We start from the raw sequence: 128,494 nt of genomic DNA on the forward strand, positions 1-128,494 counted from the left end.
TCCAAAACATGTTTCACAGGATACATTCTAAGTAACATTTTAAATGAAACTTCCTTTACAGATACAAAATCGTTAGGAATTTTCCATGCTTTCACCCATTGTATGTCACCATAGATATTCGACCCCCAAAAAATCTTGCAGAGGGAAATGTAGCATCACAAACAATATTCCTAATTTGTTTATTCATACATTTATCTTTGAGCATGTTAATATTGCTAATTAATATATTTTAATGTAAAAAAAACAGTTGCATATTCTTTCGGGGTTATTGGAATTCTAAACTTATCAAGAAATTCCCCATTTGAGAGTAGATATCCATCCACATTCAGTATCTGACCAAGCAAAATAATGTTATTCTTAAACCAGTTACCAAATGATGAGACTTATTTTTAAATCGTTTATCTTTGTTATTCCATAGAAATAATATGTAAAGGGAAAAATTATTTATACGCCAACATCAAAGTTAAATGTGGCTGCTTATGGAATTTTGCCAATTTTACTTGGATTTTATCAACATTAAATTACACCGAAGTTGTAAATTACACCAAAATTCTAAACCTACAACAGAGTTAAATAAATGCAAATAAATACATTCCAAATACTGTTCTGGTTCATAATATACTTCAGAATCCAATTTATTTTACAAGTATTATTTAGAGTATTGAAATCTAAAACCTCAAGACCTCCTTGTTCTTGGGTATTACTGAGAATATATTTTCATACAGTAGGTCATGAGGGTCGTTCCTCCAAATAAAATTGTAAAGAATCATATCTAAGTCCTTTACAATTTTAGGGGGTAAGTTAACTGATAATGAGACATAAACCGATCTGGATAACCCTTCAGCTTTAGACAATAAAACCCAACCTTACAATGAATTTCTTCTTTATTTTCTCAATGGGGTTAAAGTTTATTTCACTCCTTTGTTTTTCATCCTTGCATTTGACAATTCCAAAGATAAGTTACCTGGTCTTTAATTGGGATACCATGTATTTCCTGTAAAACACAGTCCTTGAGTGGAAATAAGACCGACTTATTGATATTCATTTTCAAACCTTAAACCAAGGAAAAGTCTTCAATATAGAAAACTGCTTTAGAAATCTCATTCCTGTCTCTCAAAAATATGGTGGTATCATCATCCAGTTGACATAGCTTAAATTCCTTGCCAAGTGCAGAAATACCTTAATTTCTCTATCTTGATATGAAGAGCCATAATTTGAGAAACCAATTAAAATAAAAAAATACAATTTGGGCAGCCCTGCCTACTAGTGCCATGCCCAAATCTCTGGGATGTCCTGTGAGCTAATTTCGCAGACCTCGTACAACCACTATATAAAGTTTGTTCTGTTTTTTTTAAATGTCACCAAACTCCAAAAAACATATTGCCTTGATCAGAATCTCATGTTCCACAGTGTCAAAAGCTTTATAAAAATCAACAAACATAACAAAACTATCATCAAGAAGGTCATTATAGTCAATCATATCTAAGATCAACCTAATGTTATTACTAATGTGTCGACCATGAATAAAGCCAGATTGTTCTTCATCAATTATATGATTTAAGCCTTGTTTCAACCTCTTAGTAAATACAATGGAAAATAACTTTCCATCATTATTCAACAGGCTAATGGGCCTACAGTTGTCTATATAAAGACTATCCTTATTAGGTTTGGGAATCAAAGTAATTACACCTTGGTTTAAGGAAGCCGGTAACGCCCCTTTTTCTATTGATTGTTGGAAGAATGAAAGGAATCAATCGATCGTTGAATGTTTTGTAGAACTTGCTTGTTAAACCATAATGTCCAGGGGATCTATTGTCCTGAAGGCTTTTAATACAATATTTAATCTCAATTTCGGATAACTCACCATCACAAAAATCTCTGAATTCATTATCTATCTTCTTAGCAATGTTTGCTACATTGTCTAAGAAATAATTCATATTGGAAGTTGACTGGGCTGATGTATACAGATTCTGATAAAAAACTGGGCAACATTCTGAGAGATTACTTTTGTATTTTCATTGGGAGTATTATTGATCATTAATTTACATGCAAAAGTCATTTCTTACACATTCTTATTTTCAATGAAGGCCTAGGAACAGTGGGTTAACTGCCTGTTCAGGGGCAGGACAACAGATTTGTACCTTGTCAGCTCAGGGATTTGAACTTGCAACCTTTCGGTTACTAGTCCAACGCTCTAACCACTAGGCTACCCTGCCGCCCCAAATGAAATAAATATTTTGTATTTTTCTCTCCCTCTTCCATACAATTTTGTCTCTTGGCACAAACAATACATTTAATTTTTTAAAATAGCAAAAAAGCCTTATATCAAATGGTAATACTAATATTGACTGACTTTTTTTGTTGACAAACTTTGCATATTCATCTTTATTGAATTCCCTTTGAGGTCTGTTAAAATTGCTGGTTCAATTGAGACTGTATCAACCTTTTCAACCATATCTTCAGAAGTTAATACAGGATTTTATAGATACATCTTTGGTGTGCCACATAAACATATTTTATATGGGTTTTTATGTCTCCAAGTATTATGAACACCTGACCTTAAACACATATTCATTATCTCAGAATCAGAGTTGCTATCCTTAGGAGGACATATATATAATCTGCTCTCTCTTTGATTTTAGCCCCCACCACCACATTCACCCCCCTTTTCTACACTGCAAGCATATGAATGATTTCAAAGCTTTTCTCCTTGGTGGTCTTAACATCCATTATCTCAGCAACAGTTTGGTTATGTCCTGACTCCATGCTGCTATCTATGAAGATGTTAGCTAGCTAATGTTAGCTAAACATGCTGAAACTCTTCAATAGCAAGCTAGCTTATTCATTGGACATGATCAAAAAATGTTTTCAAGGGCTTGATTAATTACAAAACTATTCAAAATAGCTACATTGTATGGCTAAATATCATTTTTTTTGTTGCAACTGCAGCCTAAAATTATAAACTTTCTGAGACAACCCTAAAATTGTTCCTCAGCTAGAAATTGTACAACCTCTCATGCCGCCATCTTGAATTCCCCCCGTAGTAATCACTGTTACTCTAGTCTACACATTTTGGGTGATGCGTATGAACGTACATTTTTTCTTATCTGTCAAGCACTCTTTGGCTACCGCTGATCACGTTCTCAAAACTTGTCGTTGCCTTGCTCACATTTAACGAGAGTCGGTGAAAGTCGAACCCCCCGAGTAGGCAACGACATGGGGATTTTGTCTACAATCTCAAAAACTTGTCTGGGACAGCTAAATCGTGTCCAAAAATGTCTAGTGTACACCCAGCATTAAACTTGAAGAGAACATCTTGACCAGATGTACAGTGACTTCAGAAAGTTTCCACAACCCATAACATTTTCCACATTTTGTTACATTATTGCCTGAATTTAAAATAGATCAAATTGAGATGTGTTACTAATCAACACACAATACCCTATCATGTCATAGTGGAATTTTGTTTGTAGAACATTTCAGATTTGAATAGAAAATGAAAAGCTGAAATGTCTTGAGTCAATAATTATTCAACCCCTTTGCTATGGCAACCCTAATTATGTTCAGGAGTAAAAATGTGCTAAACACCTTAGCATTAACTCATTCAACCTTTTTAGGCTAGGGGGCAGTATTTTCACATCCGGATGTAAAGCGTGCCCAAAGTAAACTGCCTGCTACTCAGGCCCAGAAGCTAGGATACGGATATTAGTAGTATTTTTGGATAGAAAACACTCAGAAGATTCTAAAATTGTTTGAATAATATCTGTGAGTATAAACATAACTGATTTGGCAAGCGAAACTCCGAGCACAATCCATCCAGGGAAAATGTTTTTTTGAGCTCAATCTGTTTTCCAATGGTTTTCTATGGCAATCCTTTTTTTAATAGAAATATGCTTGCAGTTCCTATGGCTTCCACTAGATGTCAACAGTCTTTAAAAATTGGATTATGTTTTTCCTTTGAGAAATGAAGTTCTAGCCCTGTTATTTCCATGTGTCACTCCAGGTGCCCTCTAATGTTTTGGTGCGCGCGACCTGGAACGTGCTTCACTTTGTTTTCAGCCGTTATTGAGCACAGTATTTCACGTCTTAAATTTGATCGATTATTTACGTTTTAGGATACATAAATTTGGATTAGGAACGTTGTTCGAAATGTTTGGACCAAGTTTACAGGTAACTTATTACATACTTTGTAGGCATGTTGGGTGGTTTGGAACCAGTGTTATTCTGAATCAAACGCGTCGAATAAATGGACAATTTGGGGATTCAGATAGTTTACTAGTTTGATTACACAGTATGTTTGAACTTGTTCAAAATACAGCCGTTTTGCCATGGCATTGAGTATTGCAATGCCGTGACCCGGATTCGGACCTGGGTTGCTGCAGCCACAACGCAGAGTACTAACCACTGTAAACAACAGTGGAAGTCTCAAGGTTTTGCTCGCCTGAGGTAGAGTATCTCATGATTAGCTGTAGACCACACTATTTTCCAAGATAGTTTTTCATCTATATTCTTCGTAGCTGTCTATTTACCACCACAAACCGATGCTGGCACTAACACCGCACTCAATGAGCTGAATAAGGCCATAAGCAAACAGGAAAATGCTGATCCAGAGGCAGCGCTCCTAGTGGCCGGGGACTTCAATGCAGGATAACTTAAATCCATTTTACCTCATTTCTACCAGCATGTTAAATGTGCAACCAGAGGAAAAAACTCTGTGCGTGTGAGAGTGACTGCATGTGTCCTAACAAACATATTAGATGATTCTTATATTAAATAATAAATAAATCATGTAAAACCATTTGTAAGAAAGTCAACAAGTCAATGTAATGATCATTAAAATATTGGAAAATGTCTGGATTTTGTGAATAGTATATCCAATGGAAGTTGAATAAACTGGGAATATGGAGAAAGATTACTGACACACAAGATGGTTTAACATAAAAATGGTTTAATATTCATGAAATGATATCGTTACTTAACATTGTTTTTTTAATGGGAAATGGGGGTGTAACCGTATATAACACAACCTTTTGAAATGAATGCTCACAATATTTGTGAATTTTATGAATAGTATATCTAATGGAAGATGAATAAACTTAACTGGGGATAGGGCGAAAGCTTACTGACACACCAGACAAATGGTTTATTACAACTTTAATTCATTTTAGTTACATAACATTGTTTTTTATGGTAAATGGGCATCTAACCATATAAGAAAACATTTTGTGGTGAATGTTGTTCAATAATTCACACAAAACATGTGTTAACATGTCATTGGACAAAAAAAGGCACCGGATTGTAGGAATGACCCACCTGTTGTTATACCCTCTGCCGAGACAGAAATAAAGAGCTGAGTCAACATGGTTCAATTAGAATCGCTCAAAAGAAGATCATAATAACAGAGAAGGCACACAAAGAATTAGTCATTGTGTCATATTCTATCACTGTGCTTATTATTCAGGATGTCATACACTTGTCTCATCTCTCCTTTGTGGATACCCTCGCTGAAGTGTAAGTCACACCGGTGTAGATGCCGTTGGATGGGAAGACCAGCTGACTGCCGTTCATGCAGGTGACTTTCACTGTGGCTCTGTAGTCGAGGTCGATATTTGCTTTCCCCACTGTGATCTCAACATCCATGGTCTTCCCTGGAGGGATCTTCAGGCTGATGGTATCCGATTCTGTTATGGTCTCTGTCTTCTGCAGGCTGGTGGATTGCTGCACTCCCACGGTCAAGCTGAACCCTGATGACACCTCAACCAGATCCGGGATCCCTGCTTTGACCGACACATTCAAGGTGGATTCTATCTTGTTGCTGACGGACCAGGAGGAAGTCTTGGTCAGGGTCTTGCTGTATGTAATGGATTCTTCTTGAACCAAGGAGGTGTCATTGTGGTGAGAAACGGATTTCACATATTCTGGGGTCACCTAAAAACAACACACACACAAAGATACAAATTGTTCAGGAAAAAAAAGACAATTTAAGAACTAATCATCAGTGTTACGTTCCCCAGTTTCTGTGTTGTGGTTATGTTGTATGTTTGTGTTTCAGGATGGCTTCCTAAAATTCCTCCAAGCAGCTGATTGGTCGGCCCATTGCTATTTGGAGCTGACCCCGCCCTCTCGTCAGAGGATACAGCTGTCTGTAATTACAGACTCCTTCTCCAGCTATATAAGTCAGTGTTCTGTTGCTTAGAAAGAGATGATTTGTGTGTCCTGTGTTGGTTGTTGCTGAGAGAGAGCTGATTGGTATGCCCTGTGTTGGTCAATATGATGCCGTTATTTTGATTATTGACATTGTTTGTGTTGTTCTGTTTCATGTGTTCCCGGGGGGGGAAGGGGAAGTCACCTGGGGAGAACCTAGGCAAGAGGCCTGCGAGCATACATAAACCGTTGTATTCACTGTCTGTGCACACTAGGTAAGACCAGGGTGGACCACCCCTGTATTTTGGTTAGCGCACCAATTGGTGCTAAGTTAGGTTAGTGGGTAGGTAGGAGAGGGGGCTTTGATATTTACTTTCTTTGCTTTGGTTCCGTTCAGCCCCTTTTCCCCAAAATTGCCGTGTGACGGAATAAATTCCCAGTAAACGGTAAATTCTCTGCCTTTGTCATCCTTACTTGCACCTATAGTTTCTATACCTCTTTCAGCCCACGTGGGAGTTGTGTTGTAGAATGGTTTTGCGTTCCCTCTCCTAGAGGTGTACGTAACAATCAGTGAGGAACTGATCAATTGATTTTTAGAAAGCCAAAAATAATAATTAATGTAGCTGTATGTGTGTGACTGTCCTAGAAATGAGATGCCTGATGAATGTCGACCCCCATATTGGATTACATGTTTTAAAGTGGACAGCCCCCTTAATGTTAGAGCATCGGTAGAGTTTTCCTGAGCTGTCTACACTCATCTATGGAAGAGCTCACCTGGGGTTTGAAGAGAGACAGGGTGGGATACTCCATGTCGGTCAGCACGGACGACTTGATAGTGTTGATGAAGAGGAAGCCCATGCTGTCGATGTCCGAGCCAGACCTGCCCTGCAGCCCCAGGCAGATTCCAGACCCCACATCTATGGTGTACTCAGTCTTCAGTGGCCAGCTGGTCATTTTTTCAAAGAACTCCCGGTTCTTACTCGTCTTGAACTTGATGGCACCCAGACGTGTGCCGGCGCCGTTACCCCACAGAGACAGCTTGGTGATGCGCTCGCCGAGGTCGAACTCAAACTCACTGAAAGTGTGCGAATTTCCAAAGGTCTCAACGCGCCCGTCGGTAAGCTCCGCCCGCACAGCTTTCACCTGCCAGCCTTCCACCGCCACTCCGATCTTCTTGAGGGTGGCACCGTTTTTCATGCCGTGGAATTCAAATGAACTGCCTCCTCCACCACCAATCAAATGCAGTGTGGTTGCCATGTTGAGAGTTTGAGTGTGCGTCACGTAACCTGAAATACAAATTTGTACAGATTAAATTAAGAAAACCGATTCAGACATTCAAAGCATCAAAAGGAAATTAAAGACCAAGATAAAACGATCAAACAATAACCATGGGATATAATGACTCGTGGTAGGAACTAGAGGTCGAGCAACATATCAGTCTAGGGCAGGGCTCTCCAACCCTGTTCCTACAGGAGCGACCCTCCTGTAGGTTTTTCTCTCCAGCCCCAGTTGTAACTAACCTGATTCAGTGTATCAACCAGTTAGTTGATTGGAATGAAAAAATACAGGACGGTAGCTCTGGTCTAGGGTGACCAAATCGCTCCACAATCCTCAGGTCACTGAGAATGACGCATTTTTAAATTGCTCCTAACTCCTCCTTGTCCTGCACTCTCCTCTGATTTTTACATCTCTATTCCCCCAGAATCTATCACACCCATTCCTTCCTCCTCAGCTAGGAACCTCAGTCACCAAGGAGTCCCTCTCTCACCTCCCACTCTACCTCCTGCTGTTTCTCCTGATCTACTTGGTGACTTGTGTAATGATTTATATAAACATGTTGTTGTGTAAGTGAGCACGTCTCTATGCACTTATACAATTATTTCATATGTTGCTATGATTATGAATAATCATGAATAATCACATTTTATAGATGCTACATTCAGAATATGATAAGCTGAATATGATAACCTGTGAATGTTACAGATGTTACAGTACGTCAGAATATGATAACCTGTGAATGTTACAGATGTTACAGTACGTCAGAATATGATAACCTGTGAATGTTACAGATGTTACAGTACGTCAGAATATGATAACCTGTGAATGTTACAGATGTTACAGTACGTCAGAATATGATAACCTGTGAATGTTACAGATGTTACAGTACGTCAGAATATGATAACCTGTGAATGTTACAGATGTTACAGTACGTCAGAATATGATAACATGTGAATGTTACAGATGTTACAGTACGTCAGAATATGATTTCCTGTGAATGTTACAGATGTTACAGTACGTCAGAATATGATAACCTGTGAATGTTACAGATGTTACAGTACGTCAGAATATGATAACCTGTGAATGTTACAGATGTTACAGTACGTCAGAATATGATAACCTGTGAATGTTACAGATGTTACAGTACGTCAGAATATGATAACCTGTGAATGTTACAGATGTTACAGTACGTCAGAATATGATAACCTGTGAATGTTACAGATGTTACAGTACGTCAGAATATGATAACCTGTGAATGTTACAGATGTTACAGTACGTCAGAATATGATAACCTGTGAATGTTACAGATGTTACAGTACGTCAGAATATGATAACCTGTGAATGTTACAGATGTTACAGTACGTCAGAATATGATAACCTGTGAATGTTACAGATGTTACAGTACGTCAGAATATGATAACCTGTGAATGTTACAGATGTTACAGTACGTCAGAATATGATAACCTGTGAATGTTACAGATGTTACAGTACGTCAGAATATGATTTCCTGCCCTGTAATGAGTATGAATGTAATAATGCTCATCAGAATATGAGGTGTTTATGCTGCTGAAATTCACCTCTCCAAAAATAAGTTGCTGCTTTGAAATATCTGAAAGAATAAAGATTGAAATTAATGAATATAGAACAATATTCTTTAGGTCAGAGGCTGCACTATTCACAGGTATGTATTCATTTATTATAATATAGGACAATATGCTTTAAGACGGGCTTTAGTATTCACAGGTATGCATTAATATATTATAACATAGTCTAATATTCTTTCAGACAGGCTTTAGTATTTACAAGGTATGTATTAATATATTATGACACTGTCTAATATAGAACAGGGTCTGTTAACTTTATCAAGTGTCTGTCCAATTAAAACTAACACTCAGGTTTAGTGAAGTTGTTCCGGTCGCCGTATGAAGAAGGTGTGGACCGAAGCGCAGCGTGGTACAGTGCCTTGCGAAAGTACTCGGCCCCCTTGAACTTTGCGACCTTTTGCCACATTTCAGGCTTCAAACATAAAGATATAAAACTGTATTTTTTTGTGAAGAATCAACAACAAGTGGGACACAATCATGAAGTGGAACGACATTTATTGGATATTTCAAACTTTTTTAACAAATCAAAAACTGAAAAATTGGGCGTGCAAAATTATTCAGCCCCTTTACTTTCAGTGCAGCAAACTCTCTCCAGAAGTTCAGTGAGGATCTCTGAATGATCCAATGTTGACCTAAATGACTAATGATGATAAATACAATCCACCTGTGTGTAATCAAGTCTCTGTATAAATGCACCTGCACTGTGATCGTCTCAGAGGTCCGTTAAAAGCGCAGAGAGCATCATGAAGAACAAGGAACACACCAGGCAGGTCCGAGATACTGTTGTGAAGAAGTTTAAAGCCGGATTTGGATACAAAAAGATTTCCCAAGCTTTAAACATCCCAAGGAGCACTGTGCAAGCGATAATATTGAAATGGAAGGAGTATCAGACCACTGCAAATCTACCAAGACCTGGCCGTCCCTCTAAACTTTCAGCTCATAAAAGGAGAAGACTGATCAGAGATGCAGCCAAGAGGCCCATGATCACTCTGGATGAACTGCAGAGATCTACAGCTGAGGTGGGAGACTCTGTCCATAGGACAACAATCAGTCGTATATTGCACAAATCTGGCCTTTATGGAAGAGTGGCAAGAAGAAAGGCATTTCTTAAAGATATCCATAAAAAGTGTTGTTTAAAGTTTGCCACAAGCCACCTGGGAGACACACCAAACATGTGGAAGAAGGTGCTCTGGTCAGATGAAACCAAAATTGAACTTTTTGGCAACAATGCAAAACGTTATGTTTGGCGTAAAAGCAACACAGCTCATCACCCTGAACACACCATACCCACTGTCAAACATGGTGGTGGCAGCATCATGATTTGGGCCTGCTTTTCTTTAGCAGGGACAGGGAAGATGGTTAAAATTGATGGGAAGATGGATGGAGCCAAATACAGGACCATTCTGGAAGAAAACCTGATGGAGTCTGCAAAAGACCTGAGACTGGGACGGAGATTTGTCTTCCAACAAGACAATGATCCAAAACATAAAGCAAAATCTACAATGGAATGGTTCAAAAATAAACATATCCAGGTGTTAGAATGGCCAAGTCAAAATCCAGACCTGAATCCAATCGAGAATCTGTGGAAAGAACTGAAAACTGCTGTTCACAAATGCTCTCCATCCAACCTCACTGAGCTCGAGCTGTTTTGCAAGGAGGAATGGGAAAAAATGTCAGTCTCTCGATGTGCAAAACTGATAGAGACATACCCCAAGCGACTTACAGCTGTAATCGCAGCAAAAGGTGGCGCTACAAAGTATTAACTTAAGGGGGCTGAATAATTTTGCACGCCCAATTTGTCAGTTTTTGATTTGTTAAAAAAGTTTGAAATATCCAATAAATGTCGTTCCACTTCATGATTGTGTCCCACTTGTTGTTGATTCTTCACAAAAAAATACAGTTTTATATCTTTATGTTTGAAGCCTGAAATGTGGCAAAAGGTCGCAAAGTTCAAAGGGGCCGAATACTTTCGCAAGGCACTGTAAGTTTTCATTATGTTTTATTTACTGAAACACTGAAATGCAAAATAAGAATGTGAATAAACGAAAAAAACGAAACAGTCCTGTAAGGTGCAGAAAACACTAAACAGAAAATAAACACCCACACCCAAAATGGAGAAAACAGGCTACCTAAGTATGATTCTCAATCAGAAACAACGAACGACACCTGCCTCTGATTGAGAACCATACTAGGCCAAACACATAGAAGTATAACATAGAAAAAAAGAACATAGACTACCCACCCCAACTCACACCCTGACCAACCGCTTGTTCCATGAAATGTGCAGTTAATTAGTAATAAAATCAACGTTAGTTTAAAAAAAAAAAATCACTTACCAAGATGAGTTGTTTTAGATTTCTTTTTACTAACGTGCAACGCTTATACAGGCCTCAGATTCAAAGATGGAAATAGAGTCACTAATTTCAGTAAGCTTTCATTTTAAAGCTACATTAGGTCAGATTTATTTTTACATTTGGTGAAATTGTCATCGCACATTGTCAGCTATCAGTATGTAAAATATTCTGAGAAGATCCTGCTTCTTTGACTGCCCCTCGCCCTGCATTCACTCTGAAATTGTTCCAGCCAATCGTGTCCCTAGTAGGGATGTACCTAATGTGTTTGTTTGTTTGTTGGTAACATGCCTGTTTATGCATTCAATTTATGTTCAGGATAATGAAGTTGGTAAAGTTTCCATAGATAGCAACAGTCACCTACTTTGAACATTTCAGAACCCAATGCTAGATGTGTCAATCAGTGTATTCAAGGTTAAGAGACAGCTTGATGTAAAGCACTACACTCAACAGTCTACTCACCTCACATTAAACATCATACTGACATCATACTTTTGAATTCAAAACAAAACACTAGGAGGCTAAAGTCAACCATGTAAAAACAAGGCAACAGTAAACATGTCGTCCCCCACGAATGATGCAATACCCCCCTATTTATTTCACGATGGCGCCGGAGGGGAGGGCTGCCGTCTTATCGGCTTTCAAAACACCATGCTATTTTGTTTGTGTTTACATTATGCTTCTGCTATTATTTTATTCTCATCTTACTTTTACATTTTTTTTGTATTTTTTTTCTTAATAACTGCAATGTTGGTTAAGGGCTCATAAGTAAGAAATTCACTGTTGTATTCGGTGCAATTGACGAATAACATTTGATTTGGGCGAGTTGAGATATTGCGTATGACTAAGACATTTCAGTCAATTGCCATAGCTCCCGCCTTGGGCCAATCAGTGTAATTTTGTAAATGTTGAATCTCTATGGCAAGATGAATCATTCACCCAAGTTTTGTCAAAATCAGCCCAGTGCTCTCAGAGATCTTGTTTTACTAACGTACAAAGAGACATAACAACGGACGGACAGAGACAGATCCGTAGTCCCCTCCCAAATTTCATTGTGGGGGACAACAAACCCATACCATGTTTGTTCAGATAGACTTTATAACTGATTAAGAAACTGTTTCAGAATTTAGAAAACATTTGTTGCCTGAAATGTTTTGTAAATTAGTTGGTCAAAATAGAAATGTATAGCTCTCAAACATTCCTCATATAGCAAGAATAGTTATTTAGGGACATTGTGCACTTACATACAATGATATGCAGGCCTCAGCGTTAAGGATGACTATAGAAGATCTTGATGGAAGAAAACTGATTGGTTCCGAGATTTCGAGTGAAGTTCAATTGTTTAACACCAAAAGATGCAACAGCTGAATACGTGTCTCTGGAGTGGAGAAGCACTCTCTTATATAGCAGCAAAACTCCCCTCATGCAAATAAAGTGTGTGTCAGTAGTTTTCTATTGAAATTGACACAAACCCTTTGACCCTGATTAAGACATTGTATTGTGCTAATCTTGACCAACCACTCTTGGTACCACTTCCTCTTCTTGATATTTGAGCCAGAGAGCATATCGGCGGTTTCCAGTCACTAACAAAAAAAAATCACTAATATGCAACATCACCTTTCTCTGTAGTTTTGTTCGTCATAACATCCTATAAGTTTAAAGTCTATGTGGTGGAAAATGTCTAATACTGAAGACATAGCAGTGAATTGTACAAGCTGTAATGCATCCTCTGTTCTGTTTATCATGGTTCATGCAGGTGACTGGATAAACACACAAAGGGACACAGTCATAACTTCCCCTCAGACCAATTGGTAGAATATCCAGAATATGTTCTGGAAGTTAAGAAGCAGTGAATTGTACAAGCTGTATCCATTCTCTGTTCTGTTTATCAAATCAAATCACATTTTATTTGTCACATACACATGGTTAGCAGATGTTAATGCGAGTGTAGCGAAATGCTTGTGCTTCTAGTTCCGACAATGCAGTAATAACCAACGAGTAATCTAACCTAACAATTCCACAACTACTACCTTATACACACAAGTGTAAAGGGATAAAGAATATGTACATAAAGATATATGAATGAGTGACGGTACAGAGCGGCATAGACAAGATGCAGTAGATGGTATCGAGTACAGTATATACATATGAGATGAGTATGTAAACAAAGTGGCATAGTTTAAAGTGACTAGTGATACATGTATTACATAAAGATGCAGTAGATGATATAGAGTACAGTATATACGTATACATATGAGATAAATAATGTAGGGTATGTAAACATTATATTAAGTAGCATTGTTTAAAGTGGCTCATGGTTCATGCAGGCGACTGGATAAATTCACAAAGGAACACAGTCATAACTTCCCCTCAGACCAATTGGTAGAATGCCCAGTATATGTTCTGGAAGTTAAGATATGAGACCTTGTTCAATTTATTTGGGAACTGAGCCCTGATGATAACAGCCAGCCGCATGCAGGAACCGACCCATAAAACATGTCTACAGTTCTAAAAAAACTTTTTGCTCTGCCCCTTCAGAGCTTCAGTACCAAGGTATGTGAACCTCTCCGTACATTAAACAAATAATGATCGCTTCATTTGCTTTGGGATTCTGAGTCCTTAGTGGTACATTTCCACTCCAATTTTGGCGTCACAAACTTATGGTTGATTTCTCCGTGGTCCAACAGCGAAGGTCTGGCTGGGAACACCAGAGGTTAAAACAAACACGTACAAAACAAGTCTGCCACAAGTTCCACCCAGGCGGTCCCTTCAGTTCTCTTATTTATTTGATTTCACCTTTATTTAACCAGGTAGACTAGTTGCGAACAAGTTCTTATTTACAACTGCAACCTGGCCAAGATAAGTACTGCTACACAAAAACAAAAAAACATGGGCATGGTTCATAGGGTTGGTTCCTTTGTGGAAGCATTTAGGGAAATGTTCAGTCACAATGATAATAGGTCAGTCCAGGTGTGCGTAATGATGGGGAGCAGGTGTCCGTAATATTGGCTACCAGGACCAGTGGCTAGTAGACCGTCGACGTCGAGCACTGAAGAGGGGGAGCGGGAGTAGGCGTGATAGAGGGACATTTCAGTGAAGAGAAATGCAGCCAAATTGGAATGGGAGTGAGTAAAACATCCCATACTCATAAATACTCATACTGTGATAAATCACTGTAGTCTGCTCCATGATAGCCCACACACTGTTCAACACCCCACTAAACCTGTTGGATCAATGTAGGGGAGAGCTGGGCCAAGAGTAACAAGGTGAAAGTCACACTCCATTCAATCAGATAACACATCATCTAGAATGACTTAACCACCTCTTTAATGACCTCCTGACTTCAGAATTATTCATCCTCCTTGAGTCTTTCCACATTTTGTTGTTACTGCCTGATGTCATGGATGAATAGGAGTGGAAGGTAGGAGTCAGGTGCAGAGAGCAGAGGGTTCAAGAAAAATAGGCACTTTATTCCGGCACAAACGGTCATGCCCAAACAGGGCGGAAAACACTGACCAACCCAAAACACAGGGGGAAAACACTGACCAACCCAAAACACAGGGAGGAAAACACTGACCAACCCCAAACACAGGGAGGAAAACACTGACCAACCCCAAACACAGGGCGGAAAACACTGACCAACCCCAAACACAGGGTGGAAAACACTGACCAACCCCAAACACAGGGCGGAAAACACTGACCAACCCCAAACACAGGGTGGAAAACACTGACCAAACCCAAAACACAGGGTGGAAAACACTGACCAACCCAAAACACAGGGCGGAAAACACTGACCAACCCCAAAACACAGGATGGAAAACACTGACCAACCCAAAACACAGGGTGGAAAACACTGACCAACCCCAAACACAGGGCGGAAAACACTGACCAACCCCAAACACAGGGCGGAAAACACTGACCAACCCCAAAACACAGGATGGAAAACACTGACCAACCCAAAACACAGGGTGGAAAACACTGACCAACCCCAAACACAGGGCGGAAAACACTGACCAACCCAAAACACAGGGTAACACGGTCCGGAGCACAAAACCACATCCAACACTAAACGTGAACACAAAATAATCCCGCACAAACTAGAACGGACCTAACAAGCTTAAATAGACTAGAAAATCAAGAAAACACAAATAGGAACAAATGCAACTAATAAGACTAAACTAACAGATAAGGGAAAAGGGATCGGTGGCGGCTAGTAGGCCGGTGACGACGACCGCCGAGCACCGCCCAAACAGGCAGGGGATTCGTGACACCTGAATTTAAAAAATGATTAAATGTTAAATTCTTCACCCATCTACAGATGGGCCAGCAGGTATCCCAGTGATAAGAGTGTTGGACTAATAACCGAAACGTTGCAAGACCAAATCCCCGAACCGGCAAGTAAAAAATCTGTTGTTCTTCCCTGAACAAGACAGTTAACCAACTGTTACTAGGACGTAATTGAAAATAAGAATTTGTTCTTAACTGTTTTGCTAATTAAATGAATAAATAAAATAAAGACAGTACCCCCTATCACAGTGCCATCCGTTTTGTTACCAAATCACCTTATACCACCCACCACTGCGACCTGTATGCTCTAGCCGGCTGGCCCTCGCTACATATTCGTCGCCAGACCCACTGATTCCAGGTCATCTATTAGTCTATGCTAGGTAAAGCTCCGCCTTATCTCAGATCACTGGTCACGATAACAACACCCACCAATAGCACACGCTTCAGCAGGTATATCTCACTGATCATCCCCAAAGCCAACACCTCATTTGACCTGCACAAACCATGATAAACAGAATAGAGAATGGATACAGCTTGTACAATTCACTGCTATGTCTTCGGTATAAGACATTTTCCACCACATGGACGCTCCTTGCCTATGGAATAGCTTGTAGACTAAACTTAAACTTGAGACTCTTGACCCCCTTGCCCATTTAAAATATTTATTGGAGAGTTTTTATTTTTGTATTGCTTGTAACTGTTTTGTGTAATGCAAGTTCTTGTGCTGTTAGGGGAATAACCTATGTGTAAATGTAATCTGTTGCTGTATTTTTTGTGTTTTCTGTGATTGTTTTGTTTGTCTTGTTTAGTTTTTTTATCGTTATACCTAAACTGTATGTGTAAACATATATACGCAGGGTGCCCACCCGCTATATCAATTGTGTTATACTCACAGACATACAGTTTTAGAAACGTTAGAGTGTTTTCTATCCAATGCTACCAATTATATGCATATCCTAGTCTCTGGGCCTGAGTAACAGGCAGTTTACTTTGAGCACGTCATTCATCCGACCTTCTGAACACTGCCCCCTAGCCCTAAGAGGTTTTTAACCACTATACAATCACAGTGAGGTACCAGAGAATGCTTTTAGAGGATACTCATGCTGAGACAGCTAATGCCACAGATTTACAGATTAAATTACACAGTTACAGTAGTACGTTTTAATCATTGAAAAGGAGACTTTTTGCCATGATATGCTGTGAACCGTGGTTTCTGCAGCCTCAATGCACAGTACTAACCACTATACAGTCACGGCGGGCTGCCAGGGTTTGAATGGAGAGGCTAACCATGATGGCACTTGTTAGCTACCTCACTCAAAAGGAGAAATTTTGCTGTGACGTGGAGAATATCAATTGCATAATCATCGCATCCTCTCGCCTCGCCTTCTTCTCAAAACAAATTAAATGAGATTGAGAGGATCTACAGAAAATAATGGGAGACACTCCCCAGATACAGGAGTGCCAAACTTGTAGAGCCATACCCAAGAAGACTTGAGGCTGTAATCTCTGCCAAAGGTGCTTAAACAAAGTACTGAGAAAAGGGTCTGAATACTTATGTAAATGTTATATTTCAGTTTTACATTTATAATATTTTTGCAAAAATTCAAGGGGTCGGAATACTTTCCGAAGGCCCTATATATATATATATATATATATATATATATATATATATATATATATATATATATATCCATACAGTGGGGCAAAAAAGTATTTAGTCAGCCACCAATTGTGCAAGTTCTCCCACTTAAAAAGATGAGAGAGGCCTGTAATTTTCATCATAGGTACTCTTCAACTATATTATTGTTCAGTGTATTCCCCCAGGTGATGCAGTGGGACCAACACTTTACATGGTGATATATATTATTGTTCAGTGTATTCCCCCAGGTGATGCAGTGGGACCAACACTTTACATGGTGATATATATTATTGCTCAGTGTATTCCCCCAGGTGATGCAGTGGGACCAACACTTTACATGGTGATATATATTAGTGTTCAGTGTATTCCCCCAGGTGCTGCAGTGGGACCAACACTTTACATGGTGATATATATTATTGTTCAGTGTATTCCCCCAGGTGCTCCAGTGGGACCAACACTTTACATGGTGATATATATTATTGTTCAGTGTATTCCCCCAGGTGATGCAGTGGGACCAACACCTTACATGGTGATATATATTATTGTTCAGTGTATTCCCCCAGGTGATGCAGTGGGACCAACACCTTACATGGTGATATATATTAGTGTTCAGTGTATTCCCCCAGGTGATGCAGTGGGACCAACACTTTACATGGTGATATATATTATTGTTCAGTGTATTCCCCCAGGTGATGCAGTGGGACCAACACTTTACATGGTGATATATATTATTGTTCAGTGTATTCCCCCAGGTGATGCAGTGGGACCAACACTTTACATGGTGATATATATTAGTGTTCAGTGTATTCCCCCAGGTGATGCAGTGGGACCAACACTTTACATGGTGATATATATTATTGTTCAGTGTATTCCCCCAGGTGATGCAGTGGGACCAACACTTTACATGGTGATATATATTATTGTTCAGTGTATTCCCCCAGGTGCTCCAGTGGGACCAACACTTTACATGGTGATATATATTATTGTTCAGTGTATTCCCCCAGGTGATGCAGTGGCACCAACACTTTACATGGTGATATATATTATTGTTCAGTGTATTCCCCCAGGTGATGCAGTGGGAACAACACTTTACATGGTGATATATATTATTGTTCAGTGTATTCCCCCAGGTGATGCAGTGGGACCAACACTTTACATGGTGATATATATTATTGTTCAGTATATTCCCCCAGGTGATGCAGTGGGACCAACACTTTACATGGTGATATATATTAGTGTTCAGTGTATTCCCCCAGGTGATGCAGTGGGACCAACACTTTACATGGTGATATATATTATTGTTCAGTATATTCCCCCAGGTGATGCAGTGGGAACAACACTTTACATGGTGATATATATTATTGTTCAGTGTATTCCCCCAGGTGATGCAGTGGGACCAACACTTTACATGGTGATATATATTATTGTTCAGTATATTCCCCCAGGTGCTGCAGTGGGACCAACACTTTACATGGTGATATATATTATTGTTCAGTGTATTCCCCCAGGTGATGCAGTGGGACCAACACTTTACATGGTGATATATATTATTGTTCAGTGTATTCCCCCAGGTGCTCCAGTGGGACCAACACTTTACATGGTGATATATATTATTGTTCAGTGTATTCCCCCAGGTGATGCAGTGGGACCAACACTTTACATAGTGATATATATTATTGTTCAGTGTATTCCCCCAGGTGATGCAGTGGGACCAACACTTTACATGGTGATATATATTATTGTTCAGTGTATTCCCCCAGGTGCTGCAGTGGGACCAACACTTTACATGGTGATATATATTATTGTTCAGTGTATTCCCCCAGGTGATGCAGTGGGACCAACACTTTACATGGTGATATATATTAATGTTCAGTGTATTCCCCCAGGTGATGCAGTGGGACCAACCCTTTACATGGTGATATATATTATTGTTCAGTGTATTCCCCCAGGTGATGCAGTGGGACCAACACTTTACATGGTGATATATATTAATGTTCAGTGTATTCCCCCAGGTGATGCAGTGGGACCAACACTTTACATGGTGATATATATTAATGTTCAGTGTATTCCCCCAGGTGCTGCAGTGTCAAAAGGTAATTTAACTAAATCCAGCAGTTATACATTTGGTTGTGTTGAGTGATTATTGCGTATTAAGTCTTTCACGTTGTTTATCTCAATCTCTTCAAAGACTCAATCATGGACACTCTTACTGACAGTTGTGGCTGCTTCGTGAAGTCTACTTTGTTCTATATTTTAATTGATTTATATTTTTAATCATAGCCCAATCCCCGCAGGAGGCCTTCTGGTAGGCCGTCATTGTAAGTAAGAATATTGATCGATATTTGCTTTTCCCATTGTGATCTCAACATCCATGGTCTTCCCTGGAGGGATCTTCACTTTCTGTTATGGTCTCTGTCTTCTGCAGGCTGGTGGACTGCTCCACTCCCACGGTCAAGCTGAACCCTGATGACACCTCGACCAGATCTTTGACCGACACACTCAAGGTGGACTCTCTTGTTGCTGACGGACCAGGAGGAAGTCTTAGTCAGCGTCTTGCTGTATGTAATGGACTCTTCTTGAACCAAGGAGGTGTCGTTCTGGTGAGACATGGATTTCACATATTCTGGGGTCACCTAAAATCAACACACAAAGATACAAGTTGTTCAAACAAGACAAAGACAATTTAAGAACTGATCATCGGTGAGGAACTGATAAATAGATTTTTAGAAAGCCAACAATAATAACGTGTGTGCTATCTTGGCCTGATGCTTATGTGTAAAGGTTTAAAAAAATTAATAAAAGGTGCTGTTGTTATGAACAAACTACAGTCTTAGAAAATAGGATTCCAAAACGGTTATCCGACTCGCCACATACGAGAAACATTTTTGATTCCAAGTAAAACCCTTTGTGGTCGCAGCCAGAACTCTTTTGGGTTCCTTGTAGAACTCTCTCTGTGAAGGGTTCTACTTGGAACCAAAAAGGTTTCTTCATAGGGTTCTCCTATAGGCACAGGTAAAGAACCATTTTAGTTTCGAGATAGAACCTTTCTTTCTAAGACTGTATAGTATGAGTAGAGAAAGGTGCTGTTGCATATTAGTGAACATGTTTTGGTTAGTAACTGGAAACCACCGATATGCTCTCTGGCTCAAATATCAAGAAGAGGAAGTGGCACCAAGAGTTGTTGAAAAAATTGATACAAATGTGTCATGATTAGCACAGTACAGGGCTCAGTTCCCAAATAAATTGAGCAAGGTCTCATATCTTAACTTCCAGAACATATACTGGGCATTCTACCAATTGGTCTGAGGGGAAGTTATGACTGTTTCCCTTTGTGTGTTTATCCAGTCACCTGCATGAACCATGATAAACAGAACAGAGGATGCATTACAGCTTGTACAATTCACTGCTATGTCTTCAGTATTAGACATTTTCCACCACATAGACTTTAAACTTATAGGATGTTATGATGAACAAAACTACAGAGAAAGGTGATGTTGCATATTAGTGATTTTTTTTTGTTAGTGACTGGAAACCGCCGATATGCTCTCTGGCTCAACATCAAGAAGAGGAAGTGGTGTCAAGAGTAGTTGAAACTGTTGATAAACGTTTGTCATGATTGGCACAATACAATGTCTTAATCAGGGTCAAAGGGTTTGTGTCAATTTCAATAGAAAACTACTGACGCACATCATTGTATTTGCTTGAGGGGACTTTTGCTGCTATATAAGAGAATGCTTCTCTACTCCAGAGACACATATTCAGCTGATGCATCTTTAACGTTAAACAATTGAACTTCACTCGAAATATCGGAACCAATCACTTTTCCTCCATCAAGATCTCCTTGATGGAGGAAAACTGGGGTGCAGGGTAGCCTAGTGGGTAGAGCATTGGACTAGAAACCGAAAGGTTGCAAGTTCAAATCCCTGAGCTGACATGGTACAAAATCTGTCGTTCTGCCCCTGAACCCACTGTTCCTAGGCCATCATTGAAAGTAAGAATTTGTTCTTAACTGACTTGCCTAGTAAAATAAAAAAATATAGTCATCCTTAATGCTGAGGACTGCATATCATTGTATGTGCACAATGTCCCTAAATAACTATTCTTGCTATATGAGGAATGTTTGAGAGCTACATTTCTATTTTGACCAACTAATTTACAAAACATTTCAGGCAAAATGTTTTCTAAATTCTGAAACAGTTTCCTGTTGGTACTAGGGGGCAGTATTTTCATTTTTGGAAAAAAAAACGTTCCCGTTTTAAACGGGATATTTTGTCAGGACAAGATGCAAGAATATGCATATAATTGACAGCTTTGGATAGAAAACACTCTAACGTTTCCAAAACTGTAAAGATATTGTCTGTGAGTATAACAGAACTGATGTTGGAGGCGAAAGCCTGAGAAAAATCCAATCCGGAAGTGCCCCAGGTTTTGAAAGCGCTGCGTTCCAATGAGCTGCGTTCCCTATTGAGCTGTGAATGTCTCATCAACGAGCTTACCCTTTCTACGTATTCTCCAAGGTGTCTACAGCATTGTGACGTGGTTTTACGCATTTATGTTGAAGAATAGCCGTAGGCTACATTGCGCAAGTGGTCACATGGTGGCTCCGAGAGAGATTCTCGCATAAAATACAGAGGTAGCCATTACTCCAATCGGTCCTACTGAAAAACGAATTGTCCCGACGGATATATTATCGAATAGATATTAGAAAAACACCTTGAGGATTGATTATAAACTACGTTTGCCATGTTTCTGTCGATATTATGGAGCTAATTTGGAATATTTTTCGGCGTTGTCGTGACCGCAATTTTCGGGCGATTTCTCAGCCAAACGTTAAGGTCAAACGGAGCTATTTCGTCTACAAAAATAATATTTTGGGAAAAATGAACTTTGGCTATATACCTGGGAGTCTCGTGAGTGAAAACATCCGAAGTTCATCAAAGGTAAATGATTTAATTTGATTGCTTTTCTGATTTCCGTGACAAGGTTGCCTGCTGCTAGCAAGGCATAATGCTGTGCTAGTCTATGATAAACTAACACAAATGCTTGTCTAGCGTTGACTGTAAAGCAAATTTTGAAAATCTGAGATGACAGGGTGATTAACAAAAGGCTAAGCTGTGTTCCAATATATTTCACTTGTGATTTTCATGAATAGGAAGATTTTCTAGGAAGATTTATGTCCGTTGCGTTATGCTATTTAGTGTCAGGCGATGATTACACTCCCGGACCCGGGTTTGAGAGTCACAAGAAGTTTATCAGTTATAACGTCTATCTGAACAAACATGGTGTGGGTTTGTTGTCCCCGACAACATGAAATTGGGGAGGGGACTACGGATCTGTCTCTGTCCGTCTGTTGGTATGTTTGTTTGTACGTTAGTAAAACAAGATCTCTGAGAGCACTGGGCTGATTTTGACAAAGCTTAGGTGAATGATCCTTATTGCCATAGAGATCCATCATTTCGTCTTGTTATAGAGATTCAACATTTACAAAATTATACTGACTGGCCCAAGGCGGGAGCTATGGTAATTGACTGAAATTTCTTAGTCACACGCAATATCTCAACTCGCCCAAATCAAGCCAATAAGACGGCTGCCCTTACCTCCAGCGCCATTGTGAAATAAATAAAGGGGTACTGCATCATTAGTGGGGGACAACATGTTTACTGTTGCCTTGTTTTCACGTGGTTGACTTTAGCCTCCTAGTGTTCTGTTTTTATTTCAAAAGTATTACGTTAGTATGATGTTTAATGTGAGGTGAGTAGACTGTTGGATGTAGTGCTTTACTGTCTCTTAACCTTGAATACACTGATTGACACATCTAGCATTGAGTTCTGAAATGTTCAAAGTAGGTGATTGGTGCTATCTCGGGCAAAGAAACAGGCTTTGTTCAATCACTTTACCAACTTTAATATCCATAATGTAAATGTAATGCATAAACAGACATGTTACCAACAAACAAACAGTTATCTGTCTCCAACTTCTGCTCCTCTGTTGTCAGAGATAGACCTGCTACAGCTGAACAGGAGGGGAGAGACTCAACTCTCTCACACACTCTGGTTCGCTTTCTGTTCCTTCTACCTGCAGACATAACTGTTAATAAATCCCAAATAATGAAGTTGATATAATTCATCATGTACATTTATCTGTTTAAATCAAATTATTTGTGCACATTAGGTACATTGCTACTAGGGACATGATTGGCTAGAACGATTTTTCAGAGTGATTGCAGAGCGAAGGGCAGTCAAAGAAGCTGGATCTTCTCTCAGAATTTTTTACATACTGATAGCTGACAATGTGCGCTGACAATTTCACCAAATGTAAAAAATAAATCTTACCTAATGCAGCTTTAAAATGAAAGATGACTTAAATTAAATTAGAGGATCTATTTCCATCTTTGAATCTGAGGTCTGCATATGGGTTGCATATTAATAAAAACAAATCTTAACAACTCATCTTGCTAAGTGAAAAAACGTTGAACTAATGTTGATTTTTCTACTAATTAACTGCACATTTCATGGGAACAAATGCTTTCTAAATGATGAAACAGTTGACTTACTGGTCATTATTATTATTAACCATTTGAAATCGAGGTAAAGTTTGTATGAGAACTTGTTCTCAACTTGCTTACCTGGGTAAATAAAGGTGAAATAAATTAAATCAAATAAAAAAAGAGAGGGATCACCTTGTGATCATAGATATTCATATTTAGGGTCTTAAAGCACATAGTTCTAGAATAGGGCAATACAAATCATGACTACACTACCAATGGTGCAGCTGTTGCATTGCTAGCACACTACAGAGTAGCATCTCATGCAGGTCAAATAAAACCCTTGTATCTACATTCAGTAATGAAGTTTGAATGATTCAAGTTTTAGGTGTTACTTGACTAAATCTGAGTGTTAGTTTTAATTGGACAGACACTTTATAAAGTTAACAGACCCTGTTCTATATTAGACACTGTCATAATATATTAATACATACCTGTGAATACTAAAGCCTGTCTGAAAGAATATTGTACTATATTATAATATATTAATGCATACCTGTAAATACTAAAGCCTGTCTGAAATAATATTGGACTATATTATAATATATTAATGCATACCTGTAAATACTAAAGCCTGTCTTAAAGAATATTGTTCTGTATTATAATATATTAATGCATACCTGTGAATACTAAAGCCTGTCTTAAAGAATACTCATCATTATATTCTCATATATTCTGAGAAACAGCAGGATGTAGAGTGGGAGGTGCTGGGAGTAGGAGAGGGACTCCATGGTGTTGATCAGGAAGAAACAGCAGGAGGTAGAGTGGGGAGGTGCTGGGAGTAGGAGAGGGACTCCATGGTGTTGATCAGGAAGAAACAGCAGGAGGTAGAGTGGGGAGGTGCTGGGAGTAGGAGAGGGACTCCATGGTGTTGATCAGGAAGAAACAGCAGGAGGTAGAGTGGGGAGGTGCTGGGAGTAGGAGAGGGACTCCATGGTGTTGATCAGGAAGAAACAGCAGGATGTAGAGTGGGGAGGTGCAGGGAGTAGGAGAGGGACTCCATGGTGACTCTTGAGGTTCCCAGCTGAGGAGGAAGGAATGGGTGTGATAGATTCCAGACGAATCGAGATGGAAAGATCAGAGGAGGGTGGAGGACAAGGAGGAATTAGGAGCAATAACAGAACGCGTCATTCTCAGTGACCTGAGGATTGTGCAGCGATTTGGTCACCCTGGACCAGATGTACCGTCCTGTATTATTTCATTCCAATCTATTCCACCCGATTCCAATAATTCGCTGGATGATAAACTGAATCAGGTTAGTTACAACTGGGGCTGGAGTGAACCTATAGGAAGGTAGCTCTCCAGGAACAGGGCTGGAGTGAACCTATAGGAGGGTAGCTCTCCAGGAACAGGGCTGGAGTGAACCTATAGGAGTGTAGCTCTCCAGGAACAGGGCTGGAGTGAACCTACAGGAGGGTAGCTCTCCAGGAAGAGGGTTAGAGAGCCCTGCCCTAGACTGATGTGTTGCTCGACCTCTATTTCCTACCATGAGTCAATATATCACTTGGTTATTGTTTGATCCTTTCATCTTGTTCTTTAATGTTCTTTTGTTGCTTTGAGGTTTTTAAAAAGTATCTGTACCAATGTGTATTTCACACACTCAAACTCTCAACATGGCAACCACACTGGATTTGATCGGTGGTCAAGGAGGCAGTTCATTTGAATTCCACGGCATGGACAACGGTGCCACCCTCAAGGAGATTGGAGTCGCAGTGGAAGGCTCGCTGGTCAAAGCTGTGCGAGCTGACCAATGGGAAAGTAGCGACTTTTGGAGATGCGAACACTTTCAATGAGTTTGAGTTCAACCTCGGTGAGCGCATCACCAAGCTGTCTCTGTGGGATAACGGCGCCGGCACATTTCATCAAGTTCACGACGAGTGAAAACAGGCAGTTCTTTGAAAAACCAGCTGGCCACTGATTACTGAGTACACCATAGAAGGGTCTGGAATCTGCCTGGGGCTGGAGGGCAGGTCTTGCTTGGCCGTTGACCGTATGGGCTTCCTCTTCATCAACCCCATCAAGTCGTCCGTGCTGACCAACATGGAGTATCCCAACCTGTCCCTCTTCAAACCCCATGTGAGCTCTTTTATAGATGTGTGTAGACGGCTCAGGAAAACTCTACCGATGCTCCAACATTAACCAGACCCAGAGAGCTAGAGGTAGAGAGAGACATATCTGCACGCTGGACTGTGGGGAGACAACTTCAACAATATAAAAAGCAAGAGCAGGAGAAGAACAGAGCACTAGAGGAGAGGACCAGACTGCTGGAGGAGAGGGTTAGGGGGATGTTGTGTGACAGAGATCAACCCACTGGAGAGATAGCCACCCTCGCAGAGAAGCCAGCAGAACAGTCCACCTCAGCTCCCGACAAAAGTCTCAACACCACAGCAGAACAGTCCACACCAGACCCTGACTATAGCGTCGACATCACAGCAAAACAGACAAATGAAGAATCCCAAGCCCAGGGGATCTCATCCCCTCTGAGCACCTCCCATGCCAGCCACCCTGCTAGCCCTCCTGACCCCCCCACACCCACTGAGGACATACACAAGACACAGATTGGACTCCTTATAGACTCAAATGGGAAATATATACAAGAAAAACAACTTTTTCCCAAACATAGTGTGTCTAAACTCTGGAGTCCAAATACGCAGCGCGCCCTAGACCTTCTGTTTGAGGACCAACTAGGATCACCTAGCCACATAATAATACACACAGGCACAAACGACCTGAGAACACAGCAGGAAAGGGTGACCACAGCACTGAAGGGAGTGATTGAAAATGCTTCTTCTTCTTTCCCCAATGCACAAGTGGTTATCTCCATCCTGCTACCACAAAAAGACAGCGGGTAACCTCAAGTATTTCCCGTGACTGTGCCTCCTGAACCACCACTCCACCCTGGACTTGAACAGCCTCTATGACCAGGTCCACCTATACAAGGCAGCAGTGCCCACCTTCGCAAGGACTCTAAAGAACATGGCTCTCAAACGCAGCCCCAACACTTCACACAGGAGCAACAGATTAATTGACACCCTGCCCAGACCCGCGAGACACTCTCCCAGACATGCGGGATCCCCCCCTGGACCTACACATAGAGGACCCAAGCCGAGAGGACCTAAATCCAGACCACCACACCACCAGCCACGTACACACCCCACCCAATCAACACACCACCAAGTCAATCATGCCCACACCCCATTTAGGCCTCCTCAGATCAGACCTATGCCACTCCTGCCCGCCCCATGGACCCCACACCCTCAAAGAGGGCCTCAACATGGAAGTCACACAAAACACACGACCAACAACATTGGACACTTTATGGAACACAAAGCCTTAGCTATCTCATCCTGGAATATCCAAGGCCGGAACTCATCTGCCTTTGGCAGGAACCTGTACTTCATCAAAGAAACCAGAAATAAAGACATTGTCATCCTACAAGAAACCTGCTATAGTGGAGATGGACCCACTGGTTGCCTTCTAGATTACAGAAAGCTGGTAGTCCCATCCATCAAACTACCAGGTGTGAAATGGGGAATTGGCTCAGGGGGTATGCTAATTTGGTGTGGAGCAGACCTAACGCACTCCATTAAATTAATCTAAACAGGAACATTTTACATTTGGCTAGAAATTCAAAAGGAAATGATCTTAACAGAGAAAAATGTCCTCCTGTTTGCTATCTATATCCCTCCACTAGAATCCCCATACTTTAATGAAGACAGCTTCTCCATCCTGGAGGGGGAAATCAATCATTTCCAGGCCCAGGGACATGTACTAGTCTGTGGAGACATAAATGCCAGAACCGGACAAGAACCTGACACCCAAAGCACACAGGGGGACAAACACCTGTCTGGAGGTGACAGCATTCCCTCCCCCATATTCCCCCCTAGGCACAACTATGACAACATAACCAACAAAAACGGGTCACAATCCTGCAGCTCTGTCGCACGCTGGGTATGTACATAGTCAATGGTAGGCTTCGTGGGACTCCTTATGGTAAGTACACCTATATCTCATCTATTGGCAGTCGTACTGTTGACTACTTTATCACTGACCTCAACCCAGAGTCTCTCAGAGCGTTCACAGTCAGCCCACTGACACCCCTATCAGACCACAGGAAAATCACACTCTACTTGAACAGAGCAATACTCAATCATTAGGCATCAAAGCCTAAGAAACTGAGTAATATTAAGAAATGCTATAAATGCCAAAAAACTATTGGGCAACAACAAATTCAATTCCTTCTAGAACATTTCCTGGACAAAATGTTTCACTGTAATAGTGAAAGTGTAAACCTGGCAGTAGAAAACCTAAACATTATATTTGGCCTCTCAGCTTCCTTATCAAATATAAAAAAGCTCAATTAGAAAACCCAAGAAAATGAACAACAATGACAAATGGTTTGATGAAGAATGCAAAAACCTAAGAAATAAATGGAGAAACCTGTCCAACCAAAAACATAGAGACCCAGAAAACCTGAGTCTAAGCCTTCACTATGGTGAATCACTAAAACAATACAGAAATACACTACGGAAAAAGGAGGCACAGCATGTCAAAAATCAGCTCAACGTAATTGAAGAAACCATAGACTCAAACAACTTCTGGGAAAATTGGAAAACACTAAACAAACAACAACATTAAGAATTATCTATCCAGAATTGAGATGTATGGTTAAACCACTTCTCCAATCTTTTTGGGTCTATAACAAAAAACAAACAGCAAAAACATATACATGATAAAATACAAATCTTAGAATCAACTATTAAAGACTACCAGAACCCACTGGATTCTCCAATTACCTTGAATGAACTACCGGATAAAATAAAAATCCTCCAACCCAAAAAGGCCTGTGGTCTTGATGGTATCCTCAATGAAATGATAAAATATACAGACAACAAATTCCAATTGGCTGTACTAAAACTCTTTAACTTCATCCTTAGCTCTGGCATCTTCCCCAATATTTGGAACCAAGGACTGATCACCCCAATCCACAAAAGTGGAGACAAATGTGACTTCAATAACTACCGTGGGATATGCGTCAACAGCAACCTTGGGAAAATACTCTGCATTATCATTAACAACAGTGAAAACAATGTACTGAGTAAATGTCAAATTGGCTTTTTACCAAATTATCATATGGCAGACCACATTCACCCTGCACACCCTAATTGACAAACAAACAAACAGACAAAGGCAAAGGCAAAGCTGTCGCATGCATTGTTGATTTCAAAAAAGCCTTCGACCCAATTTGGCATGAGGGTCTGCTATACAAACTGATGGAAAGTGGTTTTGGGGGAAGAACATACGACATGATAAAATCCATGTACACAAACAACAAGTGCACGGTTAAAATAGGCAAAAAACACACACATTTCTTCCCACAGGGCCGTTTGATGAGACAGGGATGCAGCGAATTGGCTAGGGCACTAGAAAAGTCTGCAGCACCCGGCCTCACCCTAATAGAATCTAAAGTCAAATGTCTACTGTTTGCTGATGATCTGGTGATTCTGTCACCAACCAAGGAGGACCTACAGCAGCACCTAGATATTCTGCACAGATTCTGCCAGACCTGAGTCCTGACAGAAAATCTCAGTAAGACAAAAATAATGGTATTCCAAAAAAGGTTCAAGCGCCAGGAACACAAATACACATTCCTTCTAGACACCATTGCTCTAGAACACATAGAAAAGTATACATACCTTGGCCTAAACATCAGCGCCAAAGGTAACTTCCACAAAGCTGTGAATGATCTGAGAGACAAGGCAAGAAGGGAATTCTATGAAATCAAAAGGAACATAAAAATTGACATACTAATTAGGATCTGGCAAAAAATACTTGAATCAGTTATAGAACACATTGCCCTTTAAGGTTGTGAGGTCTGGGGTCCGCTCATTATCCAAGAATTCACAAAATGGGACAAACACCAAAATGAGACTCTGTATTCACAATTCTGCAAAAATATCCTCTGTGTACAACGTAAAACATCAAATAATGCACGCAGAGCAGAATTAGGCCGATAGCCGCTAATTATCAAAATCCAGATAAGAGCTGTTAAGTTCTACAACCACCTAAAAGGAAGCGATTCCCAAACCTTCCATAACAAAGCCATCACCTACAGAGAGATTAACCTGGAGAAGAGTCCCCTACCCAAGCTGGTCCTGGGGCTCTGTCCACAAACACAAACACACCCCACAGAGCCCCAGGACAGCAACACAATTAGACCCAACCAAATCATGAGAAAACAAAAAAGATAATTACTTGACACATTGGAAAGAATTAACAAAAAAAACAGAGCAAACTAGAATGCTATTGGGCCCTAAACAGAGAGTACACAGTGGCAGAATACCTCACCACTGTGGCTGACCCAAACTTAAGGAAAGCTTTGACTATCTACAGACTCAGTGAGCATAGCCTTGCTATTGAGAAAGGCCGCCGTAGACAGACCTGGCTCTCAAGAGAAGACAGGCTATTGGAAACGCTGCCCACACGCTGCACTTCCTAACCTCCTGCCAAATGTATGACCATATTAGAGACACATATTTCCTTCAGAGAGAGAGAGAGAGAAAGAGAGAGAGAGAGAGAGCGATAGATAGATAGATAGATAGAGAGAGAGATGGTGGTAGGAGAGAGAGAGTGAGAGGAAGAGAGAGAGGGAGAGTGGAGAGAGAGGGGGAGAGAGAGAGAGAGAGAGAGACAGAGACAGAATCAGCAAAAATGGGAGACTGGGGCGTCGGCAAAATAACTCCTAGCTAGTTCCTCAGTGCATGTTCTAACTCGTCAAGCTGAGGCTACAGTCAGAGTAGAGGGTCACTGGGTAATTTAACATAACGTGGCATAGGAAGAATTACAACACATTGGATGGTTGTAAATGCAAATGGTTGGGGCTGGTGATGACAGGCTAGATCTTATTTTCAGAGCCATCTGTTTCATGTAATGTCTCATCTCTGTCAATATTAGTTAGCTTACCACCGAGATGGAGGGAAGAGAGAGAGAGCGATGGAGAAGTTTAGCTCCCTACCCACAGTTTTCGGCTGTCTACACTTCTCATCTAGCCACTGATACTGGACAAACGTTTAGTAACCTGGCTAACACATTGGGCTACTCTATCCATTCACTTTCCGTGGAATGTTCTTTCACTGCAATGGGTACTGTAGGTCTGATACTATTCAATCCCCCCCAAAAAACATGGATGGATGTTGTTCATAAGTAATGTTAATCAATAACTTTTGTCAGCCTTCAATTCTCATGTTGAAGTCACTTTTATGCTCATACTCACTTGTTGAGTTGTGCGAGTGAGTGGTTTCCATGGCTGGCAGTGAACTCTCCATGGCCAGCCACCCCCCAGACCGCCATGGTTTGGTGGGTCATTCACCCCGAACTCCCCCATCTCAATCTCTCCCTTCAGACTCTCTGTGCTTTCAATAGCTCCCTGTGTCACCAGATTGATAAAAAAACTCCCTAGTCCTTGCCGATGACAAGCATACACATAACATGACGCAGCAACCACCGTAATTGAAAATATGTAGAGGGGTACTCAGTGATGTGTTGTGTTGGATTTGACCCAAACATAATGCCTTTGTATTCAGGACAAAAAGTTAACTTCTTTGCCCTAATTGTTGCATTTAGTGTCTTGTTGCAAACATGATGCGTGTTCTGGAATCTTTGTATTCTGTACAGACTTCTTTCTTTTCAGTCTTTCATTTATTTTGGTATTGTGGAGTAAATACTGTTGTTAATATTGTTGATCCATCCTCAGTTTTCTCATATCACAACCATTAAACTCTGTAACTATTTTAAAGTCACGATTGGCCTCATGGTGAAATCCCTGAGCAGTTTCCTTCCTCTCCAGAAAGTAAGTTAGGAAGGACACCTGTTACTTTGTAGTGACTGGGTTTATTGATACACCATCCAAAGCCTCATTAATAACTTCATCATGCTCAAAAGGATATTCAGCTTCTGCTTTTTTTGTATTTTTACACATCTACCAATCAATGCCCTTCTTTGAGAGGCATTGGAAAACGTCCCTGGTCTTTATGGTTGAATCTGTGCTTGAAATTCACCACTCAACAGATAATTGTTATTGTGGGATACAGAGATGGGGTAGTAATTCAAAAATCATGTTAACCAGCATTGTTTAACACAGAATGAGTAAATGCAGCTTATTATGGTATTTCATTCAGCACATTTTTGCTTTTAATTTTCTGTTCAATTCTGAAATGTTCTACAAACAAAATTTCACTTTGACATGATGGGGTATAGTGTGTGTAGATCAGTGCACTCAAGATGGTGGCATGAGAGATTGTTAAATTTCTAGCTGAGGAACAATTTAAGTTTTTTCTCACAAAGTTTATAATTTTAGGCTGCAGTTGCAACAACAAAAAATATATTTAGCCACACAGTGTAGCTATTTGCACGAATAAGGTAGCCATTGAAATATTTTTTTGACGATGTCCAACAAATAAGCTTGCTAGCTAATGAAGTTTCAGCATGTTTAGCTAACATTAGCTAGCTGACATCTTCATGAATAGCAGCATGGAGTCAGGACATAACCAAACTGTTGCTGAGATAATGGATGTTAAGACCACCAAGGAGAAAGGAGGCATTGCTGAAACTCATGTGCACTCATGTGCACTTATGAATCATAACAATATTAATCAATATACAGCTGGTGACAGAAGTCAAAGATCAAACATCACACATAAAACTGATGTCTCTCCTGAGTTCTGCCCCATAGGAAAAGAACAAGTTGCTTTTATCATGCTTGTAGTCAACCTCCTGCGATGTCAATACCTGCTACTCCTCAAACCAAGCCCATGCATACACAGCTATACAAACTTGCAAGAAATACAATAGTTCCAGTGTTTTCTAAGGCCTCAGGAGTAAAAGCCACTCCCCCAAGTTGATTTATAGAGGTATGTCTGACTATCCTCTTATCTCTTCTGCTCCCTGCAGGGCTCTTTGTTTATCTTTGAAATGCTGAAATGCACAGACTTAAAGACTGTGAAACAATTCTAAATCTTTAGAATTAATATATATATATATTTGTTAATCTGTAATCTAGGACCCTATACATGTAGAGGAGGAGGGGTCCCATAGCCCCTCCCCTTCTATTAATACAACATATTATAATAAATTATTATAATACATCAAACATTTGGTGCAGCCCCTAATGTGACCCCAATTTGACCCCATCACTATATGCAGACACGGGTCAGTCAGGCTTATTGAGGTAGTATGTACATGCAGGTATGGTTAAAGTGACTATGCATATATGATGAACAGAGAGTAGCAGAAGCGTAAAAAGAGGGTTGGTGGGTGGTGGGACACATTGCAGATAGCTCGGTTAGCCAATTTAAAAAAAATATATATATATATTTTTATTTCACCTTTATTTAACCAGGTAGGCTAGTTGAGAACAAGTTCTCATTTGCAACTGCGACCTGGCCAAGATAAAGCGTAGCAATTCGACACATACAACAACACAGAGTTACACATGGAATAAACAAAACATAGACTCAATAATACAGTAGAGCAAAAGAAAACAAAAAGTCTATATACAGTGAGTGCAAATGAGGTAAGTTAAGGAAATAAATAGGCCATGGTGGCGAAGTAATTACAGTATAGCAATTAAACACTGGAATGGTAGAATGGCACAAGATGAATGGGGTGCGAAGGAGCAAAATAAATAAATAAATAAATACCAGTATGGGGATGAGGTAGGTAGATCGATGGGCTGTTTACAGATAGGCTAAGTACAGGTGCAGTGATCTGTAAACTGCTCTGACAGCTGGTGCTTAAAGCTAATGAGGGAGATGTGAGTTTCCAGCTTCAGAGATTTTTGCAATTCGTTCCAGTCATGGGCAGCAGAGAACTGGAAGGAAAGATGACCAAAGGAGGAATTGGCTTTGGGGGTGACCAGTGAGATATACCTGATGGAGCGCGTGCTACGAGTGGGTGCTGCTATGTGACCAGTGAGCTGAGATAAGGCGGGGCTTTACCTAGCAGAGACTTGTAGATAACCTGTAGCCAGTGGGTTTGGCGACGAGTATGAAGCGAGGGCCAACCAACGAGAGCGTATAGGTGACAAAACGGATGGCACTGTGACAAAACGGATGGCACTGTGATAGACTGCATCCAGTTTGTTGAGTAGTGTTGGAGGCTATTTTATAGATGACATCACCGAAGTCAAGGATCGGTAGGATGGTCAGTTTTACAAGGGTATGTTTGGCAGCATGAGTGAAGGATGCTTTGTTGCGATATAGGAAGCCGATTCTAGATTTAATTTTCGATTGGAGATGCTTTATGTGAGTCTGGAAGGAGAGTTTACAGTCTAACCAGACACCCAGGTATTTGTAGTTGTCCACGTATTCTAAGTCAGAGCCGTCCAGAGTAGTGATGCTGGACGGGCGAGCAGGTGCGGGCAGCGATCGATTGAGAAGCATGCATTTAGTTTTACTTGCGTTTAAGAGCAGTTGGATGCCACGGAAGGAGAGTTGTATGGCATTGAAGCTCGTCTGGAGGTTAGTCTGGAGGTAAAATAAAAAATGTCAGTGCGAAGAGATCTGGCTATGATTGGGAGTGTGATCTGGTTCCTGACAGATACCTGCAGGAACCAACCCTATGAACCATGCCCATGTCGTTTCTTTTGGGGTTTTTTGTATAGCAGTATATAAGAGAACTGAAGGGACCTCCCTGGCGGACCTTTTGGCAGACTAGTACTTTGTACGTGTTTGTTTTAACTTCTCCAGTTAAGTGAAAATAGAGAATGATTAATTTAATATGAACTTCAGGTGTCCCTGGTGTTGAATGTTCACCAAACACATCTGTCATGATAAGCACGATACAATGTTTATTCAGGGTGAAAGGTTCTGTGGAAATTCTGATGTACATCATTTTATGGGCGTGGGAGGAGTTTGGCTGCTATATGAAAGAGTGCCTCTCCACTCCAGAGACACATATTCCGCTGTTGCGTCTTTGAACTTCACTCAGAGTCTTGACTCTTAAACAACTTTATTGCATATTGAATCAGACCAATCAGTTTTCTTTCATCAAGATCATCTATAGTCATCCTTAACACTGAGGCCTGCATATCATTCTATGTAAGTACACAATGTCTCTAAATAACTCATCTTGCTATATGAGGAAATATTTGAAAGCTATGTTTTTATTTTGACCAACAAATGAACAAAACTTTCAGGGAACATATGCTTCCTATTCTGAAACAGTTGCTTAATCAGTTATAGTCTAGTTAAACAAATATGGTATGGGTTTGTTGTCCCCTACGATGAAATTGGGGAGGGGACTACAGATCAGTCTGTCCGTTCGTTCGTAAGTTTGTTTGTAAGTTATATTATAATATATTATTGAATACCTGTGAACAGTGCAGCCTGTCTTAAAGAATATTGTTAAATGTTAATTCAATTAAATCTTTACTCTTTCAGATATTTAAAAGAAGATACTTTGTTTGGAGAGGTGAGTTTCAGCACCAAAAACACCTCATATTCCGACGTGGTATCTATTACATTACATTCATACTCATCATCATAGGGCAGGTTATCATATTCTGATGTAGCATCTATTACATTCATACTCATCATTATAGGGCAGGTTATCATATTCTGATGTAGCATCTATTACATTCATACTCATCATTATAGGGCAGGTTATCATATTCTGATGTAGCATCAATTACATTCATACTCATCATTATTCATGATAATTTGTAATTATAGCAACATCAGAATTAATTTTAAAATGCATAGAGACGTGCTCACTTACACAACAACATGTTTCATTACACATAAGTCACCAAGTTGATCAGGAGAAACAGCAGGAGGTAGAGTGGGAGGTGCTGGGAGTAGGAGAGGGACTCCATGGTGTTGATCAGGAGAAACAGCAGGATGTAGAGTGGGAGGTGCTGGGAGTAGGAGAGGGACTCCATGGTGTTGATCAGGAGAAACAGCAGGAGGTAGAGTGGGGAGGTGCAGGGAGTAGGAGAGGGACTCCATGGTGTTGATCAGGAGAAACAGCAGGAGGTAGAGTGGGGAGGTGCAGGGAGTAGGAGAGGGACTCCATGGTGTTGATCAGGAAGAAACAGCAGGATGTAGAGAGGGAGGTACAGGGAGTAGGAGAGGAACTCCATGGTGACTCTGAGGTTCCTAGCTGATTAGGAAGGAATGGGTGTGATAGATTTCATACGAATAGAGATGTAAAAATCAGAGGAGGGTGGAGGACAAGGAGGAGTTAGGAGCAATTTAAGAATGTGTAATTCTCAGTGACCTGAGGATTGTGCAGCAATTTACTCACCCTAGACCAGAGCTACCGTCCTGTATTTTTTAATTCCAATCCCAATCTAGTCCACATGATTCTAATAATTAACAAGCTGAATCAGATTAGTTACCACTGGGGTTTTAGTGAACCTACAGGAGGGTAGCTCTCCAGGAACAAGGTTGATGAGCCCTGGTGTGAACCTATAGGAGGGTAGCTCTCCAGGAACAAGGTTGATGAGCCCTGCATTAGACTGATATAGTATGTTGCTTGACCTCTAATTCCAACCATGAGTCAGTATATCCCTTGGTTATCGTTTGATCCTTATATCTTGTTCTTTAATTTCCTTTTGGTGCTTTGAATGTCTGAATCAGATCTCCTTTGAGTTGGAGCTTAGAGTTACAGTATGTACAAATGTGTATTTCTTAGGTTACTTGACGCACGCACGCGCGCGCACACGCACACACCCTCAACATGGCAACCACACTGGATCTAATAGGTGGTCAAGGAGGCAGTCCATTTGAATTCCACGGCATGAACAACGGTGCCACCCTCAAGAAGATCGGAGTGGCGGTGGAAGGCTGGCAGGTGAAAGCTGTGCGGGCGGAGCTTACCGACGGGAAAGTAGCAACTTTTGGAGATGCTAACACTTTCAATGAGTTTGAGTTCAAACTCGGCGAGCGCATCACCAAGCTGTCTCTGTGGGGTAACGGCGCCGGCACACGTCTGGGTGCCATCAAGTTCACGACGAGTGAGAACCGGGAGTTCTTTGAAAAAATGACCAGCTGGGGACTGAAGACTGAGTACACCATAGATGTGGGCTCTGGAATCTGCCTGGGGCTGCAGGGCAGGTATGGCTCAGACATCGACTGCATGGGCTTCCTCTTCATCAACACCATCAAGTCGTCCGTGCTGACCGACATGAATTATCCCACCCTGTCCCTCTTCAAACCCCAGGTGAGCTCTTTTATAGATGTGTGTAGACGGCTCAGGAAAACTCTACCAATGCTCTATCATTAAGGGGGCTGTCCACATTAAAACATAATCCAATATGGGGGTCGACATTCATCAGGCATCCAATTTCTAGGACAGTCAGACACACATACAGACACATTAGTTATTATTGTTGGCTTTCTAAAAAACAATTGATCAGTTCCTCACTGATGACTAGCTCTTAAATTGTCTTTGTCTTGTCTGAACAATTTGTATATTTGTGTGTGTGTCTATGTGTGTGTGTTTATTTTAGGTGACCCCAGAATATGTGAAATCTCTATCTCACCACAATGACACCTCATTGGTTCAAGAAGAGTCCATTACATACAGCAAGACACTGACCAAGACTTCCTCCTGGTCCGTCAGCAACAAGATAGAGTCCACCTTGAATGTGTCGGTCAAAGCAGGGATCCCTGATCTGGTCGAGGTGACATCAGGGTTCAGCTTGACCGTGGGAGTGGAGCATTCCACCAGCCTGCAGAAGACAGAGACCATAACAGAATCGGATACCATCAATCTGAAGATCCCGCCAGGGAAGACCATGGATGTTGAGATCACAGTGGGGAGAGCAAATATCGACCTCGACTACGAGGCCAAAGTGAAAGTCACCTGCATGAATGGCAGTCAGCTGGTCTTCCCATCCAATGGCGTCTACACTGGTGTGACTTACACTTCAGCGAGGGTATCCACAAAGGAGAGATAATAAGTACAGTGATAGAATTAACTAATTATTTGTGTGCCTTTTCTGTTACTATGATCATCTTTGAGTGATTCTAATTGAACCCAGTTGACTCAGCTCTTTCTGTTATTATGATAAACTTTGAGTGATTCTAATTCAACCCAGTTGACTCAGCTCTTTCTGTTATTATGATAAACTTTGAGTGATTCTAATTCAACCCAGTTGACTCAGCTCTTTCTTTCTGTCTCAGCAGAGGGTTTAACAACAGGTGGGTCATTCCTACAATACGGTGCCTTTGTGTTCCATGACATGTTACCACATACACTAGAACACCTACTCATTCAAGGGTTTTTCTTTATTTTGACTATTTTCTACATTGCAGAATAATAGGGAAGACATCAAAACTATGAACTAACACATATGGAATCATGTAGTAACCCAAAAGGTGCTAAACAAATCAAAATAGATTTTAGATTCTTCAAATAGCCACCCTTTGCCTTGATGACAGCTTTGCACACTCTTGGCAATCTCTCAACCAGCTCCATGAGGTAGTCACCTGGAATGCATTTCAATTAACAGGTGTGCCTTCTTAAAAGTTAATTTGTGGAATTGATTTCCTTCTTAATGCGTTTGAGCCAATCAGTTGTGTTGTGACAAGGTAGAGGTGGTATACAGATGACAGCCCTATTTGGTAAAATACCAAGTCCATTTTATGGAAAGAACAGCTAAAATAAGAAAAGAGAAACCAAAATGTCCATCATTACTTTAAGACATGAAGGTCAGTCAATCTGGAAAATTTCAAGAACTTTGAAAGTTTCTTCAAGTGCAGTCGCATAAACCATCAAGCGCTATGATGATACTGGCTCTCATGAGGACCGCCACAGGAATGGAAGACCCATAGTTACCTTTGCTGCATGTCTAAGTTTATTAGAGTTACCAGCCTCAGAAATTGCAGCTCAAATAAATGCTTCACATAGTTCAAGTAAAAGACACATCTCAACATCAACTTTTCATAGGAGACATGAATCAGGCCTTCAGGGTCGAAATAAACCCCTACTAAAAGACACCAATAAGAAGAGAGAGACTTGCTTGGGCCAAGAAATCTGAGCAATGGACATTAGACTGGTGGAAATGTGTCATTTGGGCTGGAGTCCAAATTTGAGTTTTTGGATCCAAACCGTTGCGTCCAACCGCCGCATTGTGGGCAAACGGATGAGCTCTGCATGTGTATTTCCCACCGTGAAGCATGGAGGAGGAGGCGTTTTGGTATGGGGGTGCTTTGCTAGTGACACTGTCTGTGATTTATTTAGAATTCATGGCACAATTAACCAGCATGGCTACCACAACATTCTGCAGCGATACACCATCCCTTCTGGTTTGAGCTTAGTGGGACTATCATTTGTTTTTCAACAAGACAATGACCCAACACACCTCCAGGCTGTGTAAGGGCTATTTCACCAAGAAGAAGAGTCCACCTCAACCATATGATTCCATATGTGTTACTTCATAGTGTTGGTGTCTTCACTATTATTCTACAATGTAGAAAATAGTCAAAATAAAGAAAAACCCTTGAATGAGTACTTACTGAACCACATTCTTTGTGAAATGTTTTAATATATGATTAGACCCAAATTTACCATAAAAACTTTACCATATCAAACTTCCATTTGATATAATATTAATGCAATTCACAAATATTCACAAATATTTTTCACAAATATTTTAATTATCATTACGTTGAGTTCTCTTTCTAATCAAATTGTTTATCATGACTAATTTATTATTTAATATCAGAATCTTCCAATGTGTTTGTCAGCACACACACACACACACACACACACACACACACACACACACACACACACACACACACACACACACACACACACACACACACACACACACACACACACACACACACACACTCATGCACATCACAACTGCTGCTAACAGAATATTATGATTGCTAAATACTGCACAATTTAAACACTTGCCCCAATCCCCCCTTCCCCCAAATAAGTTTATATATTGGACTGTAAATTGTGCAGCATCTCAGCTGCATATCAGTTTCAATTTAAGAGCATATTCTAGTAACTATCTGGCGGCAGGTAGCCTTGTGGTTAAAGCGTTGGGCCAGTAACCGAAGGTTGCTAGATTGAATCCCCAAGCTGACAAGGTAAAAATCTGTCGATCTGCCCGTCAGTTCCTAGGCTGTCATTGTAAATAAGAATTTGTTCTCAGCTGACAACTTGCCTAGTTAAACAAAGGTTAAAACCATTGAAAAGAGAGAAAACGTTTGACCTCTGTCATTGCCAACAAAGAGTATATTACAAAGTATTCAGATAAAACTTTTGTTATTGACCAAATACTTATTTTCCACCAAAATGTTCAAATAAATGTATTAAAAATCCTACAATGTGATTTTCTGCATTTTTTTCCTCATTTTGTCTGTCATAGTTGAAGTGTACCTATGATGAATATTACAGGCCTCTCTCATCTTTTTAAGTGGGAGAACTTGCACAATTGGTGGCTGACTAAATACTTGTTTGCCCCACTGTAGATCAACATGTAAAGTGTTGGTCCCATGTTTCATGACCTGAAATAGAAGATCCCATAAATATTCCACACACACAAAAAATGTAATTCTCTCAAACTATTTTCACAAAATGTGTTTACATCGCTGTAAGTGAACATTTTTCCTTTGCCAATGTAATCCATCCACCTGACAAGTGTGGCATATCTGTGGTGGTAGTTTCTGTATTATCAAATGATGAGAGACAAACTTAGTCAAAGTTGTAGTTCATCAAAAATCTTTATTCACTTATTACTAAAGGAGCAAGCTCACGACATGCACACAGAGTGAATAGAGTGAAAGCTCTGCAACAATGAGGCTGGTCAACACAACACTCTTGACTGTTACGGTTGAGAGCCCAGACAGAAAGAGTACCAACATCTTTTATATGGCAAAGATACACCCCCCCCCCCCCCCCCTTAGTCTACATGACAAACAACAGATGTGTGGAATAGGTCACAAGGTGAGACTTGATAAATGAGATAGGAGTATCCTCCAGCCAGATAGCATTTGTTATGGAGACTGTTCTTATTGTACAGAGTTTGGCCCCTAAGACAAGGCTCTGATCTCATCCCTGGTACCTCACAGTACAGAACCACCAACTCATTCTATGGCATAAATCAGCGGTCAGCTCCACATACCCCTATCTCAAGTAAAAACCCATGTCTTGAGCACACGCCTAGACAAGCTCATTGAGGAGAGTGAGCCTCTGGGTCATACACTATCCCAGGATAGGTGCAACATCAGAGATAATGTACAATGGTTCCAGACACTAACCCCACACATCCCGTATCAGACCATATCTCCCCCAAGGCTGAAGGAGAGAGTAACTGGAGCACAGACATTGTGGAGACAAGTAATTGGTTCCCCAATAATCACGCCATCATATGAAGACAATGTTCTCTCCTGTCCTCTTCTCTTTCTGGTATTCTGCATAGCAACAGGGACATGTGCTAGACAAGCCTGACTTCTCGCCTCTCTGGGCCCCAGGTGATTGAGGCCCAAAGGAGGGAGGAAGTGCAACTGCCAACACCAGAGTCCAAAGAGATACATTCTAATAACAAGAGTTCAATCATTTAAGCATAATATGTAGATAAGACATCTTAATTATCTATGTTACCGAGCTAATTCTGATTCTTCAGCCACATATCAAGAATCTGATTAAACAACATTACACGGTGAACCTTGTCTAGTTTGGATTGGTCAGGGCGTGAGTTGGGGTGGGTATTCTATGTTCTGTATGTCTATGTTTTGGCCGGGTAGGGTTCTCAATCAGGGACACCTGTCTATCGTTGTCTCTGATTGAGAACCATATTTAGGCTGCCTTTACCCACCTGTGTTTGTGGGAAGTTGACTTTGTTTAGGGCACATAGCCTTTAGCTTTACTGTTTGTTTTTGTAGTGTTTATTGTTTTGTTTGGCGTCATTTTTATTAATAATAGACAATGTACACTCACCACGCTGCACCTTGGTCCTCTTCTTTTAATGGCCGTGACAGCATGTCAGAGCAAAAACAAGCCATGAGTTTAAAAAAAAAATCTGACACAGCGGTTGCATTATGGAGAAGTCTCTTTAATTCTGTGAATAACACTTGTATCTTTTATCAATGTTTATTATGAGTATTTCTGGGATTTCTGTTGCTATCTGCAAGATCATCGGATGTTTTGGAATCAAAACATTACTGCACGTAACGCGCCAATATAAACTGAGATTTTTGGATATAAATATGCACATTATCGAACAAAACATACATGTATTGTGTAACATGATGTCCTATGAGTGTCATCTGATGAAGATCATCAAAGAGTGTTTAATTTTGTGTATAATTCTGCTTTTTGTGACTCCTATCTTTGGCCGGAAAATGGCTGTTTTTTTATACTTGGGTCTGAAATAACATAATTATATGTTGTGCTTTCGCTGTAAAGCCTTTTTGAAATTGGACACGATGGGTAGATTAACAAGATGTTTATCTTTCATTTTCTGTATTGGACTTTCCCGCGCTGCCTCTTCAGCGGAATGTTGTCAAGGAGTTCCGCTAGCGGAACGCCTGCGCAAGAAAGGTTAAAGAGCAGTAGTAAAATAACAATAGCAAGACTATATACAGGGGGGTACTGGTACAGTCAATAAACGGGGATACCGGTTTGTCAAGGTAATTGAGGTAATATGTACATGTAGGAAGAGCTACCTTTTCCACCAAATATTTGGGATGTCTCGTGAGCTAATTTCACAGACCTACATTCCACTTTGACATACAGTGCCTTGCGAAAGTATTCGGCCCCCTTGAACTTTGCGACCTTTTGCCACATTTCAGGCTTCAAACATAAAGACATAAAACTGTATTTTTTGTGAAGAATCAACAACAAGTGGGACACAATCTTGAAGTGGAACGACATTTATTGGATATTTCAAACTTTTTTAACAAATCAAAAACTGAAAAATTGGCCGTGCAAAATTATTCAGCCCCTTTACTTTCAGTGCAGCAAACTCTCTCCAGAAGTTCAGTGAGGATCTCTGAATGATCCAATGTTGACCTAAATGACTAATGATGATAAATACAATCCACCTGTGTGTAATCGTCTCTGTATAAATGCACCTGCACTGTGATAGTCTCAGAGGTCCGTTAAAAGCACAGAGAGCATCATGAAGAACAAGGAACACACCAGGCAGGTCCGAGATACTGTTGTGGAGAAGTTTAAAGCCGGATTTGTATACAAAAATATTTCCCAAGCTTTACACATCCCAAGGAGCACTGTGCAAGCGATAATATTGAAATGGAAGGAGTATCAGACCACTGCAAATCTACCAAGACCTGGCCGTCCCTCTAAACTTTCAGCTCATACAAGGAGAAGACTGATCAGAGATGCAGCCAAGAGGCCCATGATCACTCTGGATGAACTGCAGAGATCTACAGCTGAGGTGGGAGACTCTGTCCATAGGACAACAATCAGTCGTATATTGCACAAATCTGGCCTTTATGGAAGAGTGGCAAGAAGAAAGCCATTTCTTAAAGATATCCATAAAAAGTGTTGTTTAAAGTTTGCCACAAGCCACCTGGGAGACACACCAAACATGTGGAAGAAGGTGCTCTGGTCAGATGAAACCAAAATTGAACTTTTTGGCAACAATGCAAAACGTTATGTTTGGCGTAAAAGCAACACAGCTGAACACACCATCCCCACTGTCAAACATGGTGGTGGCAGCATCATGGTTTGGGCCTGCTTTTCTTCAGCAGGGACAGGGAAGATGGTTAAAATTGATGGGAAGATGGATGGAGCCAAATACAGGACCATTCTGGAAGAAAACCTGATGGAGTCTGCAAAAGAAATGAGACTGGGACGGAGATTTGTCTTCCAACAAGACAATGATCCAAAACATAAAGCAAAATCTACAATGGAATGGTTCAAAAATAAACATATCCAGGTGTTAGAATGGCCAAGTCAAAGTCCAGACCTGAATCCAATCGAGAATCTGTGGAAAGAACTGAAAACTGCTGTTCACAAATGCTCTCCATCCAACCTCACTGAGCTCGAGCTGTTTTGCAAGGAGGAATGGGAAAAAATGTCAGTCTCTCGATGTGCAAAACTGATAGAGACATACCCCAAGCGACTTACAGCTGTAATCGCAGCAAAAGGTGGCGCTACAAAGTATTAACTTAAGGGGGCTGAATAATTTTGCACGCCCAATCTTTCAGTTTTTGATTTGTTAAAAAAGTTTGAAATATCCAATAAATGTCGTTCCACTTCATGATTGTGTCCCACTTGTTGTTGATTCTTCACAAAAAAATACAGTTTTATATCTTTATGTTTGAAGCCTGAAATGTGGCAAAAGGTCGCAAAGTTCAAGGGGGCCGAATACTTTCGCAAGGCACTGTAGTTCAACCACTACATAAAGTTTGGGCTGCTTTTTTTTAAAGTCACCAAACCCCTAAAAATGTATTGCCTTGAACAGAATTTCATGTTCTACTGTGTCAAAAGCCTAATAAAAATCAACAAACATAAAACTATCATCGAGAATGAGGTCATTATATTCAATCACATCTAAGATAATCTAATGTGTCGACCATGTATAAAACCAGATTGTTCTTCATAGATTATATGATTTAAGCTTTGTTTCAACCTCTTAGCAAATACATGGGCAAAAAACTTTCCATCATTATTCAACAGGCTAATGGGCCTACAGTTGTCTATATCAAGACTATCCTTATTAGGTTTGGGAATCAAAGTAATTACACCTTGGTTTAAGGAAGCCGGTAACGCTCCTTTTTCTATTGATTGTTGGAAGAATGAAAGGAATCAATCGATCGTTGAATGTTTTGTAGAACTTGCTTGTTAAACCATAATGTCCAGGGGATCTATTGTCCTGAAGGCTTTTAATACAATATTTAATCTCAATTTCGGATAACTCACCATCACAAAAATCTCTGAATTCATTATCTATCTTCTTAGCAATGTTTGCTACATTGTCTAAGAAATAATTCATATTGGAAGTTGACTGGGCTGATGTATACAGATTCTGATAAAAAACTTTTTTCAAAATGAAATAAATATTTTGTATTTTTCTCTCCCTCTTCCATACAATTTTGTCTTGATCTTACAAACGCTCCCAGGGCCTTTTCCTCATAGATACAGTCTAACTGCATTTGCAGTAATGATAGCTCCAGTAATTGCTGATTATTTAGATCCGTTTTTTTCATTCCCTTTATGATGTTATATTCTTCTCTTGGTACAATTTTTTTTTTTAAATAGCAAAAAAGCCTTATATCAAATGTCATTACTAATATTTACAAAAAAAATGTGTTGACAAACCATGCATATTTATCTTTATTGAATTCCCTTTGTGTTCTGTTAGAATCACTGGTTCTATAGAGACGGTGTCAACCTTGTCAGACATATCTTTAGATACCAGCCAGAAGTCATTACAGGATTTTATAGATACATCTTTGGTACTCCATGTAAACATACTTTATATGGGTTCTTATGTCTCCAAATATCATGAACACCTGACCTTAAACATATTCCTTATCTCACAATCAGAGTTGCTATCCTTAGGAGGCCATCTATATAGATTATCATGTAATACTGTATTGAAATATCTACCCAATATAACTCTGACCAACGGAAATTAAGACATCATTTTACTTAATTTCCTCTCAATGTCTCTAAATTAAACACTGTTACTTGACTTGTTATTGGTTGCATAAGTATTCACACCAATGAATTGAACGTGGTTGACATCTACCAATAGCATAATTCATCTCCCTACATCATCTTCTTCATGACTCAGTTTATGACCCTTAAAGTTGCCCTTTAAAACATATACACCTGCTGACCAATTGCAACCAAATGAAAGCAAAATACCATTCCCCCATTGACACTTCCAACAGGCAGTGTCGGTGGAACAGACATGAGTTTCTTGAATTAATTAAAAGCTATCGCTCTCATTTTCACGACACAAAAATAAATTAGAAAAAATAGAAAAGGACATTTTCTATCCCAGTATGAAGAATGTGAAACGTGTATAAATTCACAAGAACCGGATTGTCATCAAATGAAACATTCTTGCTAGTGGCAAATAAAAACAGTCCAGGTGGTAGATCTAAAGTGAAAACGTTTCAGTTTTTTTTTTACCAATTGTAAATAACATTTGCACCATGCATTGTTAAAACAAATATCTAACAAATCAAACTAACATTAAGTGTCAGTGCGGCTTTCCCTGCCATAAAAAAAACAAACAAGAAAAACTTTTACCCGTTGCAAATAAAAATCAGTCCTGCAACACTGACTTGGTAAATCCAGTAACCATGAAGCTAGTCGCCAGCGCGAATTTCCCTTCCATTAACAAAAGCCTTGACTTCTGCCAAATATGCACTTTCCCCTTCATTCCTTGCTCTTTCAATCATGGGCCACAGACGATTCTACGTGTCTTTATCAAACGCTGTCAGGGCCTCCTCTAACCACAGGTTGTTCTTTAAATAGTCATTTTTCTTAGCACTTTTCCTAATCAGATCCGTCGCTGTCCTGGAGACTAATGTCATGATCACTGGTCGCGGTGGCTGGTTGTTCTCCACATCTCCCAGCCTACCCAGGCGGTGCACCACACCCAGAGAACCTGCAACAATATTCTGCTCGTCCTCCGGGACTATTGCCCTGCAAATATCATTCAGTTTTGCTTTGATGTTCTCATCAGATCTTTCTGTGATTCCGTCAATTTGAAGATTCCATCTCTGTCAGTCTCGTTAACCTTTGACTCCATTTTCAATTAGTTTCTTCTCCTGCTTTGCAACTTGAGTATTCAATGTTGCGTTCTGCTCCTTCAGAGTATTTACTTCTTCAGCATTGAAATCAATCACTTTCTTCAGGTTAACGATGCAGACAGTGTTCTTTTACACCAAGTCCATGATGTCATCTGCTCTCTCTTTGATTTTAGCCCCCCCCCCCCCCCCCCCCCCAATTCACCCCCCCCCCCCTTTTCTACACTGCAAGCATATGAATGAGTTTCAGCAATGCCCCTTTTCTCCTTGGTGGTCTTAACATCCATTATCTCAGTTTGGTTATGTCCTGACTCCATGCTGCTATCTATGAAGATGTTAGCTAGCTAATTAGCTATTTTGAATCATTTTGAAATTAGTCAAGCCATTTAAGAAATGTTGACGATGTCCAACTAATAAGCTAGCTAGCTTTTGAAGGGTTTCAGCGTGTTTAGCTAACCAAAGTATGACTATATATTTTCTTTGTTGCAACTGCAGCCTAAAATTATAAACCTTGTGAGAAAACCCTGAAATTGTTCCTTAGCGAGCGAGACATTTTATGACCTCTCCTCCCGCCATCTAGAGCGCATGCCGCCATCTCAAAAACTTGTCTGGGAAAAGCTAAATCGTGTCCAAAAATGTCTGGTGTACATCTGGCTTTAAACATGAAGAGAACATCTTGACAGGATGTACAGCGCCTTCAGAAAGAATTCACACCCCATAACCTTTTCCACATTTTGCTATGTTATTGCCTGACTTTAAAATAGATAAAATTGAGATGTTGTGTTACTGATCGACACACAATACTAATGTGGTGGTTATCGGTGTGGTGGTTACTTGGTAGCCACCCCCATTGTGAGTCATCTTTTACCGCACCTGTCCCTGATGCTGCACCTTCTATTGGCGTGATGGTTCACGCCTAAGCTCGAAAGCCAAGGTGTCCGGGCTCCTAGCCCTTAGTCTTTTGATGCTTCGAAAGCGGTGCCTGCAAGCTCTCAGAGCTTCGAGATCGGCAAACCGACCAGTAGGGCCCAAGTAGTTGATGAGGTTGGGAGACAAGTTTGACAGAAACAGTTGTTTGAATGGTAATAGGTATTCCATTTCTGTTTCAGTGAGCATGCCAAAGTAAGCTGAACGAAGCCTATGATAGTAGGCTTGTGAGTTTTCATTTCGAGGGTTGTTTGATATTGTTAGCCAACGAGCTGTCGTGTTTGCGAGTCGCAGAACCACTTAATTCTATTTTCTAAATCGTAGCTCGCTTAGTGTAGTCATTTTGCATGTGTTGCTCTTGTAGACGGATGAACCTTGTCACGTGTCTGTTGGGTGTTCGCTTCAATAGGTAGTCTGTCAGCATTCATAGCTTTTGGGTAGCCATCCAAGGCGTCCTCTATGTCTGCTAAGAATGTTTCAGTGTCATTTGGCTTTCCTGGAACGGGGTCAGAGAGGCGGAAAGTTTTTGAAGATTTTGTCAAGGCGATCCCCGCCAAGTGCACGAGGAGCATCTGCACTCTCCCGTGTAGAATTGTGGGCCAAATGGCCAAGAGGAAAGTCAAGATGTGGTTGCGTTGGGGAGGAGTTGCTATGTCACTTTGGGCTGAATGGCCAAGAGAAAAAGGCTGAAATCTCCTGATGTCTACATTCCCTCGTTCCTTGAGCTCCGGATGTGAGCAAGGATGCTTGGTTCGGTTGTCCCGCGATAGCGCTGTTCTGGAGTTCCTCCAGATGATACCTAAGCGTGGTATTCTGCTGCGTTGCAGAGTCCATCTGGGAGTTGAGGGTTTTATTTTAGACACGTAGGTGTCGCCCTTGCTCCGCTCAGCCTCATACTCATCTGTCATGGTTTGCAGGGAGAGGTCTCGAGTGTGGAGCGAGAGATCCAGTGGCGAGACGTTCTCCTTTTGTTTAGAGGTCATCTTTTCCTACTTTCTCACCTTTTCTTTCTCAGCCTTAACACTGTGTTCGTGGATCTGCCAAATTTACTGCTTACCTTGACGATGTGGTGATTCATTTGTCTACTTGGTCTGATCATCTCGCCACCTTAACCTCTCTTGGGTACGTCTGATCATCTCGCCACCTTAACCTCTCTTGGGTACGTGAGACGTTTGCGTCCCACCTCTTCAACGGCCAGTGAAACTGCTGGGTGCCAAATTCAAATTCAAATACAGAAATACTCTTTATAAACATTCAGAAAACAAAATTAATTTTACATAGGTTAAAAGATTAACTTCTTGTGAATCCAACCAGGGTGTCAGCATACCATACGATTATTTGAGAACATAGCCCACTAGACAAAATCATTACAAACAGTAACCAGCCAAGTAGAAAACTAAGAAAGTCAGAAATAGAGAAAATTAATCCTTTACCTTTGATGATCATATGGTTGCACTCAGCAACCAGCAACATTTACTCAAAAAAGGTTCCTTTTGTTCGATAAAGTCTCTTTATATCCAAAAACCTCTGCTTTGTTCTCGCGTTTTCTTCAGTAATTCACAGGCTCAAATGCAGTCAAAACAAGCAGACAAAAAAATCCAAATTGTATCTGTAAAGTTCATAGAAACATGTCAAACGATGTATAATGTAAATCCTCAGGTTGTTTTTAGCCTAAATAATCGCTAATATTTCAACAGGACAATAACGTCATCAATATAAAAGGTAAACAAGAAAGGGACTCTCTCGGTCGCCGCATGAAAAAGCTCTGTGACACTTTAGCGTCCACTCATTCAGACTGCTCTTACTTCCTCATTTTTCAGAATACAAGGCTGAAACAATTTCTAAAGACTGTTGACATCTAGTGGAAGGCATAGGAACTGCAATTTGAGTCCTAAGTCAATGGATACTGTAATGGAATTGAATAGAAAACTACAACAACAACAAATAATACTTCCCGAATCAGTTCTGTTATACTCACAGACACAGTTTTGGAAACTTTAGATTGTTTTCTATCCAAATCTACCAGTTAAATGCATATCATATCTTCTGGGCCCGAGAAGCAGGAAGTTTAATTTGGGCATGCTTTTCACCCAAAATTCTGAATGCTGCCCCCACCCTAGAGAAGTTAAAGTGTGTTTCAGAGGTTGGAGAAAGCATCTTTAACCCTCAATTTGGCCAAGTGAGTTTGGGAAGGCTACTGTGACTTACTTAGGGAAACAGGTGGGACGAGGTCAAGTGCGTCCAGTAACTGGCAAAGTGGAAGCAATTGTTGCTTTTCCTGCTCCAACAACTCACCGCCAGTTGCGCAGATTCCTGGGGATGGTAGGGTACTATCGTACGTTCTGTAAGAATTTTTCAACAGTAGGAGCTCCCCTTACATCTCTGCTCAGTCACAAAGTACCATTTAAGTGGTCCCAGGAATGTAACAATGCTTTTGAGTTTAGCCCTGCGGGCATACAGGTTGGTACAAGGCAGGTAAGGTAGGAGAGGGGGCTTTAACTTTTACTTTCTTTGCTTTGGTTCTGTCCAGACCATTTTCCCCAATTTACAGTGTGAAGGAAATAAATTCCCTGTTAACTCTAAATTCTCTGCCTCTGTTATCCTTGCCCGAACCTGCAATCCCATACCTCTTTTCTGTCATCCTTGCCCGCACCTGCAATCCCATACATTTCTTCACTCCACGGGGAGTTGCGTGTTGCTCAACTCTCTCACACACTCTGGTTTGCTTTCTGTGCCTTCTGCCTGCAGACATAACTGGTAATAAATCCCAAATAATGAAGTTGATATGTTTCATCACGGTAGTCATAGAAGCTGGATCTTCTCTCAGAACAATTTTAAATACTGATAGCTGACAGTGTGTAATGACAATTTCACCAGATTGTTAAGTCTTACCTTATGCATCTTTAACATGGAAGCTTACTTAAATTAGAGAATGTATACCCATCTTTGAAACTAAGGCCTGCATAAGCGTTTTCACATGGTGGACATTGGCCTGCCCTGCTGATCCTGTGTAATATGTGTTCAGGTGAGTGGCTAAACACAGGTTTCTCTAGTTAGCTCTGCTGATCCTGTGTAATATGTGTTCAGGTGAGTGACTAAACACAGGTTTCTCTAGCTAGCTCTGCTGATCCTGTGTAATATGTGTTCAGGTGAGTGACTAAACACAGGTTTCTCTAGCTAGCTCTGCTGATCCTGTGTAATATGTGTTCAGGTGAGTGACTAAACACAGGTTTCTCTAGCTAGCTCTGCTGATCCTGTGTAAAATGTGTTCAGGTGAGTGGCTAAATACAGGTTTCTCTAGCTAGCTCTGCTGATCCTGTGTAATATGTGTTCAGGTGAGTGGCTAAACACAGGTTTCTCTAGCTAGCTCTGCTGATCCTGTGTAATATGTGTTCAGGTGAGTGACTAAACACAGGCTTCTCTAGATAGCTCTGCTGATCCTGTGTAAAATGTGTTCAGGTGAGTGACGAAACACAGGTTTCTCTAGCAAACTCTGCTGATCCTGTGTAATATATGTTCAGGTCAGTTTTAATTGGACAGGTACTTTAAAAGCTTGACAGACCCTGTTCTATATTAGACAGTCTCATAATATATTAATGCATACCTGTGAATACTGCAGACTGTGTTAATGAATATTGTTTTATATTAATACAATTCAGTCTTTATTCTTTCAGATATTTCAAAGAGGCAACTTTGTTTGGAGAGATGAGTTCCAGCACCATAAACAACTCATATTCTGATGTAGCACCTGTAAGATTTGTACTCATCATTATTCATGATAATTTGTAATTATAACAACATCAGAATTATTTTAGAATTAATTTCACAATATATTAATGCATACCTGTTAATACTGCAACCTGTGTTAATGAATATTGTTATATATTAATGAATATTGACGTGCTCACTTACACAACAATATGTTTCATTACACATAATTCACCAAGTTGATCAGGAATAAACAGCAGGAGGTAGAGTGGGAGGTGCTGGGAGTAGGAGAGGGACTCCATGGTGTTGATCAGGAAGAAACAGCAGGATGTAGAGTGGGGAGGTGCTGGGAGTAGGAGAGGGACTCCATGGTGTTGATCAGGAAGAAACAGCAGGAGGTAGAGTGGGAGGTGCTGGGAGTAGGAGATGGACTCCATGGTGTTGATCAGGAAGAAACAGCAGGAGGTAGAGTAGGGAGCTGCTGGGAGTAGGAGATGGACTCCATGGTGTTGAAGAGGGGAGAGGTGCTGGGAGTAGGAGAGGAACTCCATGGTGTTGATCAGGAAGAAACAGCAGGAGGTAGAGAGGGGAGGTAATGGGAGTAGGAGAGGGACTCCAAGGATTTGAATGTCTGAATCAGAGCTCCTTTGAGTTGGAGGCTTCATAAATTGATCCGTACAAATTTGTCTTTCAGGTTACGTGACGCACACACATGGCAACCACACTGCATTTGATCGGTGGTGGAGGAGGCTGTTCTGTGCGGGAGGAGCTAGTGGACAGGCACTTTTCGACCTATGGAGATGCGAACACTTTCAATGAGTTTGAGTTTGACCTCAGCGAGCGCATCACCAAGCTGTCTCTGTGTGGGTAACGGCGCAGGCACACGTCTGGGTACCATCAAGTTCACGACGAGTAAGAATCGGCAGTTCTTTGAAAAAATGACCAGCTGGCCACTGAAGTACTGAAGAGTACACCGTAGATGTGGGGTCCGGATTCTGCCTGGGGCTGGAGGGCAGGTCTGGCTCGGACATTGACTGCATGGGCTTCCTCTTCATCAACACCATCAAGTCGTCCGTGCTGACCGACATGGAGTATCCCACCCTGTCTCTCTTCAACCCCCAGGTGAGCTCTTCCATAGATGTGTGTAGACAGCTCAGGAAAACTCTACCATTAAGGGGAGGGAGGGAGGTAGTGGTGAAGAGAGGGGAGGAGGGGAGGAGGAAGAGGGGAAGAGGGGGAAGGAGGGAAGAGGGGAAGAGAGGGAGGGAGGGGAGGAGGAAGAGGTAGTGGTGGAGAGAGGGAGGGCTGATGCTCTAACATTAAGGGGGCTGTCCACTTTAAAACATGTAATCCAATATGGAGGTCGACATTCATCAAGCATCTCATTTCTAGGACAGTCATTCCTTATGTTTAATTGGCCTTGATCAGTAAAATAGCCCCAACATCCTTTTATTTATTTTTTTAAACCTTTTCACATAAGCATCAGGCCAAGATAGCACACACGTTATTATTGTTGGCTTTCTAAAAATCTATTTATCAGTTCCTCACCGATGATCAGTTCTTAAATTGTCTTTGTCTTGTTTGAACAACTTGTATCTTTGTGTGTTGATTTTAGGTGACCCCAGAATATGTGAAATCCATCTCTCACCAGAACGACACCTCCTTGGTTCAAGAAGAGTCCATTACATACAGCAAAACCCTGACCAAGTCTTCCTCCTGGTCCGTCAGCAACAAAATAGAGTCCACCTTGAGTTTGTTGGTCAACGTGGGGATCCCAGATCTGGTCGAGCTGTCATCAGGGTTCAGCTTGACCGTGGGAGTGGAGCAGTCCACCAGCCTGCAGAAGACAGAGACCATAACAGAATCAGATACCATCAACCTGAAGATCCCACCAGGGAAGACCATGAATGTTGAGATCACAATGGGGAAAGCAAATTTCGACCTTGACTACAGGGCCATAGTGAAAGTCACCTGCATGAACGGCAGTCAGCTGGTCTTCCCATCCAAAGGCATCTACACTGGTGTGACTTACACTTCATTGAGGGTATCCACAAAGGAGAGATGATACCAGTGTATGACATCATGAATAGTATGCACAGTGATAGAAATTGACACCATGACTGATTCTTTGTGTGCCTTTTCTGTTATTATGATCATCTTTGAGTGACTCTAATTGGACCCAGTTTTCTTTGTATCAGCAGAGGGTATAACAATAGGTGGATCTTTCCTACAATCCGGTGCCTTTTGTGTCCAATGACATTTGAATAACACTTTGTATGAATTATTGAACAACATTAATTTCAAAATGTTTTATGGTTAGACCCCCATTTACCATAAACACAATGTTATGTAACGATAATTTGATTTCATAAAGAATTTGTCTTGTGTGTTTGCCATATCTTGTTATGGGATTTTTATCAATAATGACTAAACGAGGTATACTGCACTATAACAAGAACAAGAATTCTACCCTGTCTTTCTTGTAGTATTAAATAATGTTTGTCCATTAGGAAGGGGTTATATGGCATGTACCTAGGAAGAAAGGAATCAAATCAAATCAAATCAAATGTTATTTGTCACATACACATTGTTAGCAGATGTTAATGCGAGTGTAGCGAAATGCTTGTGCTTCTAGTTCCGACAATGCAGTAATAACAAGTAATCTAACTAACAATTCCAAAACTACTGTCTTGTACACAGTGTAAGGGGATAAAGAATATGTACATAAGGATATATGAATGAGTGATGGTACAGAGCAGCATAGGCAAGATACAGTAGATGGTATCGAGTACAGTATGTACAAATGAGATGAGTATGTAAACAAAGTGGCATAGTTTAAAGTGGCTAGTGATACATGTATTACATAAGGATACAGTCGATGATATAGAGTACAGTATATACGTATGCATATGAGATGAATAATGTAGGGTAAGTAACATTATATAAGGTAGCATTGTTTAAAGTGGCTAGTGATATATTTACATAATTTCCCATCAATTCCCATTATTAAAGTGGCTGGAGTTGAGTCAGTGTCAGTGTGTTGGCAGCAGCCACTCAGTGTTAGTGGTGGCTGTTTAACAGTCTGATGGCCTTGAGATAGAAGCTGTTTTTCAGTCTCTCGGTCCCAACTTTGATGCACCTGTACTGACCTCGCCTTCTGGATGATAGCGGGGTGAACAGGCAGTGGCTCGGGTGGTTGATGTCCTTGATGATCTTTATGGCCTTCCTGTGACATCGGGTGGTGTAGGTGTCCTGGAGGGCAGGTAGTTTGCCCCCGGTGATGCGTTGAGCAGACCTCACTACCCTCTGGAGAGCCTTACGGTTGAGGGCGGTGCAGTTGCCATACCAGGCGGTGATACAGCCCGCCAGGATGCTCTCGATTGTGCATCTGTAGAAGTTTGTGAGTGCTTTTGGTGACAAGCCAAATTTCTTCAGCCTCCTGAGGTTGAAGAGGCGCTGCTGCGCCTTCTTCACGATGCTGTCTGTGTGAGTGGACCAATTCAGTTTGTCTGTGATGTGTATGCCGAGGAACTTAAAACTTGCTACCCTCTCCACTACTGTTCCATCGATGTGGATAGGGGGGTGTTCCCTCTGCTGTTTCCTGAAGTCCACAATCATCTCCTTAGTTTTGTTGACGTTGAGTGTGAGGTTATTTTCCTGACACCACACTCCGAGGGCCCTCACCTCCTCCCTGTAGGCCGTCTCGTCGTTGTTGGTAATCAAGCCTACCACTGTTGTGTCGTCCGCAAACTTGATGATTGAGTTGGAGGCGTGCGTGGCCACTCAGTCGTGGGTGAACAGGGAGTACAGGAGAGGGCTCAGAACGCACCCTTGTGGGGCCCCAGTGTTGAGGATCAGCGGGGAGGAGATGTTGTTGCCTACCCTCACCACCTGGGGGCGGCCCGTCAGGAAGTCCAGTACCCAGTTGCACAGGGCGGGGTCGAGACCCAGGGTCTCGAGCTTGATGACGAGCTTGGAGGGTACTATGGTGTTGAATGTATGTGGAGATAAGAGAGGACAGGGAGAGCTCCTCCAGAGTTATGGTGTCTGGGGGAGCCTGGAACGGTCAGCTGAGTGGTTATAAACTGTGGTGAGACTCATGAGAAAATCCCTGTGTTGGTGTGCGTAGGTTAGGATGGTATAAAAGGAATGTATTTGTGAAACCTTGAGAGCTCTCGCAAACACATCTGGATCTGATCAATTGTGAGCTGGGAATTCTGTCTGTTTTATTGAAGACCAGAACTTTACAACCTCTGGGTATCAGACAGATAAACATCATTGGAGTTTATGAACACTGAATAAATAATTACTTGACATATCTCCAGTTAAATTTCAATTTCCATTGGATATACTATTCACAAATATTGTCGTTACGTTGATCTCTTTCTAACAAATGGTTTATTATGATTAACACACGCAGTCCCTCAAACACGAGTACATTCACATCTGTTAACAGACTCGTATTGTGACTGCTAAATACTGCACAATTTAAACACTTGCCTCAATCCCCCTAACCCAAAAGACGTGTAAATATTGGACTATACATTGTGTAGAATACAAGCAGCATCTCAGCTGCAACTAACAGCATTTCTGTTGTAAATCCTGTCACTATGGGGCAGCAGGTAGCCTAGTGGTTAGAGCATTGGGTCTTTAACTGAAAAGTTGCAATATCAAATCCCTGAGATGACAAGGTATAAATCTGTTCTGCCCCTGAACAAGGCAGTTAACACACTGTTCCTAGGCCGTCATTGTCGATAACAATTCGTTCTTAACTGACTTGCCTAGTTAAATGAAGGTCAAATAAAAAAAAATGATTTTTTAACTCAAAATAAAGTCAAACAAGTTGAGCTGAGTTTGTGTCTACAGATGATCTACTCCACATTCAACTATGTATCAACTGATGAGCATGTTCAGTTCAATTACTAACACTAGTAACTCTGTAGTTATTCAGTGGGACTATCTAAATGATTAACTAGGCAAGTCACTTAAGAAAACATTTCTTACTTACAATGTACCAAAAGGGATGGTGCTTAAAAATGGTGATTAAAAATATAAAAATATAGAACCAAATAGACTTCACGAAGCAGCCACAACTGTCAGTAAGAGTGTCCATGATTGAGTTTTTGAATCGATTAAGATAAATAACGTGAAAGACTTTAAATTAATATTTAATTACTCAACGCATCCAAATGTGCAAATCCTGGAATTAATTAAATTACCTTTTGACACTGCAGCACCTGGGGGAATATACTGAACAATAATATATATCACCATGTAAAGTGTTGGTCCCACTGCATCACCTGGGGGAATACACTGAACAATAATATATATCACCATGTAAAGTGTTGGTCCCACTGCATCACCTGGGGGAATACACTGAACAATAATATATATCACCATGTAAAGTGTTGGTCCCACTGCATCACCTGGGGGAATACACTGAACAATAATATATATCACCATGTAAAGTGTTGTTCCCACTGCATCACCTGGGGGAATACACTGAACAATAATATATATCACCATGTAAAGTGTTGTTCCCACTGCATCACCTGGGGGAATACACTGAACAATAATATATATCACCATGTAAAGTGTTGTTCCCACTGCATCACCTGGGGGAATACACTGAACAATAATATATATCACCATGTAAAGTGTTGGTCCCACTGCATCACCTGGGGGAATACACTGAACAATAATATATATCACCATGTAAAGTGTTGGTCCCACTGGAGCACCTGGGGGAATACACTGAACACTAATATATATCACCATGTAAAGTGTTGGTCCCACTGCATCACCTGGGGGAATACACTGAACAATAATATATATCACCATGTAAAGTGTTGGTCCCACTGCATCACCTGGGGGAATACACTGAACAATAATATATATCACCATGTAAAGTGTTGGTCCCACTGCATCACCTGGGGGAATACACTGAACAATAATATATATCACCATGTAAAGTGTTGGTCCCACTGCATCACCTGGGGGAATACACTGAACAATAATATATATCACCATGTAAAGTGTTGGTCCCACTGCATCACCTGGGGGAATACACTGAACAATAATATATATCACCATGTAAAGTGTTGTTCCCACTGGAGCACCTGGGGGAATACACTGAACAATAATATATATCACCATGTAAAGTGTTGGTCCCACTGCATCACCTGGGGGAATACACTGAACAATAATATATATCACCATGTAAAGTGTTGGTCCCACTGCATCACCTGGGGGAATACACTGAACACTGTCGTTGTTATGCATTTTCCCTTTGCCAAGATAATCCATCCATCTGACAGGTGTGACATATCAAGAAGCTCATTAAACAGTATGACCATTACACAGGTGAACCTTGTGCTGGGGACAATAAATGGCCACTCTAAAATGTGCAGTTTTGTCACAGAATACAATGCCACAGATATATGATGTTGAGGAAGAGTGCCATTGGCATGCTGAACGCAGGTATTTTCACGAGAGCTGTTGCCAGGGAATTTTTCTACCATGTCATTGTAGAGAATGTGTCACTATGTCCAACCAGCCTCACAACTGCAAACCATGTCTATGGTGTCATAGAGGTCGGGGTTTGTTGATGTCAATATTGTGAACAGAGTTCCATGGTGGCGGTGTGATTATGTCATGGGCAGGCATAAACTAGGGACAACAAGTACAATTGCACTTCATTGATGGCAATTTGAATGCACAGAGATAAAGTGATGAGATCCTGAGGCCCATTAAAGTGTTGGTCGTGCCATTCATCCGCCCGCATCAACTCACGTTTCAGCATTCGGGCTCCCAAGTGGAGCAGCTTTCTAGGGCACTGCAGCTCAGTGCAAGAGGTGTCACTACAGTCCCTGGTTCGAATCCAGGCTGTATCACATCCGGCCCTGATTGGGAGTCCTATAGGTTGGCGCACAATTAGCCCAGCATCGTCCGGGTTAGGCCATCATTGTAAATAAGAATGTAACTGTTCTTAACTGCCTAGTAACATAAAGGTTAATTACAAATTAAATACAAATATGATAATCCACGGCCTCATGTCGCAATGATCTGTACACAATTCCTGGCATCTGAAAATGTCCCTGTTCTTCCATGGCCTTACATACCCACCAGACATGTCACCCATTGTGCATGTTTGGGGTGCTCTGGATTGACATGTACGATAGCGTGTTCCAGCCAATATCCATTAACTTCGCATAGCCGTTGAAGAGTGGGAAAACATTCCACAGGTCACAATCAACAGCCTGATCAACTCTATGTGAAGGAGAGACGTCACACTACATGAGGCAAATGGTGGTCACACCAGATACTGACTGGTTGTCTGATCCACTCCCCTACCTTTTTCATTATGTGTCTTTGACCAACAGATGCATATCTGTATTCCCAGTCAAGTGAAATCTATAGATTTGCCTTTTCCTACATTTGTTATGTTGCAGCTGTAATGAATACTCAGGGAGAAAAAGGTGTAGATTCACGCGTAGAGCGTGGCAGGTGTTTATTTCGCCTTTGCAGAAGGCAGGAATCGTGGTCGCAGGCAATGGTGATACACAGGTAGACAAACAGGCAGATGAATCAAAACTAGGATTGAAGGCTATAACAAGTTCTGACAAACGAGCTAGGAAAAGGCTTAGTAGAGTCAAAATGAACAATTCCTTACAAAGGCACAAACAGAATGAACTGAACTAAATAAGGAGCTGATGAGACCAGGTGAGTAACTAACACAGGTGAAATCAAAGAATAAAAATGAAAGACAGGGCTACGTTCAAGGATACAAAGAAACAGGGCTACGTTCAAGAACACAGTGGCTTCTTAAATGGAAGAAGTTTGGAACCACCAAGACTCTACCAAGAGCTGGTCGCCAGGCCAAACTGAGCAATCAGGAGAGAAGGGCCTTGGTCAGAGAGGTGACAAGATTCTCTGGTCTGATAAAACCAAGATTGAACTCTTTGGCCTGAATGTCAAGCGTCATGTCTGGAGCAAACCTGGCACCATCCGTACGGTGAAGCATGGTGGTGACAGCATCATGCTGTGGGAATATTTTTCAGCGGCAAGGACTCGGAGACTAGTCAGGATCGAGGGAAAGATGAACATAGCAAAGTACAGAGAGATCCTTGATGAAAACCCGCTTGAGGACGCTCAGGAACTCAGACTTGGTCAAAGGTTCACATTCCAAAAGTACAACAACCCTAAGCACACAGCCAAGACAACGATTGAGTAGCTTTGGGACAAGGTTCTGAATGTCCTTGAGTTGCCCAGCCAGAGCCTGGTCTTGAATCTGACCGAACATCTCTGAAGAGACCAGAAAATAGTTGTGTACTGACTCTCCACATCCAACCTGACAGAGCTTGAGAAGAATGGGAGAAACTCCCCAAATGCATGAGTGTCAAGCTTGTAGCAAGAAGATTCGAGGCTGTAATCGCCGCCAAAGGTGCTTCAACAAAGTACTGAGTAAAGGGTCTGGATACTTATGTAAATGTGATATTTCAGTTTTTTATAACATTTGCCAAAATTTCTAAAAAGCCATTTTTGCTTTGTCATTATGTGGTATTGTTTGTAAAAAAAAAAATATTTAATCCATTTTAGAATAATTTAGATTAAGGCTGTAACGTAACATGAAAAAGTGAATGGGTCTGAATACTTTCCGAATGCACGGTATCTTATCTATTGTGTGTGTGAAATGTAACACATACACTGAGTGCACAAAACAGTAACCTGCTTTTTCCATGACACAGACTTACCAGGTGAATCCAAGTGAAAGCTATGATCCCTTATTGATGTCAATTGTTAAATCCACTTCAATCAGTGTAGATGAAGGGGAGACAGGCTAAAGAAGGATTCTTCAGCCCTGAAACAGTTAAGACATGGATTTTGTATGTGTGCCATTCAGAGGGTGAATGGGCAAGACAAAAGATTTACAAGTGCATTTGAGATGAAGGGGAGACAGATGAAGGGGAGACAGGCTAAAGAAGGATTCTTCAGCCCTGAAACAGTTAAGACATGGATTTTGTATGTGTGCCATTCAGAGGGTGAATGGGCAAGACAAAAGATTTACAAGTGCATTTGAGATGAAGGGGAGACAGATGAAGGGGAGACAGGCTAAAGAAGGATTCTTCAGCCCTGAAACAGTTAAGACATGGATTTTGTATGTGTGCCATTCAGAGGGTGAATGGGCAAGACAAAAGATTTACAAGTGCATTTGACCAGGGTATGGTAGTAGGTGCCAGGCACACCGGTATGTGTCAAGAATTGCAACACTGCTGGGTTTTTCATGCTCAACAGTTTCCTGTGTGTGTCAAGAATGGTCCACCATCCAAACGACATTGAACCATCTTGACACAACTGTGGGAACATTAGTCAACATTAGCCAGCAACCCTATGGAACGCTTTTGACACCTTGTAGACACCTTGTGTTCTGATTTACAACTGCGACCTGGCCAAGATAAATCAAAGCAGTGCGACAAAAACAACAACATAGAGTTACACATGGGATAAACACATGTACAGTAAATAACACAATAGAACAATCTATGGAGAGTGTGTGCAAACGTAGTAAGGTTAATAGGCCATAGTGGAGACATTTTGGAGATTAAACGTTGGGAGTTGAAGATGTGTAAATGATGATGTGCAAGCAGAGATACTGGGGTGCAAAAGAGCAAAACAAATGACAGTATGGGGATGAGGTAGTTGGGTGTGCTATTTACAGATGGGCTGTGTACAGGTACAGTGATTGGTAAGCCGCTCTGACAGCTGATGCTTAAAGTTAGTGAGGGGGATATAAGTATCCAGCTTCAGTAATTTTTGCAATTCGTTCCAGTCATTGGCAGCAGAGAACATGAAGGAAATGCGGTCAAAAGAGGTGTTGGCTTTGGGGATGACCAGTGAAATATACCTGCTGGAGCACGTGCTATGGGTGGGTGGGTGTTGCTATGGTGACCAGTGAGCTGTGAAAAGGCGGGGCTTTACCTAGCAAAGACTTAAAGATGATCTGGAGCCAGTGGGTTTGGCGACGAATATGTAGCGAGGGCCAGCCAACGAGAGCATACAGGACGCATACAGGTGGGTAGTATAAGGGGCTTTGGTGACAAAACGGATGACATTGTGATAGAGTGTCAGAGGTTATTTTGTAAATGACACCGCAGAAGTCAAGGATTGGTAGGATAGTCAGTTTTATGAGGGTATGTTTGGCAGCATGAGTGAAGGAGACTTTGTTGCGTTATAGGAAGCCGATTCTACCTTTCATTTTGGATTGGAGATGTTTAATGTGAGTCTGGAATAAGAGTTAACAATCTAACCCGACACCTAGGTATTTGAGGGCAGCGATCGGTTGAAGAGCATGCATTTAGTTTTACTTGCATTTAAGAGCAGTTGGAGGCCACGGAAGGAGAGTTGTATGGCGTTGAAGCTCGTCTGGAGGTTAGTTAACACAGTGTCCAAAGAAGGGCCAGAAGTATACAGAATGGTGTCATCTGTGTAGAGGTGGATCAGAGAATCACCAGCAGCAATAGCGATATCATTGATGTATACAGAGAACAGATTCGGCCAGAGATTTGAACCCTGTGGCACCGCAGTAGAGATTGCCAGAGGTCCGGACAACAGGCTCTCCGATTAGACACACTGAACTCTGTCTGAGAAGTAGTTGGTGAACTAGGCGAGGCAGTCATTTGAGAAACCAAGGCTATTGAGTCTGCCGCGACGAATGTGGTGATTGACAGTGTCGAAAGCCTTGGCCAGGTCGTTGAATACAGCTGCACAGTTTTGTCTCTTATCGATGGTGGTTAGGATTTCATTTAGGACCTTGAGCGTGGCTGAGATGCACCCATGACCACCTCGGAAACCAGATAGCATAGCGGAGAAGGTACGGTGGGATTCGAAATGGTCAGTGCTCTGTTTGTTAACTTGGCTTTCGAAGACCTTAGAAAGGCAGGGTAGGATATATATAGGTCTGTAACAGTTTGGGTCTAGAGTGTCACACCCTTTGAAGAGGGGGATGACCGCGGCAGCTTTCCAATCTTTGGGGATCTCAGACGATACAAAAGAGAGGTTGAAGAGGCTAGTAATAGGTGTTTCAACAATTGTGGCGGATAATTTTAGAAAGAGAGGGTCCACATTGTCTAGCCCGGCTGATTGTTGGGGACTTTTCATTTGTACTTGTTTGGTGAGTTTCTATTTATTAAAACATGTGGAACTCTACTCACCTGGGTCCATTCCTTATGACGAACAGTGTCCCAGAACTTTTTGGAGTTTGTGCTGCAGGATGCAAATTTCTGTTTGAAAAAGCTAGCCTTTGCTTTCCTAACTGCCTGTGTATATTGGTTCCTAACTTCCCTGAAAAGTTCCACATCGCGGGGGCTATTTGATGCTAATGCAGTACACCACAGGATGTTTTTGTGCTGGTCAAGGGCAGTCAGTACCTGTACCTGTTCCATTTTTTGAATGGGGAATGCTTATTTAAGATGGTGAGGAAAGCACTTTTAAAGAGCAACCATGCATCCTCTACTGACAGAATGAGGTCAATATCCTTCCAGGATACCCGAGCCAGGTCGATTAGAAAGGCCTGCTCGCTGAAGTGTTTTAGGGAGCGTTTGACAGTGATGATGGGTGATCATTTGACCACAGACCCATTATGGACACAGACAATGATCGCTGAGATCCCTGTTGAAGACAGCAGAGGTGTATTTGCATGGTAGGTTGGTTAGGATGATAGCTTTGAGATTGCCCGTGTTTACAGATTTGTGGTTGTACCTGGTAGGTTCATTGATAATTTGTGTGAGATTGACAGCATCTAGCTTAGATTGTAGGATGGCCAGAGTGTTAAGGACAAATTTAAATTTTCAATGGACAGCCTAGGAACAATGGGTTAACTGCCTTGTTCAGGGACAGAACAACAGATTTATACCTTGTCAGCTTGGGGATTCAAACTTGCAACCTTCCGGTTACTAGTCCATCGCTATAACCACTAGGCAACCCTGCCTAACTGTGCCTTAATATCAAAATATATCACTGACAGTGTCAACAACAAAGAACCGGTCACGAATCCCGCCGAAGGTGGTTCCTCTTCCTGTTCGGGCGGCGCTCGGCGGTCGTCGTCGCCGGCCTACTAGCTGCCACCGATCCCCCTTTCTGTTTCAGTTTGTTTTGTCTGATTAGTCTCACCTGTTTCTTTTTGGGGTTTTTGATTTGGGCTATTTAAATCAGGTATGTCCGCCTGCTTTTGTGCAGGCTTGTTTTTCTGTTCATGTGTGTGTGGATTCTCATGGACCCTTTAATCCGGACTGTTTGGTCCTGCTGTTGGGCTGGTTTAAGTGATGCACCTTAGTGTTTGGCGTTACCGTTATTTGTTGTCCTGGAATAAACTACCACGATTGAACTACCTCTGCTCTCTGTGCCTGACTCCTCCACCCACTACTCCTAGAAACCATGACAGAACCCCCACACCATCACACCTCCTCCTCCATGCTTCACGGTGGGATCCATACATGCAGTGATCAATTTGAGTCAATTGGAGGTGTACCTGTGGATGTATTTCAAGGCCTACCTTCAAACTCAGTTCCTCTTTGCTTGACATCATGGGAAAATCAAAAGAAATCAGCCAAGACCTCAGATGTACAATTTATTAGTTCTCACATTTTAAAATGATTTCCTTGCAATATAATTTTTATTGTTGCTCTCAATACTCCAGGACATACTCCAGCCTGGCCATTCATTCACAGCCTCGATGCATAAATCCCAGCCCGTAAGCTGCTAAGGTGCTGGAACACAGAGAATACATTTTTTAGACCTCGACAAGTCTGGTTCATCCTTGGGAACAATGTCCAAACGCACCATATTCAGCTCTACAAACAATAGTATGCAAGTATAAACACCATGGGACCATGCAGCCATCATACCACTCAGGAAGGAGACACGTTATGTCTCCTAGAGATGAATGTACTTTGGTGTGAAAAGTGCAAATCAATCCCAGAACAACAGCAAAGGACCTTGTGAAGATGCTGGAGGAACAGGTACAAAAGTATCTGTGTTCACAGTAAAACAAGTCCTATATCAACATAACCTGAAAGGCCGATAAGCAAGGAAGAAGCCACTGCTCCAAAATCGTTACAGAAAACCCAGTCTACGGTTTGCAACTGCACATTCTAGAAAAGTCCTCTTGTCTGATGAAGCAAAAATAGAACTGTTTGGCCATAATGACCATCGTTATGTTTGGAGGAAAAAGGGGGAGGCTTGCAAACCGAAGAACACCATCCCAACCGTGAAGCACGGGGGTGGCATCATCATGTTGTGGGGGTGCTTTGCTGCAGGAGGGACTGGTGCACATAACAAAATAGATGGCATCATGAGGAAGGAAATTATGTGTATATATTGAAGCAACGTCTCAAGACATTAGTCAGGAAGTTAAAGCTTGCTCGCAAATGGGTCGTCCAAATTGACGATGACCCCAAGCATACTTCCAAAGTTGTCGCAAAATGGATTAAGTACAACAAAGTCAAAGTAGTGGAGTGACCATCACAAAGCTCTGACCTCAATCCCATAGAGAATTTGTGGGCAGAACTGAGAAAAAAAACGTGTGCGAGCAAGGAGGCCTACAAACCTGATTCGGTTACACCAGCTCTGTCAGAAGGAATGGGCCAGAATTCACCCAATTTATTGTGGGAAGCTTTTGGATGGCTACCCGAAACGTTTGACCGAAGTTCAACAATTTAAAGGAAATGCTACTAAATACTAACTGAGTGTATGTAAACTTCTGACCCGCTGGGAATGTGATGAAAGAAATTAAATTAGATAATTATTTCTAGTATTATTCTGACATTTCAGATTCTTAAAACAAAGTGATGATCCTAACTGACCTAAGACAGGGAATTTTTACTAGGATTAAATGTCAGGAATGATGAAAAACTGCATTTAAATGAATTTGGCTAAGGTGTATGTAAACTCCTGACTCCAACTGTATATATATATATATATATATATATATATATGTTTTTTTATGTATAGTAAGAAAAATGAATCTATAAATGCTACCAAGTCCACCTTCTTTACATTGAGGGTATCCAAATCACTTAATTGACTTAAAACATTAGCAACTGGTTGCCCTGCCTCCACTGCCATACCTTCAACACTGTGGCATCTTGCCCTTCCACTCTCTTCACCGCCTCCACATAGGAGATTTACTGTACAGCCCTGATCCAGGGCACTCAAGTAAGTCCTGAGTATGATCCCCACCACAGTTGCAACATTTTCAATACCATACTTCTCCCGTCTGCAAACAATTGACACGTGACCATATATTTTACAGCTCCCACACTGTAATGGTTTCTACAAAAATGCTCTCACCGCATATGTCACATATCCAAGCTTCACATATTCAGGTAGGGTCTCCTCAAACAACAATAATATTGATAGACTTTTCTCCTTCCATTTACCATATGGGTCAGGTGACGTGTACTGACCACTCCTGGGATTTTCTGACTAAGGTACTCATCATCTATATCCAAGGAGACTCCAGCTATAACTCCTTTTTGCAGGCGCCCGACCCCGAAGATCAATACAGGTTACTTCTGACGTGGACAATTTAGCCAGATCCAGTGTACGTTAATTCTGTTCTTCATCGACACAATGATCCAAAACAAGGCCGCTTCTAGTCCCCTTTATTGAAAACCACCTTCCCCACTGCTTGGATTTCCCAAATGAACCTCCTTGTCCCAAAAAAATGATGTCCAATAAGAAATGCATTATTGGACCAGTCCATGTCTTCTACCACAACGTTTTGCTCGTTTTGTTCCATTCTTTGATATCTCTATTTTCCATTCATTGTCACACACTTCACTTGCTACACTTTCAGATTCAAGAAACAATTCCATGGACGCTGCCATTTTGGAACTGTCATCCATCTCCTGTTTACAATCTCACTGACTTATCAAGCGGTTCCCTGCAATCCTACCACACTCATTCTGGTAAAATGCATTATGGGTAAAATGTATTTTATCCCTTCTTCGTTTTAGGTCAGCAGGGAGTCGGCTACTACAGTACTATCATTTGACCTCTCTGAGAAAAAGCACACAGATTAACAATTCTATGCAATAAGATTGATATCCTGCCAAATTATTTCCGTAGGTGAACTGTCAATGTACAAAAAAACATATTTGCTCTGTAATGTGTAGGAAGTATGTGAAATATAGCCCTTTACCCTCTTTTAATGATCATCGATTTTCTCTACTGTCAAGCCGAAGATAGTTTTTAGTCAATATTCTTAGTAGCCGTCTATTTACCACCACAAACCGATGCTCGAACTAACACCGCACTCAATGAGCTGAATAAGGCCATAAGCAAACAGGAAAACGCTCATCCAGAGGCGGCGCTCCTAGTGGCCGAGGACTTCAATGCAGGAAAACTTAAATCCATTTTACCTCATTTCAACCAGCATGTTAAATGTGCAACCAGAGAAAAAAACGATGTGCGTGTGAGAGTGACTGCATGTGTCCTAACAAACATATTAGATGATTCTTCTATTAAATAATAAATAAATCATGATTAAAAATTAGTTAGAAAGAGAAACAACTCAATGTAATGATAATTACAATATTTGTGAGTTTTATGAATAGTATACCTAATGTGTCACACCCTGGTCAAAGTATTTTGTGTTTATCTTTATTTATTTGGTCAGGCCAGGGTGTGGCATGGGTTTTTGTATGTGGTGTGTATGTATGGGGATTGTAGCTAGTGGGGTGTTCTAGCTAAGTCTATGGCTGTCTGAAGTGGTTCTCAATCAGAGGCAGGTGTTTATCGTTGTCTCTGATTGGGAACCATATTTAGGCAGCCATATTCTTTGAGTTTGTCCTTATTGTCCTGATGTCATTGTTCTGTGTTAGGTTACACAAGTATAGGCTGTTTCGGTTTTCGTTAAGTTTATTGTTTTGGTAGTGTTTGTGTTTAGTGTGTTACTTCATTAAACATGGATTGCAATAGACACGCCGCATTTTGGTCCGACTCTCCTTCTCATCAAGAAAACCGTTACATAATGGAAGATGAATAAACTTAACTGGAGATATGGCGAAAGGTTACTGACACACAAGACAAATTCTTTATTATAAATGAAATTTATTACAGTTACATAACATTGTTTTTTATGGTAAATGGGGTCTAAGCATGTAAGAAAACATTTCGTAGTGAATGTTGCTCAATAATTCACACAAAACGTGTTAAAATGTCATTGGACACAAAAGGCACCGGATTGTAGGAATGACCCACCTGTTGTTATACCCTCTGCTGATACAGAAATAAAGTGCTGAGTCAACATGGTTCAATTAGAATCACTCAAAAGAAGATCATAATAACAGAAAAGGCACACAAAGAATTAGTAATTGTGTCACATTGTATCACTGTGCTTATTATTCAGGATGTCATACACTTGTCTCATCTCTCCTTTGTGGATACCCTCGCTGAAGTGTAAGTCACACCAGTGTAGATGCCTTTGGATGGGAAGACCAGCTGACTGCCATTCATGCAGGTGACTTTCACTATGGCCTCGTAGTCGAGGTTGATATGTGCTTTCCCCACTGTGATCTCAACATCCATGGTCTTCCCTGGTGGGATCTTCACGTTGATGGTATCCGATTCTGTTATGGACTCTGACTTCTCCAGTTTGGAGGAATGCTCCCCTCCCACGGTCAAGCTGAACCCTGATGACACCTCAACCAGATCCGGGATCCCTGCTTTGACCGACACATTCAAGGTGGATTCGATCTTGTTGCTGACGGACCAGGAGGAAGTCTTGGTCACGGTTTTGCTGTATGTAATGGATTCTTCTTGAACCAAGGAGGTGTCGTTGTGGTGAGAAATGGATTTCACATATTCTGGGGTCACCTAAAATCAACACACACACAGACACAAGATAACAATTGTTCAGACAAGACAAAGACCATTTAAGAACTAATCAATAATGAGAAACTGATCAATTGATTTTTAGACAGCCAACAATAAAAACTGATGTGTCTGTATGGGTGTGTGACTGTCCTAGAAATGAGATGCCTGATGAATGTCAACCCCCATATTGGATTACATGTTTTAAAGTGGACAGCCCCCTTAATGTTAGAGCATCGGTAGAGTTTTCCTTAGTCGTCTACACACATCTATAAAAGATCTCACCTGGGGTTTGAAGAGGGACAGGGTGGGATACTTCATGTCAGTCAGCACGGTCGAGTTGACAGCGTTGATGAAGACGAAGCCCATGCAGTCGATGTCCGAGCCAGACCTGCCCTGCAGCCCCAGGCAGATTCCAGACCCTACATCTATGGTGTACTCTTTCTTCAGTCCCCAGCTGGTCATTTTTTCAAAGAACTCTCGTTTGTTACTCGTCGTGAACTTGATGGCACCCAGACGTGTGCCGGCGCCGTTACCCCACAGTGACAGCTTGGTGATGCGCTCGCCGAGGTCAAACTCAAACTCAGTGAAAGTTTTCGCTTCTCCAAAGGTCGCAACGCGCCCATCGGTAAGCTCCGCCCGCACAGCTTTCACCTGCCAGCCTTCCACCGCCACTCCGATCTTCTTGAGGGTGGCACCGTTTTTCATACCGTGGAATTCAAATGGCATGCCTCCTCCACCACCGATTGTTGTCAATCTGGTTGCCATGTTGAGTTTGAGTGTGCGTCACGTAACCTGAAATACAAATTTGTACAGATAAATTTAAGAAACCTCCAACTCAAAGGAGATCTGATTCAGACATTCAAAGCATCAAAAGGAATTTAAAGAACAAGATAAAAGGATCAAACAACAACCAATGATGACTCATGGTAGGAACTAGAGGTCGAGCAACAATTCAGTCTAGGGCAGAGTTCTCCAACCCCGTTCCTGGAGAGCTACCCTCGTGTTGGTTTTCACTCCAGCCCCAGTTGTAACTAACCTGATTCAGTTTATCAACCAGTTAATTAATTATTAGAATGGGGTGGACTAGATTAGGATTGGAATTAAAAAATACAGGACAGTAGCTCAGGTCTAGGGTGACCAAATCTCTCCACAATCCTCAGGCCACATAGAATGACGCGTTCTTAAATTGCTCCTGACTCCTTCTTGTCCTCCACCCTCCTCTGATCTTTCCATCTTTATTCACCTGGAATCTATCACACTCATTCCTTCCTCCTCAGCTGGGAACCTCAGAGTTACCATGGAGTCCCTCTCCTACTCCCAGCACCTCCTCACTCTACCTCCTGCTGTATCTTCCTGATCGACTTGGTGACTTATGTGTAATGATGTATATAAACGTGTTGGTGTGTATGAATGTTTGATGCTACATCAGAATATGAGGTTGTTTATGGTGCTGAAACTCACCTCCCCAAACAAAGTTGCTGCTTGGAAATATCTGAAAGAATAAAGACTGAAGTGAATTAATATATAACAATATTCTTTAAGACAGGCTGAACTATTCACAGGTATGTGCTAATATATTACATTATAGGGCAATATTCTTTAAGACAGGCTAAAGTATTAGAAGGTATGCATTAATATATTATAACATAGGACAATATTATTTAAGACAGGCTGCAGTATTCAGAGGTATGCATTCATATATTATAACATAGGACAATATTCTTTAAGACAGGCAGCAGTATTCACAGGTATGTATTAATTTATTATGACACTGTCTAATATAGAACAGGGTCTGTCAACCTTATAAAATGTCTGTCCAATTAAATCTTATACTCAGATTTAGTCAAGTAACACCTAAAACCTGAATCATTCAAACTTCATTATTGAATGTAGATACAAACTTTACTTTGATTTCAAATGTTTTCAGAAAAGTAAAGTATTTTCTTTTACCTAAATGAGATGATACTGTAGTGTGCAGGCAATGCAACAGCTGCATCATTGGTAGTGTAGTCATGATTTGTATTGCTCTATTCTTGAACTATGTGCTTTATGACCCTAAATAGGAATATCTATGATCACAAGGTTGTGCCCTCTCTTTTTTTATTTGATTTATTTCACCTTTATTTAACCAGGAAAGCTAGTTGAGAGCAAGTTCTCATTTACAACTGCAACCTGGCCATGATAAAGCAAAGCAGTGCGACATGAACAACAACACAGAGTTACACATGGAATAAACAAGCATAAAGTCAATAACACAATAGAAAAAAAATAAAGTTTATATACAGTGTGTGCAAATGGCGTGAGGAGGTAAGGCAATAAAAAGCCCATAGTAGCGAAGTAATTTCAATTTAGCAGATTAACACTGGAGTGATCGATGAGCAGATGATGTGCAAGTAGTGATACTGGTGGGCAAAAGAGCAGAAAAGTAAATAAAAACAATATGGGGATGAGGTAGGTAGATTGGGTGGACTATGTACAGCTGCAGCGATCGGTTAGCTGCTCAGATAGCTGATATTTAAAGCTAGTTAGCGAGACATGAGTCTCCAGCTCCAGCGATTTTTGCAATTCATTCCAGTCACTGGCAGCAGAGAACTGGAAGGAAAGGCGGCCAAAGGAGGTGTTGGCTTTGGGGATGACCAGTGAGATATACCTGCTGAAGCGTGTGCTACTGGTGGGTGTTGTTATCGTGACCAGTGAGCTGAGATAAGGCGGCGCTTTACCTAGGATAGACTTATAGATGACCTGGAGCCAGCGGGTCTGGTGACGAATATGTAGCGAGGGCCAGCCGACTAGAGCATGCAAGTCGCAGTGGTGGGTGGTATAGGGGGCTTTGGTGGCAAAATGGATGGCACTGTGATAGATGGCATCCAGCTTGCTGAGTAGAGTTTTGGAAACTATTTTGTAGATGACATCGCCGAAGTCGAGGATCGGTAGGATAGTCAGTTTTACTAGGGTAAGTTTGGCGGCGTGAGTGAAGGAGGCTTTGTTGCAAAATAGAATGCTGATTCTAGATTTGATTTTGGATTGGAGATTTTTGATAAGTGAGTCTGAAAGGAGAGTTTACAGTCTTGCCAGACAACTAGGCATTTGTAGACGTCCACATATTGTACGTCAGAACAGTCCAGAGTAGTGATGCTAGTCGGGCGGGCGGGTGCTGGCAGTGAAAAGGAAAGGTTGGAATAAAGCACTAGACTCAACAGTCTACTATATAGGAACAACTAAACATCATACTGTCATAGCACATCTGCATATCTGAGTCAAATGAATCCCAGTGATAATATAGTATAAATACAACATGTACACGCAACAATAAATATGAATAGCTAGAGAAACCTGTGTTTAGTCACTGACCTGAACACATATTACACAGGATCAGCAGAGCTAGCTAGAGAAACCTGTGTTTAGTCACTAACCTGAACACATATTACACAGGATCAGCAGAGCTAGCTAGAGAAACCTGTGTTTAGTCACTGACCTGAACACATATTACACAGGCTCAGCAGAGCTAGCTAGAGAAACCTGTGTTTAGTCACTGACCTGAACACATATTACACAGGATCAGCAGAGCTAGCTAGAGAAACCTGTGTTTAGTCACTAACCTGAACACATATTACACAGGCTCAGCAGAGCATGCCAACGTCCACCATGTGAAAACAAAAACAATAACAGGGCAAAGTGAACAATGTGAATACAGAACACCATGTCATATATACCGATCAACTACAAATAATGACCAGGAAGTCAACATCATTTAGGAACTGCTTGTTCCATGAAATGTACAGTTAATTAGTAATAACATTGTTCAACATTATTTTTTCACTTAGCAAGATGAGTAGTTTAAGATTTGATTTTACTAACATACAACGCTAATGCCGGCCTCAGATTCAAAGATGGAAATAGATTATCTAATTTAAGTAAGCTTTCATGTTAAAGCTGCATTAGGTAAGTTTTTTTTTAAACATTTGGTGAAACTGTCATCACGCATTGTCAGCTATCAGTATGTAAAATATTCTGAGAGAAGATCCAGCACCGGCCTTCAAGCCATCGCTGGTCCACTTTTCATTTTCCATTTGTTTTGCCTTTGTCTTACACATCGGCAGGGTAGCCTAGTGGTTAGAGCGTTGGACTAGTAACCGAAAGTTTGCAAGTTGGAATCCCCGAGCTGACAAGGTACAAATCTGTCGTTCTGCCCCTGAACAGGCAGTTAACCCACTGTTCCGTGGCCGTCATTGAAAATAAGAATTTGTTCTTAACTGACTTGCCTAGTAAAATAAAGGTAAAATTAAATTAAACATCGGGTTTCAATCCCCCAATTATTTGTTCATTATTTAACCCTCCGTTCCCAGTAGTCTGTTTGTGAGTAATTGTTTGTATGTAGTAAGGTCCGTTAATGTGGGCTCTCTTTATTGTATCGCATTTGTATATTTTGAGTAAAGTACCTTAATTTACTCATATCTGCTGTCCTGCGCAATACTCCCCTATACCAGCTACACACAGACCGTATTACACTGCCCCTCGCTCTGCATTCACTCTGAAAAATCGTTCCAGCCAATCGTGTCCCTACTAGAGATGTACCTAATTTGCACAAATATTTTGATTTAAACAGATAAATGTACGTGATGAATTATATCAACTTCATTATTTGGGATTCATTAACAGTTATGTCTGCAAGTGAGAGAGTTGAGTCCCGCCCCTCCTGTTCAGCTGCGGCAGGGTCTATCTCTGACAACAGAGGAGCAGATGTTGGAGACAGATAAATGTTTGTTTGTTGGTAACATGCCTGTTTGTGCATTCACTATACATTATGGATAATAAAGATGGTTAAGTGACTGAACAAAGCCTGTTATTTGCCCGGGATAGCAAAAGTCACCTACTTTGAACATTTCAGAACTCAATGCTAGATGTGTCAATCAGTGTATTCAAGGTTAAGAGACAGCTTGATGTAAAGCACTACACTCAACAGTCTACTCACCTCGCATTAAACATCATACTGACATCATACTTTTGAATTCAAAACAGAACAATAGGAGGCTAAAGTCAACCATGTGAAAACAAGGCAACAGTAAACATGTTGTCCCCCACGAATGATGCAATACCCCCTATTTATTTCACGATGGCGCCGGAGGGGAGGGCTGCCGTCTTATCGGCTTTCAAAACACCATGCTGTTTTGTTTGTTTTTACATTATGTTGCTGCTATTATTTGTTATTCTTATCTCTTACTTTTTTTTAAACATATTTTCTTACAACTGCATTGTAAGTAAGAATTTCACTGTAAGGTCTACTACACCTGTTGTTTCGGCGCATCTGACAAATAATATTTGATTTGTTATGGGACAATTTAGATATTGCGTGTGACTAACAAATTGCAGTTAATTGCTATAGCTCCCGCCTTGGACCAATCAGTGTAAATTTGTAAATGATGGATCTCTATGGCAATAAGGATCATTCACCTAAGTTTTGTCAAAATCAGCCCAGTGCTCTCGGAGATATCTTGCTTTACTAACGTACAAAGAGACATACGAACGGACAGACAGAGAATGATCTGTAATCCCCTCCCAAATTTCCTTGTGGGGGACAACAAACCCACACCATGCTTGTTCAACTCGACTTTTTAACTGATGTAACAACTGTTTCACAATATAGGAAGCATTTGTCACCTGAAGTGTTTTGTTAATTAGTTGGTTAAAATAAACGTGTAGCTCTCAAATATTCCTCATATAGCAAGTATAATTATTAGTATAATAATTATTCAGGGACATTTTGCACTTACATACAATGATATGCAGGACTCAGTGTTAAGGATGACTATAGAAGATCTTGATGGAAGAAAACTGATTGGTTCCGAGATTCTGAGTGAAGTTCAATTGTTTAACGTTAAAGATGCATCAGCTGAATATGTGTCTCTGGAGTAGAGAAGCATTCTCTTATATAGCAGCAAAAGTCCCCTCAAGCAAATACAATGATGTGCGTCAGTAGTTTTCTGTAGAATTTACACAAAACCTTTCACTTTGATGAAGACATTATATAATCATGACCAACGTGTATCAACAGTTTAAACCACTCTTGGCAACACCTCCTCTTCTTGCTGCCACATATTTTGGGGGTTTCCAGTCACTTGCAAAACAATCTAATTTGCAACAACACCTTTCTCTACTCATACTATACACTATACACTATAAGAAGAAAGGTGATATCTAGAACCTAAAATGGTTCTTTGGCTGTCCCCATAGGAGAACCCTCTGAAGAACCCTTTTGAGTTCCAATTAGTTCTGCAAGGAACCCAAAAGAGTTCAACCTGAAACCACAAAGAGACATATTTGGAACCAAAAATGGTTATCTTATGGGGAGAGCCTGATAACCATTTTGGATTCCTTTTTTCTGAGACTGTAGTTTTTTTCATCAAAACATCCTATATGTTCTGTTTATCATGGTTCATGCAGGTGACTGGGTAAATACACAAAGGGACACAGTCATAACCTCACCCTCATGATTGATGCGTTTGATGGACGATAGATATGTTTGATGAATGTTTGTGTGTTTGATTAATGCATTTGATGGATGATTGATGCATTGTATGTATTGTTTTCTGTGCTCTTCCTTTTAGCTGTCCTCTTAATGACCTCCTTAATGACCTCCTGCCTTCAGAAAGTATTAATAATAGGCAATCATATCACTTAGATAATAGGCAATCATATCACTTAGGTAATAGGCAGTAATATCACTTAGGTAATAGGCATTCATATCACTTAGGTAATAGGCAGTCATATCACTTAGGTAATAGGCAGTAATATCACTTAGGTAATAGGCATTCATATCACTTAGGTAATAGGCAGTCATATCACTTAAGTAATAGGCAGTCATATCACTTAGGTAATAGGCATTCATATCACTTTGGTAATAGGCAGTCATATCACTTTGGTAATAGGCAGTCATATCACTTTGGTAATAGGCAGTCATATCACTTAGGTAATAGGCAGTCATGAAAGACTACCTCTTTGGAAAACAATTTTCTAGATTAGTCAAACATTCAAAGCCATTTTATTTTGTGATAACATCTTATGGCATACTTTGTTTATGTCAAGGTCAAGCTCAATGTCTCCCATTTTCCCAATTATCTCCTGTGTATTTATACCTGCGTTTTCTGTTTTTCTGTTGCCAGTTCGTTTTGTATTGTCAGGTCGTCCCGGCGTGTTTCTTGTTTTTCCCTGCTCTCTAGTTTTTTGTTTCTAGCATTTCCAGTTCTGGCATTTCTGCCTTCCCTGACCCTGAGCCTGCCTGCTGTCCTGTACCTTTGTCCCACCTCTGGTTTACTGACCCCTGCCTGCCTCGACCGGTCTATTGTCTGCCCCTGTTGGATTATTAAACCATTGTTAATTCAACATTTCCTGTATCTGGGTCTTACCTTCAAACCTGATACAGAGGTAGTAATCACACTTCTGGGGTGAGGGGCAATCTTTTCACCAAACCACATGACCTTTGTTATGGAGGTGTTCAGAACAAGGTTAAGGGCAGAGAAAAGATGTTGGATACTAAGAAAGCTTTGTTGTGGAGCGTTTAACACAATTCTTAATCAAGACTTTAACACCTTAACTTCTCTAGGGTACAGAGCAAAATTGGGAATTTTGGATGAAAAACATGCCCAATTAAACTGCCTGCTACTCAGCCATAAAAGCTAGAGTAGGCATATAATTAGTAGATTTGGATAGAAAACAGGCAAAAACCTGAGAAAAAATCCAACCAGGAAGTGGTAAATCTGAGGTTTGTAGTTTTTCAAACACTTTGCCTATTGAATATGCAGTGTCTATGGGGTCATATCGCACTTCCTTCCACTAGATGTCAACAGTCTGGGGTGAATGAGAGGGGATTGAGTAAGGTCTCTCCCAGAGTGGCATGAGCTGACATGAGCATGAGCTGAGTTATCTTGCGTTCCATTGCAATTCTAAAGGCAAAGGAATTCTCCGGTTGTAACATTATTGAAGATTTATGTTAATCTTAGAACTACCCCTACCGGCTCCAGGAGAATTGTCATAAGCAACCTCTGAATAGCATAGCGCAACAGTCAAAAAATATTACTAGAAAATATTCATATTCATGAAATCACAAGTGAAATATTTTGAAACACAACTTAGCCTTTTGTTAATCACCCTGTCGTCTCAGATTTTGAAATTATGCTTTACAGCAAAAGCAAGACAAGCGTTTGTGTAAGTTTATCGATAGCCAAGCATAGCATTATGTCCACCTAGCAGCAGGAAGCTTGGTCACGAAAATCAGAATTCACTCACGAGACTCCCAGTTAGACAGCAAATGTTCCTTTTGTTCCATAAAGATTATTTTTTATATCCAAATACCTCTGTTAGTTTGATGCGCTATGCCCAGGAATCCACTGGACATAGCGGTCACGACAACGGCGAAAAATGTTCCAAATTATATATATATATATTATATATATATATATATAATATCGACAGAAACATGGCAAACGTTTTTTATAATCAATCCTCAAGGTGTTTTTCAAATATCTATTCGATAATATATCAACCAGGACAGTTGGCTTTTCAGTAGGACCAGGAGAAAAATTGGCTACCTCTCTCTTTTGCGCAAGAATCACACTGAGAGCCATCAGCTGACCACTTACACAATGTGGTCATTGACGCTCATTCTTCAACATAAAGGCCTGAAACTACGTCTAAAGGCTGTAGACACCTTATGGAAGCCGTAGAAAAAGGGATCTGGTTGATATCCTTTTCAATTGTCAATAGGGATGCATGGGAACACAGAGGTTTCAAAATAAGAGTCACTTCCTGATTGGATTTTTCTCAGGCTTTCGCCTGCAATATCAGTTCTGTTATACTCACAGACAATATTTGTACAGTTTTGGAAACTTTAGAGTGTTTTCTATCCTAAGCTGTCAATTATATGCATATTCTATCATCTGGTCCTGAGAAATAGGCTGTTTACTTTGGGACAGTTATTTTTCCAAAAATAAAAATAGTGCCACCTAGCTTCAAGGATGTCCCAGTTTAGGTCACCTAACAGTACGAGCTCTGACATTAGATTGGGGGAAATCAATTCACATATGGTGTCCAGGGCACAGCTGGGGACAGAATGTGTTCCTAATCTTATTTATTTAACCTATATCTGTCACGAATCCCGTTTCCTGAGTCTGTTTTTTACCTATGTTCTGTCCTGGAGAGTTTTTCCGGCGTCCTGGAACGCACCCTGTCTGGTTGCCGGGCAATGTAGCCAGTTGGGGTTTCTGATTACCCGCACCTGTATCCCATCAGCTATCTGCACACCTGGTCCTGATCATCTCTCCTCTTCATAAGCCCGGACCTGACATCCATTCCCTGCCGGATCGTTAGCCATGAACAGTATGTTGTGCCAGAGTATCAGCCTCAAGTTGGATAGAAGTTGTTTTGTTGTTTGTTACGTATTGCTTGCCTTGAACTTACCTCTGTTTGTTCTGTCTTCAGTTACTCACCCGGATCATTTACCCCATTCCCGCCTGGTCATCAGAAGATTCCGCTTCCCCATTGGATCCACCTATTTGCTCCCATCAACTCATCACCGCTACCCGCTACACCACCTGGATATATCTACCCATTCACTTGTAAATAAATACTCACCTTTTTCCTACTCTCCTTGTCCTGGTCTGCTTCTGTGTTCGACTTTGAAGAATCGTGACAATATCTCTGTACATCAAAATAAAATATAACTTGTTTTTCCTAATATTAGAATCGATACTGACACCCTCGAATGACTAAGTAGCAGATTAATCTAATTCTACCATGAGTTTTCTTGGCTTACAAAGGATGTTTTAAGTTTTAACTCGTTCAAACTACGGTCATTTTGCCATTACAGTTTGTAGCACAATACTGTGACACGGATTCAAACCAGGGTTTCTGCAGACACAACGCAGAGTACTGACCACTACACGGTCATGGAGAGATACCAGGGCATTTAAAGTGTAGAGACGCGATGATGGGCTAACCAACCTGACACTGGGACGTGTTCACAGCACAGATTACTATCCACTGTATCATCACAGCGAACTACCAGGGCATGTGTGTGAGGGGAGATATTGGCCTAGTCAAACATGCTGCTGCACTGACGTGGACAAACTGGCTAAATACCAGAGTTGGCTAGTTATAGAGAAACTCACCAGTGTAGAGTATTTTGAACAGTGGAGGTTTAGCATGTAAATCTTGATGGGGGAACCTCCCACAAAATGTTTAGATGCATGCCAGCAAAGTCACTACACAAGAACACAACACTAAACAATACATTAATAACACTATAAAGGTGACAAACGGTGCCCACAAACTATTAAGGCCTATTTAAATCTGTCCCAACAGCAGAGCTGGACCGCCTCAACACCACAGAAAGCACTGAGCTAGCCTGAAACACCTGCATTTTGGAACTGTCTTAACCAAGAAAGCAAAAAATTGAAAGTTCTTATCTCAATGATTTCTTCTATTTTTACATTGTTTGTAAACTGATATGTGACACGTATTAATGTCAAAACAACATGCAAAACAGGCAACATACAGATTTATACAGAACCAGTCAAAGTTTGGACACACCTACTCATTCAAGGGTTTTCTGTATTTTTACTATTTTCTACAATAATAGGGAAGACATCAAAGCTATGAAATAACACATGGAATCATGTAGTAACCAAAATCAAGAAATACTGTAGCTTTTATTTTTCAAAGTAGCCACTCTAAATGATATCTTTGCACACTCTTGGCATTCTCTCAACAAGCTTTTACCATTATTTAACTATGCAAGTCAGTTAAGAACAAACTCTTATTTTTAATGACGGCCTATTAATAAATGCCTTGTTCAGGGGTAGAACGACAGATTCGTACCTTGTCAGCTCGGGGATTCAAACTTGCAACCTTCCGGTTACTAGTCCAACACTCCAACCACTAGGCTACCCTGCCTAAATGTACCTTCAATTCAAAATAAATCACTGACAGTGTCACCAGCAAAGCACCCCCACACCATCACACATTCACACCTCCATGCTTCACAGTGCGAACCATACATGCGGAGATCAATTCGAGTCAATTGTAGGTGTACCTGTGGATGTATTTCAAGGCCTATCTTCAAACTCAGTGCCTCTTTGCTTGACATCATGGGAAAATAAAAAGAAATCAGCCAAGACCTCAGAATACAATTTTTTAGACATCGACAAGTCTGGTTCATCCTTGGGAACAATTTCCAAACGCACCACATTCAGCTGTACAAACAATAGTATGCAAGTATAAACACCATGGGACCACGCAGCCATCATACCACTCAGGAAGGAGACGCGTTCTGTCTCCTAGAGATGAATGTACTTTGGTGTGAAAAGTGCAAATCAATCTCAGAACAACAGCAAAGGACCGTGTGAAGATGCTGGAGGAACCAGGTACAAAAGTATCTATATCCACAGTAAAACGAGTCCTATATCAACATAACCTGAAAGGCCGATAAGCAAGGAAGAAGCCACTGCTCCAAAAAAAAAAAACAGTTTACGGTTTGCAACTGCACATTCTAGAAAAGTCCTCTTGTCTGATGAAACAAAAATATAACTGTTTGGCCATAATGACCATCGTTATGTTTGGAGGAAAAAGGGGTAGGCTTGCAAGCCGAAGAACACCATCCCAACCGTGAAGCACGGGGGTGGCATCATCATGTTGTGGCGGTGCTTTGCTGCAGGAGGGACTGGTGCACTTCACAAAATAGATGGCATCATGAGGAAAATTACGTGGATATATTAAAGCAACGTCTCAAGACATCAGTCAGGAAGTTAAAGCTTGGTCGCAAATGGGTCTTCCAAATGGACAATGACCCCAAGCATACTTCCAAAGTTGTCGCAAAATGGCTTAAGTACAACAAAGTCAAGGTATTGGAGTGGCCATCACAAAGCTCTGACCTCAATCCCATAGAGAATTTGTGGGCAGAACTGAAAAAACGTGTGCGAGCAAGGAGGCCTACAAACCTGACTCAGTTACACCAGCTCTGTCAGGAGGAATGGGCCAAAATTCACCCAACTTATTGTGGGAAGCTTGTGGATGGCTACTCGAAACGTTTGACCGAAGTTCAACAATTTAAAGGCAATGCTACCAAATACTAATTGAGTGTAAGGGAACACCCCCCTGAAATGTACAAAAATGAATGGAAAGTCATTGGCACTGGACAAACCATATACACGGTGTCCAATACCACTCAATTCGGCGTCGTTTAATTCAAAGTTGATAGCAAATGCCATATGGCAAATGCCAAGTGTAACACTTTAAAAATCCAACAGATGGCGAGAGTGCGCTCCACCGTGGTTTTTCATATTGCAAATGTAACACAAGTCAACATCCAAAAGTAAAATTAAAAAAAAAAAAAAAAAAAAATCAAAAACTTATCACCCCCTTGAAGTGCTTTTTCGAAATAATTTCGTGTTTTTTTGGTCAATTACATATGTAAGAACTGTATGAATATACTTTTGTCCAATTTTCTTATCATTTTTTTTTATTTTTTATTTTTTAACTTGTGCAAAAGGCATATGTTTTGTCCATTTGCAATATGATTTCATAGGAAGTCAAAAGTCAAAACTAGCAAAATTTTTGAAAAAACTTATCAAACCCCTAAAAAAGTGCTTTCTGGACCGTTTTTTCGAAAATCTTTCGATTTTTGTGTCAATTACACATGTATAAGAACTGTATCAACATACTTTAGTCATGGGGTGGCAGGGTATCCTAGTGGTTAGAGCGTTGGACCAGTAAAAAACTATAGTTCATCATTTCCGGTCACAACTTGCAGACTTGTTTTCGAGTTGCTGTGCGTTTTGTTGCCAACCTGTTTGGCTACCTGACAAATTTACGGTTTTTACTTTTTAATTACCGTTTATATATATATATTTTTTTCTCAACTTTTTCACTCCGGACGCTTTATCTGGACACGATTCGTCAGGACCTCCAACAGCCGAAGCTAAGTATTAACATTAACATGATGCCTTCTAATTGCAGTCGCTGTACTTGCCTTACGGCGAGGATAGCTGTGCTACAAGCCCAGCTTCAGACGCAATCGCTAGGCAAGGGTAATTTCAGTGTAGGAAAGGATGAAATCTGTCTGTGCCACCAGTAAGTACAGATAGTAGTATAAATCCCCTGGCACAGTCCCCGCAGCCGGACAACTTTCTCACGGTTTCTGGAAGGAAATGCTGTAGGAACGCTGAACCGGTGTCGCTCATTCAGCCGACAGAAACTTTCAACCGGTTTTCCCCATTAAGCAGCGGGTCGGAGTCAGAGGCCGATTCTTCTCTGGTCTCTACTCCTCCCGTTACGGGGTCTGAGACGCCGAAGCTTCCCACCATTAGCTCGGACAAATTGAAAACTCTAGTCATTGGCGACTCCATTACCCACAGTATTAGACTTAAAACGAATCATCCAGCGATCATACACTGTTTACCAGGGGGCAGGGCTACCGACGTTAAGGCTAATCTGAAGATGGTGCTGGCTAAAGCTAAAACTGGCGAGTGTAGAGAGTATAGAGATATTGTTATCCACGTCGGCACCAACAATGTTAGGATGAAACAGTCAGAGATCACCAAGCGCAACATAGCTTCTGCGTGTAAATCAGCTAGAAAGATGTGTCGGCATCGAGTAATTGTCTCTGGCCCCCTCCCAGTTAGGGGGAGTGATGAGCTCTACAGCAGAGTCTCACAACTCAATCTCTGGTTGAAAACTGTTTTCTGCCCCTCCCAAAATATAGAATTTGTAGATAATTGTCCCTCTTTCTGGGACTCACCCACAAACAGGACCAAGCCTGACCTGCTGAGGAGTGACGGACTCCATCCTAGCTGGAGGGGTGCTCTCATTTTATCTACCAACATAGACAGGGCTCTAACTCCTCTAGCGCCACAAAAAATAGGGTGCAGGCCAGGCAGCAGGCTGTTAGCCAGCCTGCCAGCATAGTGGAGTCTGCCACTAGCACAGTCAGTGTAGTCAGCTCAGCTATCACCATTGAGACCGTGTCTGTGCCTCGACCTAGGTTGGGCAAAACTAAACATGGCGGTGTTCGCCTTAGCAATCTCACTAGGATAAAGACCACCTCCATTCCTGTCATTATTGAAAGAGATCATGATACCTCACATCTCAAAATAGGGCTCCTTAATGTTAGATCCCTTACTTCAAAGGCAATTATAGTCAATGAACTAATCACTGATCATAATCTTGATGTGATTGGCCTGACTGAAACATGGCTTAAGCCTGAAGAATTTACTGTGTTAAATGAGGCCTCACCTCCTGGCTACACTAGTGACCATATCCCCCGTGCATCCCGCAAAGGCGGAGGTGTTGCTAAGATTTACGATAGCAAATTTTAATTTACAAAAAAACGTTTTCGTCTTTTGAGCTTATTGCTGAAATCTATGCAGCCTACTCAATCACTTTTTATAGCTACTGTTTACAGGCCTCCTGGGCCATGTACAGCGTTCCTCACTGAGTTCCCTGAATTCCTATCGGACCTTGTAGTCATAGCAGATAATATTCTAATCTTTGGTGACTTTAATATTCACATGGAAAAGTCCACAGACCCACTCCAAAAGGCTTTCGGAGCCATCATCGACTCAGTGGGTTTTGTCCAACATGTCTCTGGACCCACTCACTGTCACAGTCATACGCTGGACCTAGTTTTGTCCCATGGAATAAATGTTGTGGATCTTAATGTTTTTCCTCATAATCCTGGACTATCGGACCACCATTTTATTACGTTTGCAATTGCAACAAATAATCTGCTCAGACCCCAACCAAGGATCATCAAAAGTCGTGCTATAAATTCACAGACAACACACAGATTCCTTGATGTCCTTCCAGATTCCCTCTGTCTACCCAAGGACGCCAGAGGACAAAAATCAGTTAACCACCTAACTGAGGAACTCAATTTAACCTTGCGCAATACCCTAGATGCAGTTGCACCCCTAAAAACTAAAAACATTTCTCATAAGAAACTAGCTCCCTGGTACACAGAAAATACCCGAGCTCTGAAGCAAGCTTCCAGAAAATTGGAACGGAAATGGCGCCACACCAAACTGGAAGTCTTCCGACTAGCTTGGAAAGACAGTACCGAAGAGCCCTTACTGCTGCTCGATCATCCTATTTTTCTAACTTAATTGAGGAAAAAAAGAACAATCCGAAATTCCTTTTTGATACTGTCGCAAAGCTAACTAAAAAGCAGCATTCCCCAAGAGAGGATGACTTTCACTTTAGCAGTGATAAATTCATGAACTTCTTTGAGGAAAAGATTATGATTATTAGAAAGCAAATTACGGACTCCTCCTTAAATCTGCGTATTCCTTCAAAGCTCAGTTGTCCTGAGTCTGCACAACTCTGCCAGGACCTAGCATCAAGAGAGACACTCAAGTGTTTTAGTACTATATCTCTTGACACAATGATGGAAATAATCATGGCCTCTAAACCTTCAAGTTGCATACTGGACCCTATTCCAACTAAACTACTGAAAGAGCTGCTTCCTGTGCTTGGCCCTCCTATGTTGAACATAATAAATGGCTCTCTATCCACCGGATGTGTACCAAACTCACTAAAAGTGGCAGTAATAAAGCCTCTCTTGAAAAAGCCAAACCTTGACCCAGAAAATATAAAAAACTATCAGCCTATATCGAATCTTCCATTCCTCTCAAAAATTTTAAAAAAGGCTGTTGCGCAACAACTAACTGCCTTCCTGAAGACAAACAATGTATATGAAATGCTTCAGTCTGGTTTTAGACCCCATCATAGCACTGAGATGGCACTTGTGAAGGTGGTAAATTACATTTTAATGGCATCGGACCGAGGCTCTGTATCTGTCCTCGTGCTCCTAGACCTTAGTGCTGCTTTTGATACCATCGATCACCACATTCTTTTGGAGAGATTGGAAACCCAAATTGGTCTTAAACGGACAAGTTCTGGCCTGGTTTAGATCTTATCTGTCGGAAAGATATCAGTTTGTCTCTGTGAATGGTTTGTCCTCTGACAAGTCAACTGTAAATTTCGGTGTTCCTCAAGGTTCTGTTTTAGGACCACTATTGTTTTCACTATATATTTTACCTATTGGGGATGTTATTCAAAAACATAATGTTAACTTTCACTGCTATGCGGATGACACACAGCTGTAAATTTCAATGAAACATGTTGAAGCCCCAAAATTGCCCTTGCTAGAAGCATGTGTTTCAGACATAAGGAAGTGGATGGCTGCAAACTTTCAACTTTTAAACTCGGACAAAACAGAGATGCTTGTTCTAGGTCCCAAGAAACAAAGAGATCTTCTGTTGAATCTGACAATTAATCTTAATGGTTGTACAGTCGTCTCAAATAAAACTGTGAAGGACGGCATTACTCTGGACCCTGATCTCTCTTTTGAAGAACATATCAAGACCATTTCAAGGACAGCTTTTTTCCATCTACGTAACATTGGAAAAATCAGAAACTTTCTGTCCAAAAATGATGCAGAAAAATTAATCCATGCTTTTGTCACTTCTAGGTTAGACTACTGCAATGCTCTACTTTCCGGCTACCCGGATAAAGCACTAAATAAACTTCAGTTAGTGCTAAATACGGCTGCTAGAATCCTGACTAGAACCAAAAAATTTGATCATATTACTCCAGTGCTAGCCTCTCTACACTGGTTTCCTGTCAAAGCAAGGGCTGATTTCAAGGTTTTACTGCTAACCTACAAAGCATTACATGGGCTTGCTCCTACCTATCTCTCTGATTTGGTCCTTCCGTACATACCTACATGTCACAAGACGCAGGCCTCCTAATTGTCCCTAGAATTTCTAAGCAAACAGCTGGAGGCAGGGCTTTCTCCTATAGAGCTCCATTTTTATGGAACGGTCTGCCTACCCATGTCAGAGACGCAAACTCGGTCTCAACCTTTAAGTCTCTACTGAAGACTCATCTCTTCAGTGGGTCATATGATTGAGTGTAGTCTGGCCCAGGAGTGGGAAGGTGAACGGAAAGGCTCTGGAGCAACAAACCGCCCTTGCTGTCTCTGCCTGGCCGGTTCCCCTCTTTCCACTGGGATTCTCTGCCTCTAACCCTATTACAGGGGCTGAGTCACTGGCTTACTGGGGCTCTCTCATGCCGTCCCTGGAGGGGGTGCGTCACCTGAGTGGGTTGATTCACTGATGTGGTCATCCTGTCTGGGTTGCCGCCCCCCCCCCCCCCCCCCCCCCCACCCCCCCCCCCTTGGGTTGTGCCGTGGCGGAGGTCTTTGTGGGCTATACTCAGCCTTGTCTCAGGATGGTAAGTTGGTGGTTGAAGATATCCCTCTAGTGGTGTGGGGGCTGTGCTTTGGCAAAGTGGGTGGGGTTATATACTTCCTGTTTGGCCCTGTCCGGGAGTGTCCTCGGATGGGGCCACAGTGTCTCCTGACCCCTCCTGTCTCAGCCTCCAGTATTTATGCTGCAGTAGTTTATGTGTCGGGGGGCTAGGGTCAGTTTGTTATATCTGGAGTACTTCTCCTGTCCTATTCGGTGTCCTGTGTGAATCTAAGTGTGCGTTCTCTAATTCTTTCCTTCTCTCTTTCTTTCTCTCTCTCGGAGGACCTGAGCCCTAGGACCATGCCCCAGGACTACCTGACATGATGACTCCTTGCTGTCCCCAGTCCACCTGGCCGTGCTGCTGCTCCAGTTTCAACTGTTCTGCCTTATTATTATTCGACCATGCTGGTCATTTATGAACATTTGAACATCTTGGCCATGTTCTGTTATAATCTCCACCCGGCACAGCCAAAAGAGGACTGGCCACCCCACATAGCCTGGTTCCTCTCTAGGTTTCTTCCTAGGTTTTGGCCTTTCTAGGGAGTTTTTCCTAGCCACCGTGCTTCTACACCTGCATTGCTTGCTGTTTGGGGTTTTAGGCTGGGTTTCTGTACAGCACCTTGAGATATCAGCTGATGTACGAAGGGCTATATAAATAAATTTGATTTGATTTAGTAACCGGAAGGTTGCAAGTTCAAATCCCCGAGATGACAAGGTACAAATCTGTCGTTCTGCCCCTGACCAGGAAGTTAACCAACTGTTCCTAGGCTGTCATTGAAAATAAGAATTTGTTCTTAACGGACTTGCCTAGTTAAAATAAATTAATATTTTATTATAATTTGTATTTGTTTATCTTGTGCATAAGGCATATGTTTTCTCCATTTGCAATATGATTTCACAGGAAGTCAAAAGTCGAAAATGTGAGAAAAAAAATCAAAAACGTAACAACCCCTTAAAAAAGTGCTTTCTGGACCGTTTTTCGAAATTCTTTTGATATTTTTGTCAATTAATCATGTATAAGAACTGTATGAATATACTTTTGTCAAATTTTATTGTCATTTTTTTTTTACTTGTGCATAAGGCATATGTTTTGTCCATTTGCAGTATGATTTCATAAGAGGTCAAAAGTCACTTTTTGGGGGGCCAAATGCCATAAGAAATGTCCAAATGCAATATGAAAGATTTGAAAATGCCAAATCAGGATGTTATGTGTGACGCCATTTCCTGTCACAACTTGCAGACTCGTTTAAGTGTTGCTGTGTGTTTTGTTGCCAACCTTACTTTGCTACATGCACATGCATTTGCAATATGTTTCAATGGGCATTTACCATCACAAATGTGACATGCTCAAAAATACTGCAGGAATGCGATATTGACTGGCCCGATGAACTTGCCTGATGGCTGGGCAGTGATTCTGGTTCCTCTCCATCGCTCGTTGGGGTTGATTTCAGAATGTCACTTTGGTGATGGTAACTCACTGTTTAAACATATTGCAAATGGACATAAGTCACCAGCAAGTCACCGTCCATCAGTCAATTAGATATCATTCTGACGCCAAACTGATACAAACTGACACCACACCCACTTTTTCAACTCGTTTAGATGTCAACTATCACAAACTTCAGAGCTGGCCCAAAATTCACAACGCCTTCTGTTCAAACCATAATAAAAACGTAAACCCCGAATCCCAAGTTTCGGCTCGATAGGTCATTTGGTGCCCGAGCAAGACCTTAATTGGTGCTGAAAATCCACTTTTTTCCATGACTTGCTATGGGGTCCTTGAATGAGCTATCGGACAGAAACGTTGGGATCCGTCTATATGGGCCGAGGCGGTCCATATACGACTCTGGGACATTTCTAAATGTCGGCATTTTCATGATGTAAAAATGAATTTAAGTTATTGCTAATGTACGAGGCTGTTTCTCAGTCCGAGAACCTTCTAGAGCCACATAATTCACCACGCACTATTGACCTGAGCTCTAGAACAGGTTTCTAAAGTTTCAGAACTCTACGTCTGACGGTTCTTTAATAGTTCAAACAAAGTTAACTATTGTGGCACGGTCTCTCTCTACACACCCCAATGTGTCCTACCTTCCAAGCTGTGTGTGTGTGTGATTTAGTTTTTCTTGGAAATTTTATGAGAGACATGACTGATTTACAGTTCATGAGGGTTGCCTAATCGCACATATGAAGTGTTGGAAAGATCTGACTTTTTTAACCCTTCGAAACAGCCGCTGTGACACCAATTATGGCACTTCCGGTTGGCACAGGAAGCAGAAAGTAAAGACATATCCTCATTGGGGTATGCGTCTACAGAATCCTGAGTTTTAAGTCTTTACGTTAAGAACTGACTGATTTACACAGGGTTGAATGCACTATTTCTATCAAACTGCTGGTTGGGTATGGAAAAACACTTTTAGGGTGATTTTAACCAATTCCGGTTGCTCCAGGAAGCTTAGAATCAACACAGGTAGACCTCAGAGTGGCTTGATGGACTGTCATCGAAGACAGGTTCATAAGGCATTCATAACCCACATAGGCTTCAGGTTGACTTTAGAGGAGCAGGCAATGTATTCCTATGGGGAGAGATGTCATTGTAATCTGTGAGATCAAAAAACCCTGATTAACTGTTAAGGGTTAATGCCACACGGTCAAGGTTAGGCTTGCACAGATTGGGAGGACCTCAGGAATATACCTGAGGTCGAAATGTGCTTCTCACCCTAACGGTTCTCTTACTGTCACCCAAAAGCAAATGACATTTAGGGCCAGGCTTCATTTTGGGCCTACTTTTTTCACGGTCGCTGCACTCAGAGCGAGGTACGGTCAAGCGGGGCATCTCCTTGAACTCAGCGCGGCCTTGAGAATATGTATGTACACTTCTGACCCACTGGGAATGTGATGAAAGAAATGAAAGCTGAAATAAATAATTATTTCTACTATTATTCTGACATTTCACATTCTTAAAATAAATTGATGATCCTAACTGACCTAAGACAGGGAATTTTTTACTGGGATTAAATGTCAGGAATTGTGAAAATCTGCGTTTAAATGTATTTGTGTGTGTACACTTCCGACTTCAACTATATATATATATATATATAGAGTATATATAGTATATAGTGCCTTCGGAAAGTGTTCAGTCCCCTTGACTTTTTTTACAACCTTATTCCATAACAGATTGAAAGTGTTTTCCCCCGCATCAATCCGCACAAAATAATCTATAACGACAAAGGAAAAACAGGTATTAGAATTTTTGGGAAAAATATTATAAATGTAAAACTGAAACTTAACATTTACATAAGTATTCAGACCTTTTACTCAGTACTTTGTTTATGCACCTTTGGCAGTGATTACAGCCTCAAGTCTTCTTGGGTATGGCTCTACAAGTTTGGCACTCCTGTATCTGGGGAGTGTCTCCCATTCTTTACTGTAGATCCTCTCAAGCTCATCTGATTTGTTTTGAGAAGAAGGCGAGGCCTGAGGATGCGAGGATTACGCAATTTATATTGTCCACATGTCACAGCAAAAGTTCTCCTTTTGAGTGAGGTAGCTAACAAGTGCAAGCATGGTTAGCCTCTCCATTCAAGCCCTGGTAGCCCGCCGTGACTGTATAGTGGTTAGTACTGTGCATTGAGGCGGCAGAAACCACGGTTCACAGCCTGTCAGGGTAAAAAGGCTCCAATGTTTAAAACGTACTACTGTAACTGTGTAATTAAATCTGTGGCATTAGCTGAACTGGCTGGGGAAAAAAACGATGTACAACTTTGAGATGTGTTAAGTGGAGGATGTTGCAGTGAGAAGTCAGACAAGGATGGTACATTTTTCTGGTGAGGACTTTTATTATCAAAAGTGAAGAGTGCAATAGGTGCCAAAAGGAATATTTACAAAAGAATAAACAAACGGGCATAAAGCAACTGGTCAGGCCTAACCCAGGACTCAATAATGCCTGATAGGGATTTGCTTGAACAGCAACAAGTTTTGCCCAAACTTTCTGTCTGACCCAAACTGGAAATGAAGGGATAAAATACATTTTACCCATAATGCACAAAGAACCCTTTCATTTAGAATATGTTGCATCGTTGCTTTGGTTTTACATTAATTATTCACTCATGATGTTTCTACTTAGTGGATGTAGCTACATGACCACTAGATGGTGGTGTCACACTTCATAGGTCTTTCAAAGCCCACATTATGTGTAGCCTATTTGTCTGTAGGTTATATCCTCATGTAGCTGCACTTAAATGACATTTTATTCATGCTTTTCCTTTCATCTATGTTTCATTGAAAATCATGGTCACAGAGTTGATCTATAATGTTAACAAGGTCCAATGAGTCACCGATTAAAATCATTTACAGTGGAAGACGTTTGATAATTGTAGCAAAGTTCTCTGCTATTTCTATTGTTGTTCAACCGTGAAAAGGAAAATAAATGTATGAGGCATGTAGATTCATTTAGTTTAGTTTTGTGGCAAACCTTTTGTTTGCAGCTCTACTCTTTCCATTCATGCATTTGTTGATTACCACCACAACAGCATATCTAAAAGTTGTACATCGTTTTTTTTCAGCCAGTTCAGCTAATGCCACAGATTTAATTACACAGTTACAGTAGTACGTTTTAAACATTGGAGCCTTTTTACCCTGACAGGCTGTGAACCGTGGTTTCTGCAGCCACAACGCACAGTACTAACACTATACAGTCACGGCGGGCTACCAGGGCTTGAATGGAGAGGCTAACCATGCTTGCACTTGTTAGCTACCTCACTCAAAAGGAGAACTTTTGCTGTGACGTGGAGAATATCAATTGCGTAATCCTTGCATCCTCTCGCCTCGCCTCCTCCTCAGAACAAATCAGATGAGCTTGAGAGGATCTATAGAAAATAATGGGAGACACTCCCCGGATACAGGAGTGCCAAACTTGTAGAGCCATACCCAAGAAGACTTGAGGCTGTAATCACTGCCAAAGGTGCTTAAACAAAGTACTGAGTAAAAGGTCTGAATACTTATGTAAATGTTATATTTCAGTTTTACATTTGTAATATTTTTCCCCAAAATTCTAAAACCTGTTTTTCCTTTGTCGTTATAGATTATTTTGTGCAGATTGATGCGGGGGAAAACAATTTCAATCTATTATGGAATAAGGATGTAACAAAAAGTCAAGGGGACTGAATACTTTCGGAAGTTTGCATACACCTTAGCCAAATACATTTAAACTCAGTTTTTCACAATTCCTGACATTTAATCCTAGTAAAAAAAAAATCCCTGTTTTAGGTCAGTTAGGGTCATCACTTTATTTTAAGAATGTGAAATGTCAGAATAATGGTAGAAATAATTATTTGACTTTCAATGAGGTACTGAGTTTGAATGTAGGCCTTGAAATACATCCACAGGTACACCTCCAATTGATTCAAATTGATCTCCGCATGTATCGTTCCCACCGTTAAGCATGGAGGAGGAGGTGTGATTGGGTGGGGGTGCTTTGTTGGTGACACTGTCAGTGATTTATTTAGATTTTAATGCACAGTTAGCCAGGGTAGCCTGGTGGTTAGAGCATTGGACTAGTAACCGGAAGTTTGCAAGTTTGAATCTCCAAGCTGACAAGGTACAAATGTGTTCTTCTGCCCCTGAACAAGGCAGTTAACCCACTGTTCCTAGGCTGTCATTGAAAATAAGAATTTGCTCTTAACTGACTTGCCTAGTTAAATAACGGTAAAATAAAAATAAAAAAAAAACAGCATGGCTATCACAGCATTCTGCAGGGATACGCCATCTCATCTGGTTTGCGCTAGTGGGACTATCATTTGTTATTCAACAGGACAATGACCCAACACACCTCCAGGCTGTGTAAGGGCAATTTGACCAACAAGTGGAAGGATGGAGTGCTGCATCAGATGACCTGTCCTCAACAATCACCCGACCTCAACCCAATTGAGATGGGTTGGGATGAGTTGGACCGCAGAGTGGAGGAAAAGCAGTCACATTTGCTCAGCATATATTTGAACTCCTTCAAGACTGATGGAATAGCATTCCAGGTGAAGCTTGTTGAGAGAATGCCAAGAGTGTACAAAGCTGTCATCAAGGCAAAGAGTGGCTACTTTGAAAAATATAAGATATTTATTGATTTTGTTTCCTACATGATTCTATATGTGTTATTTCATAGCTTTGATGTCTTCACTATTATCCTACAATGTAGAAAACAGTACAAATAAAGAAAAACCCTACCTTTTGACTGGTTCTGTTTTAATCTTTATGTTTTGCATGTTATTTTGACATTAATACGTGTCACATATCAGTTTGCAAACAATGTAAAACAAAATAAGAAATCATTGAGTTAAACTTGAATACAAATTGGTACAGATCAATTTAAGAAGCCTCCAACTCAAAGGAGCTCTGATTCAGACATTCAAAGTCATGGAGTCCCTCTCCTACTCCCATTACCTACCCACTCTACCTCCTGCTGTTTCAATACTAGTTGTGTTAGTCAAATCCAGATGAAAAGGAAAGCTTGGTATAAAGCACTACACTCAGTCTACTATATAGGAACAACTAAACATCATACTGTCATAGCACATCTGCATATCTGAGTCAAATTAATCCCAGTGATAATATAGTATAAATACAACATGAACATGCAACAATAAATATGGATAGCTAGAGAAACCTGTGTTTAGTCACTAACCTGAACACATATTACACAAGATCAGCAGAGCTAGCTAGAGAAACCTGTGTTTAGTCACTAACCTGAACACATATTACACAGGATCAGCAGAGCTAGCTATAGAAACCTGTGTTTAGTCACTAACCTGAACACATATTACACAGGATCAGCAGAGCCAGCTAGAAAAACCTGTGTTTAGTCACTAACCTGAACACATATTACACAAGATCAGCAGAGCTAGCTAGAGAAACCTGTGTTTAGTCACTAACCTGAACACATATTACACAGGATCAGCAGAGCCAGCTAGAAAAACCTGTGTTTAGTCACTCACCTGAACACATATTACACAGGATCAGCAGAGCTAGCTAGAGAAACCTGTGTTTAGTCACTAACCTGAACACATATTACACAGGATCAGCAGAGCCAGCTAGAAAAACCTGTGTTTAGTCACTGACCTGAACACATATTACACAGTATCAGCAGAGCCAGCTAGAAAAACCTGTGTTTAGTCACTCACCTGAACACATATTACACAGGATCAGCAGAGCTAGCTAGAGAAACCTGTGTTTAGTCACTAACCTGAACACATATTACACAGGATCAGCAGAGCCAGCTAGAAAAACCTGTGTTTAGTCACTCACCTGAACACATATTACACAGGATCAGCAGAGCCAGCTAGAAAAACCTGTGTTTAGTCACTCACCTGAACACATATTACACAGTATCAGCAGAGCTAACTAGAGAAACCTGTGTTTAGCCACTCACCTGAACACATATTACACAGGATCAGCAGAGCTAGCTAGAGAAACCTGTGTTTAGTCACTCACCTGAACACATATTACACAGGATCAGCAGAGCTAGCTAGAAAAACCTGTGTTTAGTCACTCACCTGAACACATATTACACAGGATCAGCAGAGCTAGCTAGAGAAACCTGTGTTTAGCCACTCACCTGAACACATATTACACAGGATCAGCAGAGCCAGCTAGAGAAACCTGTGTTTAGCCACTCACCTGAACACATATTACACAGGATCAGCAGGGCAGGCCAACGTCCACCATGTGAAAACGCTTATGCAGGCCTTAGTTTCAAAGATGGAAATAGATTCTCTAATTTAAGTAAGCTTCCATGTTTAAAACCTGTTGAGGATATGGCAGACATACGCCCCCTTTGGAGAGATTGGGTACCCCTAGTAAACTGGAAAAAAAATCTGTCAAAAATTGTTAATATATGCAAATAAAAATTATTATTGGATAGAAAACACTCTAAAGATTCTAAAACCGTTGGAATTATGTCTGTAAGTATAGCAGAACTCACAGGGCAGGCATTCTTCCAAACTAGTTTTTGTGGCCATGAAAGTTGGAGCAACTTTGACGTCATGGCCCCCACCCTTCCCAACCAGCTATGATTCTGCGGACACTTTCTATCTCTTCCGCTAGATGTCCTCTTTCATTAGAGCTTCAAACCGTTCAAATCGCGCGAGAATTGACCCTATGGGAGTGAAATTAGTGAGTGCCACGAGAGAATAGGCTGTGCGTATGGGCGCGAATTGGTCACAGTCATTCCTTTGTTTCCAGCACTGAAGAGAAGGGCAGACGATGGGCGATTGAATTGAAGTTTGTTTTGCACGTCTAAAACATCATAAAGCTTGCTTCTGCACTTAGTTTGACCTGTTTAGTCGACATATAATGTGTAATTTTGAAGTTTTGATGCGCAACTTATCCGGACCAGAGGACGTTTTGGGTGCATTTCAGCTGATGTTATTAGCAGTAGCTAATACAAAGACGCAAGACTTGAAACCAAACGATGTATTGGGTAAGTATGAAGCCTTCCAGAACATTCTGAACGAAGACCATCGAAGGTAAGGGAATATTTATGCTTAAATCTGTGTTTCTGTTGACTCCAACATTACGTGGAAATGTAGCTTGGAACTGAGCGCTGTCTCACAATATGGAATAGTGTGCGATTTCTGTAACGTTAAAAATAAATCTAACACAGCGGTTGCATAAAGAAGCAGTGTATCTTTCTAACTATATGTAGAACATGTATATTTAGTCAAAGTTTATGATGTCTATTTTACGTTATCTTGCCGCGCTACATAGATTTCCTGCGGGCGTTTTTGAGTAATTTCTGAAGGTGAACTCACTGTAAATGGACATTTATGGATATAAATGGCATATTATTGAAAAAAAAAAATATGTACTGTGTAATATGTCATATTACTGTCATCTGATGAAGATTTTCAAAAGGTTAGTGAGCGATTTATTTTTTAATCCTGCGTTTGTTGATTGCATGTTTTGGCTATTGAAATGAGCTGTGTCTGGTGGTGGTTTTACATATATATGTGCTATGTTTTCGCCGTAAAACATTTTAGAAATCTGACTTGCTGGCTAAATGAACAAGATGTTTATCTTTCATTTGAGCTATTGGACTTGTTAATGTGTGGAGGTTAAATATTTTTAAGAATATTTTTGCGTTCCATGCGCCACCGTTTCAGCTGCACGTGGGAGGGGTGATTCCCAATTGGGAACCAGTATCGTAGACAGGCTAAGATGCATTAGGTAAGACTTAACAATTTGGTGAAATTGTCATTAATCACTGTCAGCTATCAATATGTAAAATGTTCTGAGAGAAGACTACCCTGCGCTCTGCAATCCCTCTGAAAAATCATTCCAGCCAATCATGTCCCTGACTAATGTCCACAAATGACTTGATTTCAACAGATAAATATATGTGATGAACTATATCAACTTCAATATTTTGGATTTATTAACAGTTATGTCTGCAAGTGTGAGAGTTGAGTCCCTCCCCTCCTGTTCAGCTGCGGCAGGGTCTATCTCTGACAACAGAGGAGCAGATGTTGGAGACAGATAAATGTTTGTTTGTTGGTAACATGCCTGTTCATGCATTCACTATACATTATGGATAATACAGTTGGTAAAGTAAGTGCTCAAAGACAGTTTTTTTCACAGAGATGGCACCAGTCACCTACGTTGAAAAATCTGCAACTTTCCAGCTAACTTTTTGCACTATTGCTAGCAAAGTCTGCTCTCTCCAGACTGACCTGCAGCAGCTTTAACAGAGGAAAATAGTTGGAATGAAGTACTTCCTGTCTCAGTTCACCTTTCCCTTCAGTTCAGTTACTTGGAACCCGACATGTCAGTACCCAATGCTAGATGTGTCAATCACTGCATTTTTTACGCACATCTCTTGGAGGGGGAGGGGGGGGGGGGCAACACGCTGCTACACGCAACTGCCCACGGGCAAGGATGACATAGGCAGAGAATTTAGAGTTAACAGGGAATTTATGTCCTTCACACTGTAAATTGGGGAAAATGGTCTGGACAGAACCAACGCAAAGTAAAAGTTAAAGCCCCCTCTCCTACCTTACCTACCTTGTACCAACTGGCGCACTAACCAAAATACAGGGGATGGTCCGCCTAGGTCTTACATAGTGTGCATATACACATATACAGTGCCTTGCGAAAGTATTCGGCCCCCTTGAACTTTGCGACCTTTTGCCATATTTCAGGCTTCAAACATAAAGATATAAAACTGTATTTTTTTGTGAAGAATCAACAACAAGTGGGACACAATCATGAAGTGGAACGACATTTATTGGATATTTCAAACTTTTTTAACAAATCAAAAACTGAAAAATTGGGCGTGCAAAATTATTCAGCCCCCTTAAGTTAATACTTTGTAGCGCCACCTTTTGCTGCGATTACAGCTGTAAGTCGCTTGGGGTATGTCTCTATCAGTTTTGCACATCGAGAGACTGACATTTTTTCCCATTCCTCCTTGCAAAACAGCTCGAGCTCAGTGAGGTTGGATGGAGAGCATTTGTGAACAGCAGTTTTCAGTTCTTTCCACAGATTCTCGATTGGATTTAGATGGCGAGGTAGGTACGCAGTTTTCTTGTCCGTCAAATACTCCCGTATTGCCCCTTGGCGACACATCAAGGTTCAGGATGAATGTCGATTCTAACAGCAACCTGTTAATATAGTCCATCGTCACAGAGGATGATATTGCATCTCCCTTGCATGTGAAGTACACTCTTGTGAGGTAACAACCAATGATTTTCCCACTATTGACATTTCTATTTAATTTTATTTCAGCTTTATTTAACCAGGTAAGCTAGTTGAGAACAAGTTCTCATTTGCAACTGCGACCTGGCCAAGATAAAGCAAAGCAGTGCGACACAAACAACAACACAGAGTTACACATGGAATAAACAAACATACAGTCAATAATACAATGGAAAAAGTATATTTACAGTGTGTGCAAACGAGATAGGATTTTTTTTAATTTGATTTATTTATCTGTTATTTTACCAGGTAAGTTGACTGAGACGACATTCTCATTTGCAGCAACGACCTGGGGAATAGGTACAGGGGAGAGGGGGATTAATGAGCCAATTGTAAACTGGGGATTATTAGGTGACCGTGATGGTTTGAGGGCCAGATTGGGAATTTAGCCAGGACACCGGGGTTCCTAACAATAAGGGTATCCCATAGAAAATCCTATGACCTCAATTTTTTCTTCCCTGGATGGTTTGTCTTCGGGGTTTCGCCTGCAAAATCAGTTCTGTTATAATCACAGAAATTATTTTAACAGTTCTATAAACTAGAATTAGGGGTTTTTCTATCCACATTTTCCAATTATATGCATATCCTAGCTTCTGGGCCTGAGTAACAGGCAGTTTACTTTGGGCACGCTTTTCATGTCAAAATACTGCCTCCTACCCAAGAGAGGTTAAAGCTAGTGAGGGAGATATGAGTCTCCAGCTTCAGTGATTTTTGCAGTTCATTCCAGACATTGGCAGCAGAGAACTTTAAGGAAAGGCGGCCAAAGTAGGAATTTGCTTTGGGGCAGACCAATGAAATTTACCTGCTGGAGCGCGTGCTGCGGGTGGGTGCTGCTATGGTGACCAGTGAGCTGAGATAAGGTGGGGCTTTACCTAGCAAAGACTTATAGATGACCTGGAGCCAGTGGGTTTGGCAGCGAATATGAAGCGAGGGCCAGCCAACGAGAGCATACAGGGCGCAGTGGTGGGCAGTATATGGGGCTTTGGTGACAAAATGGATGGCACTGTGATAGACTCTATCCAATTTGCTGAGTAGAGTGTTGGAGGCTATTTTGTAAATGACATCGCCGAAGTCAAGGATTGGTAGGATAGTCATGCCGTCACCACCCGATGAAGACATGTACAATGTCGCCGAACCATATCCTGGTTTCCGTGCACAGGTAGTACAACTACTGTTGGAGGCTGACGCTCTTGTCAATGACATGGAAAGACATCAGATCTGGTCAACAGACTCGCTGAGATCTGGTCGACAGACTCGCTGGATTGCTGTGTTATTGGCATTCATGTGGTGTGTATTCCTGCGCCACCCGGAGCAGCTCCTACGCTTGTGAGACAATACAAAATTCCGCCCGCAGCATACGCAGCGGTGCAAGAGATTGTCTACTCCCTATTAGCTAAATGGATAATCAAGGAATGTAACAGTACGTACAATGCTCCCCTGTGGCCTGTTCTGAAACCAACGGGTAAATGTCGTCTTACCGTTGACAACTCAACAGCCTGGTTCCATTGTCTTGTATGCCAATGACACAGCGCGACCAAGGGTGGCAAACGTCAAGTACTTCTCCACCGTTGACGTGGCGAACGGTTTCTGGACCATTACAGTCGACCCTCGTGACCATCACAAGTTGGCTTTCTCGTTCTCGAACAAGCTCTTCACATTCAATTGTTGCCCGTTTGTGTATGATCAAAATCAAAATCGACAACATCCAGTGAAGCTGGAGTGCGCCAAATTCAAATTACAAAATTGTAATATTAAACATTCATGAACATACAAGTAAGTTCATACATCATTTAAAAGCTTAAAATCAGCAACTTCAAGGAGTTCTGCTGTTTTGTCATCCAACTTGGTCATTGTGTTCATTAACTGATCATCTTTGGTCTGCAGCTTTTGGAATAGAACATTATTGCTTTGAGTGGTTTCATTCACAACCATTTGCAGGGAATCAAGTTGCTTGCCCCTGTTACTAGCTAGCTCATCAGATTCATCTAGTTTTGCGTGGATTTCATCGTATTTCGTTTTGACTAAAATGAGTTGTTCCTTTAGAATACGGACTTGGTCAAGAGTTTGTTCACGTTCTTTGTTATAAGTGTTAGCCAGATCTTCCAATTTATCTGTTCTGACAGACAGTTCCTTGGCTAGCAGTAACTTATCTTTTTCTGCTTTCGACGTCAACTCCCTGGTTCTCTCCACCTGTGCCTTGAACTCTCCAGCTTCCTGCTTGTGCCTCTGCTGGGCACTGAGGTATTGGTGCACTGTCTGGTGTGAATAGTTGAGGGCTAAACTGGAAAGAATCTTCACAAGGCCTCCCTGATGGTCTATTTTGGAGAGCGTCTGTCGCAATGTCTGCATTTTTCTCGCTTATGGCATCGAAATCTAACATTTTCAGCCCCTCGGCATAGTTAGGATTTGCATCATTGCTGAGGTCAGCGATCAATCTTTCCGTGGGTGAAGGTCCACTGATTAGAGGGGAAATGGGTCATCTGTTGGCTTTCTGATTGTTATCAGTTATTTCAATTCATGTAAAGTTTATGTTTTGAGTTGGAAGCTGCAAACACGATTTAACTCAGTTTGTAAACGTCCATAAATCATCAAGACTGGGTCAGTAATGGGAAAGTTGGTTATTAAATTAAATCATTTAAATCTGCTTTGGCGAGTTTATCAATTTGAATGATAAATCGAACCTGTATAGGCTATTTAGGAATTTAAACTTTAATTAACCTGAAAGAGTTGTTGTATTGAAGTTAACATGGAAAAGTTTAACGATCATTGGTTGAGACACATTAGTTTGTGTATTATCCCAATAAATGAGATGGACAAGTAGTATGGCAATTTAATTTATGTATTAAATTGAATGAGACTATGGCATCCAATCGTTTGAGACTGGTTAGATACAATCCAGTGCAAGCCGTATTGTTTTAAAATAATTTCTGGCGATTCTTCACCAGCAGAGGTCACTGTTTACACAAGCTAAAATCGACAAGGTTCCAGTGAAGGTGGAATTTCAAATATGCTGTTTCCCTAAATACGATTGAGCTGGTAAAAACAGATTTAATCGATTAATTAATTTGAATGATTAGTCGCCCCTGTATAGGCGAAAGGAATTAACTTTAATTAACCTGAAATAGTTGCTTTATGTAGGTTAAGGGTGGAAACACTTAACAATGTCTCACTTGTTGGAACATATACGTCTGTGTATTATCCCAATTAACAACCTGAAAAGGTAGTATGTCAATTTATCTTCTGCATTAAATTGAATGAGACAATGATATTCAATCAGTTGAGATTTGTTGGATATCATACAGTGTAACCTAAGTAATTTAACAACAATTACTGGCGATCCTTCAGAGGTTACTGATAGCGCAAGCTGAAACCTCATGGGATTCCCGCCCTGCACGGAAATTCACTTTGAATAAAAGAGAAATCAAAAATGGCTGCTCCCCTTTGTTAGCTTAGCATCCCTTTGTTAGCTTAGCATCCCTTTGTTAGCTTAGCAACTGGCGCAATGCTTCGCTTCCCTTGCGCTGGATTTCCACTTCAACGCACAAGGAAAGTTCCCTCCAACAAGGGAACAGGCTTACTAGGTGACGTCTCACGTTCAACCCTTAAACTCTTCACATTACCCCACACACACACACTGACTTTCATCAGATATACCAAAGGGTGGATCTCTCCCTACCAGTAACTGGGTGAAAAGGAAACCACACTCATGCCAATAGCTACTATTGGAATATACAGTTGAAGTCGGAAGCTTAGATACACTATGAGTCATAAAAACTCCTTTTTCAACCACTCCACAAATTTCTTGTTAACAAACTATAGTTTTGGAAAGTCGGTTAGGACATCTACTTTCTGCATGACACAAGTAATTTCTCCAACAATTGTTTACAGACAGATTATTTCACTTATAATTCACTGTAGCACAATCCCAGTGGGTCAGAAGTTTGCACACATTAAGTTGACTGTGCCTTTTAACAGCTTGGAAAATTCCAGAAAATAATGTCATGGCTTTAGAAGCTTCTGATAGGCTAATTGAAATCATTTGAGTCAATTGGAGGTGTACCTGTGGATGTATTTCAAGACCTACCTTCAAAATCAGTGCGTCTTTGCTTGACATCATGGGAAAATAAGAAGAAATTAGCCAAGACGTCTGAAAAGAAATTGTCGACCTCCACAAGTCTGGTTCATCCTTGGGAACAATTTACAAAAGCCTGAAGGTTCCACGCTCATCTGTACAAACAGTAGTACTCAAGAATACACACCATGGGACCACACAGCCGTCATACCGCTCAGGAAGGAGACCCATTCTGTCTCCTCTAGATGAACGTACTCTGGTGCGAAATTTGCATATCAATCCCAGAACAGCAAAAGACCTTGTGAAGATTATGGAGGGAACAGGTACAGAAGTATCTATATCCACAGTAAAACGAGTCCAATATCGACATAACCTGAAAGGCCGCTCAGCAAGGAAGAACCCACTGCCCCAAAACCGTCATAAAAAAGCCAGACTACGGTTTGCAGCTGGACATGGGGACAAAGATTGTACTTTTTGGAGAAATGTCCTCCGGTTTGATTAAACACAAATATAACTGTTTTGCCATAATGACCATCGTTATGTTTGGAGGAAAATGGGGGAGGCTTGCAAGCCGAAGAACACCATCCCGACCGTGATGCACTGGGTTGGCAGCATCATGCTTTGCTGCAGGAGGGACTGGTGCACTTCACAAAATAGATGGTATTTTTTTTATATTTTTTTATTTCACATTTACTTAACCAGGTAGGCTAGTTGAGAACAAGTTCTCATTTACAAATGCGACCTGGCCAAGATGAAGCAAAGCAGTGCGACACAAACAACAACACAGAGTTACACATGGAATAAACAAACATACAGTCAATAGATCAATAGAGAAAAAAAAGTATATGAACTGTGTGTGCAAATGAGGTACGATTAGGGAGATAAGGTAATAAATAGGCCATTGTGGCATTATAATTACAATTTGGCAATTAAACACTGGAGTGATAGATGTGCAGTTTGGGGATGAGATAGTTGGATGGACTATTTACAGATGAGCTATGTACATGTGCAGTGATCTGTGAGCTGCTTTGACAGTTAGTGAGGGAGATATGGGTCTCCAGCTTCAGTGATTTTTGCAATTTGGTCCAATCATTGGAAGCAGAGAACTGGAAGGAAAGGCGGCCAAATGAGGAATTGGCTTTGGGGGTGACCAGTGAAATATACCTGCTGGAGCATGTGCTGTGAGTGGGTGCTGCTATGGTGACCAGTGAGCTGAGATAAGGTGCGGCTTTACCTAGCAAGGGCACGACAAAGCCTATTCCTACTTTAAGAAATTAAAAATATTTGGCATGGGTCCTGAGATCCTCAAAAGGTTCTACAGCTGCAACATTGAGAGCATGCTGACTGGTTGCATCACTGGCTGGTATGGCAATTACTCGGCCTCCGACCACAAGGCACTACAGAGGGTAGTGCGCACGGCCCAGTACATCACTGGGGCTAAGCTCCCTGCCATCCAGGACCTCTACACCAGGCGGTGTCAGAGGAAGGCCCTACATTTTTTTAAAGACCCCAGCCACCCCAGTCATAGACTGTTCTCTCTACTACTGCATGGCAAGCGGTACCAGAGTGCCAGGACTAGGACAAAAAGGCTGCTCAACAGTTTTTACCCCCAAGCCATAAGACTCCTGAACAGGTAATCTAATGGCTACCCAGACTATTTGCATTGTGTACCTCCCCAACCCCTCTTTTACGCTGCTGCTACTCTCTGTTTATCATATTTGCATAGTCACTTTAACTTTACATTAATGTACATATGTACGTAATACAAAATTGACCAACCAGTGCTCCCGCGCATTGGCTAACCGGGCTATAAGCATTGTGTCCCGCCACACATCACCAGCCAACCCCTCTTTACGCTACTGCTAATCTCTGTTCATCATATATGTATCGTCACTTTAACAATATCTTCATGTACATACTACCTCAATCAGCCTGACTTACCGGTGTCAGTATGTACCCTCGTTACTTTTATAGCCTCGCTACTGTTTTTCACTGACTTTTTACTGTTGTTTTTATTTCTTTACTTACCTATTGTTCACCTAATAGCATTTTTGCACTATTGGTTAGAGCCTGTAAGTAAGCATGTCACTGTAACCTGTTGTATTCAGCGCATGTGGCAAATAAACTCAAATTTCAATATGAATCGAGGGCCAGCCAAAGAGACAGGTCGCAGTGGTGGGTAATTGGTGACAAAACGGATGGCACTGTGATAGACTGCATCCAATTTGCTGAGTAGAGCGTTGGAGGCTATTTTGTAAATGACATTGCCGAAGTCAAGGATCGGCAGAATAGGCAGTTTTACGAGGGTATGTTTGGCAGCATGAGTGTTGCAAAAAAGGAAGCCAATTCTAGATTTCATTTGGGATTGGATATGCTTAATATGAGTCTGGTAGGAGAGTTTACAGTCTAACCAGACAACTAGGTATTTGTAGTTGTCCACATATTCTAAGTCAGAACCGTCAAGAGTAGTAATGCAGGAAGGGCAGGCAGGTGCGTGAGCAATCAGTTGAAGAGCATGCATTTAGTTTGGCTTGCATTTAAGAGCAGTTGGAGGCTAATTAACACAGTGTCCAAAGAAGGGCCAGAAGTATACAGAATGGTGTCGTCTGCGTAGAGGTGGATCAGAGACTCACCAGCAGCAAGAACGACATCATTGATGTATACAGAGAAGAGAGTCGGTCCAAGAATTGAACCCTGTGGCACCCCCATAGAGACTGCCAGAGGTCCGGACAGCAGACCCTCTGATTTGACACACTGAACTCTATCAGAGAAGTAGTTGGTGAACCAGGCGAGGCAATCATTTGAGAAACCAAGGCTGTCGAGTCTGCCGATGAGGATGTGGTGATTGACAGAGTCGAAAGCCTTGGCCAGATCAATATATACGGCTGCACAGTAATGTTTCTTATCGAAGGCTGTTAAGATATTGTTTAGGACCTTGAGCGTGGCTGAGGTGCACCCATGACCAGCTCTGAAACCAGATTGCATAGCAGAGAAGGTATGGTGAGATTTGAAATGGTCAGTAATCTGTTTGTTGACTTGGCTTTCGAAGACCTTAGAAAGGCATGGTAGAATAGATATAGGTCTGTAGCAGTTTTGGTCAAGAGTGTGTCCCCCTTTGAAGAGTGGGATGACCGCAGCTGCTTTCCAATCTTTGGGAATCTCAGACGACACGAAAGAGAGGTTGAACAGGCTAGTAATAGGGGTGGCAACAATTTCGGCAGATAATTTTAGAAAGACATGGTCCAGATTGTCTAGCCCGGCTGATTTGTAGGGGTCCAGATTTTGCAGCTCTTTCAGAACATCAGCTGAACGGATTTGGGAGAAAGAGAAATTGGGAAGGCTTGGGCAAGTTGCTGTGGGGGGTGCAGTGCTGTTGACCGGGGTAGGAGTAGCTAGGTGGAAAGCATGGCCAGCCGTAGAAAAATGCTTATTGAAATTCTCAATTATGGTGGATTTATCAGTGGTGACAGTGTTTCCTATCTTCTGTGCAGTGGGCAGCTGGGAGGTGTTCTTATTCTCCATGGACTTTACAGTGTCCCAGAACTTTTTTGAGTTAGTGTTGCAGGAAGCAAATTTCTGCTTGAAAAAGCTAGCCTTGGCTTTTCTAACTGCCTGTGTATAATGGTTTCTAGCTTCCCTGAACAGCTGCATATCACGGGGGCTGTTCGATGCTAATGCAGAACGCCATAGGATGTTTTTGTGTTGGTTAAGGGCAGTTAGGTCTGGGGAGAACCAAGGGCTGTATCTGTTCCTGGTTCTAAATTTCTTGAATGTGGCATGCTTATTTAAGATGGTTAGGAAGGCATTTAAAAAAAATATCCAGGCATCCTCTACTGACGGGATGAGATCAATATCCTTCCAGGATACCCCGGCCAGGTCGATTAGAGAGGCCTGCTCGCTGAAGTGTTTCAGGGAGCGTTTGACAGTGATGAGTGAATGTCGTTTGACCGCTGACCCATTACGGATGCAGGCAATGAGGCAGTGATGAGTCAATGAGACGTGAGCATCTCACCTACCCTAGAGAGGTTAAGACAGGGAATTTGTACTAGGATTAAATGTCAGGAATTGTGAAAAACTGTTTAAATGTATTTTGCTAAGGTGCATATAAACGTTCGACTCCAACAGTATGTATCTTTTTAGACAATTTACATGGAATTAACCCAAAAATGCGGCCTAGTTTTATTTTAGTTTCCTCACGAGGCGCCAATATGTCACGACGCTGTATTGATTAATGTGACGACTGCTGCTCATCGAATGATTAACAGTTTATAATTACGTGATTAAATGAATCAGGTAATTATTAACTCAACCTGGGGCACCATGGGAAAGTTTGGTTTTATTGAGTTTCTATTTCCCAAATTAACTCAAAGAATATCAGAATATCGATTTTACAACAGTCGCTAAATAATCAATTTCCTCTACAGTCTTATTCTGAAAGTTGCATAATCCGGAAATCTGCACCAACCCGAGTCCCACCAATGAGTCCGTACTACACCAGTTGTTAGTAAACAAATAATCAACAAGCTAAAATTGTAATATAAGATACACAAACACGCAGTCTATGCTATTGATGAGAATTTAGTACAACAAAACAGCTCCCTAGCGGGCCAACACAATATGACACGTGTTACACAAAATGAGGATTTCAAAAGAGAGAGAAAGAGAGAGTACACGAGAGAAAAATAGACGTGGGTGCATTTGTCAGCTATACTCATTTTAACCTTTCCCCGAACTGCCGTTCTCTTATTGATCAGAATAGAATGATGGAATTACGTGTTGAAGGTCTCCGATGGGGGCCTCAGCATGGACCGCTTCGGCTTCTCAGATGACGCACTTCTCTGGTTATAGGGTGTAACTTTCTGGTTGTCCTCACCATGCCAGTGTCCTTTTGTCTTAGTGGTCTGTTTCCTTGCCTTTGTTCTGAAAGGGGTCTTTTGAGAACAGTCAGCCCTGTAGCTCAGGGCTCACAGCGTAGGAATGAAAGCAGTGTAGATGCACGATTCGATGGAGAGTGGTTACCGGTTGGTCCTGCTTGAATTCACCCTCTTAGACTCAGCTACTCATCCGAAGCATAGATATATATAATGGTCCTTTGTCTTCAACCTCGGGTTGCATTTTGGGTTTGTTGACTACTCAGACCTTGGCTGTAGCTCAGGTCATTTAGTCTGAATGTAAACTCTTAACTCACATGTTTTATACCCTTGGGTCAGAGGTGGGCATTTCCACCTTAAGGACAATTCTCTACGAGGCAAGGTCTGGATTTTACTCATATCCAATTTAGACAACTTCACATTTCATCTTTACAAAAATATTATCTTTGATCTAGACATTTTCCACACAACATACAATGTATAAACATCAAGCATATACTAGGAAACTCTTTTAATGTTTGTGTTTTAACGTCGTCCTTTAACTTTTAAGAACATAACAAAAACAATCATTTTCATATACCACCTATTGTCATTACCACCATTGTGGCTGACGAAACCTATTGTCCCAAAGTCCATTTATTGCATGTTAATGTTCTGAGGCCGGTTCTCCATAATGAGATGACAAAGGAATTTTGTCTGCTGCCTTAGATTACCTCAACTAACCCATACCTCTGCACATTGACTCTGTACCAGTGCCCGTGCCCTTTTTACATAGCCCAATTATTGTTATTTTAATGTGTTACTATTTTCCTTTTTTTTGTTTAGCTAATTTTTCTTACTTTAAAACTCTCCTATGCTGGTGAATCACTCATAAGTATTTCACAGGAAGGTCTACACCTGTTGTATTCAGCGAATGTGACAAATACTATTTTATTTTAACATCAAGAGAACATCCTGTTGGACACTACACAACTTTTAAAATCCTAACATTGCTGAGCCTCTCATATTAAACGACCATCTTTCCTGATTTTTGTGTGTCGCGGTTCTAAACGATGTGATACAGACGGATTCTTCAATGTGATTAGATTTACCTTAGCTGCAGCTCAAACAGACTCAAACGTTCAGTCAGACATTCACACTTGCCATACAGAGTTGAAATATCTAGCCAACATTCTGAATTGTATAACATTGCTTTTGAACTTCAGAGCTGTAACGACTTGACACTTTGGTTAACACCCCGGCCGTCCTACAATCTAAGCTAGATGCCCTCAATCTCACACATATTATCAAGGAACCTATCAGGTACAACCCCAAATCCGTAAACACGGGCACTCTCAAAGATACCATCCTAACAAACCTGCCATCCAAACACACCTTGGCTGTCTTCACCCAGGATCTCAGCAATCACTGCCTCATTGTCTGCATCAATAATGGGTCTGCGGTCAAATGACCACCCATCATCACTGTCAAATGCTCCCTAAAACACTTCAGCGAGCAGGCCTTTCTAATCGACCTGGCTCGGGTATCCTGGAAGGATATTGACCTCATTCCGTCAGTAGAGGATGCCTGGTTGCTCTTTAAAAGTGCTTTCCTCATCATCTTAAATAAGCATTCCCCATTCAAAAAAAGTAGAACCAGGAACAGATATAGCCCGTGGTTCACTCCAGACCTGACTGCCCTTGACCAGCACAAAAACATCCTGTGGCGTACTGCATTAGCATCGAATAGCCCCCGCAATGTGGAACTTTTCAGGGAAGTTAGGAACCAATATACACAGGCAGTTAGGAAAGCAAAGGCTAGCTTTTTCAGAAACAGAAATTTGCATCCTGTAGCACAAACTCCAAAAAGTTCTGGGACAATGTAAAGTCCATGGAGAATAATAGAACCTCCTCCCAGCTGCCCACTGTACTGAGGCTAGGAAACACTGTCACCACTGATAAATCCACGATAATGGAGAATTTCGATAAGCATTTTTCTACGGCTGGTCATGCTTTCCACCTGGCCACCCCTACCCTACTCAACAGCCTCTCTTTTGTATTGTCTGAGATCCCCAAAGATTGGAAAGCTGCCACGGTCATCCCCCTCTTCAAAGGGGGTGACAGTCTAGACGCAAACTGTTACAGACCTATATCTATCCTACCCTGTCTTTCTAAGGTCTTCGAAAGCCAAGTTAACAAACAGATCACTGACCATTTCGAATCCCACCGTACCTTCTCCGTTATGCTACCTGGTTTCCGAGCTGGTCATGGGTGCACCTCAGCCATGCTCAAGGTCCTAAAAGAAATCATAACCGCCATCGATAAGAGACAAAGCTGTGCAGCTGTATTCATCGACCTGGCCAAGGCTTTGGCTCTGTCAATGACCACATTCTTATCGGCAGACTCAACAGCCTTGGTTTCTTAAATGACTGCCTTGCCTGGTTCACCAACTACTTCACAGACAGAGTTCAGTGTGTCAAATCGGAGAGCCTGTTGTCCGGACCTCTGGCAATCTCTATGGGGGTGCCACAGGGTTCAATTCTCGAGCCAAATCTTTTCTCTGTATACATCAATGATTTCACTCTTGGTGCTGGTGATTCTCTGATCCACCTCTACGCAGACGACACCATTCTGTATACTTCTGGCCCTTCTTTGGACACTGTGTTAACTAACCTCCAGACGAGCTTCAATTCCATACAACTCTCCTTCCTTGGCCTCCAACTGCTCTTAAATGCAAGAAAAACTAAATATATGCTCTTCAACCGATCGCTTCCCTCAAATACCTAGGTGTCTGGTTAGATTGTTAACTCTCTCTCCAGACTCACATTAAACATCTCCAATCCAAAATGAAAGGTAGAATCTTTCACTCATGCTGCCAAACATACCCTCATAAAACTGACTATCCTACCATTCTTGACATGTCATTTACAAAACAGCCTACAACACTCTACTCTACTACTAGCAAATTGGATGTAGTCTATCACAGTGCCATCTGTTTTGTCACTGAAGCCCCATATATTATCCACCACTGCGACCTGTATGCAATCGTTGGCTGACCCTCACTACATATTCGTCGCCAAACGCACTGGCTCCAGGTCATCTATAAGTCTTTGCTAGGTAAAGCCCCGCCTTTTCACAGCTCACTGGTCACCATAGCAACACCCACCTGTAGCACGTGCTCCAGCAGGTATATTTCACTGGTCATCCCCAAAGCCAACACCTCTTTGGCCGCGTTTCCTTCGAGTTCTCTGCTGCCAATGTCTGGAACGAATTGCAAGAATTACTGAGGCCGGAGACTTATATCTGCCTCACTAACTTTGAGCATCAGCTGTCAGAAGCGGCTTACCAATCACTGTACCTGTACACAGCCCATCTGTAAATAGCACACCCAACTACCTCATCCCCATACTGTCATTTGTTTTGCTCTTTTGCACCCCAGTATCTCTGCTTGCACATCATCATCTACACATCTTTAACTCCCAACGTTTAATCTCCAAAATGTCTTCACTATGGCCTATTAACCTCACTACGTTTGCACACACTGTACATAGATTTTTCTATTGTGTTATTGACTGTACATATGTTTATCCCATGTGCAACTCTATGTTGTTGTTTTTGTCGCACTGCTTTGCTTTATCTTGGCCAGGTCGCAGTTGTAAATGAGAACACAAGGTGTCTACAAGGTGTCAAAAGCGTTCCGTAGGGTTGCTGGCTAATGTTGACTCCAATGTTTCCCACAGTTGTATCAAGATGGCTCAATGTCGTTTGGATGGTGGACAATTCTTGACACAAACGGGAAACTGTTGAGCATGAAAAACCCAGCAGTATTGCAATTCTTGACACATACCGGTGCGCCTGGCACCTACTACCATACCTTGTTCAGAGGCACTTAAAAATGTTGTCTTGCCCATTCACCCTCTGAATGGCACACATACAAAATCCATGTCTTAATTGTCTCAAGGCTTAAAATCCTTATTTAGCCTGTCTCCCCTTCATCTACACTGATTTAAGTGGATTTAACAATTGACATCAATAAGGGATCATAGCTTTCACCTGGATTCACCTGGTAAGTCTGTGTCATGGAAAGAGCAGGTGTTCTTAATGTTTTGTGCACTCAGTGTATGTGTTACATTTCACACACACAATAGATAAGATACAGTGTATTCGGAAATTATTCAACCTTATTCTAAAATGGATAAAATAAAATCAAATGTACAAACAATACCCAATAATGACAAAGCAAAAACTGTATTTTTAGAAATTTTGGCAAATGTTATAAAAAACTGAAATATCACATTTACATAAGTATCCAGACCCTTTACTCAGTACTTTGTTGAAGCACCTTTGGCGCCGATTACAGCCTCAAATCTTCTTTCTACAAGCTTGGCACTCATGCATTGTGGGAGTTTCTCCCATTCTTCTCAAGCTCTGTCAGGTTGGATGTGGAGAGTCGCTACACAACTATTTTCAGGTCTCTTCAGAGATGTTCGGTCAGATTCAAGACCAGGCTCTGGCTTGGCCACTCTAGGACATTCAGAGCCTCATCCCAAAGTCACTCCAGCGTTGTCTTGGCTGTGTGCTTAGGTATGTTGTACGTTGGAATGTGAACCTTTGCCCCCGTCTGAGGTCCTGAGCGTCCTTAAGCAGGTTTTCATCAAGGATCTCTCTGTACTTTGCTCTGTTCATCTTTCCCTCGACCCTGACTAGTCTCCTAGTCCTTGCCGCTGAAAAATATTCCCACAGCATGATGCTGTCACCACCATGCTTCACCGTTGGGATGGTGCCAGGTTTGCTCCAGACGTGACGCTTGGCATTCAGGCCAAAGAGTTCAATCTTGGTTTCATCAGACCAGAGAGTCTTGTCACCTCTCTGACCAAGGCCCTTCTCTCCTGATTGCTCAGTTTGGCCTTCCATTTAAGAGGCCACTGTGTTCTTGGGGACTTTCAATGCTGCAGAAATATTTTGGTACCCTTCTCCAGATCTGTGCCTCGACACAATCCTGTCTCGGAGGTCTACGGACAATTCCTTTGACCTCATGGCTTGGTTTTTGCTCTGACATGTACTGTCAACTGCGGGACCGTGTATGCACAGGTGTGTGCCTTTCCACATCATGTCCAATCAATTGAATTACCCACATGGTGACTCCAAGTTGTAGAAACATCTCAAGGATGATCGATTGAAACAGGACGCAACTGAGCTCAATTTCAACACTCATAGCAAAGGGTCTGAATACTTACGTAAATGAGCTATTTCTGTTTTTTATTTTTTATTTGCAAACATTTCAAAAAACCTGTTTTCGCTTTGTCATTATGGGGTATTGTGGGGTATTATGGGATATTGTTCTCCCCGCCAGCCTATCCCTTCTCTGATGCCAGGTATCGTAAGTCATAGCCCTCCTGATGAGCTAAAAAATAATTGAATACATTTTAGAACAAGGCTGCTGTAAGGTTCTGTATTATTTTTCTTAGTCAACATTGTGTTCTGTTTCTTTGTATTCTTGAACGTAGCCCTGTCTTTCATTTTTTGTTCATTGATTTCACCTGTGTTCGTTACCGACCTGGTCTCATCAGCTCCTTATTTAGTTCAGTTCATTCTGTTTGTGCCTTTGTGAGGAATTGTTCGTTTTGACTCTACTAAGCCTTTTCCTAGCTCTTTTGTCAGAACTTGTTATATCCTTCAATCCTAGTTTTTATTCATCTGCCTGTTTGCCTACCTGTGTATCACCATTGCCTACCTGTGTATCACTATTGCCTGCGACCACGATTCCTGCCTTCTGCAAAGGCGAAATAAACACCTGCCACGCTCTACACCTTTTTCTCCCTGAGTATTCATGACAGCTGTAACATAACACACGTGGGAAAGGCAAATCTATAGATTTCATTTGACTGGGAATACAGATCTTTTGCGACGCTTGCGACATGGAGCTGTGCATTATCATATTTTTATATATTTTTCATTTAACCTTTATGTTACTAGGAAAGTCAGTTAAGAGTCGTTAAATTCTTATTTAAGATGACGGCCTAACCTGGACGTCGCTGGGCCAATTGTGCGCCAATTGTGATACTGCCTTGGGATGAATGGCACGACAATGGGCCTCAGGATCTAGTCACTTTATCTCTGTGCATTCAAATTGCCATCGATGCCCATGACATAATCACACCGCCACCATGGGGAACTCTGTTCATAACATAACATCAACAAACCGCGTGCCCACATGACTCCATAGACATGGTTGGACGTCTTTAACGTCATGGTAGAAAAATGTACATTAAAACCTCTTGCCGCACAGATCCCTTTAGCGGGATCATTTTCGTCTACATCCGGTGAATTGCAGAGCGCCAAATTATAATTAAATTACAAAAAATATAGAATTTTCATGAAATCACAAGTGCAATACACCAAAACACAGCCGGCGTGTCAGATTTCAAAAATACTTTACGGTGAAAGCAAACCATGCGATTATGTGAGGACAGCTCTCAGGCTACCGTGGGTAGCATTACAAACAGCTAGCAGCAAAGTAGATTGGTCACGAAAGTCAGAAAAGCAATAAAATGAATCACTTACCTTTGATGATCTTCCTATGTTTGCACTCACGAGACTCCCATTTACACAATAAATGTTTGTTTTGTTTGATAAAGATTCTCTTTATGTCCAAAAAACCTCCATTTGGTTGGCGCATTTTGTTCAGTAATACACAGGCTCGTGCGGTCACGACGGGCAGATGAAAATGCCAAATAGTATACGTAAAGATCGTAGAAACGTGTCAAAGTTTTTTATAATCAATCGTCAGGTTGTTACAATAAATAATCGATAATATTTCAACCGACGGTAGCCATTTCAATAGAAGAGAGAAAGAAAAGGTCTCACTCCCGGCACGCGCGCATGCACAAATCTGAGGACATCTGGCTATCCACTGATGTGATCATTCTCGCTCATTTTTCAGAATAAAAGCCTGAAACTATGTCTAAAGACTGTTCACACCTTGTGGAAGCCATAGGGAAAGGAATCTGGTTGATATCCCTTTAAATGGAGGATAGGCTTGCAATGGAAAAGAGTAGTTTCAGAAAAACCGCACTTCCTGGATGGATTTTCCTCAGGTTTTGCCTGCCATGTCAGTTCCGTTATACTCAGACAATATTTTGACAGTTTTGGAAACTTGTGTTTTCTCTCTGCTAATCTGCCAATTATATGCATATTCTAGCTTTTGGGCCTGAGAAAGAGGCAGTTTACTTTGGGCACGTTTTTCATCCAAACATCAAAATACTGCCCCCTAGCCTAAAGAGGTTAAATTCCTTGGCAACAGCTCTCGTGGACATTCCTGCATTCAGCATGTGAAATGGCACTCTTCCTCAACTTCATATATCTGTGGCATTGTATTCTGCACATTTTAAAGTGGCCATTTGTCCCCAGCACAAGGTTATCCTGTGTAATGATCATGCTGTTTAATCAGCTTCTTGATATGCCACACCTGTCAGGTGGATGGAATATCATGGCAAAGGGAAAATGCAAAACTGCTACATTTGATACTTTTGGGATGTTTTATTTCGGGTCATGAAACATGGTGATATATTGTTCAGTGTATTCCCCCAGGTGCGCCAGCATCAAAAGGTAATTTAGAGGATTTGCATGTTTAGTAACTTTTCAGTTAAAGACCCAATGCTCTAACCACCGAGCTACCTGCTGCCCCATAGTGACTATAATTACAACAGAAATGCTGTAGTCCAATATTTGTCTTGAGTTAGGGGGAATGTATTTAAAGTGTTAATTATACGTGCCTGTGTGTGTAGCGTGAATGTGCGTGTGTGTTAATCATAAAGAATTTGTTAGAACGAGAACTCAATGTAATGCTAATTACAATATTTGTGAATGTTATGAAAAGTATGTGAAAGTCAAAACTATACTGGAGTTAAGGCAAACAAGACAAATCTTTTACGAAATCAAATTAGCGTTAGATAACATTGTGTTGATGGTAAATGGGGCTCTAACCATAAAACATTTTGAACTTAATGTTCAATAAGTCATACAAAGTGTTCATACAAAATGTCATTGGACACAAAAGGCACCAGATTGTAGGAAAGATCCACCTGTTATACCCTCTGCTGATAAAGAACTGGGTTCAATTAGAATCACTCAAAAATGATCATAATAACAGAAAAGGCACACAAAGAATCAGTCATGGTGTCAATTTCTATCACTGCACTTTTTATTCATAAAGTCACACACTTGACTCATCTCTCCTTTGTGGATAACGTCAATGAAGTGTAAGCCACACCAGTGTAGATGCCGTTGGATGGGAAGATCAGCTGACTGCCATTCATGCAGGTGACCTTCACTATGGCCCTGTAATCGAGGTCGATATTGGCTTTCCCCATTGTGATCTCAACATCCATGGTCTTCCCTGGAGGGATCTTCACGTTGATGGTACCTGATTCTGTTATGGTCTCGGTCTTCTGCAGGCTGGTGGATTGCTCCACTCCCACGGTCAAGCTGAACCCTGATGACAGCTCGACCAGATCTGGGATCCTTGCTTTGACCGACACATTCAAGGTGAATTCTATTTTGTTGCTGACTGACCAGGAAGAAGTCTTGGTCAGCGTCTTGCTGTATGTAATGGACTTTTCTAGAACCAAGGGGGTGTCGTTCTGGTGAGACACAGATTTCACATATTCCGGGGTCACCTAAAATGAACAAAGATACAAATTTTTCAAACAAGACAAAGACAATTTATTAACTGATAATACATTTTTTAGAAAGACAGCAAGCACACATTGTTATCTTGGACTGATGCATATGAGTAAATGTAAAAAAAAAAAAGTGTTGGGGCTATTTTAAAAAATAAAAGGTGGTTATTGTACTGACCAAGGCCAATTAAACATAAGGCATGACTGTCCTAGAAATGTGATCCGATGAAGGTCGACCCCCATATTGGATTACATGTTTTAAAGTGGACAGCCCCCTTAATGTTAGTGCATCGGTAGAGTATTCCTGAGCTGTCTACACACGTCTATGGAAGAGCTCACCTGGGGTTTGAAGAGGGACAGGGTGGGATACTCCATGTCGGTCAGCACGGACGACTTGATGGTTTTGATGAAGAGGAAGCCCATGCAGTCGATATCCGAGCCAGACCTGCCCTGCAGCCCCAGGCAGATTCCAGACCCCACATCTATGGTGTACTCAGTCTTCAGTCCCCAGCTGGTCATTTTTTCAAAGAACTCCCGGTTCTCACTCGTCTTGAACTTGATGGCACCCAGACGTGTGCCGGTGCCGTTACCCCACAGAGACAGCTTGGTGATGCGCTCGCCGAGGTTGAACTCAAACTCATTGAAAGTGTTAGCATCTCCAAAAGTTGCTACTTTCCCGTCGGTAAGCTCCGCCCGCACGGCTTTCACCTGCGAGTCTCCCACCGCCACTCCGATCTTCTTGAGGGTGGCACCGTTGTCCATGCCATGGAATTCAAAGTAAGTGCCTCCTCCACCACCGATCAAATGCAGTGTGGTTGCCATGTGTGTGCGCGTCACGGAACCTCAAATACAAGTTTGTACATATCAATTTAAGAAGCCTCCAACTCAAAGGAACTGAGTCAGACATTTAGAGCCACAGAGTCCCTCTCCTTCTCCCAGCACATCCCCACTCTACCTCCTGCTGTTTCTTCCTGATCAACTTGGTGACTTGTGCAATGAAACATATTGTTTTGTTAGTGAGCACGTCTATGCACTTCTAAAATTAATTCTGATGTTGCTATAGTTACAAAGAATCATGAATATGAATGTTAGAGATTCCACTTCAGAATGTGAGTTGGTTATGGCGCTGGAACTCACCTTTCCAAACAAAGTCTCCGCTTTGAAATACCTGAAATAATAAAAGATTGAATTTGATTAATTCATGTATAACAATATTGATTAACACAGGCTGCAGTAATCACAGGTATGCATTAATATATTATGGCACAGTCTAATATAGAACAGGGTCTGTCAACCTTTTAAAGCATCTGTCCAATGATTTAGTCAAGGAACACCTAAAACATGACTGAATAATAAATTCAAGTTAACAATTTCAAAGATCAAAAACAGTCCTTTTGACACACGTCTGCAGGACAAGCAACAAAACACTTTACAATATACAGCCCAGCAACAAAACACAGGACATACCAAGACGCTTTCCCTGAGCAACACAGGACATCAAAGAAGCTCTCTCTTCCTAAGAAAGGAACACTGGCTTATAAAGCTGCAGAAGGAGTTTGTAATTGCCGACAGCTGTATCCCCTAACGAGAGGGCGGGATCAGAGCTCCAATCTGCACTGGGGCCGACCAATCAGCTGCTTGGGGGAATCCAGGAAGCCATTTCCTGAAATAACACATATACACAAACCCACAACACAAAAACTGGGGAACGTAACAGTATTCAAGATGAAGAGACAGCTTGATGTAAAGCACTACATCCAACAGTCTACTCACCTCACATTAAACATCATACTAACATCATACTTTTGAATTCAAAACAGAACAATAGGAGGCTAAAGTCAACCATGTAAAAACAAGGCAACAGTAAACATGTCGTCCCCCACGAATGATGCACTACCGCCTCCTCGGCCATTTTACTTATTGTGTGTTACTAACAAATTGCAGTTAAATACCATAACTCCCACCTTGGAGCAATCAGTGTAATTTTGTAAATGTTGGATCTCTATGGCAAGATGAATCATTCACCCAAGTTTTGTCAAAATCAGCCCAGTGCTCTCAGAGATCTTGTTTTACTAAAGTACAAACAAACATAACAACAGACGGACAGAGACAGATCCGTAGTCCCCTCCCCAATTTCATCGTGGGGAACAACAAACCCATAACATGCTTGTTCAGCTAGACCTTATAACTGATTAAGAAACTGTTTCAGAATATAGGAAACAAAAAAATATATATATGTTTTGTTCATTATTTGGTCAAAATATAAATTGCTCTCAAATATTTCCTCATTTAGCAAGATTAGTTATTTAGGGACATTGTGTAATTACATACAACGATATGCAGGCCTCAGTGTTAAGGATGGCTATAGAAGGTAGTAATTGAAGTAAACTGATAGGTCTGATTCAATATGCAATAAACTTGTTTAAGAGTCAAGACTCAGAGTGAAGTTCAATTGTTTAAAACCAAAGACTCTGGAGTGGAGAAGCACTGTCTTATATAGCAGCAAAACTGCCCCCACGCCCATACAAAGATATGCATCAGTAGTTTTCTGTTGAAATTGACACAAATCCTTTGACCCTGATTAAGACATTGTATTGTGCTAATCATGACAAACGTGTATCAACAGTTTCAACCACTCTTGGTGCCACTTCCTCTTCTTGATATTTGAGCCAGAGAGCATATCGGTAGTTTCCAGTCACTAACCAAAACAGGTTCACTAATATGCAACAGCACCTTTCTCTGTAGTTTTGTTCATCATAACATCCTATATGTTTAAAGTCTATGCAGTGGAACATGTCTTATACTGAAGACATAGCAGTGAATTGTACAAGCTGTATGCATCCTCTGTTCTGTTTATCATGGTTCATGCAGGTGACTGGGTAAATACACAAAGGGACACAGTCATAACCTCCCCTCAGACCAATTGGTAGAATGTCCAGAATATGTTCTGGAAGTTAAGATATGAGACCAGTGACATTTCCTTCATCCTGATTAACACATTTTTATTGTGCTAATCATGACAAATGTGTGTGGTGGAATGTCAACACCAGGGACACCTGAAGTCTGTATTAAATGAAACATTATTTATGATCAGTTAACTGGAGGTAGGTAGGGGTAAAGTGACTATGCATAGACAACATCGAGTACCAGCGGTGTATGTGAAGAGTGTGACTGTGTGTGTGTCAGTGTAGTATGTGAAAGTGTGTGTGGTTATAGTTCACTGAGTGTAGAATAAATACAAATAAAATAAGGGGGTCATTGCAAATATTCCTTCGAGACTTCACGCTTCGGTACAGCTGGTGGTAGCAGAGAGAACAGTCTATGTTTTGGGTGGCTGGAGTCTTTGACAATTTTTTGGGCCTTCCTTTGACACAGCCTAGTATAGAGGTCATGGATGGCAGAAATCTTGGCCTCAGAGATGTACTGGGCCATACGCACTACCCTCTGTAGCTCCCTTGCCGTCGGATGCCGAGCAGTTGCCAAACCAAGTGGTGATGCAACCAGTTTGAAATTGTTGCCCCATGTAGATTGAAGTATAAACAGTAATTACCATATAGGCCTGAAATTGCCAGTATATAAGTAGTAGTGAAAAATGCACTGTCAGTCCTGAGAACTTTGAGAACACTGAGAACGTTGACAACACTTAGAACATTGACAAGACAGAGAACATTGACAAGACAGAGAACATTGACAACACTGAGAACATTGACAACACTGACAACAGTGTGAACACTGAGAGCTCTGAGAGCTCTAAGAACACTGAACTCTGAGAACACTGTGAGTGAGAAAAAAACATGAGAGACTGAAACAATATCCCAAATATGACTCCTAGATGAATTCTTGGTGTGCTGTGTCCTTCGTGTCTGAGTCCTAACAGCAACAACAAACCGATAGATGACATTCTTCATGAGACACCTGATAGTCTTAGCAGTGTTGTACATACACTATATACAGTGCATTCATAAAGTATTCAGACCCATTCACTTTTTCCACATTTTGTTACGTTACAGCCTTATTCTAAAATGGATTAAATCGTTTTTTCCACCCTCATCAATCTACACACAACTACAATAATGATGAAGCAAAAACGGGTTTTTAGAAATGTTACCCTAACCTGAATGTACTAAAAATGTAAAAATATTTACATCACATTTACAGACCCTTTACTCAGTACTTTGTTGAAGCACCATTGGAAGCGATTACAGAATCGAGTCTTCTTGGGTATGACACCAAAAGCCTGGCACACCTGTATTTGGGGAGTACTGAATTTCAAGCACAGATTCAACTATAATGACCAGGGAGGTTTTCTAATGCCTCTTAAAGAGCCGTCCTTCCTAACTCAGTTTCCGGAGAGCAAGCAAACTGCTCAGGGATTTCACCATGAGGCCAATGGTGACTTTTTTCATTTCAATCTTTTTTCTTTCAGATATTTCAAAGCAGCAACTTTGTTTGGAGAGATGAGTTTTAGCACCATAAACAACCTCCAATTCTGATGTAGCACCTATTACATTCATACTCATCATTAAAGGGAAGGTTATCATATTCTAATGTAGCATCTGGAACATTCATACACAACAATATCTTTCATTACACATAATTCACCAAGTTGATCAGGAGGAAACAGCAGGAGGTAGAGTGGGGAGGTGCTGGGAGTAGGAGAGGGACTCCATGGTGTTGATCAGGAAGAAACAGCAGGAGGTAGAGTGGGAGGTGCTGGGAGTAGGAGAGGGACTCCATGGTGTTGATCAGGAGAAACAGCAGGAGGTAGAGTGGGAGGTGCTGGGAGTAGGAGAGGGACTCCATGGTGTTGATCAGGAAGAAACAGCAGGAGGTAGAGTGGGAGGTGCTGGGAGTAGGAGAGGGACTCCATGGTGTTGATCAGGAGAAACAGCAGGAGGTAGAGTGGGAGGTGCTGGGAGTAGGAGAGGGACTCCATGGTGTTGATCAGGAAGAAACAGCAGGAGGTAGTGGGGAGGTGCTGGGAGTAGGAGAGGGACTCCATGGTGTTGATCAGGAGGAAACAGCAGGAGGTAGAGTGGGGAGGTGCTGGGAGTAGGAGAGGGACTCCATGGTGTTGATCAGGAGAAACAGCAGGAGGTAGAGTGGGAGGTGCTGGGAGTAGGAGAGGGACTCCATGGTGTTGATCAGGAAGAAACAGCAGGAGGTAGAGTGGGAGGTGCTGGGAGTAGGAGAGGGACTCCATGGTGTTGATCAGGAAGAAACAGCAGGAGGTAGAGTGGGAGGTGCTGGGAGTAGGAGAGGGACTCCATGGTGTTGATCAAGAAGAAACAGCAGGAGGTAGAGTGGGAGGTGCTGGGAGTAGGAGAGGGACTATGGTGTTGATCAGGAGAAACAGCAGGAGGTAGAGTGGGAGGTGCTGGGAGTAGGAGAGGGACTCCATGGTGTTGATCAGGAAGAAACAGCAGGAGGTAGAGTGGGAGGTGCTGGGAGTAGGAGAGGGACTCCATGGTGTTGATCAGGAGAAACAGCAGGAGGTAGAGTGGGAGGTGCTGGGAGTAGGAGATGGACTCCATGGTGTTGATCAGGAAGAAACAGCAGGAGGTAGAGTGGGAGGTGCTGGGAGTAGGAGAGGGACTCCATGGTGTTGATCAGGAGAAACAGCAGGAGGTAGAGTGGGAGGTGCTGGGAGTAGGAGAGGGACTCCATGGTGTTGATCAGGAAGAAACAGCAGGAGGTAGAGTGGGAGGTGCTGGGAGTAGGAGAGGGACTCCATGGTGTTGATCAGGAGAAACAGCAGGAGGTAGAGTGGGAGGTGCTGGGAGTAGGAGAGGGACTCCATGGTGTTGATCAGGAGAAACAGCAGGAGGTAGAGTGGGGAGGTGCTGGGAGTAGGAGAGGGACTCCATGGTGTTGATCAGGAAGAAACAGCAGGAGGTAGAGTGGGGAGGTGCTGGGAGTAGGAGAGGGACTCCATGGTGACTCTGAGGTTCCTAGCTGAGGAGGAAGGAATGAGTGTGACAGATTCCAGGAGAATAAAGATGGAAAGATCAGAGGAGGGTGGAGGACAAGGATGCGTTAGGAGCAATTCAAGAACGCTTCATTCTCAGTGATCTGAGGATTGTGGAGTGATTTGGTCACCCTAGACCATTCCAATCCCAATCTAGTCCACCTGATTGTAATCAAATCAAATCAAATTTTATTTGTCACATACACATGGTTAGCACATGTTAATGCGAGTGTAGCGAATTGCTTGTGATTCTAGTTCCGACCATGCAGTTATATCTAACAATTAATCTAACAATTTCACAACACCTACCTTATACACACACAAGTGTAAAGGAATGAATAAGAATATGTACATAAAAATATATATGGATGATATATGGATGGGCGATGGCCGAACGGCATAGGCAAGATGCAGTAGATGGTATAATCAGGTTAGTTACAACTGGGGCTGGAGTGAAAACCAACAGGAGGGTAGCTCTCCAGGAACAGGGTTGAAGCCCTAGACTGATGTGTTTCTCGACCTCTAGTTCCTACCATGAGTCATTATATCCCTTAGTTATTGTTTGATCCTTTTATCTTGTTCTTTAATTTCCTGTTGGTGCTTTGAATGTCTGAATCAGATCTGAGTTTGAGTTGGAGGTTTCTTAAATGTATCTGTACAAATTTGTATTTCAGGTTACGTGACGTACACACACACTTAACATGGCAACCAGACTGCAGTTGATCGGTGGTGGAGGAGGCAGTCCATTTGAATTCCACGGCATGAACAACAGTGCCACCCTCAAGAAGATCGGAGTGGCGGTGGAAGGCTGGCAGGTGAAAGCTGTGCGGGCGGAGCTGACCGATGGGCGCCGTTGAGACCTTTGGAAATTTTGAGTTTGAGTTGTACCTCGGCGAGCGCATCACCAAGCTGTCTCTATGGGGTAACGGTGTCGGCACACGTCTGGGTGCCATCAAGTTCACGACGAGTGAGAACCGGGAGTTCTTTGAAAAAATGACCAGCTGGGGACTGAAGACTGAGTACACCATAGATGTGGGGTCTGGAATCTGCCTGGGGCTGCAGGGCAGGTATGGCTCAGACATTGACTGCATGGGCTTCCTCTTCATCAACACCATCAAGTCGTCCGTGCTGACCGACATGGAGTATCCCACCCTGTCCCTCTTCAAACCCCAGGTGAGCTCTTTTATAGATGTGTGTAGACGGCTCAGGAAAACTCTACCGATGCCCTAACATTAAGGGGGCTGTCCACTTTAAAACGTGTAATCCAATATGGGGGTCGACATTCATCAAGCATCTCATTTCTAGGACAGTCACACACACATACAGACACATTAGTTACTATTGTTGGCTTACTAAAAATCAATTGATCAGTTCCTCACTGATGATTAGTTCTAAAATGGTCTTTGTCTTGTCTGAACAATTTGTATCTTTGTGTGTGTGTTGATTTTAGGTGACTCCAGAATATGTGAAATCCGTGTCCCACCACAATGACACCTCATTGGTTCAAGAAGAGTCCATTACATGCAGCAAGACCCTGACCAAGACTTCCTCCTGGTCTGTCAGCAACAAGATAGAATCCACCTTGAATGTGTCGGTCAAAGTGGGGATCCCAGATCTGGTTAAGGTGTCATCAGGGTTCAGCTTGACCGTGGGAGTGGAGCAATCCACCAGCCACCGAGACCATAACAGAATCGGATACCATCAACCTGAAGATCCCTCCAGGGAAGACCATGAATGTTGATATCACAATGGTGGAAGCAAATTTCGACCTTGACTACAGGGCCATAATGAAAGTCACCTGCATGAATGGCAGTCAGCTGGTCTTCCCATCCACTGGTGTGACTTACACTTCAGTGAGGATATCCACAAAGGAGAGATGATTCCAGTGTATGACATCATGAATAGTGTGCACAGTGATAGAACGTGACACCATTACTGATTATTTGTGTGCCTTCTCTGTTATTATGATCATCTTTGAGTGATTCTAATTGAACCATGTTGACTCAGCTCTTTATTTCTGTCTCAGCAGAGGGTATAACAACAGGTGGGTCATTCCTACAATCCGGTGCCTTTTTTGTCCAATGACATGTTAACACATGTTTTGTATGAATTATTGAACAACATTCACTACAAAATGTTTTCTTATATGGTTAGATGCCCATTTACCATAAAAAACAATGTTATGTAACTAAAATTAATTAAAGTTGTAATAAACCATTTGTCTGGTGTGTCAGTAAGCTTTCGCCCTATCCCCAGTTAAGTTTATTCATCTTCCATTAGATATACTATTCATAAAACTCACAAATATTGTAATTATCATTCCAATATTTTGATGATCATTACAGTGAGTTGTTCTCTTTCTAACTAATTGTTAATCATGATTAAGTCATTATTTAATATAAGAATCTCACACGCACAGAGTTTTTTCCTCTGGTTGCACATTTAACATGCTGGTAGAAATTAGGTAAAATTTATTTAAGTTTCCCTGCATTAAAGTCCTCGGCCACTAGGAGCGCCGCCTCTGGATGAGCGTTTTCCTGTTTGCTTATGGCCTTATACAGCTCATTGAGTGTGGTGTTAGTTCCAGCATCGGTTTGTGGTGGTAAGTAGACAGCTACTAAGAATATAGACTAAAAACTATCTTCGGCCTGACAGAAGAGAAAACAGTTGATCATTATAAGAGGGTAAAGGTAATAGGCTATATTTCACATACTTCCTACACAATACAGATCAAGTATATTTTTCCAGACATTGACAGTTCACCTACGGAAATAATTTGGCAGGATATCAATCTTATTGCATAGAATTGTTAATCTGTGTGCTTTTTCTCAGAGAGGTCAAATGATAGTACTGTAGTAGCCGACTCCCTGCTGACCTAAAACAAAGAAGGGATAAAAAAAAAAAAACATTTTACCCATAATGCATTTCACCAGAATGAGTGTGGTAGGATTGCAGGGAACGGCTTGATAAGTCAGTGAGATTGTAAACAGGAGATGGATGACAGTTCCAAAATGGCAGCATCCATGGAATTGTTTCTTGAATCTGAAAGTGCAGCAAGTGAAGTGTGTGACAATGAATGGAAAATAGAGATATCAAAGAATGGAACAAAACGAGCAAAAAGTTATGGTAGAAGACATGGACTGGTCCAATAATGCATTTCTTATTGGACATCATTTTTTTGGGACAAGGAGGTTCATTTGGGAAATCCAAGCAGTGGGGAAGGTGGTTTTCAATAAAGGGGACTAGAAGCTGCCTTGTTTTGGATCATTGTGTCGATGAAGAACAGAATTAACGTACACTGGATCTGGCTAAATTGTCCACGTCAGAAGTAACCTGTATTGATCTTCGGGGTCGGGCGCCTGCAAAAAGGAGTTATAGCTGGAGTCTCCTTGGATATAGATGATGAGTACCTTAGAAAATCCCAGGAGTGGTCAGTACACGTCACCTGACCCATATGGTAAATGGAAGGAGAAAAGTCTATCAATATTATTGTTGTTTGAGGAGACCCTACCTGAATATGTGAAGCTTGGATATGTGACATATGCGGTGAGAGCATTTTTGTAGAAACCATTACAGTGTGGGAGCTGTAAAATATATGGTCACGTGTCAATTGTTTGCAGACGGGAGAAGTATGGTATTGAAAATGTTGCAACTGTGGTGGGGATCATACTCAGGACTTACTTGAGTGCCCTGGATCAGGGCTGTACAGTAAATCTCCTATGTGGAAGCGGTGAAGAGAGTGGAAGGGCAAGATGCCACAGTGTTGAAGGTATGGCAGTGGAGGCAGGGCAACCAGTTGCTAATGTTTTAAGTCAATTAAGTGATTTGGATACCCTCAATGTGAAGAAGGTGGACTTTGTAGCATTTATAGCCACAGTGATAAATTGTACAGTACAAATGTCCATGAAGTCCAATAATCAGGACATCATATCTGCAGCCGAGAAGTTTTTGGGGCTCCAAGACTTCACTGCAGAAGCACTGCAAGGACTATTGTCGCTATGAAATCTCTCGCCCTCGCAGGTAGCTTCTGAGGCTGTGTAGCAACCCGATTAGAATTTGTTGGGGTTTTTAAACAGAAAGCAGGATGATTTTGTTTAGTTAAAATACATTTTTTGATCATTTGTATGATTATAATTCTTTCCTTTTTGGGGTCCTTGTTATCCACCTCTGGTGGTGGTATGTACATCCAATTGTTTTGCGAACACCATTATACCATAGAAGAAGAAGAAGATGCACATCACCATGGAATGTACCAATTCACATTGCATTCCACCACCACAGTTAAAAATACAGAGCTCTCAACCTCACCTCCATGTGCCTGTCAACATCTCCAACCGAGAAACATGAAGTACCCCACTAATTACAAGGACAAACAAAGTTAGTGTTTAGTTTATTTAGCTTAACTTATTTATGAATTAACATATGATCACTTTGTATTTATACTTTTAATTAACAAATGCATGAATGTTAAGAGTAGCGCTGTAAACAAAAGGTTTTGCGCAAAACTAAACTAAATTTATTGGCATACATTTATTTTCCTTTTCACAGTTGAACAACAATAGAAATAGCAGAGAACTTTGCTACAATTATCAAAGGTCTTCCACTGTAAACGGTTTTAATCAGTGACTCATTGGACCTTGTTAACATTAGAGATCAGCTCTGTGACCATGATTTTCAATGAAACATAGATGAAAGGAAAAGCATGAGTAAAATGTCATTTAAGTGCAGCTACATGAGGATATAACCTACAGACAAATAGGCTACACATAATATGGGCTTTGAAAGACCTATGAAGTGTGACACCACCATCTAGTGGTCATGTATCTACATCCACTAAGTAGAAACACTATGAGTGAATAATTCATTTAAAACCAAAGCAACGATGCAACATATTCTAAATGAAAGGGTTGTTTGCTTTAGATCAGCAGGGAGTCGGCTACTACAGTACTATCATTTGACCTCTGAGAAAAAGCACACAGATGAACAATTCAATGCAATAAGATTAATGTCCTGCCAAATTATTTCCGGTAGGTGAACTGTCAATGTGTGGAAAAATATATTTGATCTGTACTGTGTAGGAAGTATGTGAAATATAGCCCATTACCTTTAACCTCTTATAATGATCTATTGTCTCTATTCTACTGGCCGAAAGCCAGGAGTCTCTATTACGGGGGAAACTTCAATGGATGAGAGGAGAAAATATACAACAGGAATAATTCCTTCTAATGGCCAGAACCGTGCTAGTTTAAAGATAGAGTGTGAGAGAGAGATATTGCTCGAAAGTCTGTATAAACCCCCCAAAACTGTATATTAAACCCTCTAGACCACAGCTTCTATGGCCTGTATAAACCCCCCAAAACTGTATATCAAACCCTCTAGACCACAGCTTCTATGGCCTGTATAAACCCCCCAAAACTGTATATCAAACCCTCTAGACCACAGCTTCTATGGCCTGTATAAACCCCCCAAAACTGTATATCAAACCCTCTAGACCACAGCTTTTATGGCCATGGCCACTACACTTTGCAGAGTGGAAGTAGAGTTGTTTAGGATTTATGTAACAGCATGCTGGATTCGGTTGTTATTAACACGGAATTTAATGCAAAGCTGACTGTTTCCCCAACGTTTGTCACCTTGGAGGAATAACTGACATTTATTGACTCAGTAATCATTTGAACTGTCTTGGTGAGAGGAAGTAGGGTGCTGCTGAAGAAGGTTAAAGAGTACAGCTCTGGCTTTAGAATCCATCAAGGAGGTGTGATTGTAAAAGATAAAACTGTACCGCTATTATTAGTAACAGAGACAATAGCGACGCCCTCAACCTATACTCCTGTGATCGAATCATGAAGATCAGATGGATGACAGGAGAGAGGGAGGAATAATGGAGGAAGAGATAACCAAGAATGGGGGGAGGGATGATGAATGGTAACGGTTTACGCACCGACACGGCTGTGGTCACGGCAGTGGCTGGCTGGGTTAAGGCGCTGGCTGTTGGAAAACCCCAGGTCTGCCACAGGGACCATCTTGTCTGAGCCAATAGAGTTGTGTCCCAAATGGCACCCTATCACTTATTTAGTGCACTACTTTTAGAGAATAGGATGCCATTTGGGACAGAAAATAGAAACATTAAGGCAGTTTATACAATTGTAAAAACATTATGAAACATTCACAGATTTCACAACACACTGGGTTCCCTCAGGCCCCTACTACCACATATCTACAGTACAAAATCAATGTGTGTATAGTGCGTAGCGGACCAAGTAATTGGGCACCAGTCTAAAGCAGAAAGGTGGAATAAACGAGTCAGGAGTAGGTTTTCTGGATTGAACACAGTTCTCTATTGAGGGCATTGGGTCAACACAAACACTCCAACATAATCAATGAAAATCTCCCAAGGAAAAAACACATCTTCTCCAGATCAAACAGGAACACAATACAATTAGCTTTAAACTACAACAAAAGTCACAGATTGTCACCGTCTTAGTGGTTCTTCATGAATAGCTCCTCTGTCTCGGTGGCCATCTTCCAGAGATCGTTTTTTTCCCCCTTCTCTCTGCTGGTTCCATACTCTCTCTTATAGGGGAAGGAGAATATGTCATTAGCACCGTCAGCTGTGCTTAATTGCCTCTGGTTACCTTGTCTCCCATGCCTTGTTGGGCTACTATCTGTGAGCCCAGCCTGCCCTCTGGTGGTCCTTCCACAGTATGTTATCGTGTGTGTGTATGCATGAGTCTGTGCCTATGTTTGTGTTACTTTGTGTTACTTCATAATGGAGTTCCATGTAGTCATGGCTCTATGTAGTACTGTGCACATCCCGTAGTCTGTTCTGGACTTGGGGACTGTGAAGATACCTCTGGTGGCATGTCTTGTGGGGTATGCATGGGTGTCCGAGCTGTGTGCTAGTATTTTAAACAGACAGCTCGGTACCTTCAGCTTGTCAACACTTCTTACAAAAACAGGTAATGAGGAAGTCAATCTCTCTTCCGCTTTGAATCATGAGAGATTGACATGCATGTCATTAATGTTAGCTCTCAGTGTACTTTGAAGGGCTAGCAGTGCTGCCCTGTTCTGAGCCAACTGCAATTTCCCCAAGTCCCTCTTTGTGGCACCTGACCACACGACTGAACTGTAGTCCAGGTGATATTGTTGTTAAGAAGTCAGAGAAGCGCTTTATTATGGACAGACTTCTCCCCATCTTAGCTACTGTTGTATCAATATATTTTGACCATGACAGTTTACAATCCCGAGTTACTCCAAGCAGTTTAGTCACCTCAACTTCCACATTATTCATTACGAGATGTAGTTGAGGTTGAGGGTTTAGTGAATGATTTGTCCCAAATACAATGCTTTAGGTTTTAGAAATATTTAGGACTAACTTATTCCTTGCCACCCATTCTGAAACTAACTGCAGAGAAAGAGAGAAAATTAGAGAGAGCATACTTAAATTCACACAGGACACCGGATAAGACAGGAGAAATACTCCAGATATAACAGACTGACCCTAGACAGGAAGGGTCGGGAGACACTGTGGCCCCATCTGACGATAGCCCCGAACAGGGCCAAACAGGCAGGCTAATAACATCACCCACTTTGCCAAAGCATAGCCCCCACACCATTAGAGGGATATCTTCAACCACCAACTTACCATCCTGAGACATGCCCGAGCATAGCCCACGAAGATCTCCCCCACGACACGAACCCAAGGGGGGGCGCCAACCCCGACAGGAAGATCATGTCAGTGACTCAACCCACTCAAGTGACGCACCCCTCCTAGGGACGGCATGGAAGAGCACCAGTAAGCCAGTGACTCAACCCCTGTAATAGGGTTAAAGGCAGAGAATCCCAGTGGAGAAAGGGGAACCGGCCAGGCAGAGACAGAAAGGGCGGTTCGTTGCTCCAGTGCCTTTCCGTTCACCTTCACACTCCTGGGCCAGACTACACTCAATCATAGGACCTAATGAAGAGATGAGTCTTCAATAAAGACTTAAAGGTCGAGAAAGAATCTGCGTCTCTCACATGGATAGGCAGACCATTCCATAAAAATGGAGCTCTATAGGAGAAAGCCAGTTGTTTGCTTAGAAATTCTAGGGACAGTAAGGAGGCCTGTGTCTTGTGACCGTAGCGTATGTGTAGGTATGTACGGCAGGAGCAAATCGGAAAGATAGGTAGGAGCAAGACCATGTAATGCTTTGTAGGTTAGCAGTAAAACCTTGAAATCAGCCCTTGCCTTAACAGGAAGCCAGGCTAGCACTGGAGTAATATGATCAATTTTGGGGGTTCTAATCAGGATTCTAGCAGCCGTGTTTAGCACTAACTGAAGTTTATTTAGAGCTTTATCCGGGAAGCCGGAAAATAGAGCATTGCAGTAGTCTAACCTAGAAGTGATAAAAGCATGGATTCATTTTTGGACAGAAAGGTTCTGATTTTTGCAATGTTACATAGATCGAAAAAAGCTGTCCTTGAAACAGTCTTGATATATTTGTCAAAAGAGAGATCAGGGTCCAGAGGAACACAGAGGTCCATCACAGTTTTATTTGAGACGACTGTACAACCATCAAGATTAATTGTCAGATTCAACAGAAGATCTCTTTGTTTCTTGGGACCTATAACTAGCACCTCTGTTTTGTCAGAGTTTAAAAGTGGAACATTTGCCGCCATCCACTTCCTTATGTCTGAAACACAGGCTTCCAGGGAGGGCAATTTTGGGGCTTCACCATGTTTCATTGAAATGTACAGCTGTGTGTCATCCGCAGTGAAAGTCAACATT

At 41.4% G+C, this 128,494-nt stretch overlaps 4 protein-coding genes, 1 long non-coding RNA gene and 2 pseudogenes across 9 annotated transcripts; 4 read left to right on the forward strand and 3 right to left on the reverse strand.

Annotated features, from left to right (window-relative positions):
* Window positions 1–4,928: 4,928 nt before the first annotated feature.
* LOC118936314 (aerolysin-like protein) lies at window positions 4,929–12,868 on the reverse strand. Of its 2 annotated transcripts, none has more exons than XM_021567133.2 (3): window positions 12,626–12,868; window positions 6,919–7,430; window positions 4,929–5,928 (listed from the first exon to the last, which is right to left on the reverse strand). In XM_021567133.2, the coding sequence occupies exons 2-3, from the start codon at window positions 7,399–7,401 to the stop codon at window positions 5,479–5,481; spliced, it is 933 nt and encodes a 310-aa protein (XP_021422808.1). In that variant the 5' UTR covers window positions 7,402–7,430; window positions 12,626–12,868; the 3' UTR covers window positions 4,929–5,478. The 2 variants fall into 2 exon arrangements, with proteins under 2 accessions (XP_021422808.1, XP_021422809.1); XM_021567134.2 differs by having other exon boundaries at window positions 12,622–12,867.
* A 21,908-nt stretch (window positions 12,869–34,776) lies between these two features.
* LOC110492682 (aerolysin-like protein) lies at window positions 34,777–38,121 on the forward strand. Of its 2 annotated transcripts, XR_005036619.1 has the most exons (5): window positions 34,777–34,943; window positions 35,286–35,316; window positions 36,541–37,068; window positions 37,358–37,891; window positions 37,949–38,121. XR_005036619.1 is itself a non-coding variant. In XM_036947722.1 (4 exons), the coding sequence occupies exons 3-4, from the start codon at window positions 36,586–36,588 to the stop codon at window positions 37,805–37,807; spliced, it is 933 nt and encodes a 310-aa protein (XP_036803617.1). In that variant the 5' UTR covers window positions 34,777–34,943; window positions 35,286–35,316; window positions 36,541–36,585; the 3' UTR covers window positions 37,808–38,009. The 2 variants fall into 2 exon arrangements, 1 of the variants encoding a protein (XP_036803617.1); XM_036947722.1 differs by having other exon boundaries at window positions 37,358–38,009.
* LOC118939586 lies at window positions 35,303–51,822 on the forward strand. Its single transcript, XR_005036620.1, has 3 exons — window positions 35,303–35,396; window positions 35,507–35,947; window positions 51,503–51,822. It is a non-coding gene; the product is annotated as an uncharacterized LOC118939586 (long non-coding RNA).
* A 128-nt stretch (window positions 51,823–51,950) lies between these two features.
* On the forward strand, window positions 51,951–53,370 carry LOC110492683 (annotated as a pseudogene).
* Window positions 53,371–67,329: 13,959 nt separating this feature from the next.
* Window positions 67,330–73,978, reverse strand: LOC110492680 (aerolysin-like protein). Of its 3 annotated transcripts, XM_021567137.2 has the most exons (4): window positions 73,890–73,978; window positions 69,576–69,606; window positions 68,397–68,906; window positions 67,665–68,114 (listed from the first exon to the last, which is right to left on the reverse strand). In XM_021567137.2, exons 3-4 carry the CDS (start codon window positions 68,877–68,879, stop codon window positions 67,665–67,667), a joined length of 933 nt encoding a protein of 310 aa, XP_021422812.1. In that variant the 5' UTR covers window positions 68,880–68,906; window positions 69,576–69,606; window positions 73,890–73,978. The 3 variants fall into 3 exon arrangements, with proteins under 3 accessions (XP_036803619.1, XP_021422812.1, XP_036803618.1); XM_036947723.1 differs by lacking the exon at window positions 69,576–69,606 and having other exon boundaries at window positions 73,886–73,905; XM_036947724.1 differs by lacking the exons at window positions 69,576–69,606; window positions 73,890–73,978 and having other exon boundaries at window positions 67,330–68,114; window positions 68,397–68,879.
* A 39,281-nt stretch (window positions 73,979–113,259) lies between these two features.
* LOC110492684 (aerolysin-like protein) lies at window positions 113,260–115,455 on the reverse strand. Its single transcript, XM_021567142.2, has 4 exons — window positions 115,227–115,455; window positions 114,897–114,927; window positions 114,099–114,601; window positions 113,260–113,756 (listed from the first exon to the last, which is right to left on the reverse strand). The coding sequence occupies exons 3-4, from the start codon at window positions 114,579–114,581 to the stop codon at window positions 113,307–113,309; spliced, it is 933 nt and encodes a 310-aa protein (XP_021422817.2). The 5' UTR covers window positions 114,582–114,601; window positions 114,897–114,927; window positions 115,227–115,455; the 3' UTR covers window positions 113,260–113,306.
* Window positions 115,456–120,428: 4,973 nt separating this feature from the next.
* Window positions 120,429–121,947, forward strand: LOC110492916 (annotated as a pseudogene).
* The last annotated feature ends 6,547 nt before the right edge of the window (window positions 121,948–128,494 follow it).

The sequence above is a fragment of the Oncorhynchus mykiss genome, chromosome 16, assembly GCF_013265735.2.
Source record: "Oncorhynchus mykiss isolate Arlee chromosome 16, USDA_OmykA_1.1, whole genome shotgun sequence".
In the NCBI taxonomy this organism is placed as follows: Eukaryota; Metazoa; Chordata; class Actinopteri; order Salmoniformes; family Salmonidae; genus Oncorhynchus; species Oncorhynchus mykiss.

Coding starts and splice junctions, on each gene's coding strand:
- LOC118936314 (XM_021567133.2), bottom strand. CDS start 7,401: ATGGCAACCACACTGCATTTGATTGGTGGTGGAGGAGGCAGTTCATTT. Junction 5,929..6,918: donor TGTCTCTCTTCAAACCCCAG/GTGAGCTCTTCC, acceptor TGTTGTTTTTAG/GTGACCCCAGAATATGTGAA.
- LOC110492682 (XM_036947722.1), top strand. CDS start 36,586: ATGGCAACCACACTGGATCTAATAGGTGGTCAAGGAGGCAGTCCATTT. Junction 37,069..37,357: donor TGTCCCTCTTCAAACCCCAG/GTGAGCTCTTTT, acceptor TGTTTATTTTAG/GTGACCCCAGAATATGTGAA.
- LOC110492680 (XM_036947724.1), bottom strand. CDS start 68,879: ATGGCAACCAGATTGACAACAATCGGTGGTGGAGGAGGCATGCCATTT. Junction 68,115..68,396: donor TGTCCCTCTTCAAACCCCAG/GTGAGATCTTTT, acceptor TGTTGATTTTAG/GTGACCCCAGAATATGTGAA.
- LOC110492684 (XM_021567142.2), bottom strand. CDS start 114,581: ATGGCAACCACACTGCATTTGATCGGTGGTGGAGGAGGCACTTACTTT. Junction 113,757..114,098: donor TGTCCCTCTTCAAACCCCAG/GTGAGCTCTTCC, acceptor TGTTCATTTTAG/GTGACCCCGGAATATGTGAA.